This window comes from Xenopus laevis, chromosome 8S, assembly GCF_017654675.1.
Source record: "Xenopus laevis strain J_2021 chromosome 8S, Xenopus_laevis_v10.1, whole genome shotgun sequence".
Classification (NCBI taxonomy): domain Eukaryota; kingdom Metazoa; phylum Chordata; class Amphibia; order Anura; family Pipidae; genus Xenopus; species Xenopus laevis.
The window spans coordinates 4824986-4969164 of NC_054386.1; the positions used below are offsets into that span (position 1 = coordinate 4824986).

The following is a 144179-nucleotide window of genomic DNA, read 5'->3' on the forward strand; positions in this document are numbered from 1 at the left end:
TGTTACAGTTAGTGTTGTAGTATTTCTGGTCAGGTGATCTCTTCCTGTTACAGTTAGAGCTGCAGTATTTCTGGTCAGGTGATCTCTTCCTGTTACAGTTAGAGCTGCAGTATTTCTGGTCAGGTGATCTCTTCCTGTTACAGCTAGAGCTGCAGTATTTCTGGTCAGGTGATCTCTTCCTGTTACAGTTAGAGCTGCAGTATTTCTGGTCAGGTGATCTCTTCCTGTTACAGTTAGAGCTGCAGTATTTCTGGTCAGGTGATCTCTTCCTGTTATAGTTAGAGCTGCAGTATTTCTGGTCAGGTGATCTCTTCCTGTTACAGTTAGAGCTGCAGTATTTCCGGTCAGGTGATCTCTTCCTGTTACAGTTAGAGCTGCAGTATTTCTGGTCAGATGATCTCTGAGGCAGCACACAGACCATCACGAAATGGTGGCTCAAGGCAAGAGATGTAAAAGGGCAATATTTACTTAAATATATATTCCAGTTTGGTAAGATTCTTTAATATGCCACTTAATATGATATGAACTATCTGTTGCTTAAGTGTTCATTTTGGGGGTATAGTTTTCCTTTAAGTAGTGATATTATTTGATGCTGCAGTGTGGAGCCTTTTATAACAATGACATTAACCTGAAAAAAGTAAAATGTTAAATGTGTTGAGCCTAAGTACTTACTGGTGCACTTGCTTAAAATGCATCTTTATAATTGTATTACTTATTTAGATTTCATTATATACAGTAAAGATATTAATTTATTGTAACATCTGTTTGTTATAAAGTGAAGTGCTGCATAATTTGCTGGTTCTGTGTAAATAAATGATAACTGAGAGGATAATAATAAGTAATAGATTAGAAAATGTATTTCTAAAGGACCAACATATTCTGCAGAGATGTACAATAAATGGATTTATACACTGAACATACAAAATTACTAATACTTCATAAAAATCTGATTTTCCATCATCATTATCCTTATTCTCATTTATATAGTGTCAGCAAGTTTCACAGTGTTTTACATACATTTCTAACAAACAGGGGTCTTACAAATGCATTTTACAGAATAGGACCAACAGGGCCTGCTCTCAAGAGCTTATAGTCTAAAGGATCTGCCTCCAAACAACAATAAACAAACTCTCATGGTTCTTACCTCTGAGGCTAATAAATATACTATAAAAACACTATCATTTTAGATTTCTGTGTTTTTGAACTAGTCAGGTGTGCAAATATCTTTCATGCACAAAATTGTGCGCAGACTTTTAAATAAGTCCTATATGATCTGTTTTGACACTTTTGTCATTTGTTTGAAAATAAATATTTCATTGGTTGGACCAAACTTTCTAACATTTATTACATTAGCCAGTATGAGTTTTGATTTGCAGTGTTCTCGGCACTAGTAATCGTGCCTCTAGCATGTGCCAACCGATTAGTGGCAAGTCTGCTGTCTATGGCTTATAGTAGTGAGAATTATGAGAACATCCAAACAGAATACAGGTGTCCACATTTTCTTGCAATATTTATCCCGTAACTGAAAAGATGTCTAAACAAGCTCTCCACCATAATAATAGACCATCCTCCGAATAAAAGAGGCCAACTTTGTTGGGCACTTGTTTGTCACTGGATTAGGATGTTCTGATAATAATTGTTCATTCAGATAAACAAAGCCTTATGTGCGTCAAGGGTTAGGTAGGGGGCGCTGTGGAGGCAGAGGAGGAAGGTGAGTCCTTTAGGCAGGGACTGGCTGTGCCCACGGAACAAGTAAAGGGAAATGCAGGAACAAGGTGAAGAGGGCGACAAATCAGACTGGAACAGTTGAAGAGGGTGATGAGTCAGGACAGGAGCAGACTGGGTAGGAGCAGGATAGAGCAGGCGTAGATCGGGAGCAGACTTAAAGGATAGGACAGGATGGTGCGGGCGTAGATCGGGATGGGACTAGATAGATCAGGCTTGGCAGACGAGATTCAGACAGGAGAAGGAAGGATAGGGCAAGGTAAGGTCAAGGTCAGGATTGGAGTGAGGAACAGAGCAAGATTCAGAATAGCAAGGAAGTCAAGGTGGGCCAAGGTCAAGGCAAAGTTAAAGCAAGGCAAGATAAAGGTCAAAGCAGGAACCTGAGTAAGAACAGGCAAGGTTTAAAGCAGGACTGAAGCAGAACCCAGGAAGGGCAAGGCAGGTCAAGGTCGGGTAAGGACAATGCAGAATAAGGTTAAAGCAAGACAGGATCAGAACAAGGCAAGGTAACAAGGCAAGCTTCAAGGTAAGGAGGCTAGAGCAGGAACCTTTAGCTAGGGGCGATGCCACAGTGCTAGTGTAGGTAGACAATGCTCAGGCAAGGAGTGTGAGGAGGGCTGGCCTTAAATAGGGCAGAGTCAGCCCTGATTGGCTGACTCCAAACCACCAATCAGGCTGCTGCTGGGCTAGGGCTGCAAAGGCCAAGTGATATATAGTAAGCTACCGTGCAGGCTGCTCATCTGGCCCAATGGTTAAGGCACAGAGCCAGAAACCCAAAGGTCCATTGCTTGAATCCCAGCAGAGTCTGACTATGTGTGCTATTTCGCTAATATGTGATTCTATATGTCTAATATCTGTCAGATTGTTTATAACCTGTTTCTGCTTTTTCCTATCTACTAAGCTAGGCACGTATTTATTTCCAACACTTGAGACGTCTCTTTTTCTCTTCTAGGCGCACATCTACAAGCTCATGAAGAGTGACAGTTATGCACGTTTCCTGCGCTCCAATGCCTACCAGGACTTGTTGCTAATGAAAAAGAAGGTAGGGACTGGGTGGACATGTTTGCTCCCACTGCACATTACTGATTATGGGCTGCTGCTTGTTACTAGTGTGGAAAAGAAAATTGTCTTTCCTGTCTGTACTCATCTTTGCACGAGATCTAAACGTCATAACCCCCCACAGCTGTTTTCCAAGTATACCTACTAGATCTCTATACCATGTTACCTATCCAGTCCATGAACTAGAACGTGTACCCTGATTTTGGTTTTTTTACCTTGTTGTATCTATAGAAATATAAGGGTTTGCCAGCAGGGCCTAAGAGCAGGATGAGGTCCTCCAAGAAATTCAGATGGGCTGCTTCAGCTCTTCAGTGGCTTTCTGTATGACATCATCATTTTATTTTAATCTGGCCTTAGGAAGAGTAAATTTGGGGTTTAGGTGTTGACTGTAATACTAAGGACTGTATAACTTGCACTTAAATTGAGAGAGAAGGGAAATATGTGGCATCTACTCCTACATTTACAGTAGTATTCCAATGAAGAGACAACTGGTTGCATTTTATTTCATCCTTGTATAGGTTAGTGGAAAAGTTTGTCTGACTTGGTTATAACAAAAACAGTGGGGCTTCAATACATGGCCAGACACTGTCATTGTCATTAAATGTAGGCTGATGACATAAGGATTCTTTTGGGGACAAAAACAGTGGGTGGCCAATATATCCTCAAACAAGAATTTGTGAGTGATGGTAAATTGGTCGCCACTAAATGTCCCTTATTTCTTTATGGGAAGCAGTGGCAGATACATAGGGGCATTTTGACACCATGATGTAATGACGTGAAGTCGGAATTTAAAGTATTTGCCCTAGTGTTGGCTGTTTCCATTGATCAGCAGTTGCAGACATCTGGACTAGGGCACCTATCACAGCCAAAATCAAACACATATTAACAATCTGACCAGTACAACCTAAACACGTTTAATCAAACTACATATATCGTTTTTTGGAAAAAAAACTGCAGTTTTTAAGAAATCCCTCAGTTCTTTCACTGAGGGAGGCCATACTGAGACTATAACAATGACCATAACATGCAAATTTCAGGAGCATGCTCAGATTGTAGCACTGCCTTGAGTATTTTACCCAGAATGACTTGTTTTAGTAAACTGTATGTCTATGGGAGACAACCATCCAGTAATTCGGAGCTTTCTGGAAAACAGGTTTCTAGATAACGGATCCCATACCTGTATAGCATACTAAAAGTAAACTTAAAGGGGAACTTAAAGGCGACTGTTGGAAGTTGATTGAGATGTGGTATGATGATTGTTTTTGTGTGTATGGAAATGTTGAATGTATATTACGGTGTCCGTGGTAATTTGGTAAAACCTCCACTAGAGGGCAGCAGATCCACAGTGTTTGGGTGTAATATTCCAATTTTGACCACTAGAGGGAAATAGAGAGACAGGTGGAAAATGGTATAAAAGAGTCAGAGCAGCGGAGCTCAAGGGGGTCTTCAGCACTTCAGGAAACTTCAGAAATTAAGCGATGTATCGGTGCCTGGGGAGTTATAGCAATATTCCGGCACCGAACGCTAGCGTTACTTCGCTAGCGTTTGGCATTTTCGTTACTGCGCAAATTCACTAACGAACGCTGGCGTAGTTTCGCTAGTGTTACTTCGCACCCTTACGCCTGGCGAAGTTTCGCTAGCGACGTAACTACGCAAATTCACTAACGCGCGCAGTGTACTGAACGCTACCTTTTACGCTAGACTTCCTTCGCCACCTCAGACCAGGCGAAGCGCAATAGAGTAGATAGGGATTGCTTCAAAAAAAGTCAAAATTTTTTCTAAGTCCCAAAAAACGCTGGCGTGTTTTCTACATTATGGGTGATAGGCTGAAAAAGATCGCAAATTTTTTTGGGGCTCCCCTCCTTCCCCCCTACATTTCCTAACTCATGGCAACTTAACTATACAGTGGGCACATGTGTAGGGCAAAATAAACATTTTCTTTGATGTTTTGAAGCTTTTCTAGCCATTTGTAGTGCTGATACGTATTCCTCGCTGGAAATTTGAATTTGGCGCCGTATGCAAATTAGCCTTCGCTAGCGTAACTTCGCTTTACTTAGCGAATCAACGCTAGCGCAACTTCGCAACCTTACGCTACCCCTGAGCGCAACTTTGGATTTTAGTGAATTTGCGAAGCGCTGGCGAAACTACGCCTGGCGAAGTGCGGCGAAGTTACGCCTGGCGCAACTACGAATCTTAGTGAATTTGCCCCTTAATCTTTCCCTCTTTTTCTATATTCTAAAAAAATCTCCTTTTCCTTCTCTTTTCCTTCTGTTATCAATGCTTTTCCATTTCCATTCATCCTAATTATCCTAAATTTGAACCTTTCCATTCCTCAGGGGAAGTCTTTGACATCCAAGCGCCTCACGGGCCTCATGCAATCGTCCTGACAACCCAAGATGGAAGAGCGATCGCTATCACTAGGTACGTGACCTCCTTCGGAGGAGGATCAGTTTTGGGCAAGAACATGGGTCACTGTGAAAGCAAAAATAACCATACGGAAGATGGAATCCGTCCAGTTCCCAACAGATGTTCTTTTTGTCCCTTGTTTACATCAACACTTTGTGCTTGAGCAGCTTCGTGATGACCCCGAGTTGCCGAGTACATTTTCCGTGTGTTTTGTTTTAGTTTGATATTTGGAAATCACCTACTGGGGCTGTGGGAGGAGGATGTTTTTAAACCAAATCAGCAATAACCAGAGACAAAGTCCAAATCGATAGAAAACTTTCGTCTCCGTTGTACTTGGCCTCCAGCTGCAACTGAAATCTCCTCCACCGGCAGAAGCATCTGACTTCTAAAGTCCGACCACCTGAAACTGATGTTTGTTAAAACATTTCTGGACCTGTTTCTCCTGCGACCTCTGCTGCAGATATTTGACTTTATTTTGTGTGTGTCTCCGTCAAAGATACAACGGAAAAACGTTGACTCTGCATAGTCTGTCCTTCCAAACGCATGATGCTGCTCCAAAGATAGCGTTACCAGTCAAGGTCGTTGGATAAACTTATATAGCAAGTCATTGATGTCCCTTTTTTTTAACCTTTTGTTGCCACTGCATGCATTTCAAGTACAAACCCGTCGTCCGCACAGTAAACGTCACATTTTCTTCCAGTATAAATCATCCGACGCGCACAGGCATTGCCGCTTGTGAGATATTAGACATATCCATGGCAACTTGTTATCTCACAGTAAAATCCGCTGAAGTATATTCAATAGGAAAAAAAAATATCGTTATCACGTAGGTTTCTTCTGTTAGGAGTGTAAGACATTGGCCAATGTTTCTGGATATAACAGAATACGCTTAGTATTGTCTACAATCAACATGTCACCACTGGGAAGCGTAAAAAAAAAAAGAGAAATATCGTGATCCACCGTGGGCACAATTACGTTGTCATTTTAAGAAAATGCTGATGGTTTTGTGGGTTTCCTTCAAAACAGAAAGTAACTTCTAGTAGTAAATTTATTTGAAACAAGTTGGATTTGATGAACATCTTTTATTCATTCGTGTGTTAATCTCATTAGCAGGTGAATTTATTCTTCTCGACGGGAGACACAAGACAGAAGGCGTGTGGCCTTTAAAAATCACATATTCCTCCTCATCAGTGGCCATTGGCTTATAGCTGGTAGTAAAAAACTTTATTGTAAAATGTATAAATGACACCCCAATTAATTGCAGCAAACGTTGCCTTCCAGTGCACTGCTGCTCTGCAGAATGATTCCTTGGGGAAAGGTCATGGCTATTAAATCGCAGGCCTGGGTGGGTCCTCGAATCGATTTTAATGGCCTTCATCCAGCCCATGGGTTCCACAAACGTCTTTGTATATCATCATGATTTTTATTTGCCATTTAATAGCCATGTGCTGTGTCACCTTAAACATCAGAACATTGTCCGGCTACATACGAAAAACATTGACCTGCAGGGTTGCCACCTTTTCTGGAAGAAAATACCGACCTTCCTATAGATTTATCTTTATTCCCTATTAATAACATTGGGATCACTGACCTTCCTATATATTTATCTTTATTCCCTATTAATAACACTGGGATCACTGACCTTCCTATATATTTATCTTTATTCCCTATTAATAACATTGGGATCACTGACCTTCCTATATATTTATCTTTATTCCCTATTAATAACATTGGGATCACTGACCTTCCTATATATTTATCTTTATTCCATATTAATAACATTGGGATCACTGACCTTCCTATATATTTATCTTTATTCCCTATTAATAACATTGGGATCACTGACCTTCCTATAGATTTATCTTTATTCCCTATTAATAACACTGGGATCACTGACCTTCCTATATATTTATCTTTATTCCCTATTAATAACATTGGGATCACTGACCTTCCTATATATTTATCTTTATTCCCTATTAATAACATTGGGATCACTGACCTTCCTATATATTTATCTTTATTCCATATTAATAACATTGGGATCACTGACCTTCCTATATATTTATCTTTATTCCCTATTAATAACATTGGGATCACTGACCTTCCTATATATTTATCTTTATTCCCTATTAATAACATTGGGATCACTGACCTTCCTATATATTTATCTTTATTCCCTATTAATATCATTGGGATCACTGACCTTATATATATTTATCTTTATTCCCTATTAATAACATTGGGATCACTGACCTTCCTATATATTTATCTTTATTCCCTATTAATAACATTGGGATCACTGACCTTCCTATATATTTATCTTTATTCCATATTAATAACATTGGGATCACTGACCTTCCTATATATTTATCTTTATTCCCTATTAATAACATTGGGATCACTGACCTTCCTATAGATTTATCTTTATTCCCTATTAATAACACTGGGATCACTGACCTTCCTATATATTTATCTTTATTCCCTATTAATAACATTGGGATCACTGACCTTCCTATATATTTATCTTTATTCCATATTAATAACATTGGGATCACTGACCTTCCTATATATTTATCTTTATTCCCTATTAATAACATTGGGATCACTGACCTTCCTATATATTTATCTTTATTCCCTATTAATAACATTGGGATCACTGACCTTCCTATATATTTATCTTTATTCCCTATTAATATCATTGGGATCACTGACCTTATATATATTTATCTTTATTCCCTATTAATAACATTGGGATCACTGACCTTCCTATATATTTATCTTTATTCCCTATTAATAACATTGGATCACTGACCTTCCTATATATTTATCTTTATTCCATATTAATAACATTGGGATCACTGACCTTCCTATATATTTATCTTTATTCCCTATTAATAACATTGGGATCACTGACCTTCCTATATATTTATCTTTATTCCCTATTAATAACATTGGGATCACTGACCTTCCTATATATTTATCTTTATTCCCTATTAATATCATTGGGATCACTGACCTTATATATATTTATCTTTATTCCCTATTAATAACATTGGGATCACTGACCTTCCTATATATTTATCTTTATTCCCTATTAATAACATTGGGATCACTGACCTTCCTATATATTTATCTTTATTCCCTATTAATAACATTGGGATCACTGACCTTCCTATATATTTATCTTTATTCCCTATTAATAACATTGGGATCACTGACCTTCCTATATATTTATCTTTTTTCCCTATTGGGATCAACCATCATTTGTACCGGCCAGGCTGGTAAAATAGCGGCCAGGTGGCAACCCTAACTCCACAATGTCTGTCTTAAGGCAGCTCTTTCCCCATATATCGATATTGGATAATCTGAAAATTAAATCAAATATTTTCAAAATAAATAAATCTATTGGAAGCTGTGATAGGTGGAGAGGGGCTTTTAAGCGCTGCTGTGTTCTACATGAGCCCCTCTGCAGTCAACATGCCCATGGGCCATAGACCTTCTAGTTGACACACTTGCCTTAAACATAAATTGGCGCCTATGAACATATCAGGACACAGAACTCAAATAGAATTATACGATTATGTCTAAAAAATTTAACAAAACCCTTTTACCTTTTTACCACTCACTTCCCAACACATATCAAAGACCTACATTTGTATTATCTCATTGAGTGACTGCATTGCTCCAATACACATCGTGTAATTAATAGACAATCAACTTGTGATTAATACCTCAATACAACGATGTTCTATACACAGCCTTCTCTGCTCCTCCCAATTTGTCCTATTCCACAGAATAAGCCTCTATTTCTACCCAGGACGTTACACAAATAATATCACCCAGAAAGCGTTTCACATAAATATTAAACACAGGGAAAAGGAAAAAAAAAGGGTGGTTGGTGTAAAATGACAATATGAGAAGCAGGAGAAATATTAGAGCTGACAATAACTAATGCTGAATGTATCGTTAATGAAAAGAACAGATGAGTATTTTGTATTAATTCTCTTAAAGACGTATCTTTGCTTCTGTTACTTTAGATCACAATGTGCTCAATGCTGTACCAGGTTCACTTGCCCTCACAGTGACTAATGGATAAGGGTCATTACTAGGAATGCACAGAATCCAGGATTTGGTTCAGGTTTGGCCTTTTTCAGCAGAATTTGGATCGAATCTTAATTTATGTAAATTAGGGGCGGGGAGGGAAATCACTTATTTATACTCTCTAATACACTATAATTTATACTCTATAATAAACTATTATTTATACTCTATAATACACTATTATTTATACTCTCTAATACACTATTATTTATACTCTCTAATACACTATAATTTATACTCTCTAATACACTATTATTTATACTCTATAATACACTATTATTTATACTCTATAATAAACTATTATTTATACTCTATAATACACTTTTATTTATACTCTCTAATACACTATTATTTATACTCTCTAATACACTATAATTTATACTCTCTAATACACTATTATTTATACTCTATAATACACTATTATTTATACTCTATAATAAACTATTATTTATACTCTATAATACACTTTTATTTATACTCTCTAATACACTATTATTTATACTCTCTAATACACTATAATTTATACTCTCTAATACACTATTATTTATACTCTATAATACACTATTATTTATACTCTCTAATACACTGTACTGCTTGTGGTGCAGTAAGTTCATGTTTATATTTAGTATAAAAAATACAGCATTTCTAGCCTTATTCTATTTTACACTTTACTTCCCCTTTAAGAACTAAGGAACATAAAATCATGTTACTTGAAATTTTTTTCTAGGTGTCCGTTTTGATACCGAAAACCTGAAGAAGTTTGTTTGTAATGCAGTGGCAGTTAGTAATGCAGTGGCAGTTAGTGATGCAGTGACAGTTAGTGATGCAGTGGCAGTTAGTAATGCAGTGACAGTTAGTGATGCAGTGACAGTTAGTGATGCAGTGACAGTTAGTGATGCAGTGGCAGTTAGTAATGCAGTGACAGTTAGTAGTGCAGTGACAGTTAGTGATGCAACATGGCAGTTCTCATCAAGCAGTGATGGATGTGTTTGTGCAATGGAAAGTCCCACTGTGCAAGGTCATCAATACAGTCTGTTCAAGCTGCAGTTCAATGTACACAACGAAGAAAAAAATGGGGTTTTGCCCTAAAATGGAAACAATATGTAGAGAACAGTGAAAGATTTTTGCAAATGCTTGTACATATGTATGTAACCCCTATCCTCATTCTCAGTACTCACACAATCTCTAACAAATCTCTAACAAATACTTAAGCTGTATTTCTGCACATAATATCATGGAAGCAAAGATCTGATTGGGTGCTGAGAATTCCTGGCCCTTGTGACTGACCAGTTCCATATTCATCACTTCCCCCATTAATAAGACAAAGTCAAGTGGTGTAATTGAGGGTCCGACTGGCCCCCTGTGCAGAGTGAGATGAGACAACCAGAGTGGTAGGACTTTGGTTCTGGTTTTCTGGTGGCCCTTGGTTACTCTATTCTGCAACTGGTGTCATTGTAAGTCAACAAGGGCCAAGAACATCTGGTGCATTCCCTCTTAAAGGAGAAGTAAAGGTGCTCTTTACTTGGGGTAACAAATGTTAGGCTCCCCCAAGTGATTGTATTGACTTACCTGAAACCCCGGGCCAGTGCTCCTATCAGCAGAAAACTGCACCGGCCCTGGGGTTATTCCAGCGAGCACAATGGAGCAATCGGCTTCATTCTTTCTTCTCGTGGGTGCGCGTACGCATCAGACCATCAGTTTTCCCCGGCAAATTTGAAGAAAGAAGAAGGAAGAGGATCGATCCGTGTTGCTCTGCACTTGTTCCAGTCTGACTTGTCCCCCTTTTACTGTCTGTGTCCCGTGGGTTCAGCCAGTTCTTGCCTAAAGGACTCGCCTTCCTCCTGTTGCCTCCACAGCGCCCCCTACCTAACCCTTAACACCTCTACACTAGCTTCTACTTGATCCTAACCAAGATATAATTAATCCTTATTGGAAGCAAAACATTTCTGTCGAATTTAATTAATGTTTAAATTATTTTTTGGTAGACTTAAGGTATGAAGATCCAAATTAGAGAAAGATCATTTATTTGGAATAACCCAAATCCCAAACATTCTGGATAATAGGTGACATTTTGCCAATATCTCGCCCTTTGAACATTGGTCTGACTTGCTGGAACGTGTTTCAGTTATTGTAGAAAACATTAACTAACAACATAAATGATATTCAATAATGGGCAGGCTACAAGGTAAGGCTTCAGAGACAATAGAGAGCAATAAAATTATTGTCTAGAAGGTGATATGCTCTTTGTGAAGAACCCAGTGGCTAATACTGTGTCTGCCTTGTTCAGCGATGGTTAAAGGAAAACTAAGTTACCTGTACATTTCAACATCTCCTGGACGGACACTTGACTTGCAACTTACTCTTACTGCATATTCTGAGGAAGATCTATTATTCCCAAAATAGTCCTGGGGTTATTGATGTAGTACATAGCCTTCCTTCCCCAGCACAATTTATAAGTAGGGTCTAACAAAACAAGGGCACAGCTAATCCATTGGTGCTTAGATTAGATATTGTTAAACCATGATTGTGTAGTAAAATAATCAGTCCCACTGGGTTGGGGTTAAAACCTGTAGGATCCTCAAAGCAGCTGCTATTGTTTGACAACAGTTCACCATCTAAATCTTCATATTGGACATCAAAACCAAATGTTTGTGTCTGTCCTGAAGAGCAATCGTGGTGTAAGGAGGCAACGTGTTTGTATAGTTCGTTTCCACTAGGTGGCAGTGCTTCCTAAGTTGAACTGTGAAGTATAAATTTGTTGGTACTAAAAATGTGAATAAAGAAAGCAGGAACAGGAAATACAGTGGCCATTCTTGCAGTGATAGAGGAAAGGACAGCAGTTAGGGAAAAGTGAAGTGAAAGGATTGTGTCACCATTTACCTGTCATGAAAATAAAAGATATTTTCCATTCTTTACTTATTTTACATAGAGATGTTCTTAAAGATGATACCTGCCCCTACCAGAGTTTCGCATCATTTAAAGGGATACTGTCATGGGAATAATTTTTTTCCAAAATGAATCAGTTAATAGTGCTGCACCAGCAGAATTCTGCACTGAAATCCATTTATCAAAGGAGCAAACAGATTTTTTTATATTCAATTTTGAATTCTGACATGGGGCTAGACATGTTGTCAATTTCCCAGCTGCCCCAAGTCATGTGACTTGTACTCTGATAAACTTCAGTCACTCTTTACTGCTGTACTGCAAGTTGGAGTGATATCACCCCTCTCTTTCCCCCCAGCAGCCAAACAAAAGAACAATGGGAAGGTAACCAGATAACAGCTCCCTAACACAAGATAACAGCTGCCTGGTAGATCTAAGAACAACACTCACATTTTTGCGCAGCCAGTTTTTCACATTTGATTTAATCCCATACAACTGAATACTGCTTCACTAAAAATCTTTGTTCAGAAAACACCTCAGTACTCAGATGTTCCTGGGAAATGAAAGACATACCACTGTTATCTTTTTTTGTTGAAAGTGGAGTAAATTATTATGCAGGCTGAGAGGGGTTCCCAAACTTTTTCATATGACTGTATACTGTATATAGGAATGACTAAATTACAAGGAGTGCATTTCTGAACCCAGATTCATCACAAAACATGAATTTTATGTTATAGTCATGTAATTTTTGCAACACGGGCTTAATGTCAGTTACTGATACTTAGAGAACAATGGAATTCTCCTCATTTAAAACCTCCACTTCCTCCAACGGCACCAGTTATTAGTGAAGGGCCAATCTGACCCATTTTGATTCGACAAAAATTTGCTAAACAGTAGGGATGGGCGAATTTGACCCGTTTCATTTCGCCAAAAATTCACCGCCAGCGAAATGTCGCAGACGGGCATTAAAGTCTATGGGCGTCAAAATTTTTTTGTCGCGCAGAGAAATTGTTTTGCCGCGCGTCTTTTTTTTTTGATGCACACCACCATACAAGTCTATGGGCGTAATTTTTTCGGCGAAACTAGGCAAAAAAAATTCGCCCATCCCTACTAAACAGCGAAATTCGCCAAAATGCATTGAAGTCTATGGGCAACAATTTTTTTTTGACTTGAGACAATTTATTTCACCCGTGGGAGTCTATGGACATCATTCTGGACAGTGTTCTGCATCAAGGTATTAAAAGGATTCAAAACCTGTGGCTCGTTCTATATGTACGATACAATTTAACAGCAGCATCATTTTGTTACCAATAATGTCTCTTTAAATATTAAAAAGCATTTTAAAGGAATCTTGTCAGGAAAGAGCTTGTATCAGTGTTATATAAGGGACAGACAGACAGACAGGTGAAACAGAGCAATACAGATGTGTGCAGTGTTGGAAGAAAGAGTAATGTTAGTGGGGGGCTCCTGCACCCACAATATGTGTTTAATGTAACTTGTAACCAACGTCCCTCCATGTACAAACCTACTGTAGCTTATAAAATATCAGACCAGCGAATACTGAAGAATATCTGGGAATAAGCGGCACTGCAACCCCTATCTAAATAATAATCAGTCCTGGCAGTACTGCTGCCTGGAGTTTCCCCAATGGTCAAACTGTACATCAACTTTGTGTATTCTGGTGATTTAAAAACGAGTAAATCAGCAGGATGGTAACTAAATAGAACCAAACGATGAGCTTAGTTAAGTGTGAGCCGTGTGAGAGAAAAAGTTGGTCTTTCTTTTAAAGAGATGGTTTTCTCTCTGCATAGCAAATTTAGATGGAGAACAAGGTCTTCTCCTTTAATTCGTTCTCGCACAAATGGCAGCTCCAGCTTCCTGTTTAAAGAGAATAAGTAAATATTAGGTTTGTCTTCATTAAAAACCAGTTCATTCCAACCAGACATTGTTGGACCATGTACTCTGTCTAAGTCTGCAATCAGTAAGAAGTGCTAAATACTGTTTAGTTGAGCAGATGTTTACAGGGGATGTAAAGGTGAAAAAATAAATTCCAGTTTTTACTTTCTTTAAGGAAAATGAAACCTATCTCCAATATACTTTAATTAAAAAATGTGTACTGTTTTTATAAGAAACCTGACTGTATGCAGTGAAATTCCCCCTTTCGTTTTACTTGCTCTGACTGCTGTGGATAAGAATTGTCAGACAGTCCCTAACTGCTCTGCAGGGAAACAAAGAAAGGGGGAGCCTTTCTTCCCAGCCATGCAGAACTCAAGCGGATTTGTTTGTTTCCCTGTAGAGCAGTCAGCGACTGAATAGCGATTTGTATCAGCAGACCCAACACAGTCTGTATATTCTGATTATTAATCAGTCTTGCTGTATCGGCTTCTGGCAGATATTATTTGAATTGTGCTGTTTTGATCATTTATGATGATCCCTAAGCAGCCCAGACCACACTGAGCATGTGCACAGTCTTGGTCTTGCAAAGATGTATAACAAAGTTACAAGATGGTGACCCCCTGTGGCCAACTTTGAAAGCATAAATCATTTGTTTGATTAGGCTTGTGGTGCAGTAAGTTCATGCTTTTCTCCCTCTACACCTTTGACTGCTCATCTTCTATAAACAACTGCAAAGTCTATAAGTTTGCAGATGACACGACTGTGCTGGGCCTCATCCAAGACAATGATGAAAGAGGATACAGACAAGCTAGTGCACAACATCACTGAATATAGCAAAGAGCATGACCTGATCCTAAACACAGCAAAAACAAAAGAGATGATCATAGATTTCAGAAAACATTCAGATAAACACGAACCCTTACAAATTGAAAACATCAAAATAGAGCAGGTTGAAAGTATCAAATTTCTAGGTCTGCACATTGCAAATTCTTTAAAATGGACTGATAACACCAAGGTCATAATCCGGAAAGCTCATCAACGTCTTCATTTTCTCGGAAAACTGGAAAAGGTGTGGAGTCAACAGGTCTGCACAAATCACCTTCTACAGAGCCACAATTGAAAGCATTCTAACCTTTCTAGCCTTATTCTATGTTACACTTTACTTCCCCTTTAAAGTTCAAGCCCCTTGTCCAACTGACCAATCCCCATGTAGCACACTTGGATTTGGACTGCACTTTATACTGTCCTGTGTAGGACAAAGGATGGTTAGAAGTGAAAGGTGCATCAAAATTTTCAGCAGGATTCGGATTCGGCCGAATCCTTCTGCCTGGCCGAACCGAACCTGAATCCTAATTTGTATATGCTTATGACTTTTTGTCACAAAACAAGGAAATATAAAAAGTTTTCCCCTTCCCACCCCTAATTTGCATATGCAAATTACGATTCGGATTTGGTTGGGGATTTGGCCGAATCTTTCACAAAGGATTCGGGGGTTCAGCCAAATCCAAAATAGTGGATTTGGTGCATCCCTAGTCAATAATGTCTCTCTTATTACAGTTTTGGGCCAGGCTCGTACCTTCTGGAGGTTCAGCCACGGGTGGGATTAGACAGTACATGTGGTATCCACGGTCACAGTCATCACAAAAAAGCAGCTGTTCCTAAAATAAAAACACTTAAATGTAGATTAAATTGATATAAACATTGCTCCTGTACAAACATGAGGTTTGTGTAGAGAAGAGAACCTTGCCTTTCTTAGGGTGGTGACACACGCTAAGATTCCGGGGAGATTAGTCGCCCAACAACAAATTTCCTCTTCTTCGGACGACTAATCTCCCCAAAAAGCCTCCCGCCGGCTAGAATGTAAAACGCCGGTGGGATGGCACTCGAAGCGCTTCTTTTTACGAAGTGACCCTAAGTTGCCTCACGAGGAAACTTTGGGCGACTTCAGAAAACAAAGCACTCCGAGTGCCATCCCGCCGGGTTATTTAATTTTTAGCCAATGGGAAGGCTTTTCGGGGAGATTAGTCGCCTGAAGAATTGATTTGTTGCTGGGCGACTAATCTCTCCGGGAATCTTAGCGTGTCACCACCCTTCTTATACTGAAGGTCCCTACACCTAAAATACAGGCTTTCTTTCCCGTATAAAATGTAAATGCTTTGTGTCATGTAGAGGTGTAAGGGATTATCCTAAATCTGAATTGTTTAATTGTATATGTAACATTGCTAATTACTTCTCTGAGATATGTTATGCATTTAGGCCCACATAGGGACACTTCAGTGTCCTTCAACTGGTTTATACCAGGCCCGGACTGGCAATCTGTGGGTTCTGGCAAATGCCAGAGGGGCTGCTATAAGGTGCCATTGAAAGTCACTATTTAGTGGGCTGGCGGGGGCTGATTGGGCCTCTGTGTACCTGAAATGCCAGGGCCTATTTTAATTCTCGGACTTTATGCACAAAATGACATATCTATAGCCCAATGTGCCACATTATAGATAATCAGGGTTCCTTTAGTAATATAAAAAGGGATGGGCAGCCAGGGAATTCTTGTAGAGACTGTGTCTTTGTTAGAGCTTCCAGCCGGGTGCTGGGAATCCTGTAAGACCTCAAACAGTCCTGCTTGTAACAACCAGTATATATAGATTTGCACCTGGAACATGTGGGTGTAAATACAGGGAACAAGGTGCCGTGTGCTTTTGTTTTGCACATTGCCCCCCCTTCCCTGCTGAGTATTCCTGAGAGTTTCCTACAGAAAAGAACTTTATTGGATTTTTTTTTCCTGTACAACTATGGGCTCCATTATCCAGAAACCTGTTATCCTCCAATATCCTCTCTGTAACAATTCAACAGTAGATTTGTACTTGATTCAACTAAGATATAATTCATCCTTACTGGAGCCAAAACAATCCCATTGGGCTGAATTAAAAGGGAACTATCGCGAAAATGTAATATAAGCTTTCTGATACTGAAATAAGAAACTTCCTAAAAACAATCAATTAAATATTCTGCATTGTTTCTGAAATAATTGAGTTTATCTTCACTATTCCTCTCTCAGCATCTGTTTCTCTTCATTCTCTCTTCGTGCAGCAGTTGGGTGTCAGATATTCACTGACAGTTAGATCCAATATATCTTATAGGGGGGCTCCTTTTGCCTAGAAGATGTATTAGAGCTCACTCAAATAACTGATTCCAATACAAATACAATCTAACAAAATAACTGCCTTTTACACAAATTCTGCATGTAGAGAGACATGATGTCTGGTGATTTTAATAGAATGAGCTCTAATACATCTTCTAGGCAAAAGGAGCCCCCCTATAAGATATATTGGATCTAAAGCTGGCCATACACGGGCCGACAAAAGCTGCTGACATGTATGGGGCCCTCCAATGGGCTTCCTCGATCGATATCTGGCCGAAAGTCGACAGATGTCGATCGGACGGGACTAAAAATCCTGTCGGACCGTGGACCGCCCGTTACCCATCATCATGATCCGATCATCGGGCCCTAGGGCCCACGATCGGATCAGCCTGATATCGTCCACCTCAAGGTTGGCATATCGGGGAGAGATCCGCTCGTTTGGCGACATCACCAAACGAGCAGATCTCTCAGTGTATGGCCACCTTTACTGTCAATGAATATCTGACACCCAACTGCCGCATGAAGAGAGAATGAAGAGAAACAGATGCTGAGAGAGGGATAGTGAAGATAAACTTGATTATTTCAGAAACAATACAGAATATTTAAATGATTGTGTTTAGAAAGTTTCTGATTTCAATATGATGAAGCTAATATTAACTTTTCATTTTCGCAATAGTTCCCCTTTAATGTTTAAATTACTAAAGATGGAGATTCAAATTACGGAGAGACCCCATATCCAGAAAACACCGGGTCCCCGCAAGCTGGAGGGGTGCCAGGCACGTACCTTCTGCCTCCCCTACCCCTAGTCCGGTCCCCTCTCAGGCCGGTGTGTCAGCTTGCGCATGCGCGCTGTCCCTTTCGCGGCGCCTCATGTTTTCGCGCATGCGCGTACAACAGATTCTTTTGCGCATGCGCACTTTTTTCCACGCACACTAGGTTTTCTGTGCAAGCGCTGTTGGGGTGATCCAACCAGCTGGGCTGCCTAGGGCGTCTGCCCAGGCTGGCCCGTCACTGGGCCCAGGGATGTGCGAATGAGCAAAATGTTTTTGCCGCGACTGCCCAACAAAGGGCTGTCGCAACATTAAGAAACCTTCCTATCGAGGATGAGGGTGGGGATCTGGGCCGGCAGGGCCAATAAGAGCCGGGGGCCCACCAGGTTTTTTCCCGGTGTCCCGGTGGCCCAGTCCAACCCTGACCAGAATATCAGAACACCGTGCAGAAGAAATATACTTAGTTTTTATTAACAATTTCACTGCATGCTCCTAAATATGATTCTTTCTCACAACCATAATAAACTCACATCATTCTCCGATGTCCCACAGACAATACAGGATTTGCACTCGATGCATTGCCACTGGTAGGAATTTACAGCCTCGGTCATATTCACAGTGAACTGCAGGCAGGTGGGGTGGCCTAAGGGAAAGTCAGAAAGAAAAGCTGTGGGATCCTTCTGGCTTCGAAGTGAAAAACAAGTGCAACAGGGATAGCGACTATTTGGGAAGAGCAAGCAATAACCCTTTTGCTGCCAGTCACATAGGGATTCCCTCTCACTCACACTGTAAGCAAAAGCAAAATAGCTCCGAGCTCTCAAGATAAAAATGGAATACACAATAACATTTAGAAGCGTAAATACTAGAGTTCAGCATGTTGCTACTGTATATGCGAGCGCTTCGCTTGTTCAGGTTGCTTTAGACAAGCGGCTCTGTTAATGTTTATTTCATTTCATTTACCTGAGCTTTGAAGGGGGCACATAAAGCGGAGTAAAAAAAAAATGAAACCCAAATGACACTTTATGCATTTTCATACCATAACAGAAAAACAAAAAGACAACATTCCCTAAAATGGAAGGAGCGCGTAACGTTTTGGGGCAGCAGAAACATCGTGGCCCCGACTTGTGTTTCACTCCAGACTTGAGCTTAGAGGAAGGACCCAGAGACATTAATGACTTCCCTCTGCAAGAAAAAAAACAGGGAAGTAAAATACAATTACATTTTTTTTTTCATTTTTATGGTACAGGTATGGGATCCGTTATCCGGAAACCCATTACCCAGAAACTTCAGAATTACGGAAAGGCCGTCTCCTATAGACTCCATTATAATCAAAATCTTTAAAAATGATTCCCCTTTTCTGTGTAATAATAAAACAGTCGCTTGTATTTGATCCCAACTAAGATATAATTAATCCTTATTGGAAGCAAAACCAGCCTATTGGGTTTATTTCATGTTTATATGATTTTCTAGTAGACTTTTGGCACGATTATCCAAATTACGGAAAGATCAGTTATCTGGAAAACCCCAGGTCCCGAGCATTCTGGATAACAGATCCCATACCTGTAATGACTGAGGCAAATAATAAGGCTTTATTGCTTCTTCACAGCAGGTGCTTTTTAATGGCCTAGTCCAATCAGTTGTCACAGTTAGGCCAGGTTAAAATTGTAAAGTTAGTGTAACACTATATTCCTTTTAAAGGGAAACTAAAGTCTAAAATAAAATAAGGCTAGAAATGCTGTATTTTATATACTAAACATAAACATGAACTTACTGCACCACAAGCCTAATCAAACAAATGATTTATGCTTTCAAAGTTGGCCACAGGGGGTCACCATCTTGTAACTTTGTTATACATCTTTGCCTGACCCTGACCCTGCACATGCTCAGTGTGGTCTGGCTGCTTAGGGATCATAATAAATTATCAAAACAGCACAAGTCAAATAATATCTGCCAGAAGCCGATACAACAAGACTGATTAATAATCAGAATATACAGACTGCACTGGGTCCTGTGTTGTCATGTAATCTAATGTGGATTTTATAGTTTTTGTTTTGTTTAATACAAACTTTCTCCAACTCTGCAGAACCAGTGGCTGCAGCAAAATAATCCTCCAAATAGAATCCCAGTTTATCTGTTTAAATCTGGCTCCATGATCTTTGTCCCTGCAGCTGGAGTTGGAAACAGTAAAGGGGATGTAAAGGCAAAAATAAAATCCAATACAAATCTCTAAACAATCACTGACTGCTCTACAGGTAAACAAACAAAGCTGCTTGAGTTCTGCATGACTGGGAAGCTCTCTTCGGTAATCTTCGGGTCTTCTTCTGGAGATTCTGCAATTTCCGTAGCTTTTGGCGCATTCACAGTTGTTCATGACCGGCAGATTGCGCCAACTGCGAATGCATCGACACGCCGTTCTCTTCCTGAAGATTACCAAAGAGAAGAAGATGGCGCCTGTGAACTCTGATGCCCTGAATCTGCAACAAGGGGTAAGTAAAGAGTTAGGGGCATTTACCCAGGGTAACACCTAGGCTGGGGGGGGGAGCAGGGAGGGGGGTCTATGTAGGGTAGGGGATTTTAATAAAATGGGTTTGGTTCTCCTTTAGCACAGATCAGTATACATATACAGGTATGGGATCTGATCCATATGGGAACAAATCCCATAGCTGTACATCTTTTTTGTTTATGATACTCAACCCATGGTATCATTGCACCTAATGCTGATTGGACAAAAGGGCAGACAAAACACAGTGAGTCCATTTTCCTGATTAAACACAAGTATCAGTTCAGCATCAATAACAATATCTAACAATAGAATCTTATTTAGTTTCTATGCATGAGCAACTTGTGGTCTGCCAACCTAGTTCAGTTGGAGAGCTGAAAAGCAGACATACGTAAGCCAAGCAAATAAGACATGTTCAGAGACATTTGTTTTTTTCAAATGTTAAAATATTTAATATGCTTGTAAGCATCAAGTACAGCTGAAAGTACAGAGTGACTCTGGCCTAAGAAGGGTCCAATGAATCAAACTATATCCCTATGGCTCATCTCTTTACACTCTACATAGTCATTAAAATAACATTAAATCACAGAGACCAATCATTGTGCATAAGGAAAAGAGCATAAGAGCAGGTGTTCCGCACAAATGTCATTCCTTAAAGGGATACTGTCATGGGAAAAAATGTTTTTTTAAACTCATCAGTTAATAGTGCTGATCCAGCAGAATTCTGCACTGAAATTCATTTATCAAAAGAGCAAACAGATTTTTTTATATCCAATTTTGAAATCTGACATCGGGCTAGACATATTGTCAGTTTCCAGTTGCCCCCAGTCATGTGACTTGTGCTCTGATAAACTTCAGTCACTTTTTACTGCTGTACTGAAAGTTGGAGTGATATCACCCCCTCCAGAACAATGGGAAGGTAACCAGATAGCAGCTTCCCAACACAAGATAACAGCTGCCTGGTAGATCTAAGAACAACACTCAATAGTAAAAGCCAAGTCCTACTGAGACTACAAGTCACATGACTGGGGCAGCTGGGAAACTGACAATATGTCTAGCCCCAAGTCAGATTTCAAAATTGAATATAAAAAAAATTGGTTTTCAGTGCAGGATTCTGCTGTAGCAGCACTATTAACTGATGTGTTTTGAAAAAAACTTGTTTTTCCATGACAGTATCCCTTTAAAACTAATCATCTGCCAAGAAGAAACAGCCACAAAATATAGGGGATAACATCTTTTCAAAATATCCGCTAGTGATCATTATTCAATACAAAGATATACCTAGCCAACAATCTGGAGTAAAAATGTTTTTTTTCAAGCTATCTTGTGATATTCTGCAAGTAGAGAGACATGTAATTTACACTCCTTTTTAGCATTGTTTTCAGGAGTTGCGGCAGGTTAATGGAAATATTTTCAAGATGTTAAACTGTATTAGATTAAGTGTGGTTTAGTTAAATGGAATGCCGGGGATTTGCTTTGGGAACTGGTTTACAGTAGACGTTCCTACATTAGCTTTGTGTTTAAAGGCTACACATACACGAGATTGTTTAATTTCTCAGTTCTGAAATCTTTTCATACCCAAGTCTAATTTTAGAAGTTCCTTATTCTTCATTTTATGGGAAAGAACATTTACAAAAGTAATTACAGAAACACGCTGTGCATCTCGTTATGATGGCATGCATAAGTGGGTACAACTAAACATGTCATGTCCATGGTAGATGTAGCATTGGGTTATGCAATCTACTTCACTCCATCTGTTGCTAAAGGAGAACCAAACCTTTAATTATAGAAACCCCTACCTCCTACCCTACATAGAAGCCTCACCCTGCTCCCCCCAGCCTAGGTGTAACCCAGGGCAAATGCCCCTAACTCTTTACTTACCCCTCGGTGCAGATTCTGTCCAGCGGAGTTCACGGGCGCCATCTTCTTCTCTTCAGTAATCTGTGGAGTTTGGTAGCATGCATAGTTGGAGTAATCTTCCGGTTCATGAAAACTGCACATGCGCCGAAAGTGACCAAAAGAAGATTACTGAAGAGAAGAAGATGGCACCCGTGAACTCTGCTGCACAGAATCTGCACCAAGGGGTAAGTAGTTAGGGCATTTACCGAGGGTAACAGCTAGGCTGGGGGGAGCAGGGTCTATGTAGGGTAGGGGGTTTTATAATTAAGGGGTTGGTTCTCCTTTAAATCATACCTCCCAAAAATGTAAAGAGGGGGATACACAGAAGTTATGTCTGATTCCTCTGGAGTAGTAACCCATAGCAACCAGTGAGCATGTCTTACTCCAGTAGAACAAGCAGAACCAACTGCTGCCTCGTATCTATGGGTTACAAGTTGGGTGAGGGCCTCTCAATGTTTTTCGATTGGTGCAATATTATAAATAACCTGGATAATGCAAGGAAATGCTCAACTGCAGTTCTTACCGAGAGACAGTTTTAGAAAAACAATGGAAATCTGTAACCACAGCTGAGTAGTGATGAGCAAAAAAAAAGAAAAATGCCCATTGACTTTTTTGGACAAAAAAGTTGCAGAGAGAGAAAAAAATAGGCACATGAAAAAACGGCATTTACTTTAATTTGTCATGGTATACAAACTAATTTATTTTGATGTTACTGGTCCTTTAACTAGAGAGGTTACATTAAAACAGAAAGAATTAAAAATGATAATAGTTAGTACATTGAATGCATTATATCAGAGAACTACATTATGGAAAGAGGAGGCAATGTAAAGAACTATGGTAATATATACAGTATTTGAACAGTCAAATGAGAATATTGTAGGCCTCACAAATGGTGAAAAGGAGTAGAATCCTATTGCCATCGCTTTGGGAATAGAAGGTTTTTTTTCTCCTTTCAGTTAAACAAGGAGGAGTCTGGGGGGGGCGCTTATTGCCTCTTTCTATGTCCACCAGGTGGGAAGGGGCTTCAGTGATGGTTTGGTTTTGCTCTCCGTGTCTACATCAACAGAGCGATCTGGAAAAGAATAAAGTTGATGTACTTGTTTTGAACTGTGAATTAAAATGAGAACAATGACCTAAAGCTACTTCATTTTACTAACCACAAAAGTCTGTATAGGGTGTTGGTGGGATGTGATAAGTGTGTCTAGATACAGGGCGAAAACAGAAATTGGTAGAGACTTAAAGTGGACCCGTCACCCAGACATAAAAATCTATATAATAAAAGTCCTTTTTAAATTAAACATGAAAGCCAATTTCTTTTTTTTATTAAAGCATTCATAGCTGTTGTAAACTCATTTAAAAATATCAGCTGCCAATCAAATATTGCCTACCCCGCCTCTATGCCTAGGCATAGAGGTGGGGCAAACAATTACTTTCACTTTCCATTCAGCACTTCCTAGATGTCGCTGCTCTCTCCACATTCCCCCAGCTCTCTTAACGATTTAATTGTGTAACCAGTGCATGGGCATGGACATTGGGTCCCTGTCCCCTGGTGCACAAACAAGATTCTGAGATTATGCAAGGCTTGCCTTAATAACAGTGTCCACAAAATGGATCCTTCCTGGTTACTATAATTATGAGTACCCAGACTGATGGAAACAATATTCAAATAATTTATACAGTGTAATTAAAGTTCATTTTGCTTGACTAACGTGATAAAATAGGATTTGGAATAATTTTGTTTGGGTGACGGGTCCCCTTTAAGGTGGTCATAGACGCACAAAACAAATTTTCATATATGGTGCGTGTATGGTGGGAAAAGAGCTGACCGATATCGGCAGAAGACTTGGATATCGGTCGGCTCGTTGATCAGGCTGGACGGAAAATTTTGATCGGGCACCTTTGAAGGGACCCAAACATCAGCCATTGTTAGTGCTGAATCATCAGATACAGGTAGAATTCTATTGTTTCTATATGTATATCTGACCATTCAGCTTTATACATGTGTATTGGAAACATCTTTTCCAAGAAAGATCGTAATTGTTACATCCAGGGCCGTAACTATGTGTAGGCAGAAGAGGCAGCTGCCTAGGGAGCAATGATTAGGGGGTGCTCGGCAGCTACCTCTTCTGCCAACCCCTAGACTGGACTCACCTGGAATTCATCGTAGGCTATGCGTCCCGAACAATATTGCTCATGCACACAAGCAGCATTACCGCGCATATACGAGCGTCGTTACTGTGCACGCGCGCCAGCGTCATTGCTGCGCATGCGCATGTGACGGGGAAGGGGGGGGCGAGTGGCCAGCCGGGCTGCCTTGAGCGCACTGCTTGCCTGTCCGCCTCTGGTTACATCTATGGCCACCTCTACTGTTGCATGAAAAAGAGGATCCCAAATAATGTATAACACTTAATCATAGGCATCTCGAAACGCGTCAGGCTTATATCCTGAATAAAGATTTTCGACTTTTTATACATCACTTGGGCTCCTATTTTTCCCGTAACAGTCTCTCCCAATTTCTGTTTTTGCTTGACTTTACCAAATTATATGGCCCTTGGACTGGGGGCCCTTTTTGGGATGTAATTACTGTGTCTGATTTTTTGACCTTTTTCACTTTAAGGGACAAAAATCTATTTGGAACTTGTTTGTATTATTACCTAAATAAGTAGAACTACACACCACAGTAATAGAGTAAATTGTCTAGATACAGGGCACCTAGAAATACTCTCTCACAGAGCATGAGCAGATTGGAGCTGTAACTGTAGTGGCTTCAGCAGTAGTGATGGGTGAATTAATTCGGCATGGGCGAAATTGCAGCGAATTTCCACGTTTCGAAGCAGGCGAATACATTGGCGAATTTGCCATGAAATTTCACCAATGTCAACGTCTTTTGGTGCCGGCATAGATGCCGTCGACGATTAACGGACGCCCATTGAGTATAATAGCGCTGGCATCAACTTTGACACCACGCCCATTTTGACGCAGTGAATAGTCGCTGGCGTCAAAATTTTAATTTACTGTACTCGTAAATGACCCACAAATGATAGGGAGATAATACATTTTAAAATGAATAAGCCCTCTACATGTAACTTCATAATACTCTCCAGTCATGCTTGTTAAAAAGAAACGAAAGGTTCAGAATATAGAATAATAAAAGCCATGGCAGTTTAATACTAAAAAACAACATATTTGCAACCAAATGAAGAATGTAACACAGATTAACTAGAATTTGTACACAATGGACACTTTTGCATAATTCTGTCAAATATTAAATTCGGCATCTTGTTTTAATCCCCAATATGCATTGATACACTACTAAAAATAACAATTGTTTTCTATTTTTATGGAAACATGAAGCACTTCCAAAAAACTTTTATGGAATATTTATTTTGTGTCCTCTCTTTTTGTCTATAACCTTTCTCTCTAACTTTTGCATGGCTACTGTTTCTTTATATAGGAGGTGGTAAAACTGGTAGGTATGACTTTTTCAGCAGGATTCTGATTCGGCCGAATCCTTCTGCCCAGCCGAACCAAATCTGGCTCCTAATTTGCATATGTATATGCAAATTAGGGTCAGGGAAGGAAATTGCATGACTTTTTGTCACACCCCTAATTTGCATATGCAAATTAGGATTCGGTTCGGTATTCGGCCACATCATTCGCAAAGGATTCGGGGGTTCGGCGAACCCAAAAAAGTAGATTCGGTGAATCCCTAAAAACTAGTCGTATATAGCACCATTTCAGATAAAAAAAAACAAGCCAAATAGACAACAAGAAGATTTAACTTTCAGTAGAGGAGCAGAAAAAGAGGTAAGAAATGTAGGAAAAATTCAGTGGACAACAGGCAGAGAGGGAGTAAAGCAAGGAGCAATGAACAACATGGCTCAGGTATGAAAAACAATTAAAAACAGTGTTGGGGCAGTAGTAATTTTCCTACTTAGCCATTATTGCTTACAAATATATCAGAATCCATCCAATACCAAGGGGCTGATTTATCAACATTCAGATGTTTCACTTTTTTGGAGTTAAAACTCACAAATTAAAATTAGAGTTCAAAAACTCAAGTTTTAAAGTTATTAATGGGATACTGTCATTGGAAAAACATGTTTTTTCAAAATAAATCAGTTAATAGTGCTGCTCCAGCAGAATTCTGCACTGAAATCCATTTCTCAAAAGAATAAACAGATTTTTTTATATTTAATTTTGAAATCTGACATGGGGCTAGACATTTTGTCAGTTTCCCAGCTGCCCCTGGTCATGTGACTTGTGCCTGCACTTTAGGAGAGAAATGCTTTCTGGCAGGCTGCTGTTTTTCCTTCTCAATGTAACTGAATGTGTCTCAGTGGGACATGGGATTTTACTATTGAGTGTTGTTCTTAAATCTACCAGGCAGCTGTTATCTTGTGTTAGGGAGCTGCTATCTGGTTACCTTCCCATTGTTCTGTTGTTTGGCTGCTGGGGGGGTGAAGGGAGGGGGGTGATATCACTCCAACTTGCAGTACAGCAGTAAAGAGTGATTGAAGTTTATCAGAGCACAAGTCACATGACCTGGGGCAGCTGGGAAATTGACAATATGTCTAGCCCCATGTCAGATTTAAAAATTCAATATAAAAAATCGGTTTGCTCTTTTGAGAAATGGATTTCAGGGCAGAATACTGCTGGAGCAGGACTATTAACTGTTTCATTTTGAAAAAAATATTTTTTCCCATGACAGTATCCCTTTAAGGACGAAAAAAGTGTGAAAAATTGGCATAAATCTGCCGAGTTCATGTAGAAGTCAGTAGGAGTTGTCGTAGCCAAGATTTGTGATTTTTTTTTTCAGTTCACATTTTTTAAAATTATTTTGAGAGTTGGTAGACCCATTGCAAATGATGATTAGGATATGAATCTGATGCATTCAAGTTTTTTTCCAGTTAAAAAAAAATTTCACATTTTCAAGTTTTTCAAATTTTTTCAGGCTTGTTAAACTTTTCAAGTTCATTCGAGTTAAAAAAAATAAGATAACTTTCGAATACGCACATGACTGTCTTGATTATATTGATATGATCTGAATGCATTAATTGGTAGAAATCTGCAAGGACGACGTTGAGTTAAAGAATAAATAAACCTTAAAAATGGGTGAATGTAAAATTGAGGAGGCTGACATTCTAAGAACTTTTGCAATTATTTATTTAAGTTTCAAAAACTTTGTATCTTTTTCTGGCTGATTACTGCAGATCAACGAGAAAGTCGGGACATTTCAGTAACAATGCGGGTTGAGCTGGAGGACAGTTTGGAGGTATGTTATTGTGATTACAAACTGCGCTATTCAGTAGCTACTGAAAGGTAACGTCACAACTTGATAACTAATGGTGGCCACATTTTAATCTGTTGGGGCTAAAAGAACCATATAGTGGCAGTGGCACAAACTTGCAAGCTCAGGACTTGTTGGAGAAGTTTATGCTCTGGGTCCTGCGTTTCTTTCCTACGCTCTCCTTATATCTGCTGCTCAGCTAGTCATTGGTCATTATAGAAAGTCTAGTATCTTATTTAATTGAGTAATTTTGAATAGCAATAATATTCAGGATGCAGACAACGCGTGATACAAGTTGGAGCATTTCACTAGGTCTAGTAACCCATAGTAACCAATTATATGTTTTCTTTCAACAGGCGACTATAACTACATACCTTCTCATTTATTGCTATGTGTGACTAGACATTGGCCAAACCTTGTGGCTTTTATTACGTCAATAGGTATCAATCCTATATATATATATATATATATGTATAAATGTCATGGTATAGCAGATAGGAGCACTAAATGTATTTGTTAGTGCCTAGCAAGTAATAGATTAAAACAGCTGTGATGCACTTCAGGGACAACTGAATTTACACAACACACACACTAGAGTCCGCAACCCGGACCCACGACCCGCTGACCATCAAGAATCAGGAAGTGCTGTCATTGTAAACTGGAAGTGACGTCATTGAAAGTAACCATGACCAGAAAAAAGGGTTAAATATCACTACTGAGAAGACCCGTGGCCCGACCCACGACCCTCAAACCCGCAGAACCGCACCCAGAACTTCTCCCCTCAACCCACAAGGTACCGAAGGTTTTTGCGGGTAAACCGCAGGAACCCTCGGGTACCCGACCCGCTGCAGGACTCTAACACACACCACCATAGTGCACATTTAGGGGGGTATTTATTAAAACTCAAATTTTTCAAATTATTTAAAAAAAATAAAACTTTGACCTAACTCCCAACCACAATTTGGCTTCATTTACTAAAATATCAGAATGAAAATTGTATGTGCGGGATAAGTCGTGAATCGTGTCACCCGAAAACCGCAGATTTTAGTTTGAAAACCAGCGTCTAACAGCCCAAAACCCTTGAAAATCATGAAGGCAAAAAACATCTTCCAGTTGTAGAAGGGACTTTGACTTTTACAGGTTTTTCCAGATGTTTCCCCTTAAAGGAGAAGGAAAGGTTAAAAGTAAGTAAGCCTTATAAGAAGGTCCATCTAAATATACCAGTAAACCCTCAAAGTAATGCTGCTCTGAGTCCTCTGTCAAAAGAAACAGCACATTTCTTTCCTTCTATTGTGTACACATGGGCTTCTGTATCAGACTAACTGTTTTCAGCTTAAACCTCCAGGGCTTGGGCTTGAGCATGCTCAGTTTGCTCCTCTCCCCCCTCCCTTCTCTACTGTAATCTGAGCCCAGAGCTATAAGTGAGCAGGGAGAGACTCAGGCAGGAAGTGATGTCACACCAAGCTAATACTGCAGCTGCTATCCTAAACAAACTGAGAGCTTCTAGAGTTTTTTACTCAGGTATGGTAAAACATTCTACAGAATAAATATAACATTCTAGCTTGCACTATTGCAGCTAATCTATTGGCAATAAAATGCCTCCGTAGCTTTCCTTCTTTAAAAACTCAACCAGAAAAATTCAAGGCATAATAAATAGGCCCCTTAGTTTCCTCATTTCAGTCCTTACATTCAAAATCATCATCAGCTTTTCTGCTAGAAAAGTTTCTTTACAAAAATATCATAAAACTGTAAAAAAAAAAAAAAAAAAGCCTACCACACAGAACCACGTGGTTAACATGCATACTGGGCAGAATATGTTTATTCTCAACGTACAAACCCCAGTGCTTTCACTTATTTTATGTTCTTCTCAGTGTCCAGATAAAATGCATAAAATTCCAAATACTGCGCAACTTTAGCCGGCCAATTATACAAACGATTCTTTCTTTAAATATTGAAATAAATAACAGCTTTTTTTGAAACATTTTTTTTTTTAGTCTTTTCAATGCTAAAAGGATCCTGAGTGTCAAACACAGTTTCTAAACTAAAACTAAAATATATAGAAATATCAAACCCCCCAAATCTTCAGCAAAGCCACTGATATTGCACAAGTGTCAGGCTCCGGGCGCAGAGTGTCAGCAGGTCGGATAGATTTCCTATTGTCGTCAACATCGACTATAATTGTTTTCTTGATGGAGTTGCGGATCATGGAAAGGCTTGTGGACTGCAGGAGAGAAAAACAGAGGGATGAGAGCTCATATTCTGTAGAAAATAAACAAGGGAGAAATAAGAACATGCTCTTACACTTGGTGAATTTCATACAATACTAAGGACAGAAGTATTTTACATGGAACTGGCTCTTAACCCTACCCTGTGTTTGAGGTTTAAACTGGCCATAAGTGATGGGTGAATTTGTCCCGTTTCACGTGAAAAATTAGCAAAACTGGAATTTTGACTCCTGCCTAAATTTTGACACTGGCATTAAAGTCAATGGGCGTCCAAATGATGTTGACGTGCAACGGTTTTGACGCAATTGACCTTTCCCACACGCGTCCAGAATTTGTGACCAGGACGAATTTTCACAGCAGTTTCGCAAATGTATTCGCCGGCAGCAAAACAAGGAAATTTGCCGCAAATTCGCCCCCATCACTACTGGCCATACATTTTTCCTATAATTGTTTTGGGGGACTCGATGTGTTTATCCTGATCATGTTTGCTGAGAGCATTATACTTGAAATCGCAGGTGTATTTAACACACCATGTATAATGTATTGTCGGTTATTATGGATGAAATGGGCGCTGTATTTACCATGTGTTCTGACTGAGCACATTATCCATGGAAAATATGGAATTTATTAGGGATGCACCGAATCCAGGATTCGGTTCGGGATTCAGCCTTTTTCAGCAGGATTTGGATTCGGCCAAATCCTTCTGCCTGGCCGAACTGAATCCGAATCCCAATTTGCATATGCAAATTAGGGACGGGGAGGGAAATCGTGTGACTTTTTGTCACAAAATAAGGAAGTAAAAAATGTTTTCATTTTCTCACCCCTAATTTAAATATGCAAATTAGGATTCGGCCGAAAATTTAGAGAAGGATTCGAGGGTTCGGCCTAATCCAAAATAGTGGATTCGGTGCATCCCTAGAATTTATACAGCTGAGTGTTTTAGGATGATACATAAAAGAAGTGCTGTACATACTGTATCTCTAGTGCTGAGGTGTTATACACAAATGAGTGTTACATGTAGCCTTTTCTTTGCTTTGGGGAATGAAAAAAGAAATTGACCCTGCATCTACAGTATTCTGCCGTGTGTTTTTGCACAAGGAATTGGCCCTGTGATACTATGAAGGAATCTGTGTAGAAAATGTCTTTAAATGGGAACTCCACACAAACGTAAATTAAGCTTTTTGAAAAGTAAACATAATTTCTAGCAACTTTGCAATATACATCAATTAAAAAATATGCAGACTTTTCATGTTTTTGAATGGTTTCTCACAGTTCCCTAAGCATAGCCCCCTGCTCTTCTGCTGATCTGTCTGACTACTTTGCTGAGCTGTCTGACTACTGTTACTTTGTATCAACAGCCATCTGTCCTCAGCCTGCATCCTCCCAGCCCCACAATTCCCTGTATACGTGATTTCAATAAGGAAAGGAACATCCCAGTGCAATGCAATGTGGGTTATGTAGTTCCTGCATGCTGTCTGTAAGCTGTGGAGAAGTTGTTACAATTTGTAACATCAGTGTTTAGTCCCTCCTTCCCTGCCAGGATTTCAAATGATGCAGAAAGAAAAGAACTGGTACACAACTGGATTTCAGCATAGAAAATGGTGTTTATTCATACTTTTTGAAAAAATGTTTTATTTGGAAGTCAGAGTTCCCCTTTAAATACCTTTCCCAGCCACAAAAACCAGCCTGTGCATTCATGTAAAGCTAATGTTCATACATATTTAAATGCCTGTTGTGATGTGTGGATGGGCTTTTAAACTGCCATTGCAGGCAAAAGGTTAGGAGGTTATGCTTACACTAGCCACCACTTTTTATTGACTGTCACCTTCAGCTGGCAGTTGGTTGTTGCCACCATTCTGTAGGAGCTCAAATTTGAAAGGGGACAGAACTTCTATGTATTGATTATAATAGCTTCCTTTTCATAAGGTAAAGCCCTACAAAAAGCTTTGCTTAATCATTTCCCATCATTTTTCCCATCTATTGAGAGGAAATGCGATTATCTCAAAGGTATATAAACTGCATAATGTATACAATCGTTCTGCCCTTTTAATAATTTTTGTACCCGAGGTGTATTTTTTCCCCTGATGAAGACCACCCATGTGGTTGAAACGCGTAGGGCTATTTGCTAATATGTACCTTTTTGATATAATAAATGTTGATCTTTTATATAGACTAAGGGGCTGATTCACTAAGCTCGAGTGAAGGATTCGAATGAAAAATACTTCGAATTTCGAAGTATTTTTTGGGTACTTCGACCATCGAATTGGTTAAATTCGTTCGAATTCGAACGAAATCGAACGAATCGAACGAAAAATCGTTCGACTATTCGACCATTCGATAGTCGAAGTACTTCCCCTTTAAAAAAAACTTCGACCCCCTACTTCGGCAGCTAAAAGCTACCGAAGTCAATGTTAGCCTATGGGGAAGGTCCCCATAGGCTTGCCTGTGATTTTTTGATCGAAGGATTTTCCTTCGATCGTTGGATTAAAATCCTTCGAATCGTTCGATTCGAAGGATTTAATCGTTCGATCGAACGGAAAATCCTTCGATCGATCGATCGCAGGATTAGCGCTAAATCCTTCGACTTCGATATTCGAAGTCGAAGGATTTCAATCCGAGGGTCGAATTTCGAAGTATTTTTAACTTCGAAATTCGACCCTTAGTGAATCGGCCCCTGAGTGTTTATCAGGAGGCTTCATTTGGGCAGTCTCCATGGGATTGGCACCTCAGCATTTTTTCAATTGGGTGTGCGCTTTCAAAATTATAGTCCTATAAATATTTTCCCCAGTCCGGCAAAGATTGTTCTGGAATTTTATTTTATTTCATGTATCTTGCATACTTATTTCAGTGGATTAAGCCCTGAACTAGTGATGTGAGGGTCGGGCTTTACCTGAAAGTCGGCCAGATCTCGATCGGGCAAGTTAAAAAATCCCATCGGATCACGGCCGAATCTGTGCGTCTATGCGGTCCCACAATCTGTCCACCCGTATCGGATCCATTATGATCCGATCGTTGGACCCTAGGGCCCATGATCGGATCAACCCAATATCACCCAGTTCAATGTGGGCATATCGGGGAGAGATCCGCTTGTTTGGCGACATTTCCAAACGAGCGGATCTCTACGTCTATGGCCACCTTAAAGGATAAGTAAACCTTTAAAATAAGTGAATGTAAAATTGACGAGGGGGCTATTCTAAGGACTTTTGCAATGTACATTCATTATTTATTCTGTTTTTATTGCAAGATATTAAGGGTTACATGTACTGTTGATATGAATGAATTTTGTTACAACAGCGCCACCTGCTGGTCAGTTTCCCACCAGTCTGACCGCCAAGTAGTCAAGGAAGTTGTCAGGAGAAAGAAAGAGGCTGCTCTGATGGAAAATAATAAAAAACCTTTCTCAAATCTTTCCTAAGCAGAAGAACATCAGAGCAGCCTCTTTCTTTCTCCTGACAACTTCCTTGACTACTTGGCGGTCAGACTGGTGGGAAAATGACCAGCAGGTGGCGCTGTTGTACCAAATTCATTCATATTAACAGTACATGTATCCCTTAATATCTTGGAATTTAAAAATAATAAATAATGAATGTACATTGCAAATGTGCTTAGAATAGCCCCCTCATCAGTTTTACATTCACTTATTTTAAACGTTTACTTATCCTTTAAGAAAAGCATATCCCATTGCAATGCCAAGTAGGAAAGGAAAAAAGGATCAGGAAATACGAGTAAACGCAATAACAGACTGAGTATGTTGTTTAGTCCATATTTTTTCAGTGTTTTTAATTTAGATAATTAAGAAATTTAGACTTAGATCTCCTGTAGGATCTGAAATTCATTCAGAAAAGTTGAAAATGATTAATGAGAAATACAGTATAGTTGCCATTCAAAAACGAGTGGCTTATACAAGTAGTTACCAGATATTATGACAATAAAACACGTTGGTCCATACCTGTTACAGTTCTGCTGCGGCTGACGTTTCCTTGCAGTTCAGCAGGACTGAAGATAGTTTGGTTTCATGTCCATTGCCCTGTGGACCATTAATGGTTTCTGCTTTGGTATCTTCTAGTTGATGGTTTTAAACAATCAAAAAAAGTTTTATAGACAATGGAGAAGTCTTTTGAGCCACACAAAAACAAATACCATAGACAACTGTAGAAGGGTATTGAAACTGAGGTATTTAATCCTTTTTGTTATTTTTTTTATCCTTCGAGCTTCAAATAAAAAGTCTTGTGAAAGAATTCTAAAGGAACATGCTCCTGTTTTGAATCAGACTCATGAACTACAAAGCTTATTCCACACTGTACATACACAGTCTTTATGCTGAAGCTATCAATCACAAAAGTCTTATCATTGAGGTAATCTGAATTGCAGCCAAAACATAAGTAGACTTCCAGTGTTTTCTTGCCTAACATGAACCGCACCATTGATGGTATTCAGCTATAAAGTTAAAGTTGCCTTAAACCCAAGCCCTAGGTAGGCTGTTCAATGCTGGAAACAAAAATTCTGCCTGTTAAAAAAAAAATAATAAGTTAAAAAAAAAAAATGACATCCACAGTTCTTTCTTTAACAGTCTAATAAAAAAAATCTAAAGTTCTGTCCAGTTCGGAAAAAGTTGTGCTTTGGAAATGCAGGGAAAAAAATTAAATGTTGACAAAAAAGTGAACAATTCTAATTGAAAGAAGAACAGAGTCATCCAGAAAATTGTCTTTTAGCAGTTTCCCCGATCCTCTGCATTTGGGGAGCGATTCACTCTAAGGGAGGAAGGCTCCTCGCAATCATCCTCGTCAAAGCCATGAAATGTTGATGTGTCGCTTTCTGACGTGGAACCGAACAAGTCCTCTGCGTTGTGTAGCTCCTCCTTTCTGCTTTCTCTTCCCAAATGAGCTGACATGTATGATGAATATATCAGCACAAGGGATAAGCAACGGACATTCAGTTATCAATGCAACACAACTAGCACAACCACACCACCAGGACAGAACCAAACCAAACACACAAAAATATGAGCTCGCAGGCATTCACATTCTACAGTAAAAATGTGTTTTTGTATTGTACATAAATGGTGGCAGCAAAGGGGTTATTACTTTTGCTTTTTATTTCAATACATCTTAGGAACATGGCAAACTTAATACATTTTGGAACAACCCAAGCAGTTCATGTCCTTGTTATCAAGTTGTTTACTAAATGCAGACATTACAGCACAGTGCTGTGTACCAATGTGATATTGTTTTCTGTTTGCATAGAATATATACCGTATATACTCGAGTATAAGCCATCCCGAGTATAAGCCGCGGTACCTAATTTTACCTCCAAAGACTGGGAAAGCTTATTGACTCGAGTATAAGCCTAGGGTGAGAAATTCAGCAGCTTCTGGTAAGTTTCAATTAAAAAATTGAGGGTTTCTGCTCCCATTGGAGGTGCCGGCGTCTCGTTTTTGGATGCCGGCGACCATTCTTGGGCGCCGGCGACTATTCTTAGGCGCCGGCGACTATTCTTAGAAGCCGGCGACTATTCTTAGATGCCGGCGACTATTCTTAGATGCCGGCGACTATTCTTAGAAGCCGGCGACCTTTTTTGCGCTTGACCTGAGTATAAGCCGAGGTAGAGTTTTTCAGCATATTTTGGGGGCTGAAAAACTCGGCTTATACTCGAGTATATAAGGTACTAACAAAAAGCTTCAACTTTCACGAATAATGAGCCTAAAGGACCCACATACAGGAATAAGCAAACTGGAAAGCAAATATTGTTATAGTCATAATTAATTAATTCAAGCTAACTAAATGATCCTCACTATTAGAAAGGAGAAAACGATGGCGGAGCTCTCCCCACTCCTTCCGCTCTCCCACGTCTTCCGCAGCTATCGCGGGATCCCGGCAACACTCAGCCGAGCCTTCACATACACACAACCAATTTACCGCTGGCAGCGCTGGAAAACGTATCCACGGGAGACGGTAGGAATAATATCAATGTCTGGCTTTATTTAAACATACATAGTGGTTTCAAAGTAGTGGGAGTGTCAAAAACTGACGCGTATCGTGCCCCACACTGGGCACTTCTTCAGAGTTCAGTAACTAAATGATCCTGTTCACAAATGACAGACACTTATCACTTGCTTTTTGCCTATTATGTACAGATATCCATCAAGGTATTTTCGTAAAGAACTATAGAGTCAGGCACCTGTTTGTTATTCTGATTACGATTGGTGGTCAGCACATTTCAGGAGGATGTTGTCATGATCTTTTAAATTTGCATTCGCTCCCATATTGTTTGTAAATAAAAGATGCACAGTTATTGGCCATTGATTAGAATAACAGACCCATATTTGATACAAATAATAAATGCATATTATACTTATGAGATCTCTCCTGGAAATGAGGTGTATTATAAAGAAGACACAAAATGTGCCAAAAGCTGTGCATCTCAGGTTCAGATGGCCTCCCATAACTTTTATTTAACTCCTTCCCACTGCTATTTTCATTCTTATTGATCAAATAACCCCAATTACCAACATATTTCCCTTTTTCACTAAAAATGAATATGGTATCTAGGGCTCACTACAGTTTGGGGCTAATCTTAAAGGAGAACCAAACCCTTAATTATAAAAGCCCCTACCTCTCTAGCCTACATAGAGCCCCCTACCTGCTCCCCCCCAGCTTAGGTGTTACCCCCCCAGTAAATGGCCCTACCTCTTTACTTACCCCTCGGTGCAGATTCTGTGCAGCGGAGTTCACGGGCACCATCTTGTTCTCTTTGGTAATCTTCGGGAAGAGAGCAGCGTATCGGTGTATGTGCAGTTGGAGCAATCATCCGGTCCGCGACAATTGCACATGCAACGAAAGTGACAGGCATTTCTAAAGGTCTGGAAGAAGACCCAAAAATTACCGAAGAGAAGAATATTGCGCCACTGAACTCCGCTGCACAGAATCTGCGATGAGGGGTAAGTAAAGAGTTAGGGGCATTTACCGGGGGTAACACCTAGGCTGGGGGGGAGCAGGGAGGGGGGTCTATGTAGAGTAGGGGGTAGGGGATTTTTATAATTAAGGGTTTGGTTATCCTTATATTTTTACCATATATTTTGTCAGTATCACTTCTTACAAACCAGTAGCCCTAACTATTAGTGATGATCGGGTCAGAAGAGTTTCAACATGAACCTACTACTTCCTAACCAGCTCAAAGTCCTCTTCTTCTTCTTTATAACCTGCACCCAACCCATCTCTCCTTAGATGACTCCTATATAGTTGGTATCTGCCACCAGGAGAGGGGCTCTGCTTGAAGTGTTACCTGGCACCTACCTGAACCTGCGCCTTTCACTCACCCTTTTGGCCCACCCAACCTATGCCTCTCATGCTATATCACATATTAGATTACCCATTGACTGCTTTTTAATTGACTTGGGAGACAAACGAAGAGTCATTTGCAAGCATCTAACTGAATGGCTTACACAGTGAATAAGTAAAAACAGCACAAACAAGACTAAATAATAGGAGCTTACAGTTGATGACAAAGCAGTAAGTATGGCAATTTAACAATAAAATGAAATCAGTGATAAATGCTGGCTGTGCAGCTATTAATAGGATATTTACATGAATAATACCAAGATATTTATCATTTGTGTAGGTTTTGACAAGAGGGAATGCAACTTTAAAAGTTTACCTGTATATGAGTGAGGTCACAATTACAACTATGAATTATGCATGATTGATCATGCTCAGAGATATTTAGGCACATTGATTTTCTGCACTGGAAGGCATATCTTGGTAAAATGAAATGCAGTAGTCCATGAAACACAAAAAACATGATTCAGGTTTTCTGTGGTCTGCGCTGTAAGCACTGCCAAAAGCACCGTACTTACCTTCTTTTAGCAATATCCATGCGTTCAATAAAGCGGCAAGTCAAAATGAGGTTCTTATTCAGGATGACAGGATTTGTAAATATGTATTGTACGTGCTGTTTCTGAAAATAGCTCTTATTTTTATCTTAAAAAGTCTTTTCCGGAAAGTGGCGGGTAGCATATGACATAGTAATAGCATATATTTGAGACTTGAAAAGGGGAGTTTGTGTCAGTGAGAAAGGGACACTTGAGAAAGGGACACTTGAGAAAGGGCATACAAGGCCCAAAACATGTTGTGTGAACTGTAGTCCACAATTAAAATTGAATCACAGCAGTATTGCTTGGAGTGCTCTCCTTAATTACTGGATTTGAGATATAACTTAAGGGGTAGCAGTTCCCTGGACAAGTTTTGATGCATTTTTTGATCCACTTTTACGGCAGAGCGTAAGAACATCTCCCTGGAAGTGTCAGTGATAAGGGTTAACAATGGAAAATTGGTTGATAACTGAAAGTTGGGCTTGATCACATTCTTAACAAAAACCAAAAAAGTGATGTTTTAAGTATAATTAAAAGTTCAAACCATTTATTAGGACATACAGGTGAAAGCCTGACGCGTTGCGTGCCTATTGGAATGGTTTGAACTTTTAATTTTACATTTTGGTCATTATTCTTGGAGAAAAACTCAACTTTTTTGGTTTTTGTTGTCGTGTCTATGCACCCATGGACTGGGATGAACTGTGAGTATATTTTTCCCCTTTCACCTTTATTGCCCTTAATATTGGACATTTACTTATAGTGGTGCCGTTATGGCCAATCTGCATCAATTTTGCTATTTTGCTTCATCATATTTTGCTACAGCACAAAACCCACATCTGCCCATTATACATTCTCCCCCATATCATGCAGATGTTATTTGTAGTATATAAAGCCAAAGCACAAAATCAAGTGAAAGTGACGGTTCTTTTAAAGACTGATTTAGAGCAGAAAGAGGAATGACCTACCAGAGCGCCCACAGTCTGCACACGACACAAGCTCCTCTGCTTGTTCACTTTTTCTGTTAATGCTCGAGTCTCCGAGACAGAAATCACAGTAGTTATTGGAAAGTATAGCACCATCTGTTCCTTTGCAACCTGAAGAAGAATGAGAAAATGTTATACTTTGCAATATCTTCTGCCCTATAGCCAAAACGATTTCAAGCCAAAACATTTACATTTTAAAAAAAGGTTCATATAATTGTGGCAAAAAGGTTATCTACCTACAGGCACTGCAAGTTTTTCTCTCTTTTCACTTCTGGAATGTTTTGTGGTTGCCATTTTTTGAAAATAGATATAAATACCATTTTCATCATCAGATGCTGCTTGTAGATTCATCTGTCAGAACATGGGCTACATTCAAGATCCCATATAGAAAAATGAACCCCCCCATACTGGAAACTGCAATGATGCATTAAAGGAGAACTAAAGCTTAACTAAAGAAGTAGCTAGAAATGTTGTACATGATGTTTTGTGCTTCTGTACCAGCCCAAGGCAACCACAGCCCTTTAGCAGTAAAGATCTGTGTCTCCAAAGATGCCCCAGTAGCTCCCCATCTTCTTTTCTGCTGATTCACTGCTCATGCTCTGTGCTGCTGTCACTTACTGAGCTTAGGGACCCACTCACAATATATAGTACACATAGAATAGAAATGTCACAATATAAGGCTGATTAGTAATTAATGCAGATAATTACTACATGACAGCATAGAAACCAGTGCAATTAGCATCAGAATTGAATAATCAGCAAACCTGTAGCATCAGCTTATATTACAGCCAGGGAAGCTCATTTTCTGCAGGATAATTAGTGACGAGCCCTAAGCTTAGCTTCTCAACAGCCAATCAGAGCCCACTGAGCATGTGAGTGTCACAGACACTTTCCAAGATGGTGACCCCCTGTGACAAGTTTGAAGTCCTGGATCATTGCTGCTATTGACAAGCTGAAACTTTAGCCTTGTGCAATAAGTTCACTATATAAAATATGGCATTTATAGGCACATTCATTTTTATGGTTTAGTTCTCCTTCAGTATCCGCAGAAAGGTACAATAGTGGCAGTTGCACTTATAGGGCATCTCTCTACTGTAGGGGAATACTAGAGATTGCATCTAAATCAGTCTAAATCATTGAGTCCCCAAAATGGTGAACAGCGCCTTACTAATCCTACAATAGAAAACTTCAATGAAATGAGATGTATGATAAGTTACAAACCAATTTTTGGGTCACCAAGATCATTCCCACAATTAATTCTGCTCTAGAGCACATACACTTTGGAATCTAATTCTCTTACGGTCCAGTTTCATTGTTCGTGGGTTTCTGTACTGGGACCTACTGCCTTATGCAGGGGCTTTAGACTTAACTCTGGTAGTCACCAGGGATATTAATCTAGTAGCTCAGCCACTATTTCAGGGAAACACTCACTGGAAAGTAGGTTCAATCCTGCACTCTCCACAGGGAACTAATATAGGGACATACTGTATATTATTTAGCCATAGCTAACCACTACGTGCCTATGGGATGTTAAATAATAGAGTGCAAATGTGTTACAGGAGATGCCAACTGCAAAGAATTTCTTCAGATCATTTTCTTCAGCGTCATTTTGTGCATGTGTGTCAAGGTTGCCATTTTGTGTATGCGTGTCAAGAGCTCCATTTCGCGCGCGTGCTCTGGGAGCACTATTTTGCACATGCACACGACCAGCAGCCGCCACGACTGACCAGGTTGCCTAGGGTGCCTAGTCGGCCTGGCCCGGCTCTGAGCTGGAGCTGCAGTATTTCTGGTCAGGTAATCTCTGAGGGAGCACACAGATCATCACAAAATGGGGGCCCAAGGTGAAAGATGTGCAATATTTAAGGATATTCCAGTTTGGTAAGATTATTTAATATGCCCCTATATGATATAAACTATCTATTGGCTAAGTATTCATTCTGTGGGTATAGTTTTCCTTTAACAAAGTTCCTGCTTTTCAGAGATCATGGATATGTTGCCAAACTATAATTCCCAACATATCCACTGTTTTACAGGTATTATGGGAGTTACAAGTGGGTCACCAGGCTGTTCCTTGACCTAGATAAAAATTTAGATAACTGATCTGCAGCTGTGCTGCTATTCATCCACCGGTATCTGCTGGCTTGAAGATACATGCGCTAGCTGCATTTTATAAGCAGCTTTAATAAGTAAAGCTTTCACACATATGACATGGACAACAGAATAATTCAAGTACCTACACCATACAGCCTCTTAACAATTCCAAGCACCTACTGTTTCTGCAGTCTTTTCCAGAAATAGGCAGTAATTAGTATTTTAGCATCATGTTACAAATTCCTACACATTAAAGAAAGTAATTTAACTGTGTTATACATGCACCTAAGCAACTATTGAGTTGGTCTTCAGCTGGCATTTTTAAAGTTGTATATGACCAAGGGCACGTCAATGCAATCTAGACTGACGGACAGCAACGTAGAGTACTGGTAGTTTATCAGGGTTTTTAATTGGGCATCTGTTGCTATCAATACACTATTAAACCATATTTTTTCAAATGTGGGATTTTTAGGCGTGACCATCTTGTCTCACTGTGCATAATAGTAGAATTTTAATTTGTTGCATTATGTTAATCAACATGTCCATGCTAATTCCTTTGATGAGGGCAAATAGCAGCCAGCAAACGCTTTCAAAATGATTGGATAACTCAGAAAAATTTTGTCTCATGCTCTGCTGAGCAATGGAAAGAAGCATTCAAATGGTAGCCTTCAGTATTGTAACCTTTGCTTATTTGTATATGAAGTAAGTCTTGAATATAATTGCTTTTCGCAATATGAGATACATTTCCTGTATTGCTGACATTTAACATGTCAAGACCTTGGGGGAAAATTCACTAACTTGCGGAAATTTGCCTGCGCCGGCTTCGCTCACATCGCAACACTTCACCAGGCGTAGATTCGCCAGGACAACACTAATTCACTAAAATACGAAGTTGTGTCATGGACGCCTAACTCTGACGATGTTGCACTAGTGTTACTGCGCCAAGCAAAGCAAAGTTGCGCTAGCGTTGGCTAATTTGCATTCGGCGGGAAGTTAAAGTTGAATGGACGTATATGTTGCACCAAATACATTACATTACACAAGTCCAGGGAACCTTAATAAAATAAAATAAAGTTGTTATATTGCCCTACACATGAGCCCACTCTATAGTTGATGTGCCATATGTAAGGAAATGTATGGGGGAGCCCAGGTAACCAAAAAAAAATTTACGGACTTTTGCAGCCTATCACCCTGAAACAGTTAAAGACGCCAGAGTTTTTTGGGACTAAGAACATTTTTCAGCTAAGGATTGAAGAAGCCCTATACATTCCACTGCACTTCGCCTGGTCTGAGTTGGCGAAGGCAAGTCTGGCGGAACAGGTAACGTTCAGTAAAAGGCGCATCTTAGTGAATTTGAGAAATAACATTCTTTCACCAGAGTGAAACTGCAAAGTACCGCTGGAGTCTATCTCCTTCACTAGCAAAGTTACGCCTGCACTCGTTAGTAAATCGACGAAGTCTGGAAATGACGTCATGCTGGCGCATTTTCGCTAACGTTAGTCACTTTGTCCTTTAGTGAATTTCCCCCCTCAGAAGCAAAGACCATTTTCTCTGGGCATAAAGACATCGGCCAAATTATCTGTGGCAGCAGTAAGAGGCTTTGTGCAATTCTTTATTCTCTATAAACCCACAGTTAACGGGCACATACCAATAGGCGAATGCAACATGCCTTTATTTTTAGAACAAGTAATAACACCTCTTAAAAAATGTAAAATTTAGCTTGAAACACCTCTGACAACATGTAGTGCCAAATGCTGCACTCAAGATGAGAAGTCCTGTTGGTGTTTCTCAATGGATGTGCCATTAGTTAGAGTTCAGAGAAGGTTTTTGGAATGCAGATTTTTGTAGCGTAACAAAAATAAGCCCTAAGTGATGTCTCATTGTAATATATATTTCCAGCAAGGCATCCTATGGACTGAGTCGTGTCCAATTTGTGCCTTGGAGGAATCATGCTGATTTTTGACTTTGAATGATAGGCCCTCAACTTCTACTAGTCTGGCGTGCTGTCATGGCAACCAGCACCCGCAGTTTCTGCCACCTGTTATTATTTTGTCTGTCCTATAAACCGTTCCAGGCATCCATTCTAAATTTGCTGCTAAAATACATCCAGCCCAAGAATAAACAATGCACTGAACACAAGGTAGCTGCAATAATTGCAAACCATTTGGAAATTAAACTTATGCAAAAATATACTGGTGACAATAACAAGGCCTGAAGCTTGGGTAGAGGTTCAATCAAATCTTTCCACTCAAAATGTACACAAAAAAAATAAACAAAATCAAATCAATGAATAATTACAAATAGGTTCTGATCATTCAATAATTTTATTACGGCCAAAACAATGGCAACTAACACATGATTACCTGAAAGCAATCTTCTGCAATCAATTGCTTTCTTCCAGATCCTCTTTTGTAAAGAGTATGTATTTTTTTTTTAACTGACAGATTTTTGCAAAAAAAATAAGTACACCTCCTAAAACCTGGCAAGATTCTTTGAATTAGAGCTCACTCAAATAACTGATTCCAGTACAAATAAATCTAACAAAATAACTGCCTTTGCACAAATCCTGCATGTAGAGAGACATGATGTCTGGTGAGTTTAATAGAGTGAGCTCTAATACATCTTCTAGGCAAAAGGAGGCCCGCTATAAGATATATTGGATCTAACTGTCAATGAATATCTGACACCCAACTGCTGAATGAAGACAGAATAAAGAGAAACAGATGCTGAGAGAGGGATAGTGAAGATAAACTTGATTATTTAAGAAACAGTACAGAATATTTAATTGATTATACTTAGAAAACTTCTTATTTCTGTATGATGAAACTTATATTCCATTTTCGCTCTACTTCCCCTTTAAGAAAATTCCCATCTAGCCTATATCAGTAGGTGAGATGGGAGATCGGTATTCATATATTTGGTTATTAAAATCATTGTTGGTATATTTTAAATACACTGACAAAACAAGTTTATTTTCATTAAATCAATCCCAGCACTTATCTAGTATCTTTTTTGCTGAAAAGACATAAAAGTTCCACGTTACTAAAGAAAAAGTCACTTATGTAGATGAGTGTGGCATTTATACATCTTGCAGTTTATTAAACCTATGAAGGCAAAAATCATAACAGACACAAAAATCACTGACATTGGCAGCGAGAAAAAGGTGCACCGAAAATAATATAAAATAAAATACAGGGTCCATGCTCAGAAATCACTGTCCATTATTTCATTTTTCGATAAGCAACTGCCCCTAGCTGAAGACCCCAGGAAATTGAAACGAAGACTCCATAGGGAGATAAATATTACAGGTAATTAGTAAAGTTACATAATTATCTTACTAAGTCACCCACAGTTACATTAATTCATTTAGTCATAACCTAATTCAAACTGTAAATTCAAATTAGCATTATGGTCCTTTGGAACAGTTTAATCAGAGAGAATGTGCATTAAAGCACTGAACAGAGTCATCTAGATATCTGCCATAGTCAAGAGATCTGTGTGCCTGCATTTCCTGCCTATATAATATGTTTATATTATAAAACACATTTCTGATATCTACAGTATATACAGTTGTGTTCAGAATAATAGCAGTTTGACATCAGTAACCTGATCAATCGCTGTTTTTTGTCAAAAAGATATTTCTACATGGCAAATAATTTACTAGTAGGTGTAGTAGAGTAATAGAAACCCAACAGTCATGACCTGCTGCTGATTCTGTGTCATTGGATCATTCATTGAGGCTTGTTCCAAATAATAGCAGTGTTCAACATAATAATAGCTTGTTCCAAATAATAGCAGTGTGGGGTTCAATTAGTGACGTCATTGATTCTGTGAAATAACAGGTGTCAATTACGTCCCTTATTTAAGGAAGGAAGGAGCAAATGTTGTGCATACTGGTTATATTATTATTAACATATATTTATATAGCGCCAACATATTATAGTGCATTTCTCTCAGAAAATTTGAGTAAAATGGCTCGTTCCAGACATTGTTCAGAAGAAGAGTGGTTTATTAAAAAGTTGATTGGAGAGAGGAAAACATATAAAGAAGTGCAGAAAATGAGAGGCTGCTCAGCTAAAATGATCTCAAATGCTGTAAAATAGCAACCAAAACCTGAAAGACGTGGAAGAAAAAGGAAAATAGAAGAATAGCCAAAATGACAAAGACTAAGCCAAAGAAGGAGTAAAGTTACCTGTGATACTGTTACAATTGGAAGACATCTATGTCCCATTGTTTAAATAAAGACATGCTGAAGAGCTTACAATTTGCCAAAGAACACATTGACTGGCCAAAAGAGAAATGGCGCAACATTTTGTGGATTAATGAAAGCAAGATTGTTCTTTTTGGGTCTAGGAGCCACAGACAGTTTGTCAGACGACCCCCAAACACTGAATTCAAGTCACAGTACAGAGTGAAGAGAGTGAAGCCGGGGGCACAAGTATCATGATATGGGGATGTTTCTCATACTGTGGTGTTGGGCCTATTTATCACATACCAGGGATCATGGATCAGTTTCAATCAAAATACTTGAAGAGGTCATGTGCCGTATGCCAAAGAGGAAATGCCCTTGAAATGAGGGGTTCAACAAGACAACGACCCCCAAACACACCAGTAAATGAGCAACATCTTGGTTCCAGACCAACAAGATGGGATGACATCAAAAATGCTGTTTCAGGGCAAAAGCAAGAAATGCAGAAGAATTGTGGAATGTAACAAGTGCCAGAAGTTGGTGGACTCCATACAACTCAGATGTGCAGTATTTCTCAGAAACACTGATTATACAATTAAATATTAGTTCAGTGAGTCAAAGGAAAGCAAAATCTTGAAACATTGAGTTTATAAAGTGAAACATTCAGTTTATAAAGTGAATGAGTTTGTAAAGAAGAATGCAGACATTGCTATTTTTCTAATATTCCCTTTCTTCACAAATTTGATTGGATGTTTTGATTTGGAATAGAACTTACAGTGTTCCCAATGCATTTGCGTGTATGGAAATAAAAGCTATTGTAAGGGTTTTGAGTTTTATTCACTTTTTTAAACACACTGCTATTATTCTGAACACAACTGTATATATTGCCCCAAAAAGACCAATCACCACATACCATCCCACATCTGTATATACCAAATAAGAAAGTATTCCATTTTGTTATGTGCTGGGAGCACAGTCTATCAAAAAACAAGTACAGTATATTAAACTAACATTGTGCTTCTCCATCTCGTTTTAAATGGAGTCATAAGAAGTTTGACCTGAAGGCAATAATGATGTTAATAGTACCTTTGAGTTCCCTTTTCTATAATTTCTACCATTCAGGAGTGAAACTAGTGGTAAGTGTATTAGAACCTGAATTCAGTATGGAAAGTACGAAAGCAAGTTCACCAGTTTGCTGAAAGAGGTCTTCCCCAAATTATCCTAATGATGTTTCAGGCAAATACAGTCTTTTGTGGTGGTGTAAAAACCTTATCTTTATCAAGTATAATGAGGTGTAAAAACCTTATCTTTATCAAGTATAATGAGGTTGATACACCACCCCTAAACATTGTCCTTGCCTGGAGCTCCACAAAAATAAATGGAGTAACTCCTCTTTCTATTAAAGATCTAGTGAACAAAGTAAGTTTATTTGATCAATATGTTCTTCATGTTTGGATTTCTGTGTATACGGCACTTGTTCAAGTACATTATTACATATTATAACATATTATTGATATTGCCTTGCTGGTGGCCCAGCTTTAATTATTATTTATTACAGTAGTCTCTGTGTTAATTTCCATAGGAAAGGCAGTACTCCACTTGAGCCATATGGTCATGGTGCCAATGGTAATTGTTTCCTACAAAGTCTAAGAGGTCCAGAATCGGTAATTTTAGATTTACTTTGTAGTTCATGTAAAAAAAATATGTGACCCAGAATGGAGCACAGCACTAGCAGTTATTCATATCTCCTAACAGACACTCAAGCAAGCAAGAACTGACTTTTAGTCATAAAACTGAATCGATAACATATCTAGAAAAGAAAGAACAAGAGAGTTTTGGGTCTCCAAAAAACTTACGTTTTCTAATGGAAGAGGGAGAACTCGGGGACCGTGTATCTTGGTCTCTGCAGTCTGTCCCTTCTTCATCAGCTAGATGAGTGTGGGCATAATGGTAACTGAGACCAGGCCTGTTCTTGTAACGTTTTCCACAAACTGGAAGGAAACATTAAACAATGTTTATACAAAGTTCTGCTCTAGAGCTTCTTTGAATGTGGTGGCTACAATAGATGGTACAAATGTAATTCCTTTATATATCACTGGATCCTGAAATGTAATGAGATTACACTTAATATGCTTAAATACATTTAAATGATCTCACAAGTTAGTAGATAATCAAAAGGTAGAAATATTTTCCAGTTGTAGTGAAGTAACCTATCTAACAAGCCTTGGTGACAAATTGACCGAAATTTGAAATGATTCTTGACAAAATTAAACTTTTCTTCTGTTCTATTTGTGGCTTGTGTTTTTATCTGGCTAACATTACATTGCAATATTTTTTTAGAAGGAATAGTCAACACTAAGAGGCCCAGTGTCGGACAGGGATGACCGGGGCCCACCAGAAAATCTTAGGCTGAGGGCCCACTTTCCAAACTATTATACCTCTTCTCCTCACTCAACCTCTTTATTCTCCTAGTCTTGTTTCTCTACATACTATTCTTCCATTATTTAGCCTCTTTGTTCCCATAAAGAAATAGGGAATGACTATGAAATAGGCCAAATGGTTAGAAGCAAGAGGCCCACTGACACCTGGGCCCAACGGGAGTTTTCCTGGTATCCTGGTGGGCCAGTCCGACACTGAAGAGGCCATTTTATCAAAGTTCAAATTTTGAATTTATGTGAATTCTTTTTTACTCTAAAAAATTCGAATATACTCACTATTCGACTGGGAGGTTATTTAAGAAAAAATTTGAATGTCCAATATTCAATTGAATAGTCCCGACCCAATAAATTTGAATCGTTTTCCTCCGAAAATAAACCTTGAATGTCAGGAAGGCTATTAACATATGCAAACAATTCAACTCGGCTTAGATGGTGAATATTCAAATTAGAATTATTTTCATGGTCGAGGTGTGATTAATCTCATATTCAAATTTACATTTCGAAATGGGAGATTGAAATTCGAATGTGTGAATTTTGACACCAAAAAACGATTTGAAAATTCTAATTTACTATTCGACCCTTAATAAATCTGCCCCCAACTTTGTACATTTGTTATATAGAAAGCGCCAGTTTAGAAAGGAGAAAAGGTTAGATTCTCTTCCATGTTGATACTTGTTTCAGTAAAGTTTGCTCTACCATGAGTGCAAATGAATACATCAATATTTATATCAAGATCAAACAATTTGTGCATATAGGTTTGTAACAGACACTCCTAAATGCCAGTTTGACACAAGAAGAGCACAACTGAATAATAAATTGAGAGCCCCTTTGAAAGACAGGAGACAGAACAATACATTACCTCAGCAAGTTAAACCACAAGTAGTACATGCACCTTGCCAATATTTATGAAATCTCTTCCAGGCTCGCACTTAGCAATCAACCCTAAACAGGGTGACTGCCAATATCAAAGAAATGGCTATACCCTGCCACGCACGTGTACAATGTGAGGAGGGGCTGAAGGAGGACGAGAGCAGCAATAACATTGAAGTACCTTTGTCGGCTGTTTTTGAGTTATGCTTTTGTTTGTAACTATCTGCAACAGAGAGAGAAAGAAAATGAAAAGTGAACCTTCCTAGAGAACAGGGGGTGCCGTGGTATAGTGGGGAATAAAGGACTGCAAATGAAGAACGAATAGCTCAACTGCAGTCATTCTCGCTCAGAAATAGACCAGCCACTGGCTCTACACTTGCACAGAGGATGCAAATATTAGCCAGGGATGCTAAGACTTGCCATTATGTGCAGCAATGCAAGAGATGTAGAAGCCATGGGCTGGAATATGCCAACAAAAAATTTGCTTCTCTACTCAGGTAGTGAACAGGGAGGAAAACCTATATTTCATCAGTGTTAAGATCCAATGGGTCGACAGAAAAGATTTTAATTTGTCTTCTGAAACATCAACAGATTGATCAGGAAATGGTATATTTTCTGTATGAAGGCTCAATAAGATGCATTGGAGTGCAACTCTTCATATTTGTGGTTCCAGCAAAAAGCTAAATAACAATATCATGTGCCAGCTTATGATTGAGGAGTAGAATGTCAATGTCCCTTGAAAAAGACAAAAAGCAACAACTCTCAACGTTCCCTGGTGTAAAAAGCAAATATACATGTATGTATGTATTGAAAGAACAAATTTGTAGAGGAGCTGCAGTGTAAAAAAACACAAGATCAACTTGTAGATTCTGCTATAAATTAGACTGAAATTAAAGAAATGAGAGAAAGAAGAGAATGTATTTACAGAAAAATAGGGGAGTGAATGCTAAAATAACAGAATAAAAGAAATTGCAAATTACAGCCAAATGGAAAAGCCGAGGTACATAAAACCTGCCAAAAGTAAACAGGACAAGTAAAAGCCAAAAATTAAGCCAAGCCTCATCAAAACCAACTGCACAATGATGTTTTCTCTTTTTAATCTCATAAAAAAAAAGTGTTGGAAACAAGATGAAAAGTTAGCATGCAGCTGGAAAGAAGCAGAATAGCTCGCTTAACATAAAAACACAAAACACGTGGTTAAACCACACTGAGCATTTGGCACAAAACGGAATCAACGGGAAGAATCTACTTACTGTCACACACGTAGGGTTTATTATGTTCATCAAGTGAGATATCGTTCCTCCTCCTGCCGCCACGAGCCTGTAATTGCAAATGTCACTTATCACATAGGGTATCTTGGGAATAATAATAAATATTATTTCTTGGCCATTTTTTTTATAGTATTAAATATTGATATTAAAAGGCCACTAGACCCTTAAATCTTGCAAAGAGAATTGTGGTTAGTTCAAAGGCATGCCTATACTACCACATATCCATGGTATCTCTTAATTCGAGAGCTAATATGAATCCAAAACATTAAATACAAACAAGATTTGTGAGAAGTGGAAAGAAGCTTGTGGTCAGCCTACCTGGGAAATAATGGCTGCTTAGGCAAGGCTAGTAACATATACATTAGGCAAACCCAATAGCAAAATAATGATACACAAACAAGTTTTACAGGGGAAAAAATGTAAAAGCGGGAAAAACGCATCTTTATCTGTGACCATAGGCACTACTCACTGCCATCTTGTGATTCCCATACTTATGGACATACTATTGTGTGTCCATTCAACTACCATGACATTGTTATCATGCAGAATCAACTTCAGCTGCCAACTCTCACAGTCTACATTTAATATGCCAAAGGATGTCAAGACATGTCATTCCTTGAGTAAAGAAGAATGATCCAGGCCTGGTTTTGCTATATGCTTCTGTGCCCCATACAAGTTATTAAAATACTAGGCCCAGACCATTCCATGTTTATGAATTTTATAAGGGCACCACATTAGGGCACCACATTACACAGCTAATTCTACTCCTATGTGATAGTTGTAGTGATGTCATAATTGTGCTGCATTGAGTTGTCCTATCCTGAAATCCTTACATCAAACTTTACATTAGGAGGAGGTGGTGGTTCCAGGGCCCCCTGCATTGTTGCTGCCAGTGGCCTCAAAGCAGGAGCTTATTTTAATTCCTGGCTTGGAGGCAAGATTTAGTTTCATAAAACCAGATGTACTGCCAAACAGAGCCTCCTGTTGGCTGATAATCCACATGGGGCTTACAAATAGCCAATTACAGCCCTTATTTGGCAGCCCAGGAACTTTTTCATGCTTGTGTTGCTTCCCAACTCTTTTAAAAATGGTTGGGGACCTCTGTTCTAGGGGTTTTTGATTACTACAGGGGTCGTTTATGTCCAAAAGTGCAGTGTGCAAAATGCAATTTTCAGTACAATCACCATGTTTTTACCCACAGTGTTGCATTTTTTTCTCCATTGTGACTGATGCAATTGTGTCCCAAGCAGAAATATTTGTCTCAAATCGGACACAATTGTCTGTAGGTCTTCCTGCAGTGTTCAACGTGCAATTCTTTAGCTGCATATACTGGGTGCAAAGGAATATTGATGCTGAACACAAAGGGATCCCTGGAGCTACAATTTGGTCAGGAGGTGGTGGTTCCAGGGTCCCCCTGTGTCAAAAAAAAAACAGCAGTGGTGAATTTGAAATGGATGGCAGGATGGACTAAGTGCAAAGACCACCTTTTTTACACAAGTAAAAAGTAGTCCAGAATTGAAATACTTATTTACAGGCTGGGTCTAGGGCGGCAGAATTTTAGGGGGTGGCATGCTTCTCAACTAAATCCACGTTGCACTGGATATGGGCAGAAGATACTATAGATTTTTACATTTCCCATGCTCCAATCCCCAGTGCTTCGGACTCAACAATGAAAATTTGCGCATGTGCACAAATGAAGGGGAGGGTTCAGGGGCGACGAATGTAAGTGGACCTAGGGGTGCACGCTCTGTAAATCCGGCCCTGCTTATTTAGTGCTGAAATTTTTAGGAGATATGAGGCTTTCTGAATGAGCTGTGACATAATTCTTTATATTATAATAAATGTAATTTTTAAATTTTTCTTGGTGTATTTAGAGATATACATATGTTTAGGTTAGTTAAGTTTCAAAAAAATGCAGTCAAGTTTAAAATGCTTAGGTTTTTCTAGGACATAGTCCAAAGTGTTGAAAGATTATTTTGTAGTTGGTGCTTTTATGGAAACTCTCATCTCAGTGAAAGGCATAAACATTCACAGTCCAGGATGGAAAAAGTATGTGAACCATTTTATTTAGTAACTGATAGAACTTCTATGAGCAGCAATAACCTCCACCAAACACTGACAATTTTTGTCAGAGCTTAACCTCTTGTCTCATTGGTCCACAGAACACAGTTCCCAATAGTGTTGTGGAACATCCAGTAAATCCTTTGCAAACAATGGATTTCTATCATGTTGGCATTTCATGAAGAATTGTCTATTTTCTGTGTTCTTAATTTTGTATATTGTTTTATTGCAAAGAGACTTGTGTGCAGGTCCTTGACCAGTATCATAACCACAGAGGAAGCATCTATAGTTGTTAGACACTCAGTTCCCCAGCCACTCTCTTTACTTCCACAACCATTTGGTCAGGTGGAGGGAGGTCCGGGAAGGGACTGATGTTCGTTCTGGGCCCCTCCACTGATTTGTTTTTCTTGTGGGGTGGAGTGGGCAGCACATTCTTGTAATGCCACTGTCCTATACTGTCACATTTGCTTTGCATGCTGGGATTGTGCTATTATCTTTTACAAGACACATACTTATAGGGACAGTATCAGTAGTACTGAATTTCATGCATTTATAGAGAAATGGGTTGATGAACATCTATTTTAGCGTTTCCATGTGCTTTATGCATCTCTTATTAGGCCCTTTGATATTTATTTTAGCTGTGGTATGCTGGATATGGTTAGCTCAATCTATGTATGCTGGTATGCTGGACATTGATAGCTCAATCTGGAGAAGAGCACACAGTCAGTAACTAAACGTTGGATACCTTATTTATATGGCTGGATGCAATTGAGTACCTGTCAGCTCTGCTCTCTGCACCTTGAGTCTGGTGTGAGGTGCAAAATGCAGCAAGACCCCTCATGCAAATGTATACTTTGTGTGCTTGTGAGAAAGAATTGAATTATATCCCGATTCCCCTGTGAACCCCCCTGACTTGGATGGATTCTGTTCTCAAGCAAGCCTTTGTCACTACTACCCTGGCATTGAGGGTAGAGCCACCTGTTGGACTGTAAGAGCAGTTCTTTGTTTTTCTATGCTGCGAAGAACTCTCTCTAAGCTCTCCCACTGGTAACTCCCCTTTACTTCCAAACTCTGTCATTCCTTTGTTCTGGGTTCTAAAAAATTTCCAAAAAAAATCTTAATAGTAACAGCCATTACCTCTCCCACTGGCTGCTATCCCTGCCTGTTTTGAAGAGCAGATGGCACTCAGAAGTCTACACTATATGATGCCAGCTCATCACTAGACTGTGGGTAGGCGACCAGCAGCTCAACAGGCCTGACAGTTTACTGCAGTTCATCTGTATTCAAAAGTTTATGATTTGTTTTAGGATGCTTCTGCCATACAACACCAAGCTGCCTGCTACTCAGGGGATCACCCCTGGCTGTGGAATACGCGCACATGAGGTTCACACAATATCAATATGAAAAATCTATTACTGTTGTTTCTGCTATAACCAGTGATCAGTAACCCAGTAATTAAGTTCTCTTTAAAACTTGGGGATTCATTGGATAATTGTTAAACATTTTTTTTGATTGCAGAATGAGAAAATGGGCACTTTGGGTCTCGAAACGTTTGATCGTATGTGTATAATGTCGTGAGCACCATGCAATAAAGCTGGGATCACCCAATTTGTTACACAAATTCAGGTATTGGTTTTCAGTTTGTCACATGAACATTACTGTTACCATGCTAGCTTTACAAATACCCTGGCACAAAGTGTAAGAAATGCTACCATAAAGAAGCAAATTGCTCACCCTTCCCCTGCTCCTGTGCTTTCGCTTTGGAACTTCTTCTTCTATATCATCCTCTCCATTGGCGTCATCTGCATTTTCATCATTTTCTAACACTCTCTGAAATGACACAGATAACAAATTATATTTAAAAGAGGAATATGGGGACTGTAATAACTGCAGCGTTCACTCCTGGTCTAGTAATCCATAACAACCAATCAGAAGGAAGCCTTTACTGGTCTACTACTGATAGAATAATAAAGCAAAACATTTGATTTCTTGCTAAGAGTAACTAAACTTGGAGCAAATGTTGTTTCTATAAGTACATTAGAATAGAATAAAATAATGATGTGTTATAATGAACTGCTCGGGATGAAGACGCTGCATTGTTAATGATACTCAATTGGTGGCTGTCAAGTTAATTGTCAATATTCCTTAATTTCCAGAGGACGTTACACTTTATAACTCTTTTTTCCTTGGAAATTATTGCCCTATCCCGACTGCACAGGTCTATTTCATTTTCTTCAAGTGACACCAATGTATTACTGTAAGTCATGTTTATTAAGTGAAATACTGTAATGGGGTTATGTAATAAATGATGGAAACTCTGATACTGGTTTGGTGTTTAAAAAAGTCTTATTGATTGCTGTGGATTAGTGCGCCATGTCAAACTTTGTGACTTGTATTTCATAGGAGATGCTACGGTCATGCCTGTTAAAGGAGAACTAAACCCCCGATGGTGATAAGTTCCCTCTGGCCCCCTCCCTGCCTTCCCCTGCACAGTCTTACCCCTGTATTCTGTCCCCTCTAGAAATAGTGGGCGCACATGCAGCGGAGCTCACGGGCGCCATCTTCTTCTCTTCGGTAATCTTAGTGAAGTAAGCAGCGTATTGGTGCATGCGCAGTTTGAGCAATCTTCCAGTTTGCAACAACTGCACAAGTGCCAAAAGAGACGAAAATTGCCGAAGGAGAGGTAAAAATGAATAAAGATTAACGAAAGAGAAGAAGATGGCGTCCGTGAGCTGCGCTGCATTCACTCGGCATGTGCTGTCACTTTTTCTAGAGGAGGTAAAATTCAGGGGTAAGACTATGCAGGGGGGAGGCAGGGAGGGGGGCCACCATGGGGGTTTAGTTCTCCTTCAAGCACTGCATACTGACAACAATGGTTTAACAGACAATTGGCATGTTTCTTCATGTGTTATATGTGTAAGAGTACCTGAATCTCCTGTGGACTTTCTTCATCTCGGACATCTTTCTTCTCAACCGCTTCACCTCGTAGCAAGGCTTCCAGTGTAGTTCCTTCCGACAGAACATTATCCTTCCTCAGAGGAAAGTCAACATCTACAATTAAATACAAATAGAAATAATGTTTGCTTTCTGCGTTGACACTGAGATGGTAACAAATACAATCTCAAACTCATTTGCCCCATGATCTTGATTGCAGCATAACAAATGTGAAGAGATTAATAATGACTTTGCTCAGAGAAAATGCATATCAGTTACCTAAATCTACACTTCTCTGATTAAAGGGCATATTTTTAGATCCAAGAATCTGAGAAAATGTGGAGCATTAGGCAAAATTCTGTCCCCAAAGTGGCCCTCACATTTAGGGTCAGGGCATATTCGGGGAGATTAGTCGCCAGGCGACAAATTTCCTCTTCTCCGGGCCACTAATCTCCCCGAACTGCCTCTCCTGCCTCTCCAGACAGCTGACAAAACATGGTTATTGGGCTGCACGCTGCGTTACCTGCTCGAGTGACACCTGCTCCGATACAAGCAACATGTACCCTAATAGAAGACATTGATACTTTATCCACAAGATAATAAAAAGTTTATCAGAGATGATGCACCGTCACTTTTCCTGGAGATCTATAACAACACAACTTCATTGGATTTAACAGCTTAAATTTAATAACACAGAAGGTTAGCACAGTGCTCTAGTTATCCAAGGATTTGTTTTCTTATATATTTCATTTCCCTTCCTAGCCTTTGTTTATCCACAGCAATGCTATAGTATCATCCAGACTTCTCATACCATAATGTGAGATTGGCAAAACATTCTCAATGCCTCAGGGAAATGAAGGGTCATCTAATGGCAGACTGTGAAGGCAGCAGTAGGGGAGAGTCAAAGGCTGGTGAAATAACTGCTGCACATTAATAGCTTGTCAAAAGCTATTCTACAAAAAATATTTGTTGGGATTCCCATTCGCTAAACAAAGAAATGTTTAGCCTGTTTCAGGACAACAGATAAACATGCTGCCATTTATGCAGCCTTAATAATATGCAGCTGATCTGCATTTCATTTCACTATAAGTTGTGTTGAATCTTGAGTAGCATTACATTCCAACAGGTGATACAAATCACGTAGAAAAGAAATAATTATTGGTTTACTAGATGACTATTTGCTATTTTTGTATAGGGTGTTATATGAAGAGTTGCACTACAGCTCAAACAGGCACATTTTACATAGTGACATCCATGTACAGAAAACCTGGACAACTCACAATGGAACATCCGAAGGAGGTAATTTAGACGTTCTTTCCCTTACCTCTTGGGATTATAGATGGGACAACCTTACTTACTTACTATGTTACCTCTGGGGATTATAGATGGGACATATTTAAACCATTTTAGGACAAATATATATATATATATATATATATGCTGCACCTTTATCACTTAAAAGTGTACTAGTTAGGACCAGTAAAAAAACTTTGTACATGTTATTAAGGCATTAGTCACTAATTCTGTGTGTTTAAACTTTTTTGGAGTCTTGGTCTGTTTAGCCCTTTTCTTTATGTTTTACTTCCACAGAACCCTCATAAGTGGTGGTGTGCGCAGGAAAGGTGGTGTTGGACTTCTGGGAATTTAGTAATAGGCAGAGTAGTAGCAGCTAGGTACACCCGGGTACAGAGTCGGACTAGGGGGCCCGGGGGCCCACAGGGACTCCTGTCCAGGGCCGCTGTCTAGGGCCCCCCTCCGGTCCCCCGACTGCGACACCGCATATGTGCAAAAGGAGCCGCGTGCATGAGCGAATGGCAATGCACTGCAAATAGTTTTTTTGTAGGGCCAGGAGATCGGGAGAGGGGGTCTGGCCCGGCTAAGCACCAGCTTTGCGGCCATTGTAAGCAACATCCATGGGTTGGTGAGCTACATATTGCTCACAAGCCACTGGCTGGGGATCACTGGCTTATACTGTTTTTTTTTATGATGGTGGTGGAACAGCAAAGTGAATTATAAGGCTTAACACATCAGTCAAGTGATATCTGGCACAAAATATGTTGGCTTTTTTAAGTGAGCTTGGTCTATCCACATGACATGCCAATTAGACATAATGAAAATGGTAGAAGTTTTCACTTATATGAGATGAACAAACATGTCTGACCTATTTGTTATATTGATGTTACATGCTAGAATTATATTATACTATAGGGTAGCTAGTGACTAACTGCTGGATGTGATGTCAATCTGAGCTCCCATAAGAGAAAGCCCTTTTAAGGATATAGAACAAAACAACATTGAATGCGCTGGTGCCCTCCAAATCATATAAATGTGGGTGACAAATTTTTTCAAAAATTATTCAGCTAATTTGTATGAAGCGGAATTCATAGCCAGTCAAGGAAATCTGATGCAGTCTATGTTATGTATTGGCCTTCAGAGAAATCCATATCCCGACATGATGTACTGTATATCTATATATCGATAGTGAACACTCTTGATTCATCACAGTTAAATACCCCTTTGAAATTATAGTTATAAATAAAAGGGATTACCAGATTTCCTTCTTGTTTTGGGCATTAGCTATCCAAATGACCTTCTCTAACCATGAGATTTAGGGCTATTCCACACGGGGAGATAGCCTTGCGTTTGCGGTCGCGGCGACAAAGCGCCGCGCCAGTCGCCGCGACCGGCGCAGGCGACAGTTTTGTATGGGCGCCTATGTAAAAACGCCTGTGCTAACCACACGAGGCGATGCGCTTTTCAACAGTCGCCTGAAAATGCCTCGCCAGGCAAGGGAATGCAAATATCCCTATACCATAGGATCCTCTCTAGCTTTAAATGTCTGCCAAAGGCTACAAGCATACAACCCCCGATCTGCACTGGGAGTGGCAGTAAATGCAACTGCATGGTATTAATGTGATAATAATTTGTTTCAGCATGTTATATTCCTTTTGCAGCATGACATGAGCCCACAGTAGCCAGCCTTGCCATTAGCAACAAAGCAAAGATCAGCATTAGGCGCAGGTAATGAATATCTAAGTACCATAGATTGCAGCACTAGAAAGGCCAGACATGAAGAATAATGGCAGTAGATGAAAATACAGATGGATCCGTAGAGCCTACAGGCTGAGAATGAGGGAATTAAAGTTAAGGTGGAAACAAGGTCATCTACAAAGTCAGCAAAATGTCCACAACAGGAGAACGCGGCATTCCAAGGCGGCATTCCAAGCGCACAACTGCCATCTGGTTAAGGTTCAGCCTCATGTGACTTGGAGAACCTTTTTCTCTCTTGATAGAGGCATTGAAGCATTGAGCTGAATACAGAACAAGAAAACTACGGCGGCTGCACTAGCATAGCTAGAAATAAACTGAGCAGTTAGAAAATGTAGGAACAAAATAATTCCATGGGTAAATGACGATCATTTATGAATACGGTGCCAACATAAACGATTGTGCTGCAGAGGAGGGCAATGAGACACTGGCTGGTTCAGTTCAGTTTCAGTATAAATTTATACAAAATGTCTTATTCACAAAGTAGGTCATCCACAGAGACGACCCCTATCCTTGTGTATGGAGAAGGCTGCTAAATTTTGGAAATAGTTGTTCAAATTAAACCTCTAGGGTATGGTATGCACCTGTGTCATAATGCAGAGAAGTCTTGTAGCTGACACTTGGAGGATAATAAGCTGGAGGTCCACATGGTCTTGTAGATGAACACAGGGACACTTTATTCACAGCCACCACTATAGCTTCTCCAATATTACTGTTACAAATATCAACCAATAGAACAAGGGTTCCCAGGCCCCTGGGTCTGCCTTACGTCTACCTTCCTGTTCCTCCTTCAGGCCAAGGACACTATACTGTTCAGACTCCAGGCACAGGTTTCAGCCTTGTGTCAGGGTCCTAAGGGTTCTTTTCACTGGGCCCCTGCCTGGCGACATATTGCCAGGCACTGGTCCCTCCTTCACTCCTCGTTGGAGCCTTTGCAGCTCAGCTAGCTTGCCTAATGTATCTCTTACTACCTACAGTGAGAGCCACAGGTCTGACCTACCACTAATTTGCCTTACTATTGACTGAAGTTCCAGAATCCCTTGTGTCATTCATTGTTCTTTTCTTATCAGTCAAAGCACACTGTTTTCCCCCTTTTATAGTCTTTCTAGGGAAATCCCATCTAAGTGCCACAGAGAACCAGCTCTAGAACCTCAACAGGATCCCTTACCTACCAGTGCCATCTAGTGACTGGAGCCAAAATAACACTTTTACACAAAATAAATTATTTCTTCCCTGCACTGATATAAGCTGATGTCATGATTGTCATTTTCAGAGGACATTTACAAAGTACCTACCATCCATAATATCTAAGGTCATAAATATCTGTTACCTACATATGGTCAGTGCCCCCCACCCTTTATCATGCTGTAATGCAGGTGTGTAGGCTCCTCCTCTGAACAGTGGTCCCGCCAGCCCTCCATTGCCTCATTGGTCAGACATGTGTAAGGGCTTTTGTTTGTTTGTGAGTCAAACTGAGAGTAAATTCTTCCATTCCATACTATTTGCAGGCACAGTCCGTGACAAATATAGTTGACGGAAGTCTACAAATAAATCCTTTGTTTGTCCCCAAAAACGGCTACCGTAAATGCAGTACAACTATTACTGAGGGAAGAACAGCTGCAAAAGCTTGTGCCAATCTATAATCCTTTTCTTTTCTCTACTGTATCCAGTGCTTGATATTCAGTTATCAAAAGTGCTTTGGTAAAGCCTGCATAATAATAATGTATCAGAAAGGCAATAAAACTAAATTACTAACTGACTTTAATTCCCTTTCTTCTCTCAATACCAGAGCCAGGGAAAAAGGTGCCATGCCAGCTGTGAGATTGATCTCTGCTTGTGAGCGCTGAGCCCAATGATCAATAGCCAGTCCCTCTCCTCATCTGCCTTGGGATGTGTCTAGTCTCCAAGCTGTGCTGGATGACAGTACAGTACAGTGGCAGCTGCCAGTGGGACAGAAGCAGTGCTGTGTGGTGCCGTACACTTATATTGCTCTCACCAAAATGTGCAGGTGAATGGCTGCCAACAACCCTGTGAAAAATACATACACTGTATGATATAAGACTAAGCATCCATATGCATTTCTGAGATAAAATAACAACAAAACTGTAGAACGTAACCTCTATGATATAGAGAATCTTTTTCTTTTTTTTTTTTTTGCGCTATAAAAACTGCGTTGTGTATCTTTTTTATGCATAACCAGTCATCTGATCAACGTTTTTCTTTAATGAAGCTAAATTAATTTACACTAATTGAGCAAAAAAAATAAAACCTTATTACAATAAAATAATACTGCATGTGCAAACGACACTGGGTTTACACAGACTCTTTAGGGTACATTTACTAAACACAAGCTCTTTGCTTGTTAAAGGAAAACTATACCCCTCAAACAATGTAGGTTCCTATAAAAATATATTGCATGAAACAGCTCATTTGTAAAACCTTGCATCATGTAAATAAACCATTTTCATAATAATATACTTTTATGTAGTATGTGCCATTGGGTAATCATAAATAGAAAAATGCCATTTTGAAAAATAAGGGACGCCCCCCTGGGATCGTATGATTCACGGTACATACAAACAAACCATACATACATGTTAGGTCACATGAGACAATTAACAGACTGATGATCTCTTCCTGTTACAGTTAGAGCTGCAGTATTTCTGGTCAGGTGATCTCTTCCTGTTACAGTTAGAGCTGCAGTATTTCTGGTCAGGTGATCTCTTCCTGTTACAGTTAGAGCTGCAGTATTTCTGGTCAGGTGATCTCTTCCTGTTACAGTTAGAGCTGCAGTATTTCTGGTCAGGTGATCTCTTCCTGTTACAGTTAGAGCTGCAGTATTTCTGGTCAGGTGATCTCTTCCTGTTACAGTTAGAGCTGCAGTATTTCTTGTCAGGTGATCTCTTCCTGTTACAGTTAGAGCTGCAGTATTTCTGGTCAGGTGATCTCTTCCTGTTACAGTTAGAGCTGCAGTATTTCTGGTCAGGTGATCTCTGAGGCAGCACACAGACCATCACTAAATGGTGGTTCAAGGCAAGAGATGTAAAAGGGCAATATTTACTTAAAATGTATATTCCAGTTTGATAAGATTCTTTAATATGCCACTTCCTTTGATATAAACTATCTGTTGCTCAAGTATTCATTTTGGAGGTATAGTTTTCCTTTAATAAGTGTGCTATACATTTTGTGATTCTGCCTGGAGCTGGTGTGGAGCAGCACTATGGTGCTCTATCTCAGGACTGTATTGTTAATAAAATTAAATTAAATTAACTCAGTTACAAATCCTGCATTTGTTCCTATTGGGTCACCTTTATGCACTCAATTTTCACAAATTTCCTGGCATATTTAAATAGTGAAAAGGCACAGAATAACATTCTTTGATCACTCATAGGCAGTTGGTTCTATTATTGGAAAGTCAGGGCCACTTATCAAGTATGTTTAGTCTGCTGTATCTTGCATTAAGTTGTTTTGCATTAAAAAGCCATTCCAACCTCAATTGAACAATGGATTTACACAGCACCACTATATAAAGAACAGGGAGTGGTGGATGAAAGATGGGGGTGCTTACAGAAAGATGAAGGCCTTGGGCTCCACAGGGTCCTAGCGACTGTGCTGCAGCGGAGCACTGGGGATTAGAGGAGTGCACATCTCCAGTACTCCCTAGAATGCTGCTGGCTGGCATGTCACCCTAGGCCTAAGCTTTTGGGCTTCACCACAAATCCGACACTGCTATCTAGTCATTGTTCATGGGGTCCAGTGATCCCAACTTACTGTGAAATGCTTATCTTACCCAAAGGTCTTGTTTTTATTGAGGCCTTTTTTCCTTAGGCTCGTACTAGAATCCACCCCGTACTATAATCCAAATCCTCCGCCCCAAAAAAAAAAGCACATAGGTAAGGTTAGTCTTTTCTGTATTTGATTGATTATCAAGCTTTTGCCTCTGTTTTGATTGATTTCCCTAACCCAGATCTGTCTACAAACACAGAATACTTTTGCTATCCTTGTTTAAGTTATGATTTTCCTGCAATACGTTCATGTTTTATAAGTGGTATGCCCTAGTATTTTCCTGAAAAAGAGAATTCATTATAATACCTATAGCTTGTGCTGGAGGTAGGCTAGCAAGCAGGCACTGGGGGAATAATAGTCATTCCAATAGACATTCTGGGTCTATTGATGTGCCCATGGTGAGTCACAAATCTGTCATCTGACCATCTAGATGGAGATAACTGCACTTTCCTAGAATCTAGAATCTAATTCTAGAACCTAGAATTTATAGTAAGTCATACAAGAAGTTAATCTCATAGAGAGGGGTGGATTCTCATACGAGCCTAAGGAAAGAAAGGCCTCAGTAAAAACAAGACCTGTGGGTAAGATAAACATTTCACATTAAGTTGGAATCAATGGCCCCCACGAACAATGACTAGATAGAGGTAAGATCCAGGGGAATTAGTGAATCAGTCAGAGGCTCCAAGGAAGAGGTCAGAAGAGTAAGTACTACTAAGGTTGAGGATAATTCCATAGAACACATTTGGAGGGCTTTGTACATTGGGAGAAGGATTCCAAAAATGAGTACTACCAAAGCCGTAACTAGGAGTAGGCATAGTAGGCATGTGCCTAGGTGCAAAGCTGGGGGGGGGCACCAGCTGGGTCGGACTGAATCACTGGGGTCCACCGGGTTCCAAACCATCGGGTGCAAGCTCCCGGGCCCTGAGCGCATGCGCAAACTCTGTGAACGTCGGGGCCCTGTGCGCATGCGTAAACGCACGCGGTGTGAGTTGCCACATATTTTTTGGGGGGGCCAGCCAATCAAGGGAACAGATCTGGGCTGGCGGGGCCCACCGGGTTTTTTCCTGGTGTCCCACTGGCCCAGTCCAACCCTGGGCACTAGGCATACCTTCTCTGGCTCCCATCCTTAGTCTGGTCCCCTCTCTCCACTCTCATGCCGGCTGTTCCCATCTTAGAAAGACTGTGCGTGCATCTATTCTCGCATCTGCGCTTTTCTACGCTTATTCACGCATCAAAGAATGAAAGGTGGCGCGACCAGCCAGGTTACCTAGGGCATCTGGCTGGCCTAGCCCGTCGCTGAGTACTACCACTGACTGTTACTAATGCCCTGTATGGCATTGTCATCTTCAAGAATCTTTGTACCATCAGAAAGACGAAATAACTGTGTAAAATCCAAAACAATTTCCCGGTTATAAATGAGTTACTTGGTGTCAAACTTATTGCCAGAAGTATGCAGAGCCGTATGTAAAAAAAACAAATTTTCTATACTGTAGAAGGGCCCACCTGAAGAAGTTCTAAGTTTGAGTTCTTTAGTACCTATAGCAAGAAGTGGTCCAAAATAATGTTACATTTTTAATTAACAATAGTAGCATACGTATCACTCTCACAAGGGCAAAATGTCATGTGTCCCACAGAGATATACAGTATTGCTCATTAGCTGAACTTTGGTATTATGCAGTGGCAAACTTTGTACCATTTATTAAAGAACAAACTAATGCAGAAGGCATGATGGCCATTTGTATTGTCCTAATGGACAAATTTTGTCTATTGGCATGTCTGCTATTTAAATGATAATAACTTGACCCTCTATACCTTGTGCCAGAGATATGACTGCATCTCTGATATCAGTACCTATAGTATATCTCACTGTATTGAGAATAAAATGAGAATTTGTTTTCCAAGCACTTAAATGGTAGTGGCTATTTTACTCTAACAGGCCTGTACATAATAAAAATGAAAAATATGTTTAAATGTGAGTAATTAAGTAGAACCCAAATAAAAATCCTGCTAAACACAGCTTCAGCCGAGCATTATCAGCATGCACGTTGCATTAGAGGAGATGTCACAGAGTGAAGAGCAAATTTTAGGGAATTAGACTTTCTGCTCCCTATGACACTAAGCCGAGGGTTGCCATGGAAACAGGCCCGGGCACATAACTGCCCCTAAGGAATCAGCCTCTCTTCCCATCACAGCTGCCAGTGTCAGTACAAAAGGTTGGATGACTTGTTTATATCTTCCATAGACACACACACTGTCACTGTGATATGTAAATAGCCATTTAATATAAATTCCTCTCTTATTACACTTCCAGCTAGCATAAATCCCTTTATATAGTGCTTGTAACACTTTTTATTTAGTACAGTGTTTTACCACCGTGAAATACAATGTGTGTGCAATCATCTGTATGTCCTAGGTACACAGCATAGTTTAGCACATAACAATGTTGTGGGTACATCAATAGACTCGGTTACATCAATACATAAAGCACGGAAGAAGAAATTCAGTGTAAAACACCAAATTTTGTGTGCTGTGGCTATTCTGATATTGACAATTTTCTGATGGGATGACATTTATATTTGAGGGTGAAGATGCTGAAGACCACAATACTTTCAGAATTAGAGCTTTAAATAATAGAAAGAGGGTGAGCTGGCACAGTAATGCGTGAATGATTGTGAACCCTTTAAACTTTTCTATATTTTTATATGAATGTGACCTAAAACATCATCTGATTCTCAAACAAGTCCTAAAAGTAGATGAAGAAAACCTAGTTAAACAAAGGAAATAAAAATATTATATTTGAACATGTATTTAATGAAAAAAAATTATGCAATAGCAAATCTGCGTGTGGCAAAAGTAAGTGAATCCTTTGAATTATATAATTTGAAGGCAAAATCAGAGACTGGCGTGTTCAGTCAATGGGATGACAACCAGGATTTAATAAGACCCTGTTTTATTTAAAGGACGGGAATCCAGCAAAGCCTGATCACACATACACATTTGTGGATGAGTACCGTGGATCGTTTAAGGGAGGCGTCTAAGGACCTCAGAAAAAGAGTTGTTGATGCCTATAAAGCTGGAAAAGGTTATAAGACTCTCTCTAAAGAGTTTGGACTCCACCAATCAGTCAGATAGACTGTGTACAAATGGAGAAAATTCAAGACCATTGTTATACCCACCCAGAAGTGGTTGACTATCAAAGATAACTCCAACTGCAAGGTGTCTAATAGTCTGAGAGGTTACAAAGTAACCCAGAGTAACTTCTAAGCAACTGAAGATCTGTCTCACATTAGCAAATGTTGATGTTCACCATCTGGAGAACTCTGTGTGTGTTTGGCAGGGTAGTAAGGAGAAAGCCACTACTCTCCCCAAAAATATTGCCGACTGTCTACACTTTGCTAAAGATAATGTGGACAAACAAGAAGGATACTGGAAGAATGTTTTGTGGGTGGATGAAACCAAACTAGAATTTTTTGGCTTAAATGAGGAGCATTACATTTGGAGAAAGAAAAAAAACAGTATTCCAGCATAAGAACCTTATCCCATCTGTGAAACATGGTGCTGGGAGTATTCTGTTTGTGCCTGGTTTGCTGTATCTGGGCCTGGGTGGCTTGCCATCATTGGTGGGACAGTGAATTCTGAAGACAATGACCCTACACACACAACCCATTCTACCAAAGAATAGTTAAAGAAAAATAAAGTGAATGTTCTGGAATGGCCAAATCAAAGTCCTGACCTTAATCCAATTGAAATGTTGTGGAAAGAACTAAAGCGAACCCACTAACATCCAAGAACTGAAGCTGTTCTGTATGGAGCTGTTCTGTATGGGCTACAATTCCTCCAAGTCAATGTGCAGAACTGATCAACAGTTACCGCAAATGTTTAGTTGCAGTTATTGCTGAACAAGGGGGTCACACCAAATACTGAGAGAAAAATTCACTTACTTTTGCCACACACACATATTTTATATGATATTTTTTTCAATAAATACATTATATAATAATATAATAATTGTTGTTTAATTTGTTTAACTAAGTTTTCTTCATCTACTTTTGCAGTCCAATGAAATAGCCATTAAAATCTAGCAAACCTGTCTAAGGCACGGAGCAGCACAGACAGAGGCATGTTTCCTAAACTAATGCAGTGGGGAAATAAAGTACATGAAGAAATTATATGGGTGAATTGACAATTACAGAGCTAACCTTCCATCTCACAGCCAGATTAACCCTGTCTATTGTCGAGTCAGTAGGAGGTTAAACTGACTGCACAGATGGAACCCCACTCTACCCATTAAGCCCATTAAGCACAGGCAGCGACATTGAAACATCTATAAATCAAGCCCAGATACTGCATCACAAGGCTGACAGTCAAAAGATATATCTTCTATTTGGGTGCTCTCTCCAAAAAAAATAAAACCACTGGATTGGGTATATGTGCCTTCTCAAGTAGTTGTTGCAAATGCCGATAGGACTATGTGCTTCTACAAAAACAGTGCTGAGACTATTGACTTTTGTATGAAAATTTCTACTGTACGTTCAATGTAGGGGTGGAGCGAGACAGAAAAAAGATGGGCAGTGACCTAAATCAGCTGCTCAATGCATCTGGGCAAAACAAGCTGGGGAGGATACTCTGTATATGAAAATACTGGTAGTTTTTAAGCACTAATTGAATGCCAAATGTTCCATAGAAATAATGGTTTTCTGCATGTTCCAAGCAGCCTTCATGGTAAAACCATCTGCTTTTGGAGCTCTACTGTAGATACAGTGTGTTAGTCTTACAAAAGCAAAACAAGCACTGTATATACCATATACTGTGCATAATGATATGTATATAAACTTATTTTTTTTATTTTTTTAAGATTAAAAACTACTAGATATTGGTATATTTTACTAAGCAGAAATTGCTTGGCTAAACATTACTGATGCTTCAGGATTTAGCAATTTATTTTCAGTGCTGGAATGATTCAAATAATTGTCCAGATCCGATCCCCTGCTTGCAATTTACATTGTGGAGCAAGGATTCAGACAGGTGACAGTGGCAGGACACTGCTGACCACGCCAAAATGGAGTTTGACTACTCAAAGCAGTTGAAGGCATTCTGATGACCTGACACATGTATCAGCTTTGTTAAAGGCATCAAGTTGTTAAAAACTTCCAGTAGGGAAAGTTTTGTTAAATTATAAAATAGACCAAAGTGCTGGAAATCGTTTTGGATTCTCCAATTCAATCAATAATATATATCTGGCCCTCGATATCCATGTGTGTAAAGGTGGTCATATATGCTACAATTACAATCTTTCCCACCATCATTGGCTATATGAAAGATCTTTCATCCAGTCTACTAACGTGAAGAGCTGAATCATCAGATATGCAGGTAAAAACCAAAAATAATTATTTAGCTCTATCTGATGATTCAGCATCAACATTATGATGTACATGAACCTTCAAAAGGTGTCAAATCAAAATTTTCAGTCCTGCCTGATAGTGGAGACAACTGACATCCAAGGCTTTTTACCAATATTGGTCACCTGGTCTCCCACCACACATGCAACAATTACTGTACAAAATATCTTTTGCATGATAATATTGGTGCATCTATGGCCACCTTTAGTGGTTGTGAGGTTACCCAGTGCAGCTTGTTCAGGATCATGGGGATAACTGCTGTGCTGCCCAGTACATTCCTCCTTCAGTGTCACGTCAGCTGCTGTCGTGAGAGCCAAGGGCTGATTTCAATATCCAAAAACACATAACAAGAACAGATATACTCAGCTCTAGGTACAATAAAGGAGTATAGGCTTTGTACAAAAAAAATAAAATTATAATAAGGGGTATCAGGTTTTCATAATGGCATAATCCACTTGTAATGTACTTGTTTACGGCTTTTGCAAACCTGTTTTTATGTCCAAAAGTCTCAACCTGTGATCTTCTGGTGTGTGTAAACGCCGCTTTTTCCTCCAACATCGTGCAGGGTAAGTATATAACTGCCCAGGAGCCATCCCTGCAAAACACAGTGTTCCAGAACCATTTAAAGTTAGATACATAAATATTCTAAATCACACAAGTAAAGATTAATATCAGTATTAAGTGTTGAAAAGTGACACTGAAAGGGATGCTAACACCAAAAATTTAAAGGGTTTTATGTCAATTTAATGTCCCCTGCGAATGTAACAATTGTGTGTTGACTTCATAATCTCTAATATAATTCATATAAATAAGCTCCTGAGTACCAACCACTTGAACCCCAATTGGCACAGCAGATAAGCCGTTTAGAATACAACGGGTTTTTGTACTGAAAAATTAAAAGTTTTTTTTCACTGGTTAAAACTGTGTGTTTGATTGAGAGGCTCAGATACAGTTTTTTAAGCGTCTGTACAGTCACAGGAGAAGCCATTCAATCTGAAATAGGGCTATAGTGTTGCCAAAAAGTTTATTTGCAGTTGCTGGTTGGACAGATAGAAATTTGTGAATATAACAAGAAAATGTGTATATAACAAAAAAGTATATTATTACACTTTATGGTGTAGCTTGGGGTCCCCTAAATCTTTTAACCATGAGCCACATTCATGAAAAATATTCTTGGGTGGCCAAAATAAGTGCTTTGATTTGGTAACCCCTATATGGCAGCCTATAGACGGCTCTATTTGGCTGTGCACCTGGTTTTTATGCAACCAAAACTTGCCAGGAATTCAAATAAAAGCACCTGCTTTGAGGCCACTGGGAGTAACATAAAAGGGGTTGGTGAGCAACATGTTGTGAGTTGGGGATCACTGGTGTTGCTGGTCTTTTAAGGGGAGGACAACAGGGGTTAGATAAGACTCTATACACACCTATAGGATAAAATCCTCTTATATAAAATAAGACTGATGCAGCCAAGTAATTATTTTAATAATTTCTGGAGTCTACACCTACCTTGTAATACTATTTTTTTGGGGGGAAACGGTAAAGCAAAATAATTCACCTGGCCCCCTGTGTCTCTTTTCCATCCATATGTAACAATTATTCTGAGCCACACCCGTCTGGGAGTCGAGAAAAGGAAGGCGAACGCTGCGCTCGGCACATAAGCGGGAGTTGTAGCTTCGGCAGTGTTCAATTGCATTTTTGTAGAACTGATCTCCAAGCCTGCAACAAGATAAAGAATGGGTTTCATAAGCATTGGAAGTTGACTAAAGAATACACAGACCAACAATTCATACATGAACTATAGAGCTGTGTATAAGAAAGAACCAGAGGCCAAGCCCATGAACACTGGCAAACTATTTAGGATATCAATAGTAACTGCTCAAGAAATGGAAAGGCGGCACTCCGATAAGATAAAAAAGGTGGTTTATTCCAACAGGTCACTGACCAACATCACCTGACGCGTTTCGGGAGTAACTCCCTAATTCATAGGTTTATGATTAAGGGATTTGCTCCCGAAACGCGTCAGGTGATGTTGGTCAGTGACCTGTTGGAATAAAACACCTTTTTTATCTTATCGGAGTGCCGCCTTTCCATTTCTTGAGCAGTTACTATTTCAGTGGGGAAGCTGATGGCAGAGCACCTGGACTACAATAACTAAAAAATGGAGCTACACTAACAAGAACACACAGGGGGTGAGTTTGGAGCGGCCTAAACCCTTTTTTTTAGGAAATAAATATGCTTATATCTAAAGAAAGCACAAGAGAGTTTAATAAGCCAAGTAACTGCTTGCTCTTGGAAACTAATTAGCTTATTACAACTCTATTATCATAATACAGTATAGTAATACAAGGAGAAAGGAAATAGAAGACTGTGGAGCCTAACGCACACGTCTGTGCAACCCCCTCTCTTAGCAACCTCACACACCTATGCCCCCTGCCACCAGTTTCATACTGCCACCACTTCAATACACTCATATGCCTTAGGTCCTATGAGTGAAAAAATATATGGACTCTTTAACTACAATTCATTTTTTACCCTATGATTCCCCTTATAATAAGGGCCAGGTTCTGGTTGCAACCCTTTTAGCTATGCCTCTGGTTTCTATACATATAATCCAGTCCATTTTCAGTGTCTAGTTTAAGCCCTACGTAATGTTGTGCCGTCCATATACAGCTGAGCTCTACCCTGCAGTCTGGCATCTCATATAATGGGACTGATAGAAAAATCTGATGCATAAACTACATGTAAAATTGTCCATCAGACACAACTGTTGGATGTGAACGCTGCATGCTGCGTCTTCATCCGACAAGATAAAAACGTATGGCGTCGGAGGACTTTTTTTCTCATTGAAATGTATTGACTGTTGGATATTAACGCATGAAAAAAAAAAGACTCCATCCAATTTTATCTGATCGGACTTTCCATTCTAGCCTAGGGGGATCAGCTTTTGTAGCATCCAACAAAATCTCATGCTGTTGCAGGTATTGCGTGGCGTTGCATGGAAGGTCAGATAAAATCGGACCCACAAAATCTGACGAAAAGCAGTGGTGGAGTTTTACCTTTACTCGACAGATGGACAAGTGGATTTGGGAAGGAGATCAGCAGAATTATATGGAAGAAAAAGCAACAGGTTGGGACAAGGCAGTGCATTACTAATAGTGTCAGTGATTATTTAGATTCGGTAAAGCTAGGGCTGCCAGGAGATATATATTTACAGTATATGCCTGTCTTTTATATTTTGCATCAGATAAATTCACAGAGGAAATATAAAAAGCCTGTGTGGCCCTTTAACCAGAGTTTTAAAAGTATTACTTAAAAAAGTTATTTTACATATCGTCATAAAATCTAAAGAAATAGAACATAAAAGAGAAATACATATATGAAATACATGCTGGTTATACAGGTTATATAAATGCCAGGAGCACTCTAGTTTTATCCATCTGTTCAGCATAATATACAGCACCTTTATCATACAGAAAGTCTATACTTATTATATGGCTACCCATTTTTTCTATACTATTTTCTCCAGTGTAGAGGACCCACTTTTGTTACCCACTACATCTCCCACATCCCAACACCTAATTGTTTGCCATATATGCCTCCTTTAATGAAAGGACCACGCAATGTTTGCAGACAGACCTTTTTTTTTTTATAGTAATAATATCTGAATATGCACCAAGAGAGGGCATTGTGATGCTTTTAGACGTTACATAGAAATTTTTAAATTTGCAAGGAAGTCAGTTTCCGTTTACATGCAGATTGCTAGTTCACTGTAGGCAAGCCCTGTTTAAAGCTAATCTGTAAAAGGGGAATGCATGCTTTGTGTGCAGAACAATGCTGGGAAGAATCAGCGACTATATTAAATCAAGACAAATGGCCGGTATAGAAAGCGTTAACAAGAAAATAATGGCAAGTTACCCAGTGAGTGATCAAGAATATAGAACACCATTAGATTCTGGCTGTCATGGATTCCACTGGTTCTCACTGCAGGCTTTATTGAAAAGATAATTTGGCTCATAAATTTTCTACAGCAAATGATCCACAGAAAGACCCTGCTGTCCAAGAGATAATTACTTCCTCTGGGAGATTCCAGGCACCAGGCAGAGCAAGGATTATAAAAGAAATCCAAACAGGTTTCGGGAAATATAAACTAAGGTATATGAGAGAGCCACAGATATTAAAAGTAGGGTATCAAGAAGAAGCATAATCTAAGATCTCCAGCAATGGGGACATTGTGCTACTAGCTAATTTTCCTGGGAAGAATTTAGCAGAAGAATATTAATTTTTATGACATTGTTCAAATAATTATTCAGATAAATCGGCAGGTGGCTAGGCAAGCCAGGATTTGTTCTTAAAACTTGTGAATGCTTGAGAATGTTGTACTTATACAGCAAATGCATCTCTACTTGGCATCTATTGATGCCTTGGAAATGTAAATTCAATACTGTTTTGTAATGTCTCAAGCTTAGGGTCCATGGCAGATTCCCTTAAAGGAGAAGGAAAGCTACAGAGGCGTTTTATTGCCAATAGATTAGCTGCAATAGTGCAAGCTAGAATGCTATATTTATTCTGTAGAATGTTTTACCATACCTGAGTAAAAAGCTCTAGGAACTCTCTGTTTGTTTAGAATAGGAGCTGCAGTATTAACATGGTGTGACATCACTTCCTGCCTGAGTCTCTCCCTGCTCTGGGCTCAGATTACAGTAGAGAAGGGAGGGGGGGGGAGAGGAGCAAACTGAGCATGCTCATGCCCAGGGCAATGTGGTTTAAGCTGAAGGCAGGAAGTCTGATACAGAAGCCCATGAGTACACAATAGAAGGAAAGAAATGCAGTGGTTTTTTTGACAGGGGACTCAGAGCAGCATTACTTTGGGGGCTTACTGGTATATTTAGATGGACCTTCCTGATAAGGCTTACTTAGTTTTAACCTTTCCTTCTCCTTTAAATTTAGCTCTGCCCTAAACAAAGATTAAACCACTAGAGTAAAGCCAAGGAGCCCAGCAGTACCACTTACCACCAATATTGGACAGAAAATGAGTCATGCTACTATAGGTGAAATACCTATATATAATTTAGTACTAAGCCTTTTCCCCATTACATCTCTCTCACTGTCTCCATAGGTACCATGTTTCTTTTTTCGACTGACTGGAGACACTGTATTATCTTATTAGAAAGAGAATCAAAAATATTTACCAGCTTAGTTCAGCTTGTGCACCACCTGTTCATCCCACAGGTATTATATCAACAAGATGTTGCAAATGTTCAGAGGCCGTATTCATTATCCTAGCTAAGTACTTATCAAGTTAAGAGGCTCACTTACAAATGCCACTATGCTGTCTCATCAAATATGATTTACATATAACCTAAATGGAACGTGAAAATACTTAATTCAAAGTATAAGCAAAAATATATTTTAAAAAGCAAGATCAAACCTTCTAAACGCACAGATTATTCACGAATCAGAAACCTTTGCGGTGTTTATAAATGGAAAACCGTGAAAGTGACCTTGACATTGAAAGTAATCTGCTTGTGTGCTGGAAGTAGCCTTTATCAACATCTATTAAGGGCATCTATTGATAGGATCATAGCAGGTGCTCAGGCCAAGACATCTCTATCCAAAGGAAAATTCACTTGGTTTGGATAACAGCAACCGTGAATATAAAGGTTCATCGATGATATATTAATCCACTGGCACAGCGCCAAGGAATCAGTTTTTAGTGAAAAATGCTCAGACTAACATGGTCACTAATATCAGTTTTATTTAGATAACTTAATAATTTTTTATGAATTTATCAATATATAAATGTGTAAATTTGCCATTGGAAACATTGTCTAAAAGTTTCATTTGTGTTTTTCTGGCATTGAGCCGAACACTAGAAATGGCATTGGTGGGGAGCATGGAGCTGATTTTTTTCCCCACTAGCATGCTCCTATATTCACAACTTCTGGACCCAAGTAGTGACTTCCTGGCTGGCAACCAAGATATCCCCCCACCTGCCATTTCTAAGTCTCAACTCAATGCTAAGTTGAGGTTTTAGATAAAAAATATATATATAGCCTATGCATTAGATGAGCATATTCCCTCCCATCACTAGAGCCTGGCTTCAGATCGAGATCAAGAAAATATTTGAGATCAGAGTTCAACTACTAAATTTGACAAAGTTTTGATGCAATATAACTCCGGAGTCAAACCAACCACAGGAGACTTGACTCTCCACTAATTCTGGAGACCACTATCGATTATGGCGCTGGTAAGTACTGCATTATTTGCCCAAATATGGCACTTACTAGAGACATGTGCATGACCTGCATTCTACTGATGTGACCTTTTTCTTGCTTCCTGAATGTACTACTCTTAAGTGATTGCTGATTTGATATGTTTAAAGTTGCATTGTTTCTGTTGCTAAAACAATTAAACTATTACCTTTAAAACCCTGCAATTTGGAGCCTGTATTAGAGTGTACCTTTGTCATCAGAATTTGGGTGGATGCTATTTTTTTGGTTTATGCTGAACTTTGTATCAGTAAATAAGCCCTATAATCACTGAATCGTAACTTATAAAATGATAGAGGCCTGTTCGGCATTGCCATTTTGTGTAAACACACCACCATCATATTTGATAATAATGAATCTAGGTAATGACAGCAAAAGGGAAAGTAATTGAGAATCCATTATGAATCATTTTTCTTTACTCAAAGTAAATGCAAGTCTAACAGACCTCTAATAGCAGTGCCATTTCACTTGTGCTGTTTGCTGCTGATCCTCCCATGATCATCTAAACATTGTGAGTTGATGTCTAGCAACAGCCCGGATTAGGGGGAATAGCCATGGGGAACCTTGAAGAATTTCAAGTTGTGAACAATACCCTTCAGTTGGGGTAAAGAGCAGACATATTTATAGTAGAATGGAATGCAAAGGAATGATGCAAGGCTCAAAACAGCAGGGCTGATATGATCAGCACTGGAGAAGCTGTGGTAACACCTAAGGTAATTGACAGCTCAGATTGAATATGGTCAGATGGAAGTCAGGCAGACAGCAAAAGGCATCTCTGTGGGGCATAAAGTCCCCAAACAGACAAAGTCAATCACATCAGTGTTCAGGAAAGTAATAGTGTAAGTGAAAGAGAAGGGCTGACCCTCCTAAAAAGCAGGTGTGTGACTAGACAGGCAAAATTAAAGATCGAGGATATCAAAGTTGAGATCTCAACAGATACAGAAGGTACCACTAGTAACATCAAAGACCAGGACTTAGAAGATATGTGGTATCCAAAGGTGTAAAGGTGGCCATAGACACCAAATGAGCAGATCTCTGCCCGATATGCCCACACTGAAGTGGGCGATAACGGGCTGAGCCGATCGTGGGCCCTAGGGCCCAACAATCGGACCATAATGGAGGAGAATGGGCGGTCAGATCGCGGGACCACATACACGCAGAGAAGCGGCCGCAATCCAAGTGGATTTTTTAACCCGCCTCGACTTTGGGCCAGGTATTGATTGAGAAAGCCTGTCGGATGGCCCCATACACGGGTCAAAAACTGGCGACATGGTCTGTCAGCAGCTTTTATTGGCCCTTGTATGAGGGCCTTTAGGATACTCTTTCCCTGGCCCCCAAGATTTAAGGAACACAAAATATACGAACAGTACTGTTTTTAACAAAATAACTTGTGTGCAAAAAGGCCAACAGAAAAATCTATACGTAGGTATATAGGTGGATAGAAGGGGAGGGATTAAGTGCAGAAAGGACGGGGTTTCTCAAGCACTTGCTCCACCATTGTTATTATTTGAATCCTTTCTTGTCCAAACTAATAGTGAAACTCGGTTTACTTAAAGGGTACAATAAACAGTGTGTGACATGCTTGCAACAATATTGTTTAGCTTTCCGTGCTACATGCTACACACGTCACAGGAATATTTATATTGCTTAGCCACATGCCACCTCTGTACAGTAGGTATAAGCAGCCACAGAGCAGCTGGATTCTGACAAGCAGATGCAAGAAAACAAATAATCTAATTAATATGAAGAATAATCAGATCCTTTGTGGATTTTAATCTTAAAGTTTTTTTAACCTTGTGAATTACCCTCGCCAAAGACAAGTTCTCAAACACTTTGGACATGTTATTTTGGTATATTATACAATGTGTTGGCTGTGGATTGAAGGTCTAGAGCAGTGATCCCTAACCAGTGCCTCGTGAGCTACAAGTTGCTCACCAACTTCTTGGCTGTTGCTACCATTGGCCTCAAAACATGTTCTTATAATTAAATTCCAGGCTTGGTGGCAAATTTAAATTGCATAAAAGCCAGATGTACTGCCAAGTAGAGTCTCCTGTAGGCTTCCAGTCCACATAGGGGCTATCAAATAGCCAAACACAGCCCTTATGTTGCACCCCCAGGGACTTTTTTCATGCTTGTGTTGGGGACCCCTGGTCTAGTGTAAATGTTGTAATAGGAAAATGAAAAGGATACAAGATAATATGTGCCCCCTTAGTCTATAAGACATTTGGGGCCTGAGGTATGTAAACATGGAATTCTAGAAGATAGAGATTGCAGGGGGTGATACAATTTAGTGCAACTGTGAATCAGCAGAAGAGAAAAGAAATTTGCTGTAAGTGAAAGCCAACAGTGAGATTAAAGCACAGTATTTACTCACTAGGCACAAGTGTTTATTGGACGGCTTGAATTGGGAACGGAGGTACAAAACACTGCTAAGTTATTTATAAAGCCGCACTTTTACAGCCTCAATATATAGAATATATTGAATGTATCCAGCAAGCAATAGGATTTGATGATAACAATAGGCATCAATTATTTTTTTTTGTCTTTCTAATTTTTTTAAGGCTTTTATCTATTAAATAGTACATTGGGCTTTCAGGCAAAAGCACCTGAGAAATCATCCATTAATAAAAGGGAGACCAACTACAGGGCTACTGGCCACATAAAGCCCATGAAAAAAAAATTTTTTTTAAATAAAAACTGCTCTTCAGTATTTTAGTGGTTTAATCACTTTTACAAATAAGACGATTGTTAGTAAATGCCGACAGTAAACAAGTCTCCTCTTCTTCGGGGAGACTAATCTCCCCGAACTGCCTCCTCTGCCTTCCCACTGGCTGGAATGTAAATCGCCGGCAGGATGGCACTCAGAGCGCTTTGTTTTCTGAAGTCACCTCACGAGGAAACTTTGGAAAACAAAGCGCTCTGATTGCCATCCTGCCGGCAATTTACATTCCAGCCGACGGGAAGGCAGTTCAGGGAGATTAGTCACCCCGAAGCAGAGGAGATTTGTCACCGGGCGACTAATCTCCCCAAATCTGAGCGTGTGTCTCTGCCCTTAACCTACCCCTTTTGTAACAGAAATACAGCTTTATAGGTGAAGATCAAAACTTCCTTAGCTCACAGTCTGTATACATGTATGGGGGGGCTGCTAACATACTAAATTTAGTTCCTTCTCTTCCACCTAAGCTAAACATGCAGCTTAAAGGGATACTGTCATGGGAAAAAAAATTTTTTCCAAAACACATCAGTTAATAGTGCTGCTCCAGCAGAATTCTGCACTGAAATCCATTTCTCAAAAGAGCAAACAGATTTTTTTATATTCAATTTTGAAATCTGACATGGGGCTAGACATTTTGTCAATTTCCCAGCTGCCCCTGGTCATTTGACTTGTGCCTGCACTTTAGGAGAGAAATGCTTTCTGGCAGGCTCCTGTTTTTCCTTCTCAATGTAACTGAATGTGTCTCAGTGGGACATGGGTTTTTACTATTGAGTGTTGTTCTTAGATCTACCAGGCAGCTGTTATCTTGTGTTAGGGAGCTGTTATCTGGTTACCTTCCCATGGTTCTTTTGTTTGGCTGCTGGGGGGAAAAGGGAGGGGGTGATATCACTCCAACTTGCAGTACAGCAGTAAAGAGTGATTGAAGTTTATCAGAGCACAAGTCACATGACTTGGGGCAGCTGGGAAATTGACAATATGTCTAGCCCCATGTCAGATTTCAAAATTGAATATAAAAAGATCGGTTTGCTCTTTTAAGAAATGGATTTCAGTGCAGAATTCTGCTGGAGCAGCACTATTAACTGATTCATTTTGAAAAAATGTTTTTTTCCCATGACAGTATCCCTTTAAACAAATATGTAGGAAAGGTGCCTACAATATAGCTGCATAAATGTGAATGCTTGTGAATGCTTTAACAGGCACTATCAGGGGTCAGTATCAGTTCAACTCACAGTCAGCAATTCAATTATCATTCATTTTCTTTACTTGTTCTATTTCCACAGGGTTTGCAGAGTCACCTGGGGAAGAGACATCATTGTATTGTGGTATCTATGCTGTCCATGGGAATTATGTATTGTTATGTCACATTCAACTTACTTTACTTCACATATAGGAGATTATCTAATATAAGTAATTTTAAAACAACTGGACTTTCTGAGTAATAATTGAAAACATTTCACTACTCATCCGAGCAGCTTCTTCAGTTCAACTGCTCAGATGAGTTGTGAAACGTCTTCAATGATTACTCAGCAAGTCCAGTTGTTTTAAAATTACTTATATTAGATATACCATGACCTGGATGAATGAACATCTTCATAGTCATATGGGAGATTATTAATACCATAACCAATTGATACACTTTTAATTCTTGTCCTGTTATGGGTAGGGCAGATTCCTCAGTATACACAGTGTTAGAATCTTTTTAATTATCACTTTTACAGTCAAGACTGGGTCAGAAAAGAAGGTAGGAAAGAACCCTACAAGAAATTCTGAGGCTCAGAAAGCAGGAATAAAATTTGTCTAACCTGCAGCTTCCCCTGCCTCTTGTTTAGTCAACAAGAGAAATCTCACGTGGCCCCAATCCTAGTAGGCCCTCCAGGTTAACACATTGGGCTGGTAGTTATAGTGTAGGAGAGTGAGTGGTGGTTGGTGGCAGCAAGGCCCTGAAGGTTAGGTCCTCCAGTGGGCTCTAGGGTCTACAGTCTGACACTGGTTCTGTTTAAATTGATGCCTAAACATAACTAAGCATATTATACTAGAAACTATAGATAGGGAAAGCCACAAAACTCAGGGTTTAGGGAGTCTAGGATCCCTGCTAATAACCTCTGTGTTACTGGGTTATCATTCTCCCTGTACTTCAGGCGTCCAATTTAGATTTTAAGCTTTCCAGGGCAGGAATTCATTGTGATGGCATAATTAGCACACACTGATAAATACTATGGGGTAAATTTATCAAAGAGTGAGGTTCCGCCACTAGAGTGAAATTACGCACCTCTCCATTCATTTCTATGGAATTTTGAAAGGCGTATTTATCAATGGGTGAAGTGAAAGTTCACCCTTTGATAAATACGCCTATAAAAATCCCATAGAAATGAATGGAGAGTGGCGGAATTTCACTCTAGTGGCGGAACTACACTATTAACTTCACTCTTTGATAAATATTCCCCTATAAGCAAAGGTATTGGGGCAATTACCGTATATACTCGAGTATATGCCGACCCGAGTATAAGCCGAGGTACCTAATATTACCTACGAAAACTGGGAAAACTTATTGACTTTAGTATAAGCCCTGTCTCCCAGCAGCGCACATTCTGCCAAAGCGACCCCCCCAGTGATCAACCGGACTTCTTTGCAAAGTTGATGGTGACAGAGAATTGCCAAACGGATTACTGTGTGCATTGTCCCACTGTCCCACTACCATGTGCAGAGGGTGCTGTGTGATATTGCCATCACTGTTAACCCTTCATATAACCAACAGAGGACGCTGTGTGATATTGCAGTCACTGTTATTCTTTCATATAACCAACAGATGGCACTGTGTGATTTTGCAGTCACTGTTATTCTTTCATATAACCAACAGAGGAGGCACTGTTATTCTTTCATATAACCAACAGAGGGCGCTGTGTGATATTGCAGTCACTGTTATTCTTTCATATAACCAACAGATGGCGCTGTGTGATATTGCAGTCACTGTTATTCTTTCATATAACCAACAGAGGGCGCACTGTTATTCTTTCATATAACCAACAGAGGGCATTGTGGGATATTGCAGTCTCTCCCCAAGTGAACTGTCGGTATAGGAATGATTAAAAGTGACTGCAATCTCAGCTACTCGGGTCGGGTACCGCTGACCCGAGTATAAGCCGAGGTAGACTTTTTCAGCACATTTTGGATGCTGAAAAACTCGGCTTATACTCGAGTATATACGGTACCAAAAAACCTGTTGTGCTGAAAATGTCAACAATACAGCAATGTCTGAGTGTCTAACTGCAACTCATTTTTGATTTGACTTTTTTCTGTAATAATACCTATTAACTGATTTAAATAAGCAATTATGAATTAATGCTAATGGAAAAAATGTAAATGTAAACAGTAGCCTTATGGCTCATTGCTTCACATTACAGAAAACCCCCTTAACCAGAAGACAAGCAGATCCCATACCTGTAGTGTTTTACATACAAGAATAAGATCATCAGAATCACCACAATTACAAAGCACCAGGTACAAAATACTGGCTTTATTTTCAGATAAGCTCCACTATATCTATATAATACCACTAACTGTGCAACACAAGTGCCACCATTTTCGACACCTTGACTAACATTTTGGGGAGCTGCAGCTGCCACTAATCATAAATGCTTCCCATGTGTCACAAATTTGCAGCATGACTGAAAGACTGATACTGGTCATCCTTGGTATCCCGTTTCATTTCACATACCAACCTGCTTAAGGTATTACTTACTGCACATGGAGAGGAATGAGCCATAAATGTATCCGGTTCGGGCAGCTGTACATCACATACAGCTATAAATCATTTGGAGAAAACTGGGAAGGAAAACGGGTCATGAAACTCCAAGGTAACTTCTAATATCTTCATCTTTTAAAATAACATTATTAATTATAAAACACACCCTTCAATGAGTCATGTGACAAAAATGACATCACTAAGCACAGTTTCTAATGATACAATTTACTATATATTCATGGGGAAGTCCTGATTTGGACAGCTCAACTCGCAGTCCCAGATTGTTACCCCGAAAAATGTATTTCAATAACCTGCTCTACACTCGGCAAATGTTTTTGTCCCTATTTAAATTTTCCAAATGTTGGGAGGTATGTTCAGGGCCAGATTTATGCACTACGCTAGTAAGTACCAGGTACCCAGTCTCTCCCCATCAGGTAAGAGCAAAAAATCATGCGATTTGATTTTCGCTCAATTTTATGAAGAATTCCCCCGATCCAATTAAATTGTGTTTTTCAATAACAAATAAGGTCAAATTGTGGATTCTTGTTTGGTCGGACTTTTATATTTAAAATAAATCAAAAAAATTTGGATTTTGATAAATAAGCCCCTTTAACTTTGCTTTGTATAATATCAGTATATGTATGGTGGACAGCCAATCCCAACCAATATTTATGTACCATAGATATACAGTCAGTTCGGGAATCAGGCAGTTTTTAAAATTTCTTCTGCTGATGCAACGTGTTTGGCAGTTCATGGTGCACTGGCAGATAAGAAAGTAAAGAGGAGCCATAGCTTGTTTGCTGTATCTGTATCTTCAACTCAGGGGCAAGTCGGGCTGAAATCGTATATAGTCGTCTATGGTTGGCCACCGTACCTTATTTGAAAAATCAGTTTATAATCCTCCTGCATATTATTTAAAAATCTCAAAAGAGTCACAGCCCTATCGCTTAGTTTTATATAAGGACAAAATGAAGGCCAACGATAGGAAATTATCATGCTAAGACCTTAAAAGACCTTAAAAAAAGGCTTAGTGCAGGTGCATGTATCAGTATTGCAATGCAACTATAAGCTTTTCAATCACTGCCTTTTCTCTGAGTTCTCTCCAGGTCTCAATTATAAAAAATAACAGAAGTCATAAGGAATATTCTGCCACTTAGGACTCTAAGCATGAACAGCAAAGAGTTTAATCACAGGCACACTTGTAAAATGGAAGTTAAACACTTGCTAGTGTTGTACAGATGTTGCACATTCCCCTATCCCCCTGCCAAGTCTTCCTGTGCCAATAAGGAGCAGCACATAGATCCCTGTTTATATGGAGCCATGTGTTGTCAAAACAAACCCCATGGGCACCGCGCATTGGAATGGCATCTATGAATGCCTGTTGCCCAGTAATTTCGCAGTCGTGGCACTTAATCCTGATGCTAATGTGTGAAATATTTCTAAAATACTATCCGTTAGATTACTTTGCGATAGCTGGTCACCTGCTTAGTATTGCTCTATAAACCATATAGAAAGAAGAGCAATGGCAGCTTGTTAATTTATATCTGTGTAATTGTGTATCCTCTTAATTTACTATAGTAAGGGAGATAAAAATAGATTTTACTAGGAAGAAGCAGCTGAGACATTTTAAAAGAAATCAAATATTTTGGTGGTGAGTAATAGGACTCAGAAGGGAACATCAGGTAAGGGAATCACTAACACGCAAACGGCAGCACAAGTGACACTCTCACCCAAAATGTGTTTGTTTTTTCACTTAGCTTTCATGTTTTCTGTTCCTGGAATGGAGACTAGACACAGGGGCTTGAAATGACATTGCCACTATCATAAAATAAAACATACCACTGGCCCCTCTGACCTATTCACTGGTACAACTAGATATGTATCATATAGCAGACCCTTGCCCAAGCAAAATAGGGATACCTCTAATGGAATGATCCACAACTAGTGGCTCATGAGTAACATGTTGCTCTCCAACCCCTTGGATGTTGCTCCCAGTGGCCTTAAAGCAGGTGCTTATTTTTGAATTCCTGGCTTGGAGGCAAGTTTTGGTTGTATAAAAACCAGGTGTACTGCCAAACAGAGCCTCAATGTAAGTTGACAATCCACATACTCCATTTTCCTCTCACAACAACATACAGGCAGCTTAATCAGTTCCAAAAACTGACTATTGTGGGTGAATGTGATATGAACCTTAGACTGAGAGTTCCACTGGGGCATGGATTGATCATAGACATGATGTATGATCTCTGTAAAGTTCTGTGGAACATACTAGTGAAATATATATTAAAGGGGAACCCCACAAAAACCTAATTTAAGCTTTTTTAAAAGTAAACATAATTTTAAGCAACTTTTCAATATACATCAATTAAAAAATATGCAGACTTTTCATGATTTTTAATGGTTTCTGACAGTTCCCTAAGCCCAGCCCCCTGCTCTCCTGCTGATCAGTCTGACTACTTTGCTGAGCTGTCTGACTACTGTTACTTTGTATCAACAGCCATCTGTCCTCAGCCTGCATCCTCCAAACCCCACAATTCCCTGCACACGTCATTTCAATAAGGAAAAGAACATCCCAGTGCAATGCATTGTGGGTTATGTAGTTCCTGCATGCTGTCTGTAAGCTGTGGAGAAGTTGTTACAATTTGTAACATCGGTGTTTAGTCCCTCCTTCCCTGCCAGGATTTCAAATGATGCAGAAAGAGAAGAACTGGTAAACAGCTGGATTTCAGCATAGAAAATGCCATTTATTCATACTTTTTGAAGAAACCGGTAACTGTGATGGGTATATTAGGGGTTTTGGAGTTCCCCTTTAAGGATAATAATAACAATAAGTGTGCAATATGGTCTAGATGTTGAATATGCAACATAACCATCGGCATAATGGTACTTTTATGCCATATATCCCTGGTCCCCAACTAGTGGCTTGCAAGTGACATGTTGCTCTCCAACCCCTTGGATGTTGCTCCCAGTGGCCTCAGAGCAGGTGCTTAATTTTCAATTCCAGGCTTGGAGGCAAGTTTTGGTTGTATAAAAAACAGGTTTATGACCACAAAGCTTCCTGTAGGCTGCCAAACCACACAGGGCTACCAAATAGTTGATCACAGCCCTTATTTCACCCCCAGGGACATTTTCATGCTTGTGTTGCTCCCCAACTCTTTTTACATTTGAAAGTGCCTCGTGGGTAAAAAAAGTTGGGTACCCCTGCCCTGGAATATCATAAATCCAAAGCTACACACTGTGGCAAAGTAAATGCTTTCATATTTGTCTTACATTTTAGAGGAAGCATCCAACTAACCTGTACCCAGATTAAATAAAAAAGGTTTATAATAAAAAAAATGGATTGGCAGAAGGGTACAGAGAAGCTGTTAGAACATAGGAAGTCTCATTGCTATATCATTACGTTTGCAGATTTGTTACTAATGTGGTCTGAAAGCAACATTTCCGGGCTGAGGTGTTTGCATGATAAAGGTAAGGTGTGAAAAAAATGAAATGATGTTGCGTACCCTTTGAAGGATGTAAGTAGCTTTTGGTCATTAAATGAGCTCCATTATTTGATAAAATTTAAATTATCCCTCCTTGACCAATGATTACACAACGCCTATCGAGGACCATTGTAGAACAATTGAGACTAACTTGTCTTTTGCAATTACTTACTCTATGAGGCAGATTTATCAAAATGTGAGTTTAGATTTTAATAAATAAAAACCCACCTATGTTCTATTTATTCCTATGGGATTTTTAGAAGCATATTTATCAATGGGCTAAAGTTCCAAAAATCCCATAGGAATGAATAGAACGTGAGTTTCTATTTATTAAAACCTAAACTCACATTTTGATATAAATGTTAACCCAGATATTCTACAACAGGTGCTGCGGCTGGCCATTTAGTATTATTCTTTAAAAATGTGAACTGAATAAAATGAAGGAAAGGCAAACCTAAACCTATAAAGCACCTCTTATGGATTATTTATTCTTTGCAGATAATGAAAACGCAAGATGGTTTCCTAGCTGGGCCTTTGTACCAACGTCACACTCAAAGGTGAAGCCTACTGTCAGGAGTTACCTGGGATCGAACTCTGAACTATATACTCACAAGCTCCTGCATTATTTCATTGAGCCACTGGAGACCTTTGGATTCTGATTCTACTGGTATGATTAAAGACTTTCTACCTTATACGTTTGCTCACCTCCTCCTCCTCCTTCTTTCTCTACCAGGTGTTGGTAATTTGTTAATTAAGGACCTTTATAAGCCTGTTACTAATGATACCCCGGTGCTTGATCATTGAAGCTCCCAAGCTAGATCCTGCATACTCCTCGTTCCTGTGACTCCTTGTTCCTGTGACTCCTTGTTCCTGTGACTCCTTGATCCTGTGACTCCTTGATCCTGTGACTCCTTGATCCTGTGACTCCTTGATCCTGTGACTCCTGTGCCTGATTCCTGCTTTGTTCCTGAGATTCCTGCTTTTGTTCCTGAGATTCCTGCTTTGTTCCTGAGATTCCTGCTTGTTCCCTGTGCCTGTGTTCTCTGCTACAGTTTCCCATTACCTGCACTCTGTTGGATCTCCTGGTAATTGACCTCGGCTTGTTTACTGGACTACCCTCTGCCTTCTGCCTGCCTCCGACCTCGGCCTGCCATTCGGACTTGTTATTGCCATCCTGTTTCTCGGACTTGCCTTTATTGTTGCCTGCTCTTGACCACCAACTTGGTGCAAGAACTTAAATTATTTATCTTTTGTTCATCTGTTATATTGCCATACTTTTCATTATTAAACTATTCTTCTGCATAACATGTTTCCGGACTATCAAAACCTCAAATACCCGCTGTACTCGTGTTATACAGCACCAAGGCTCCTAACTACCAGCCACTCACCTGTGGCCAAGCCCGACACCTACAAAAATTGTATGAGATGGTTCTTTCTTAATAAAGCCTTTCAATAGCCATATAAGAATTAGTTTGATCTTTGATCAGATTCATTCCTTGTTTTTGTCTGCCTTACTATATAGTGCATCAGTGACGGAGCACAAATCTACACAAAAGCCAGGCATACAGTGTGGTAACCCTGCAGGAAGTGGCAGTTTATGTTGTTTTATTTGCCTGAAAAGAATAATCATGTTTTAAAGGTGAGAACAGTAAAATGTAGTGCAACTGATCTATTAACCATTTTTACTAGAGAGACAAGATACTTATAGCAGAGATGTAGAAATGGGAGTCCTACAGATTTTCCCTAAACCAGAGCTCTCTAACAGGAAAAATAGAAGAAAAATAGAAGAAAATATATTATCAGCAAAGCAAAATAAAGTCAATTTCATATATAATTAAAAAGTGAAAATGCCTTAATTTTGGAACACATAGGTTTGCGACATACTGCTCGAGCTCCTAGCAATTCAACGTGGTGTGTGGTCACAGGGGTGTAACTACAGAGGAAGCAGAACCTGCGGCTGCATGGGGGCCCCAGGAGGTATAGGGGACCCATGAGACCCTAATTAATAAGCAATTTCAACATATATTGGTAAAAAAATGACAACCTCTAGTTATGTCCGGGTATTAAAATTAATTTGCTGTGGGGTCCAGTAACATCTAGTTAAAGGGATACTGTCATGGGAAAAAATGTTTTTTTCCAAAATGCATCAGTTAATAGTGCTGCTTCAGCAGAATTCTGCACTGAAATCCATTTCTCAAAAGAGCAAACAGATTTTTTTATATTCAATTTTGAAATCTGACATGGGGCTAGACATATTGTCAATTTCCCAGCTGCCCCTAGTCATGTGACTTGTGCTCTGATAAACTTCAATCACTCTTTACTGCTATACAGCAAGTTGGAGTGATATCACCCCCCTCCCTTTTCTCCCCCAGCAGCCAAACAAAAGAACAATGGGAAGGTAACCAGATAGCAGCTCCCTAACACAAGATAACAGCTGCCTGGTAGATCTAAGAACAACACTCAATAGTAAAATCCAGGTCCCACTGAGACACATTCAGTTACATTGAGAAGGAAAAACAGCAGCCTGCCATAAAGCATTTCTCTCCTAAAGTGCAGGCACAAATCACATGACTAGGGGCAGCTGGGAAATTGACAAAATGTCTAGCCCCGTGTCAGATTTCAAAATTGAATATAAAAAAATCTGTTTGCTCTTTTTGAGAAATGGATTTCAGTGCAGAATTCTGCTGGAGCAGCACTTTTAACTGATGCGTTTTGAAAAAAACATGTTTTCCAATGACAGGATCCCTTTAAGGCCACTGGTTACACTTATAGACTGCCATTATCTGAGGGACCTGTGTGACAGCAGTAGATTGATTGAACTAATTATCTATCATTTGACCAACTGAGGAATTAACAATGTAGTAGGCTGCTCATTGGCCCTTATTATCCAGGACCAGTCTACAAAATGTTTCTGATTTTTTTTCTGCTGCCCTTTTGCCTCCTATTGTAAGTGTTCTTCTGAATGATACAACCATGTAAAATATCTATAACTTTCCATTCTTCTCATTTAATTTATTTCAAGTCATATCTTAACATTACACTTGTACTCTGTAATTTACAATGAATTTGGCTTTAGCCACTACACCAACAGTGATTTTGTTACCCTGACACTAAAGCAACAGCTATCACCTATTATAAGGACATACCTTGTCTTGGAGACAACAGAAAGCAACACTACAGATATTTGTTGCCATCATAATTGCCCTATTAAAAATTAATCTGTACCCTGGACACGTATTACGTCTTCACATTTTCCATGCATATAATAGGTTGCGCTACAATGCTGCTGTTTTGTAAACTTTGAAAAAAACCTCAGCAGAGAAATTTTAAAGCAGAGGTATGTTTTTGGGGCCAGTGCTTTCCTCTCTGTAATTGCCAATATTACAGGTTAAACAAAACTTCTGTTATGCTACATCTCAATCAATCAATGTAGACTCGTTGTTGCATTCACGCAACTGCACAATTTGTGACACATGCAATGCAACACATTTTGAACTCATAGAAATTTTTGTTTGTAGATTTGTCTCCGCAAACCCTACAAATACATTTTCAGACCTTACCCTACACATCATACGCAGAAACAAAGGTGTTACAAGGTTGAGATACAAAATAGGCCCTGGTATTTCAAGTACACAGAGGCCAAAACAGACCCCACCAGGCCCAATAAATGGTGGTTGTCTGTGAAAACTTACTGCACCCCTCTGACATTTGCCAGAATCCACAGATTGTCCATCTGGGCCTATAAATATGGAACTGCTGAAAAGAAACCCTGTTAGTTTTGTGACTCTTCTCATAGCAAAGTTGGGTCCCATGCTCAAGCATGGAATGAACATGATAATGATATGATGTGAAGATGTGAGCACCTATAATGCACCTTATTGCATTTTTAAGCAATGATCATGTGCCCTACTTCCCTATTAATGGAAGAATACCTCATGATACCCCTGGTTCAGTAGCTGTGCCTTTTCCCTGGGGTGACTTGGTGTCACGACCCAGGAATCACCTTGTGCTACAAAACTCCAGAAGGTAATAGTTTAAATTCTGAGTATGTTAAATGTAACAAGGTATCAAGCTACCAAACTGGCAGGCATGGAGTAGGCTTTGTTTCCTTCCATTCCCAAATTCCAGTGCTGCTACTGTATGTGGAATAGAAACATGTCAAGACTTTCACTGCCGAAGAGCCAATGCTCACAAGTAGCTTCTGCAGAGGCGTTAACATCCTTTATATAAATGTTTAGATTCATTTTGACAGAAGCATGAAAACTTTAGCTACAGATCATTTTCTGTGTATCCAATCTCTGTCTCCTATCAGAAAGTCACATCTCAGCAGCCGGCAATAAAATAAATGTTTCTGGATAAAGAATAGACCTAGATGGCATTTTATGTTATATTTCTGCTATAAGTGAAGAAGATAAATGCTCCAGAGGAAGTGTAAGATCTGAATGAACAAACTTCAGAGCTCCAGGCACTGTCCAACTTTCTCTATACTGAGGGTCGTTGATCAACAGCGGCCAAATTTGCCCATGGGTAGTAACGCATGCCAACCTAATTGTTGCATTCATTGTTCTACCTGCAGCTGGCTTAAAAAAAGCAAGACACTGATTGGTTGCTATAGGTTCCCCACAGGCAAATTTGTCCAGTGTTGATAAATGCAGTAAGTTGATTATCTATCAGCTATCACTGGTGCAACTAAAGTGTTGCGGTATCTTGTAGCATCTATAACAAAGCTTTGTCCTTCAAACACTGAGGTGCCCAATCACCATACACTAGAGTCCTGCACTGGGTCGGGTACCCACAGAATATCTGCAAAGTGGTCGGGTAATGGGCAAAAAGTCCCCATTTTCATTTGCCTTCAGATTCGGGTTAGATCACGTCTGATTTCTCATGTCCAAGTTCGGAAGGTAAGTTGATCTTTGAGCAAATCAGCTTCAAATGAATAATCTAATTTGTGGTTCCCACTGTGTCCAAGAATCTGCATGCAACAGTGATCCCTGAGGTTATGTCCATGACAAATATCCATACAGACGGGCTAGAGGAAACTGTGTTTGAGGAAATCTAAAAGGTTATACTACAAAAGGTAGCTGGGTACTACAAGTGGGTGAGTCTCAAGTCTTTTATATCCTATTGGAAACAAGGAAAGCCATTCTAGCCATCCACAAGGAGCCACTACTATCCACAAGAAGCCACACGGGTACTGAGATAGATCCAACTGGTTGCTAAGAGGTTGAGCACAGTATATTATCATGTAATTTGCAGTACTGTTCATATCTCTAGAACTCTCAAACTGAAGGCTCATGCTTCAACATACACACTCACTTTATTGTACCACTATGGGAGCTTTTATTTTAATCCTTGGGACCTGGATAAGGTTTTTTTTCTGTAATGTGGATCACCATACCTTAAGTCATCTAAAATAATAAATAATTAAACCTAATAAGAAGGAAAGTGTATATCCAGTATGGCACATGACAGGCTGCCTAGCAAAGTTAACAAGGGGATCCTTTCCTTCCTAGGATATATGACAGATTGATATGACTGGCCTATCACGTCCAAATGATTTAAATGGCCAGTTTGGTTAATTTGATTAAAAATCGATATTCATAGAGATTCAATATTTCAAAGCACCTTGACTTAGATGCTGAATCCCATACTCGAGTGTAGGCAATGGCTTATTTATTTGATAAATATTCCCTCAGTGTTTGCATCTTAGTCATTTAAAATTAGTTACATGGACATACACGATGTGCTTTTTATAACTGAAATATGTCAGAAGAAAAGATCACCCTTTGAATAATGAAATCAGAATTTAAGCACTAGGTGGCAGATGATGATTGTATGATATTATTCCATATGAATGCAGAAAACCCGGCAGTGTTTATAATGGGAAGCCCAGGGAAAGAGTACAATGGCTAGACTACACAAAGATTGCAAATGTATTTTTATATCACTTTACTGATAACCCTGATGCTAAATTTAAAAATGTGCCACGCTTTTGAAGTCTGACCTTGAATACTTTTGCAGAATGTTTAAGGTGGCAATTCCAGCGATACAATACATGGTGGATTAGCGGATAAGATAAGAGGCAGAAAGATGCATTTAACTAAGTGTCCGTTACAGCAATCAATTATGGAAGAGGTACGATCAGTCTAATGCATGCAGACACACTTGAAATCTAACCTGTTGCCATAAGACAATACAAGGGTCGATATTGCTGGCTGATTTTCGGGCAGAAGTTGGTCAGGCAGTTCTGTTAGGGTAAGGGCACATGCAAAGATTTGGGAGATCGCCCAGCTATAAATCGCCTCTTCTTCGGGACAACTAATCTCCCCGAACTGCCTCCCGCCGGCTAAAATCTAAATCGCTAAAGTCGCCTCGTGAGTTTACTCGTGAGGCAACTTCGGTCGACTTTGGAAAACAAAGCGTTCCGAGTGCCATCCCTACATTTTACATTCTAGCCGGCGGGAAGGCACTGCAGGGAGATTAGTCGCCCAAAGAAGAGCCGATTTGTAGCTGGGCGACTAATCTCCCCGAATTTGAGCGTGCGTCTCTGCTCTTAGAGTGCATGGGCAGATAATGAATTAATTTTAGTAGACTTAACATATGGTAATCCAAATTACAGCAAGACCCCTTATCCAGAAATCCCCATTCTGGATAACAAGTCCCATACCTGTATTCTGAATCTCTCTGCATAGACATAATCATATATGTTATATCCAAACGCTCATAAACTCAGCTGGTTGGATCATCTTTGGTAACCATGGTGTATAAGAGTTCCAGTCAACTCTAGTAGAACTGTCCAGCTACATGAAGCCCTCCAAGTGATTTTAGGACCCCCCGGTTGTCCAAGAGGGCCACAGGTTTCCTTATACAGTATATTATAACACAGTTGTATAATAATCCAGGCGTCCGAAAATGTGACCATTCAGAAAAAAAGCAAATCAGATTAAACTGCCTATACAGAGTCTCCGAGTGTGTTTGAACACAAACTATATTATGAAATATTAAACTGGTGGTGTGGAAGTGGCAATTTAATGACACACAGGAAATGCAAACACTGCAATACTACTTTTTCCGTTTTTCTTTCAGAATTTAAAAAATTACAGGCAAAAAGATGCAAAGAGTGAATTATTTCATTATTCCAACTGGACTAATCCAATATAATATAATGCAAATATAATATATAATTGGTTTTTATTGGTAACAATTAACAATAAACATTTGTAACCAATCAGAATTAAGCAATGGTAATCCTAGTGCTTGTCAGCTTGGCAACCCAGTATCACCTTCAAGGTGTACCCCAGTATTCATGAAACAATGATGCCTACTTGGTCATAGCCCCGTTTTTCTTAAAGGGCACCTGTTGGCAAAATATATAATCCCCAACCAAAGAAGTAGGCTAATAGAGTTGGGGGTAACAGTAATTAGACCTGCCATGTTGGGGTGCACACATGCACATAATGAGCGAATACTGAAAATTTCTTATTATGTGCATGCGCGTGACGTCAGAAGTGCACTATGTGTGTGGGCTCTATTAGCCTGCACCTTTGGTTGGGGATAATTTATTGGGGCAACAGGTGCCCTTTAACTTTGAGTTCCCAGATTCTGTTGTACAGACTTTTATTTGAAAGGTAAAAGATTTCTCAGCAACATCTGGAGACCCGTTGTTAAGAACCTGGGCGATTAAAACAAAGTAAATCAGTGGTCTTTTGTTGACTATACTCAAGCATAAATAAGCATAAAATCATAATAAACAAATAAATCCCATTTCATTGCCAGTATTTTACTACTAACCAGCTGTGAGATGATCTTGACTTTTCAACACATTTCTCTATTTCTGTGTAATTAATTGAAAATAATATATTGTTCAGGGCTGGGCGTCCAAGTCACCATGTGTGGGGCAGATAACACAAGGGGAGTAAGACCAGGCAAAGAACAGATAAGGAGAGAGTTTGCGAAAATCATCATGTAGGGATAATTAATGGCCCCGAGAAAAGCAAGGAGATGAAATACAGGCAGAGAGCATGTGCTTTATCCATCGGTAAGCTAAAGATAGATAAGCTTATCAGTAACCACCAAGGCCAAATCCTTATTAGCAAAAAGTTTCCTTAGTTATTTTAGGTTAAGGGCATTACAATTTCATCCAAAATGATGAAAACAGGGAATAGATATTCTCGCTGCAGCACAAACAATGGGCTGTAATTCCTAATGAATATCTGTAATGCATAATGGTTGCTAATTGCAAAACTGCTAATAGGAAGAGCTGGATGAAAACTGCAGATGATGGACATAGACATGCCAAACTCCTCCTGCAGATAAATGCAGATGGGCTTGTGGTAAAAGGGCAGTAAAAGGGCAAAGTAAGCAGAGGATGACACATGGGTGATAAAAGGTACATATTAGGAACCACAGCTTAATAAGGGGCTTTAGCTTTCCAGTACAAGCCAAACAATTTTCTAAAAATACAAGATATAATTGCTTATACAGTTAGCAAACCTTGTCTTCAGTCCTGTGCTGTTGATGAGGAAGGACACTTAGGACACCACAGTCAGTAACGTATGCTCTGTGGAATGGAGGTATATCATTTGGCCAGAGAAAAGTTCAGAGGTTCCTGGTTCTTTATAAAAGGAAATGAAAAGCGCACAAGCTCTATTTCAGGACCCTATCACAGCAAGAGGTCCTTGGATGGTTATAGTCTTCAGTACAGAAGATCAAGCCCAAGTCCCAAGGTAAACATTCCTTAGAGAAGGGTAGCAAGGATCTTGTGATTGAGGTTAGAAAATGACAGACTAGAATCCTGGATGTCATAGTACACCCCAGGGATGCAGGTCTGGACTGAGAATCAAAATAGGCCCTGGCATTTCAGGTACAGAGAGGTCCAATGAGCCCACATAGAGGCCTGAACAGCCCCCCCCCCCAGCCCACTAGATACTGACTTTCTATGGCACCTTATAGCAGCCCACAGATTGCCAGCCCGGGCCTGTAGGGATGTAAGATAGTCAGGGTTAGTATGCAAGATCAGTTATTTGTCCACCAAAGAGCAGTAATGGGGTAAGTATTCCCCAGGTGACAACCGCCTTCAGAGTATGTAGGTAAGAGTATGTAGGTAAGAGTATGTCGGCATGAGTATTTAGGTAAGAGTATGTAGGTAAGAGTATGTCGGCAAGAGTATGTAGGTAAGAGTATGTCGGCAAGATTATGTAGGTAAGAGTATGTCGGTAAGAGTAAGTAGGTAAGAGTATGTCGGCAAGAGTATTTAGGTAAGAGTATGTAGGTAAGAGTATGTCGGCAAGAGAATTTAGGTAAGAGTATGTAGGTAAGAGTATGTCGGCTAGAGTATTTAGGTAAGAGTATGTAGGTAAGAGTATGTCGGCAAGAGTATTTAGGTAAAAGTGTGTAGGTAAGAGTATGTCGGCTAGAGTATTTAGGTAAGAGTATGTAGGTAAGAGTATGTCGGCAAGATTATGTAGGTAAGAGTATGTAGGTAAGAGTATGTCAGCAAGAGTATGTAGGTAAGAGTATGTCGGTAAGAGTATGTAGGTAAGAGTATGTCGGCAAGAGTATTTAGGTTAGAGTATGTAGGTAAGAGTATGTCGGCAAGAGAATTTAGGTAAGAGTATGTAGGTAAGAGTATGTCGGCTAGAGTATTTAGGTAAGAGTATGTAGGTAAGAGTATGTCGGCAAGAGTATTTAGGTAAAAGTATGTAGGTAAGAGTATGTCGGCAAGAGTATTTAGGTAAATTATGTAAGTAAGAGTATGTACTGTAAGTAGAGTATGTAGGTAGAGTATGTAGGAACTATGTACTAACGTTTCTATTAGGACCTGCTTTCCTTTCTACATTGGATCTCAGGAAACATATATTTTGGATATTGAGTTTGTTCTAGCACAGATATGATTTGTCTCCAGACTTTGATAAATACCTACAGGGGAAAACTAACCCGGCGGATATTAAGTCTGAGCTTTGCAAGAGCTGTTTGTTTGGCAAGAGGCAACATGATGCTGTTTTTCTTTATGGAGACAAATGTTTTTCCTTGCAGGAAGGCTGCCGGAAGTTACGGCTCCCCTCCATTGCCACTGCCTGGCTGATCTCTTGGCTCTGGCATGCTCTGCTTCAGAAGATGATGGGGCCGCTGCAGCTCTCTGGGGCTTCCAGCAGTTGTGACAGAGCAATTAATTTCTTTCTCCTGAGGTTAGCCAATAGGTTAGACATCGCCTCTCTGCATCACTCAGTATTCTGACTCCACTTTGTGCCAAGCAGCAAATTAATGGAAGCTTCACTTTTCCAAATTAACGCATTCACTTGCAAAGGGAATTAGAGCTGCGCCTGGCTGCACATAGGGGAGAAGCCTCTCGCAAAGAGAAATGGCAGCCGCATAAATTGTCATATGATCTGCTGCTCAATTAAATGGCAAATGTAGAGCTTTTGTAAGTGTGGGAGTTATTCTAGAACCATTACAGGAAAGCACAACCCAGGGGAAACAGTATGGCAGCTTCCTCTGCCCATAGGAATAAGTGCAAACAGTGCTCTACATGCACAATAAGCATTGCCCTAATCCTGTTTAAATCTATAAGTTGATGGTTGAATAGATTTATAAAACGTATAAAGGCTTGTTTTATATACACAAGAAATATCTTTTGATTTGTCAAGTACTAGATGCAAAAATTGGGACAGACATGTGCCCATTAAAATGCCACACGGCATTCTTGCATATACCAACTGTCATCTGTACAAGCGCCACTGCAACAACACTGCAGCACATGGAAAGGAAACACTTAGCCCTATCAGCTGTAAATTATGTGTTGTTTGCACAGACATTATAAATGGTATTTAAAGGGATATTGTCAGGGCAAAAAACTTTTTTTTCAAAAAGGATCAGTTAATAGTGCTGCACCAGCAGAATTCTACATTGAAAACCGTTTCTCAAAAGAGCAAACAGATTTTTTTATATTTAATTTTGAAATCTGACATGGGCTAGACATATTGTCAGTTTCCCAGCTGCCCCCAGTCATGTAACTTGTGCTCTGATAAACTCCGGTCACTCTTTACTGCTGTACTGCAAGTTGGAGTGATATCACCCCCTCCTTTTCCAGCAGCCTAACAACAGAGCAATGGGAAGGTAACCAAATAACACCTCCCTAACACAAGATAACAGCTGTCTGGTAGATCTAAGAACAACACTCAATAGTAAAATCCAGGTCCCACTGAGACACATTCAGTTACACTGAGTAGGAGAAACAACAGCCTGTCAGAAAGCAGTTCCATCCTAAAGTGCTGGCTCTTTCTGAAAGCACATGACCAGGCAAAATGACCTGAGACGGCGGCTACAAACCAATATTACAACAACTGTGTATCCTGTGTATCCTGTGCTTGAATGGCTGGTCCCATGGCTACACAGAAGCTTGTTTATATAAACTATAGTAGTACTTATTTGTTATCTACTGTGTATCCTGTGCTTGAATGGCTGCCCCCATGGCTACACAACAGCTTGTTTATATAAACTATAGTAGTACTTATCTGTTATCTACTGTGTATCCTGTGTTTGAATGGCTGCCCCCATGGCTACACAGCAGCTTGTTTATATAAACTATAGTAGTACTTATCTGTTATCTACTGTGTATCCTGTGCTTGAATGGCTGTCCCCATGGCTACACAGCAGCTTGTTTATATAAACTATAGTAGTACTTATCTGTTATCTACTGTGTATCCTGTGCTTGAATGGCTGCCCCCATGGTTACACAACAGCTTGTTTATATAAACTATAGTAGTACTTATCTGTTATCTACTGTTTATCCTGTGCTTGAATGGCTGCCCCATGGCTACACAGAAGCTTGTTTATATAAACTATAGTTGTGTTTCTGAAGCAAACATATATCTTTTACCAGTGCAGGGCGACAGTACATTATACTTTAAAACACGTTAAATGTTTGCTGTTACATGATTACATTATTTTGAAGAGTGTAAGTAAACTTAGCCTGCAGAGTTTAACATAAAAGCTGAAAGCCAAGCGGCATCTGGAGAAGGAAAGAAGGTGTATCAGGTCAGTAAGCTGAAGGCACAGTTGGGCGACAGCTCAGGGAAGCAGGAATCAAGGACCGGAATACTGAGGGAAGATGCAATTGAAACGCTTCTATTGCTTCCGTGGGATGAATCAGTCAGGCTGTGATGTGTGAAGAATCTCTGCAAGGAGCTCCAGCAGCTCAGACGATTTAAACTGATGGAATTTTAGCTCCTGAGAGACCTTCGGCTGAGAGAAGAACAGACGCAACTTCTCACATACTGTACCAGAAGCAAAGGCAAGGAAATTTGCATTTGAATTAATAATCACTGTATATTAAAGCTACAAGTACAAGCTTCTATTGAAGAATAATGTATTTTTCTCTACATTGACATGTATATATATATATAGTCAGTTGAGCATCGTGAGATCCAGGCACCACACTGCTCCTTTCCTAACATCTTCCTCGCCCAAATGTTTTATTTTTTTCCCCTCCTATTTATTCATTCTCCATTTAATTGCACTGGCTAGTTTTCTATTACAAAGAATAATTCATGTAAACTCTGTGTGTTTTTAGTTCCTGTGCTTATATTAAAAAGATCATGTAGACAAAATAAATCTCATTAGTTTATTCCTGAAAACTCTGTTTAATGAAATGCAGTGCAGTTTGGTGTAAAAGGATTTACTTTTTTTCTTCTAATTATATTACTCTCTCTACTACATTTCTCGCACAAAATAAAACAACGATCCTATCTTGCTTTATGGAAGGAGTGGATTAGAGCATGTCCCATAGAGCAAATGTCAGAATCAGTTATCGTTTATATAAAAGACTTATTGCACTGCTCTCTGGTTAGAGCTCAGTTGCAGAGATAAGAAAATAGAGCCGAGCCGAAGCAAACATAACCATAGAAATATGTATTAAATTTGAACCTCTAATGTGGCAGAAAATAATCCATATTTTGCAATGGCACCCAAATTATCTTTAAACCAATAGTTTAAGGGGCTGATTCACCTCGAGTGAAGGATTCGAAGTAAAAAAACTTCGAATTTCGAAGGTTTTTTTGGGCTACTTCGACCATCGAATGGGCTACTTCGACCTTCGACTTCGAATCGAAGGATTCGAACTGAAAATCGTTCAACTATTTGACCATTCGATAGTCGAAGTACTGTCTCTTTAAAAAAAACTTCGACCCCCTAGTTCGCCATCTAAAAGCTACTGAAGTCAATGTTAGCCTATGGGGAAGGTCCCCATAGGCTTTGCTAACTTTTTTTGATCGAAGGATATTCCTTCGATCGTTGGATTTAAATCCTTCGAAACGTTCGATTCGAAGGATTTAATCGTTCGATCGAAGGAATTATCCTATCTGCGCTAAATCCTTCGACTTCGATATTCGAAGTCGAAGGATTTTAGTTCCTAGTCGAATATCGAGGGTTAATTAACCCTCGATATTCGACCCTTGATGAATCGGGCCCTAAATGTTACAACGTTTTCTGATAAAGGACCTATGAGTGTGATTCTTGTGTATAAAGCATTGTAATTGTGAGGACTACTTTGTTTAAAAGGATGGCAACCATCAAACTCCCATGACTGTTTGTCTCTCTCTTGCCATAATCAATTAAAAGATCCATTCAGGGGCTCAATAACATTCCATAAAAACTTACTGAGCTTAAGACAACTGACCTTCCTGAATTGTGAATGGTTCTGCCCTTGAATGGAATGGATGCAGCCATATGGGAACATATTTCCAGTATGGCAGTGATATATACATAATAAATGCAAGGGTAACGTCACTAGTAAAACTCCTCATTTAAAGACTGCACAGGAGAGAAAGCATAGGGTTTAATGCTGCTTTCTGACTGCTAAAATATTAGGGCAGTGGCCGACAGGGAGATTTGTCGCCCGAGATAAAAATAAACGACTGCAGGCGACAAATCTCCCGAAAATGCATCTCCATTGAAAATAATCGAAATTGCTGGAGGTAAAACTAAGACATCCGTTCGTTCTTCCAAAGTCACACGAAGTTGCCTCAGGAGGAAACTTCGCGATATGTTGGTGTTACCACCACCATTATTTCCAGTGGAGACCCATTTTTGGGAGATTTGCTGCCCGCAGTTGTGCATAAATAATCACAGGTGACAAACTTTCCTGTGGGTCATTGCCCTTATAGCTAACCAGTAATTAGTACTTAAAGGAGAACTAAAGCCTAACTACAGAAGTAGGTAGAAATGTACATGATGCTTTGTGCTTCTGTACCAGCCCAGGGCAACCGCAGCCCTTTAGCAGTAAAGATCTGCGTCTGCAAAGATGCCCCAGTAGCTCCCCATCTTCTTCTCTGCTGATTCACTGCAGCTGCTAGGGACCCACTCACAAAATACAGTACACATAGAATAGAAATGTCACAATATAAGGCTGATTAGTAATTAATACACATAATTACAATTAGCAATGCAATTAGAATGAGAATTTAATAATCAGCCCTGTAGCATCAGATTATATTACAGACCAACCTCATTTTCTGCTGGATAATTAGTGCCGACCCCTAAATTTAGATTCTCAACAGCTGCTCAGAGACCACTGAGTCTGAAGTCCTGGATCATTGCTGCTATAGAGAAGCTGAAACTTTAGGCTGGTGCAATAAGTTTATTATATAAAATATGGCATTTTTAGACAGATTAATTTTTAGGGTTTAGTTCTCCTTTAAATCATTCCAAAGCTGTTTAAAGCAGTGGGGTTCTGTTTGGAGACCTCCACATTTGGTTAGATTTAGGAATGCACCAAATCCACTATTTGGGATTCGGCCGAATCCCAGAATCAATCTTGAAAGATTCAGCCAAATACCACAAATCCTAATTTGCATATGCAAATGAGGGCCAGGAAAGGAAAAAGTATGGGAAAAAATGTTGGTTCCTTGTTTTTTGATGAAGTCATGTGATTTCCCTTCCCGCCCATAATTTACATATTCAAATTAGGATCTGGATTCGGTTCGGCCAGGCACAAGGATTCAGCTAAATCCGAATCCTTCTAAAAAAAGGCTGAATCCTGGATTCGGTGCATCCCTGGTTAGATGACATGTTCCATGACAATGCCCCAAGAGTCTCTCTTTAGTGATGCCAAAGCCTTGTTTATTGTAAGGACAGGTCCATACCTCCCAACATTTTGGAAGTAAAAAGAGGGACAAAACTTTTTTCCGCACGTAGCGTGGCTAAATTTTTTGACCATGCCCGTTTTTGTGGTCACACTCCCTAATTACCATGTTCATTTTACAAAATTTGGCAGGTTAGGAAAGTTTGAAAATATTTATCCTTATCTAAACTGTTACAATTACTTATTTTCTTGTCTCAAAATTGTTACAAAGTATCTTATTTGCACCTGTTAGATGTTCTGTGGTCTCTGCCAAAAGCCAATTAAGTTAGAAACTTTGTTTCTTTTTCTGGCTGTTCAGTGCAGAGAAAAGAGGGACTTTCCAGTACAAATGAGGGACTGCAGGTTGACCTGTCAAAAGAGGGACTGTCCCTCTGAAAAAGGGACAGTTGGGAGGTATGCAGGGCTTATTGAACAAGTGCCATGTTGGTATCGGTTGTAGCAGATACTCTTATTCATAAGAAGCTGGGAACAAAACCACACGTTGTGGTTACAAATTCTTGTACAAAAGAAAATAACAGAAAGTCACAGGTGGCAGCTCCCTCTTAACATGTTATTTTCTCCATTTCAGCTGGGGATGTTACAAAATGCCTTTGGAGGCCTGAAAAGATGATTTATTTATAAAAGCATGATCTGAGTGGATCACACCAATATAATAATGTGCAGAATGTCCATAATTAATATCATGGCAGACTAATGATCACACAGCTTATTATGGTCTGACACAGAGAAAGCAGTGAACCAAAGCCCCTTTCATTGTTTCAGAGAAATTCTTCCCTCATCACAGTTGGTTTCTTATCAAGGAGAAGGCTCGACAGTGGCTCTCATCTCTCAGTAACATTCTACAAGAGAATGAAAGAAAGTTTCCAAGACTATTAACCTTGACCAATCCAAAAGGGGTCATTTAGAAATCAGCTCCCATATAGATTTAAGAAATGACTCTGATGAGCTAAATTTTGCTTTTAAAACGCCCCATAAATAAATAAAAAAGCAGATATTCTACATTGAAAATAATGTTACAGACAGCTGTAAGCAGTTCATCTCTAAAATACAGATCTTCGCTAGGTTTATGCATTTTGTGTTAATAGGTTTGGTATATTTATTTAGCCTGGGCTTGCTGTTAGATAATAACCTCTGCATATACAGTCATATGAAAAAGTTTGGGAACCCCTCTCTGCCTGCATAATAATTTACTCCACTTTCAACAAAAAAGATAACAGTGGTATGTCTTTCGTTTCCATGAACATCTGAGTACTGGGGTGTCTTCTGAACAAAGATTTTTAGTGATGCAGAATTCAGTTGTATTAAACTGTCAGTTTCAACTGTAAGGAATGTAATGAGGAAATGGAAGGCCACAGGCACAGTTGCTGTAAAACCCAGGTCTGACAGGCCAAGAAAAATACAGGAGCGACATATGCGGAGGATTGTGAGAATGGTTACAGACAACCCAAAGATCATCTCCAAAGACCTGCAAGAAGATCTTGCTGCAGATGGTGTATCTGTACATCGTTCTACAATTCAGCACAATTTGCACAAAGAACATGTGTATGGCAGGGGGATGAGAAAGGAGCCCTTTCTGCACTCACACAAACAGAGTCGCTTGTTGTATGGAAAAGCTCATTTAGACAAGACACAGTCATTTTGGAACAAAGTGCTTTGGACTGATGAGACAAAAATTTAGTTATTTGGTCATAACAAATAGCGATTTGCATGGTGGAAGAAGAACGCCCCAAAACCAAGAAAAACACCTGCTACCTACTGTCAAATTTGGTAGGTCCCATCATGCTGTGGGGCTGTGGGGCTAGTTCAGGGACTGGGGCCCTTGAATTCGAGGGTCGCATGAATTCAACCCAATATCAACAAATTCTTCAGGATAATGTTCAAGCATCAGTCACAAAGTTGAAGTTACGCTGCAGGGGTTGGATATTCCAACAAGTCAATGACCCGAATCACAATTCGAAATCTAAAGGCATTTATGCAGAGGGAGAAGTACAATATTCTAGAATGGCAGTTACAGTTCCACGACTTCAATATCATCGAAAACCTATGGGAATTTAACTGAACTGGAGAGATTTTGTATGGACGAATGGTCAAAAATACCCTCCATCCAGAATCCAGACACTCATCAAAGGCTATAGGAGACGTCTAAAGGCTTGATGTAATATCTCTGTTGGGGTGCCCACATTTATGTCTAATTTTGTTATGATGCATCTTTTCTGTTAATGCAATAAACTTTATATCACTGCTGAAATACTACTGTTTCCGTAAGGCATGTTATGTATTAAAAGGAAGTTGCTACTTTGAAAGCTCAGCCAATGATAAACAAAGAACTCCAAAGAATTAAGAGGGGTTCCCAAACTTTTTCATACGACTGTAAATACAGTAAATTGTGCATTGGTCTCTTATTTTATACAGGTATTACTTTTTTAGACTGAATGTCTGCCTCATGGCTACACAGCAGTGTATTTATATAAATTATAGTCATGTTTTGAAGCCAACATAACAATTTTAGCAGTGCAGGGAACTACAGTATATTATATTTTAAAATTACTATACAAAACATTCATTTTGTGGTTATTGTTCCTTTAAATCAGTTCCTACACCTGTGCCCCCCATCATTTCCCCCATGTTTTCTCTTGTGCCTCAAACTTTTTCTTATCCCCTTATGCCTTCTCTATGCTCTCCCTTTCATTGAGAATGTATCCTTACTGCCCTTTTACCCCTCCCTGCATACTAAAAGCTGATTGAAATGCACTTCTTTAACATTACAGAAGCTTCAGATCTGCCAAGGCTAAATTCTACTGAATCACAATGGAAACTGAAACAGTGCATACATATGACAACATGCAAACATATACAAGTACCAGCCCATGGCTGATGAAAATGAAGGTTTTAATAAATGAAGTGAAATGCCATTGGTGGATTTCCAAAGGCAACTGCACAAATTTTGAAGAAGTTTGAAACTGAAAGTCACGGTATAAATAATTTACAGCAAAAAAGCTACAGCCAAACCTGAGCACAAGGGAATGCTCCAGGGAGATCAGACCTTGCAGAAGCTTTTCAACAATGTCTGCACCTTCCTTTGCAGAGCCACAAAGTCTGAAATACAACCGATAACAGGTATGGGATCCGTTATCGGTTATCAGAAAGCTCAAAATTAAAGAAATGCCATTTAATATGGCATTTCCAAATAATAAAAATTTTAAAAATGATTGCCTTTTTCTCTGTAATAATAAAACAGTAGCTTGTACTTTATCCCAACTAAGATATAATAAATCCTTATTGGAAGCTAAACCAGCCTATTGGGTTTATCTACGGTTTACATGATTTGTAAGTAGACTTAAAGTGTGAAGATCCAAATTACAGAAAGATCGATTATCCAGAAAAACCCAGGTCCTGAGCATTCTGGATAACAGGTCCAATACCTGTACTCAGGGCCGCCATCAGGGGGGCACAGGGGTGCTACACTTCCTGGATTTGCCAAGCCCCCCTTAAGACAACTCCGCCAAATGGATCCAAAAGCTGAAGACCTGAAGCTGCTGAAAAGGACCTAAAAGCTTTCAAAAGCCTCCTAAAAGACCTGAAAGTTTCTGAAAGCTGCCAAAAGGACACGAAAGTCTCCGAAACGGACCCAAAAGCTTCCGAAAATGAACTGAAAGCCTCAGAAAGGACCTGAAAGTTTCTGAAAGCTGCCAAAAGGACCAGAAAGTTTCAGAAAAGGATCCAAAAGTTTCAGAAAAGGACCTGAAAACTTCCGAAAGCCGCTGAAAGGACCTGAAAGTTTCCAAAAGGACCTAAAGTTGACAAATCAAGCAGAAGAAGAAGGAGAAGGAGCCGAACAGAGTGGATCAAGAGGAGAATGAAGAAGACATTTAAATGTAAGTTCCACTGAACACCAATGGTCTTTTTTTTCTCTTTAAACCCCTGGTCACCAATGTTTTTTTTTAAACTTTTATGGGGGACCCTGGACACCAATGTTTTTTATTTAACTTTTATGGGGGACCCTGGCCACCAATGTTTTTTTTAAACTTTTATGGGGGACCCTGGCCACCAATATTTTTTCTAAACTTATGAGTATGGTATACATGGGTGCTGGAGGCTAACAATGAGGCATAGCGGGTGTAAAATGTCATTTAAGCACTGTCAAGGTATGAAATATATTTGCATGTGTAGCTAAGAAAGTTTAAACATGTTCCCCCATAAAAGAGCAAAGTGTATTTTAGCCAGAGTGTCTGTTTTTAATCCCTACCTAACGCCATTAGCAAAACTCCCAACCTTGAGATGGCCAGAACAAAACACTGTGGGGCTGTCAATAAGCAACGTGTACCCTTGAAGGCTTTCTCTTAGATAAAGTCAATGCCGACTTCAGAGGGGAGGGCAGGAGAACATTAGTATACCCTTTTGGGTCTACGTGGGACTGCTCCAAATTTTTCAAACTTGAGTTGAGATCATTAGCTCTAACAGCGCTAATATTTTATAAAGATGTGACATTTAAGGATCTTTTCTTAAATGTCTTAAGCCCTTGCTGAATATAGACAAGTTAATGTCCATTAAATATATTTGCAATGTATTGCCTTAATGAGCTTTCATTTATTTATCACTAAGAAGTCCTTGGGATTCTACAGGATCATTTTTCAGCGACTAAGGCACATAATGAAGCCTGTAGAGGTCATTGTCTCACTTCTTTGTTTATCGAGGGCAGGTCAAAATACCCATATCGGCCCTAATATATGAGCGGTTTTCAGCTAAAAATAGTCAATGATGTTACTTAGTAACAATATTAAATAGCAACTATTCATTTTAGCTAAATTCTGAAAGAATTGTCATTGTTCCTTTACAGGAGTCATACATTTATTAAACCAGATGTATAACTCACAAAGCTAGATGTATGCAAAAGTTTAAAAAAAAACCTCAGATGATTAAGAAATATAATAAAATAAATTATATCAAAGTTTCCTGTCACCAGGACATAAACTAAAGGACCCATACACGGGCCAATAAAAGCTGCAGACGGATCGAGTCGGCAGCTTATTGGCCCGTGTGTGAGGCCAACCGATGGGCTTCCCTGATCGATATCTAGCCGAATCTGTGTGTCTATGCGGTCCTGCAATCCAACCGCCCATATCAGATCCATTATGATCCGATTGTTGGGCCCTATGGATCAGCCCGATATCTGGGAGAGATCTGCTTGTTTGGCGATATCGCCAAATGAGCGGATCTCTACGTCTATGGCCACATTAAGTTCATGCATTCACCATGTATGTACAGTATATATTTGTTTTATACCTTAATAAAGCACAGTGTGTGCTCCAGCAAGAGCTTCGTTATCTATTTATACAATAAATCAGTGGCAAGTACAAGTTTGCTTTGATGCCTGTACTCCCCAAGGAGTAAAATAGTAACCGGTGGTCTGTGCAGAACAGGGCATGCTACAGGCCTGACCTGACATTCCCATTGCATTGGCTAGCATTGGCACACAATGCACAATATTTGTGCATCTAAAAAGTTCAGACGTTTGTTTGTTCTGCTTCAGCCAGTGATTTTTTTTTCATCTTAATTCGCAATGCTGTAAATTAATTTTTAAAAGCAGCGCGCAAATTTACAACACCATATAATATACAAACAAAGAAACTTCCCAAAACTGGAGGAAAGCTTTAGATAAGAAGGTTTTTCCTACAAATCTGAAAATGAATTTACTAAAACAGGAGTATGAAAAGTTTTTTTTTGACTGTTGTAACTACACCACTTTATCATTGTGCTGGTGTAAATATATTAGTAAGTGAAAAAAACATTAGCAAACATACACCACAAAACAATAACATGAGTGGAATATTAGCATGGAGGATATGAACACTAATGTGACTGCTGCACCTGATCCTGGCAAAAAATGGTGTAGAAAAGCAGCTTCCTGGCCCGACTGCAAGAAAAATGAAGTGCGCACCTGCGCGCAAGTGCACACGCTCAGTGGCACAGCGCCAGTAGGGGTGGTGCTCACGTGGTCGGGGCGGGGCAGTGTGCACACACTCGGCGGTAGTGCACCAGGGGAGTTCAGAGGCGGGCCCCCAAGTCCGAACCCAAGTATACATTCATATTTTAAAAAGTCGTTTTTTAGTGTCAGAATCACTTTAAGTTGTTTCCACATTGTTCATCATAAACAAAGGCTGTTTTTCAATTGCTTTTCATCTTTTATTTTTAAACTGTTTTCCCAAAATTGAAGTTTAAAGTTGAATGTTCCCGTCTCTAGTGTTTCATTCTGGCAGCTCAGTTATCCAGGAGCTAAAATCCTGCGCGGGTCCATTTTTTGGAACCCGTACCCGCAACCTGCGATCCTTCTTACCCATTTGGACTCGCTACCCGACCCGCAAGTACCTTATCTGCAACCCCCGACCCGATGACCATCAAGAATCTGGAAGTCCTGTCATTCTAAACCGGAAGTGACATCATCGGAAGTAGACATGATCAGAAAAAAAAATCGCTATTGAGAAGATCCGCGGCCCGACCGCGACCCGCAGAACCGCCGACCCGCGTCTGTACCCACACCCAGAACTACCGTAACCCGCAGGGTACCGCAGGTTTTTGCGGGTAACCGACCCGTTGCAGGACTCTACCAGGAGCATCTGAACTATTACAATTTGCTACATTTAGTTGATACAATTAGTTGATCCATTTCTCAGCAGCATCTGTTGAATATCAGCAACTATTGTATCAATTCTAACAGCTGCCTTTAATGAAAATCAGGGATTCTGCTCAGCAGAGACAAAGATTACAAATGTCAACTAAATGTATCAATTGAAACAGTCAAAGAGTCGCGACCCCCCCCACCAGAGCTGCTTTAGAAGGTGAAAAATAAAACTTTACACTTCAATATTAGAAAAACAGTCACAAATAGAAAAGAGAAAGTAACTGTAAAAAGTCTTTATTTCCAGTGACCTCTCTGAAACCAACTGAACTGAAAAAAGTGTTTGAAGGTGAGCCTCCAGCAATTTCAGGTTCTGTTGCATCCATGCATGCAATTGCATGCAACTCATCAGTGCAGGGTGGGGCATGTGCATTACTATATAAAGGCACTCTCTCGGTCTCATTATGGAATTTATTTAGTACATGGATTTCTCCCCCTCTGTGCTACTGGATCAACATATTTATTTCTAAATGAAGTAGCAGAACACGTATGTTCTTGGCCAAAGAGTCAAATAGTCATTTTATTACTATGCTCATACCCCATGGCCCTCAGCGATGCATGTGAGGGGGTCACGTTAACTAATGATGGCATGTGCTCTAATGGAGCGCACTACTTCATGTAGTGAGTGTTAACCTTTATTACCACATTGATTGGCTTTATTATTTAGGTACAAGCCATGCAGAGCTGCACAATGGGATAACATGAGAACCCCAACACCCCTGAAGCACAGATTTCTACCACACTTGGAGTCAATAATAAATTGGTTAAGGCATGCTTGTTCAGTCCAATGTGAGCAGTACTCCTCCTTTATTCTAATATGTGCCGATATCAGGTGTCCAACCAAAGGAGCTGTCCCACAGTTTTTATAGCACTTGGGGTGCAGAAAAATGCAAGAACTCCAATTTATATTACAAACTCACTGAAGCGATGGGGCAGGGGCCAGGAGTGAGTGTGCTACACACATTATTTTACCCTTAAATCTTAATCGGCAGGCCCGGGTTTGTGGAAAGGCCACCTAGGCCCGGACCTAGGGGGCGGCCTGCTGCCCAATCACACCCACATTGGTCCAGATGATGAAAATTTGCACGCAAAAGGGAGGAGACAGGGGCGACAAACCTGTTGCTTAGCTGTCAACAGGTTTGTACTACAGAAATCATTTCATTTGTCATTTAAAGAACTCACAAAAAGCCCAAAAGTATGTGTTGTTCATTATTCCCAACAACAGTTCACTGTTGGTTTAGACAAACCAGCAATACAGAGAAACAAACAGACACTCGTTCAACTATCCCAGCAGCCATTCCTGCCTTCTTTACTTCAGCTACACCCTTTTTCTCAGCTGAGTTTAATGTCATTATTATTTAACACCTCTTTGGGAAATATCCTTGGGCTTCAAAAAAAATAAATAATAAAACCAATTCTAATGAAGCGGCAGACCAATGTGATTTTGGTTCGTCACAATGGACAGCGGGTCCCCAGAGTTCCCCCATGTACCAAGCAGTCTGGTGCAGAGCTTTCTGCTTTTTATTAAAAAGGCACACAGCTCCCTAACAAGAACAGAGCTCAGAAGTTCGAAACGGTGACAAATTCAGTGCTCTCTGTTTTCTGACAGCCTGAGCCATTCAGCCAAATCAAATGCCAATCACATTCCCGTTCCCTGAAAAGCCAACGATGCACCTTCTCCCCCTTCACATCCTAGAAGGGACAATGGAAATGCGATCAGCTCACTCCCGTTAGAAATCTCAAGAAAACCAGACAGACAGACCCCAGTGCAAGACAGAGGGAACAGTATTGGTTTACTTATAGCAGCAGTTTGGATAAAATATAACACAAATGGCATTGTAAATTCTGCATGACATTAACCATTCGTAACTTTTTTTTTTTTTTTATCAACTGTTTTTATTTATTTTCAGAAAAGAAAGAAAAAACAAAACAAAATCAAATAAAGCAAGTAAATAATCTGGTAGGAATTTGGAGGAGTGAAGAAAATGATATAAAACAAATATAGACCTTGAGCAAGATATTCACACATTTGTACCATGACCATCAAACAGCAGATGTAACGGTATGAAAACCCATTCCTAAAATGCCTCCCTTATCGCTTATACATTACTTGTAGACAGCAACCTATTAATTTGGTGACTCCTGGGGGGTGATTGGTGACTCTGTGACTGTGAGCAATGGAGATTCTGTATATATTGATTCGTCTCTCGTACTGCATTGTTGCTGAGTAACAGCTCAGTATCAAACCACGTGGTATTTCGAAACGTGTAAATCGTTAAATGTTTAATATGAGTGGGGAGTGAGGATATGTATGTCATCCAGGCAGGGCCGCCATTAGAAATCACGGGGCCCCGTACAACAAAATTTTTGGGGCCCCCTGGGCCCCGCCCACACTGACGACCAAGCTCCGCCCCATATCCCGCCCACATCGCAGTTAAAAGACCACACAGACATCAGCGCTAAAAAAGTAACCCCCCCCCCCACACAAGTTGTAAAAAGCTATTGATGGTCAGGGCCCCCTTATAAAAAAATTGGGGCCCCAAAAAAAAAAAAATTACAATTTTTTTTTTTTAAAAAACATTGGTGGCAGGGGCCCCCTGTTAAAAAAAACTTGGGGCCCCAACAAAAAAAAATGTAAAAAAATTAATTTTTTTTTGAAAAAAAAAACAAAAACATTGGCGGCAGGGGCCCCCTTATAAGTTAAAAACAAATTGGGGCCCCAAAAAAAAATTTGAAAAAAAATTAATTTTTTTTTGAAAAAAAAAAAAAACATTGGCGGCAGGGGCCCCCTTATAAGTTAAAAACAAATTGGGGCCCCAAAAAAAAATAAATTTTTTTTTGAAAAAAAAAAAAAACATTGGCGGCAGGGGCCCCCTTATAAGTTAAAAACAAATTGGGGCCCCAAAAAAAAATTTGAAAAAAATTAATTTTTTTTTGAAAAAAAAAAAAACATTGGCGGCAGGGGCCCCCTTATAAGTTAAAAACAAATTGGGGCCCCAAAAAAAAAATTTGGAGAAAAAAAAATTTTTTTGAAAAAAAAAAAAACTGGTGGCAGGGGCCCCCTTACAAGTTAAAAAAATTTGGGGCCACCAAAAAGAAAATTAATTTTTTTTTTAAAAAAAAAACCCAAAAAAAAACAATGGTGGCAAGGGGCCCCTTACGAGTTAAAAAAAAAATTGGGGCCCCAAAAACAAAAGTTTTAAAAAAAAGATTGGTGGCAGGGGCCTATAGAATATTAAAATAATACATTGGTGGCCAGGGGATTAAAAAAAAAAAAAAACACAAACTGGTGTTCAGTAGAATTGAACTCATGGCTTCAGTACTTCAACTTCGCCTCCTTTCGTGACTTCGGGTCTTTTCACCGCTTCAGGACTTCGGCTTCGGCTGTTTTCGTGACTTCGGGTCTTTGCGCTGCTTCAGGACTTCGGCTTCGGCTGTTTTCGTGACTTCGGGTCTTTTCGGCGCTTCGTGACTTCGGGACTTCGGCTTTTTCCGTGACTTCGGGTCTTTTCGTCGCATCGGCTTCGGCTTTTCGGCACTTCCGCATTCGGCACTGAAGAGGCAAGACGTACGGCTCGGGCGCTCGTAAGGGGGGCCCGAATCTTCAAAAAAATGCAGCGCTGCCGGGCCCCCCTTCATGCCCGGGCCCGGTACGCTTGTCCCCCCTGTCCCCCCCTGATGGCGGCCCTGCATCCAGGTGTCGTAACTTTTTTAATCAAGTCCATATCTGATATTCACTGCTATTTCCTTTCTGCTTTTAAAGGTATAGAAGGAACATTGGGCATGAGCGGAGCTTTGCACATACATGAGGTCTTATGGCACAATATGTTGCGACTAATGCAACTTCTTGTAGGAAAGATTATGGTGACAGTAAATTGTATTTGTGGCATCCAGCACAGGGGAGTGATTTTGGAAAATATTTGCAACCATGTGCCATAAGGGCAGTGATTCTTATCTATTGTTATAAGAATTGATCCAAAGAAGATTCCCCTCATTTTGACACTACAACTGTTCTCTGTGATCAAAACACTTTTGTAAGTTTATAGACATACACTGGGTTGGGTACCAAGGAATATTGGCAAAGCAGGTGGGTTTTTTAAAAAGCCTTGAATCCAATTTGTGTGTGGTCCATGGGCACCGAGCTTTGATCCTCAGAAAAGGTACAGGCAACAAAAAACAGCAATCTTCTGTACCTGGAGGATTCACCACGAAGAGTGATATTTCATTGTGATGTCACAGAGTATTAGTAAGGAAGCGTTTTGGGTGCAGGGATAACACTATTAGTTATGTGGGATGTGGACAGCCAGATGTTGGTTTGGGTCAGTCAGTGGGTGTAGTTAGTAGGGATGCACCGAATCCACTATTTTGGATTCGGCCAAACCCCCGAATCCTTTGCAAAAGATTCGGCCGAATACCGAACCAAATCCTAATTTGCATATGCATAACATATAGAAACCCACCGTGCCTCCCCCACCACTCCCACACGAATCCGCCAGTTGCCATTCCCTTCACTAGTTGGCACAGGGATGCGAGGTACGAAGGGATCCCATAGTACACCCCTAGCTTGGAACAAAAATCATGCAAAATGGTGTCTATAAAAATGGCAGAGAAACTGTTTGCACCTTGCCACTGTAGCACAAAAATTCCTTTAGGCCCAATATTTAAAGGGGAACTCCGGCTTCCAAACCAAAATCTGATTAAAAGGCCACATAACACAGAAACCCCTAATACACCCATCACAGTTACCTGTTTCTTCAAAAAGTCTGAATAAATGGCATTTTCTATGCTGAAATCCAGCTGTTTAGCAGTTCTTCTCTTTCTGCATCATTTGAAATCCTGTCAGGGAAGGAGGGACTAAACACTGATGTTACAAATTATATCAACTTCTCCACAGCTTACAGACAGCATGCAGGAACTACATAACCCACAATGCATTGCACTGGGATGTTCCTTTCCTTATTGAAATCACATGTGCAGGGAATTGTGGGGTTTGGAGGATGCAGGCTGAGGACAGATGGCTGTTGATACAAAGTAACAGTAGTCAGTCAGCTCAGCAAAGTAGTCAGACAGATCAGCAGAAGAACAGGGGGCTAGAAGAACAGGGGGCTAGGATTAAAAATCCTGAAAAGTCTGCATATTTTTTAATTGATGTATATTGCAAAGTTGCTTGAAATTATGTGTACATTTCAAAAAACTCAAGTTATGTTTTTGTGGAGTTCCCCTTTAAGAGTCAAAATTCAATGCACAGTACTCCGCCATACAGACAAGAAGGAATATTGTACTTTGCATCTGCCACTGACCAGGTATCAAGTCCATGTCCACAAAGCACCTGTCCACTATATTGTTTTTTTGCCAACAAAAGTTCACGTAAAATGAATGGTGTAAAAGTGCAATGCCCCTTTCGCGTGACACATAGAATGACAAGGGAGGTGATTTGCACAAGAATGGTGAAAACACTAAATCTATAAAACTTTGCAGCAGGTACAATGATGCTGGAATTTTGGGTAAAAGTTGCATGGTGTATTGTACAGATTTTTTTAAAATTTGCCCAACCTGAGCCTTATAAAATAGATTCCACAAGATAAAGTACAGTTCATATAGGTGCAAATTTACTAAAGGGCAAAGAGACTAACGCCGGCGAAAATTCAATCATTTCGGTACATCGATTTACTAACGGGCGCAGGCGTGACTTCGCTAGCGAAAGAGATAGATGCTGTCACTCATTCAAACTCAATCGCCAGGCGAAGTTGCGTTTTGGCGAAGGGACTTAACTGTGCAAATTCACTAAGATGCGGATTTTACTGAACGTTAGCTCTTGCGCCAGACTTGCCTTCACCACCTCAGACCAGGCGAATTGCAATAGAGTAGATAGGAGTTCCTCAGAACTTTAACTTCTCGCCGTATGCAAATTAGCCAACGCTAGCGCAACTTCTCTCTGCTTGCCGAATTAACACTAGCGCAAATTCTGAGCAGAGGAAATCTTACTACAGGTTTAGTTCACCCATTGTCCCCTCATTTGGTCACGCAAACGGATATCTGCGTGGCTGTTCTGCAGGTCCAGTAGAAGCTATTAGGGTCTACACAGAAGAGAAATGAGCAAAACAATTTAATTGCATCACAGAAAGGTTTTGATGGCCAATGAGACTTGTTAAAATAAAGAATTCCTATGGGGCTACGTAGGCTTGTGTGGTTGAGTCTGAACCTATTGGTTGCCAGGATTATAGCTCTGGGGAATTCATGTGGGAGTTAGCATGAAAGATGGGAGTTAGCAAGAAGAGGGACACAATAAAAAATAAAGAGAACGTATAACCTTCAAAGACTGAATGTTTGTCGGAGAGCATAGATTTTATTGTTGAACAGGCATAATGAGTTGGTTGGTTTGTAAGTCAAATGTATACGAGCAACAGTAGTTACACTGCTAATGTCTCCCAGTGATGGTAAGAGGTGACCTTCAATATGCTCTGGTACTACAGTTCCCAGCAACCCCAACAGACATTGGCTGATTTTCATCATTAACATCTCTGCAGTATTATCGCATGGTCAGTTCCATTGGCTGTAACTTACATAATGTCACAAGGGTCTGCCAGTAATAATCAGAGGCCCCAGCAGTAAGGAACCCACTTAACTGTATTATCATATGCCCCAAATATTCAAATACTGTAAGTACTCGTTCTGTAGCTCAGTAGTTACACCATGGTGTTTCCAAACACATACTGCTTTAGCCAGCAGATATGACAATTACATTACATCACTTCCTATAAATCTCATATCCCTGTTCCTAAATTACAAATATCCCTTCTGATTAGTTACTCCCCTTGAATGAGCTCAGCAGCACCGAGTTGATTGTGTTGTAAATTGCAGATCCCCCTGATCTGTCCTGTTAAATCTGCCCCATCTCATTGGTTATCAATACGCACCTTTAGATCACTAATAGGCTAATGGCAGCATTCAGCATCTAAATCCCTAAACTGGCGCTTTCATTCCCGGGACTAGAACGGTAACATATCTCCCCATATACTCCAATGGCATCATCTCCCCCATGGCAAACTCTGGCCATTCTCGTATAACTTGCGCCTACTATTCCCATCAGCTGAAGCAAAGAACAAAGCTCTGCCAACCCCAAATCAGCAGCAGGATGGCAGGTGTAGGGGTCTGCGACCCACCAACAAACTGGACCTCAGGGGGCCCCAATCTAGAAGTGGGGGGTGCATTGATCAAGGATAGCCAACCTTAAGCGCCGTCGGCTATTGTTGTACTACAAATCCCAGAATCTTGTTGAACTTTAATTTCCCTTGAATCGGCCGATTGTGGGAAATTAAAGTTCAACAAGAGTGGGACGGAGCCTCGATTGATCTCAGAACCAAGAATACAGCCATTTGTTTACATTATAATGTGTCATTTGTAATTAGACCTGCCCATCACACATATAACCCTCCCCTGTCTCTCCATCCTGGCACTCCAAAAAGTATCCTTACTCTGCTGTCCCTGCACCCCAAATACATCCTTACTTTGGTATCCCTGCACCCCAAACTCCTCCTTACTCTGCTATCCCTGCACCCTCAGTACATGATTACTCCGCTATCACAGCACGCATGAACACATCACTACGTTTCTATAGAAGCAGCTAAAGGAGTCATTGCTCCGCTAGTCCAGACTAAAGTAATATTTGTTATTGAAAAGCCCCGAAAGCTTCATCACAAATAAGTAAACCAAAAGGCAGGACCATTGATTTCTCTGCTGTAACAACCAGTGAATAGAAGTCACTTACTGAACAAGCAGATCTCCAGCATCACAACTTGTTATACCAACAGATTACATCACAAACTGTACAATCTAGTCTGTCCCAATGGGAAGGATCCTGTACAGTCACTTGTATCAGTTGTATCACTTGTATCACTGTCACAGCAAATCCCCCCTGTGTCACCAGCTCGTCACTGGGATAAAACAAGTGAAGTTCCCGCTGACTTATAATAATGTTAATACTAATAAAACTAATATTGATAACAATAATACTAATAATACTAGTAATACTAATATTAATAATAATAATTATGATACTACTAATAATACTCATACGAATACAACTAATATTAATAATAATAATACTAATAATACTACTAATAATAACACTAATAATAATACTAATATTAATAACAATATTAATAATACTAATATTACTAATACTAATAATACTACTAATATAATAATACTAAAATTAATAATAATGATGCTACTAATACTACTAATAATACTCACACTCATACTAATATTAATCTTAATAATAATAATATGAATACTAATAATAATAATAATATTACTAATAATAATACTAATATTAATACTAATAATTATGATACTACTAATACTACTAATATTAATAATGATGCTACTAATAATACTCATACTACTAATATTAATAGTAATACTACTAATAATAATAATAACAACAGGAGTAATAGAGATAATACAAGTCCCACACGCAGACTCAGTTACAGCCGACACCCCGACACTATGTCATTACTGTGTAACGGGCAGAAGCTGAAACTCACCCTTTGTCTGTCAGACTGTCTCCCACAATCTCTATCAGCCCCACACGTGACACCCCAAAACTTGCAGCCGTAACGCCCCAGACGTGACTCCCCCGGGTGTTACTCGCGTTGTTCCCCTTTAATCTCCTCATTCCCTGACGCACAAGTGACACAAGTCCCGGCGCCCCGTGTCAGTAACAAGTGCAGCGAGAGGATAAAGAGAATAAAGAGAATAACGTGAGAGTCACATGTCTCCACACAAGCTCCGCACCAGTCGGAAAGGCGCCTTTTTTTCATATGGAAACACGCGGATTGTGCCCATTTCTACTCACGGTTTGAGAGGGTTGTGAATGACAGTCGCCATCTTGCTACAATGGAACTGAATATTGTCTGACTGAGACTTCTGAAGGCTCGAGGCGGGGGACAGGGGGGAGAGGGACGAGCCAATGAGAACGAGGGTAACCGGCGCGCCAGCCAATGGCAGAGCTGAAGGCGTGGCTCGGAAGGGGAGTTCTGCGAGGTATTATGAAGCTGTCAAAGAAGCAGCGGTCACTCCCTCGGGTGGCCGGACAGAGAGCAGTGTGTGGAGGAGCACGAGACAATCGTTTAGTTGCTGCAGCTGCAGAAGTGGAACGCGGAGTAACGCAAAGTCTCTTCTCGGATCTGGAACCTGTGGCTGTACAGCCGCTCATGAACTGCAACTCCCAGTAACACTGACAAGAGCAAAGATCCTGGTAATGGCAGTTCATTGGCCTCCCTTCATCCTCACTAAGTTGTTCCAGGAGGGAAGGAGTTAAGTCAGTGCAGGTTTTGTCTGGACACTTTTCAGGAGCGATTCAATTGGCTGAGAGACTTGTGCTGTCTGACTGGTCCTGACACTTCATCAAACCCACAGCCTGTCTGTGCCCTGACACTTCATAGGAAGCCCAGAGCCTGGCTCCACCCCTTTATCTTCTCTCATAGAGACTCTGCTGATACATCAGCTCCCTCCTCTGCCCCCTGATATGTCTCAGTGTCAGCTGATATCTGGCAGTCAGTGCACCGGCTTCATGATGCTCAGGGACAGGGCCGCCATTAGAAATCACAGGGCCCCATACAACAACATTCTTGGGGCCCCCTGGGCCCCGCCTACCCAGGCCCCACCCCAGATCCCGCCCACTCCACAGTTAAAAGACCACACAGACATCAGCACTAAAAAAGGTAACCCCCCCCCACACATACAAGTTATAAAAAGCTATTGATGGTCAGGACCCCCTTATAAGTAAAAAAAACTGTGGTGCCAGGGCCCTCCATAAAAGTTTTTTTTTAAAAAAAATGGTGGTCAGGGCCCCCCTACAAGTTAAAAAAATAATTGGTGCACAGGGCCCCCCTATAAATTAAAAAAAAAAAAAAAAACATTGGCGCCAGGTCCCCCATAAAAGTTTTTTTTTTACAAAAACATTAGTGCCAGGGCCCACCTTACAAGTTAAAAAATTTGGGGCCCCAAAGAATATATTTTTTTTTAAAAAAAAACCTTGGCACCAGGGCCAAAAAATTGGGGGCGCAAGAATATTTTTTTGAAAAACCTTGGCGCCAGGGCCCCCTTACAAGTTAAAAAAATTGGGGCCGCAAGAATATTTTTTTAAAAAAAACCTTGCTGCCAGGGCCCCCTTACAAGTTAAAAAAAAAATTGGGGCCGCAGAAAATATTTTTTAAAAAAACATTTTTGCACAAAGGTCCCCCTTACAAAAAAAAATTTGGGGCCCCATAAAATATATTTTTTAAAAAATTGGCAGGGGCCTATAGAGCATTAAAATAAAACATTGGCAGCCAGGGGATTAAAAAAACCCACATTGGTGTCAGTAGAATTGAACTCGTGGCTTCAGGACTTCAGTTATAGCTGTTTTCGTGACTTCGGGCCTTTCCGCGGCTTCAGGACTTCGGCTGTTCGGGACTTCGATCGAGCGGCACCGCTTCGGAGCTGTCAAGGGGGGCCCGGCTCTTCGAAAAGTGCAGCCCTGCTGGGCCCCCCATTCAGGCCCGGGACACTTGTCCCCCCCCCGTCCCCCCCTGAGGTCACTTATTACTGTTGCTTCAAAATAAAGTGAATTCATTCGCCCATCACTATTCAGCAGCTCTCCAATTTGCAATTTCAGCCATCTGGTTGCTAGGATCCAAATCCCCCTAGCAACCATGCATTGATTTGAATAAGAGACTGGAATATGAATAGGAGAAGGACTGAATAGAAAGATGAGTTTATAAGAAGTAGCAATAACAATATATTTGTAGCCTTGCAGAGAATTTGTGTTTTAGATGGGGTCAGTGACCCCTATTTGAAAGCTGGAAAGACTTGAAGAAAAATAGCAAATAATTAAAAAAAAACGATAGAAAATAAATAATAAAGACCAACTGAATTGGCCATTCTATAACATACTAAAAGTTTACGAGCTATCCCTTAAAGGAATATTTTTATTTATACTAGATGGAATATTTCAAGCCAAGAAGGGCAATAGGCTGAAATGACATATTTTTCATAACTGGAAAAGGAAAATAAAAGTATACCTAGTGTGGGTATTACTGAGCTGAATAGCTCCTTGTATTCCCATGGGACTCCATTCAATCCCCAGTGTCGGAACAACACAAACACTGCACTTGTGCCCTGATTCCCATGAAATCTCAGCATTTTTATCCTCAACAATTGCTCAGGTTGTCTGTGAGAGGGAGGTTTTTATTTCTGGGAACGCCGGGAGGTATCAGCGCTTGGTCTCAACCCACTGAAAGTGAACGCTGAATCCAGGCTGCTCCAGAGTTTACTCTGTGTGTATCTTACAACTATAGCTGTACCTTGTTGTATGTTTTGCTGAATCTAGAGGCTGTGTTTTCTATTATTGTCATTGTACTTCCAAATAACATTGGCATCAAGCCGTCCAGTAAAATATCAGCCAGACACTAATGCACTTTCATTACCCTCCTAACCTCTCCCAGCCTTCTATCCCCCAAAATAGAACTCCGTTAATATTCTATATTTTAGTACTTGCGTCTTTGGACAATTTAGTAGTCTAAAAGAACATTTTCCCTGGAATACAGGCACTAGAAGTTATAAAATTACACATTTGTTCTATGATTACAGTGGTGATTGGTTCGGGCCCCTTGATTTTCACATATAGGGGTCTTATAGGACCTCTTATTCTTATCCAAAGGGATCTTTACGATCTTTCAGAACTTTTTAATCATTACCGTATATACTCAAGTATAAGCCGACCCGAGTATAAGCCGAGGTACCTAACTTTACCTAAGAAAACTGGGAAAACGTATTGACTCGAGTATAAGCCTAGACACAACTACAGCCCTGTCTCCCAGCAGCGCACATTCTGCCAAAGCGACCCCCCCAGCAATCAACCGGACTTCTTTGCAAAGTTGATGGTGACAGAGAATTGCCAAACGGATTACTGTGTGCATTGTCCCACTGTCCCACTACCATGTGCAGAGGGTGCTGTGTGATATTGCCATCACTGTTATTCTTTCATATAACCAACAGATGGCGCTGTGTGATATTGCAGTCACTGTTATTCTTTCCTATAACCAACAGAGGGTGCTGTGTGATATTGCAGTCACTGTTATTCTTTCCTATAACCAACAGATGGCGCTGTGTGATATTGCAGTCACTGTTATTCTTTCATATAACCAACAGATGGCGCTGTGTGATATTGCAGTCACTGTTATTCTTTCATATAACCAACAGATGGCGCTGTGTGATATTGCAGTCACTGTTATTCTTTCCTATAACCAACAGAGGGTGCTGTGTGATATTGCAGTCACTGTTATTCTTCCATATAACCAACAGAGGGCGCTGTGTGATATTGCAGTCACTGTTATTCTTTCATATAACAAACAGAGGGCACTGTGTGATATTGCAGTCTCTCCCCAAGCGTCCTCTGTTGGTATAGGAATGATTAAAAGTGACTGCACATCTCTGCTAGCGCCCGCTGACTCGAGTATAAGCCGAGGTAGACTTTTTCAGCACATTTTGGATGCTGAAAATCTCGGCTTATACTCGAGTATATACGGTACCAATGGAACCCATATGGGTCTGTTACATATTTCTCCTAGAAAAATGGACAAATCTACGCAAAAGCCAGGCATACAGTGTGGTAACCCTGCAGGAAGTGGCAGTTTATGTTGTTTTATTTGCCTGAAAAGAATAATCATGTTTTAAAGGTGAGAACAGTAAAATGTAGTGCAACTGATCTATTAACCATTTTTACTAGAGAGACAAGATACTTATAGCAGAGATGTAGAAATGAGAGTCCTACAGATTTTCCCTAAACCAGAGCTCTCTAACAGGAAAAATAGAAGAAAAATAGAAGAAAATATATTATCAGCAAAGCAAAATAAAGTCAATTTCATATATAATTAAAAAGTGAAAATGCCTTAATTTTGGAATTCAACGTGGTGTGTGGTCACAGGGGTGTAACTACAGAGGAAGCAGAACCTGCGGCTGCATGGGGGGCCCAGGAGGTATAGGGGACCCATGAGACCCTAATTAATAAGCAATTTCAACATATATTGGTAAAAAAAATGACAACCTCTAGTTATGTCCGGGTATTAAAATTAATTTGCTGTGGGGTCCAGTAACATCTAGTTAAAGGGATACTGTCATGGGAAAAAATGTTTTTTTTCCAAAATGCATCAGTTAATAGTGCTGCTTCAGCAGAATTCTGCACTGAAATCCATTTCTCAAAAGAGCAAACAGATTTTTTTATATTCAATTTTGAAATCTGACATGGGGCTAGACATTTTGTCAATTTCCCAGCTGCCCCTGGTCATGTGACTTGTGCCTGTCGGCTGCCGATAATATCTCTGTGTGTATTGTCGATCGTACGATTTTCAAAAGGAGACTGTCACTAGATTTGTCTATCGTAGGATTGCTGTCAGGGGCTACTGAACATCGGCTACTACTTTATTTGGTCTAAAAAAAAAAAGACTTTGATCTGAATGGTTAGTGGCAGGTCGGGAGATGGGAAAGTCCGATCGTACATTGATTCGTACAATCGGATCTTTGCATCTGTGTCCAGCTTAATTGATTGCCAGATTGGGGAAGACACCAACGATTCAACTTTAGCAATATTCTTTATGCAGAGAAACCATTCCCCGTTTAGTAAGATTTCCCTTGAAGCTTTCCTCTCCTATTGGGGAGAGATTAAAGGCAAAACACACCTTTCTACACATTTCCTTGGGCACTCTACCACACTACATTAACCAGAAACTGGAAACCGAAAAACAACTTATATAATAAATTAATCCTGGAATATAGTTGTAGAATAAGTGTTAAATACAAGGCAAAACAAACTGAAGTATTGTTCTCCAAAACAGAATTGCTTGTGCCAGGGGTGTAACTACAGAGGAATCAGACCCTGTGGCTGCAGGGGGCCCCATAAGGCCATCATTTAAGAGTCATTAAGCAGACCCTGTGGCTGCAGGGGGCCCAGGAGGTATAGGGGGCCCCATAAGGCCATCATTTAAGAGTCATTTTAATATATATTGGTAAAACAGCTCTGGATATTTTGGGGGCCCTAAAATAATTTCACTGTGGGGTCCAGAAACATCTAGTTATACCACTGGCTTCTGCCATATCTCCCTCCATAGAAGCTCTTAAAACCGATTTGATTAAATTCAGTGTTTATATTTAAAGTTATTAGGAGACGGAATATTTTTGGTGACTCCGACTCCCGGTACCCAAATTTACGCCCAACTGCAACCGACCGACTTCATGACTCGGAAGCTCTGGTCCTGTCTGATAGGACAGGACAGTTGTCTATGATTTGTATATGATATTTAGCATTGAGTCGTATACAAGGTTTGCTGATGATGGAGAGTTTCATATCAAATTGTATATTGGGTTTATTCTGCCTGCTAGAACTTATTATCAGTGAATAATTTACTAATTTGGGTGCTTATGCCGTTCATGATAATAAATGATCCCTCTTAGTTTAAAAAGTATGTTATGCATTGCAATGGTTAGGTTACATGGTGTTTCTATGGCTACTAGCCATGGATCTTCTTCGGAATGTGCCTTCCCTCTAGTGGTCAAAATATTTACTGCCCAAACCAGTCTTGAACAGATTTTCTCTTTGTGCAGCAATTAAAAAAATTAGACTTTTTGGGAATATGAAAGGGTTTTTTCCAGTTCAGTTGGTTTCAGATTATTCGCAAGAAATAAAAAGTTTTTTCAATCACTTTCTATTTTCTATTTATGGCCGTTTTATAATATTTAAGTGTAAAGTTTTTCCACCTTCTAAAGTAGCTCTGGGGGGGGGGGGTCGCCGACTCTTTTAAATTGAAACATTTAGCTGATCCATTTGTTATCTTTGTCTCGGGATCCTTCAGTTTCATTAAGGGCAGGGGCACACGGGCAGATTCGGGGAGATTTAGTCGCCTGGTGACGAATCGACTCTTCTTCGGGGCGACGATCTCCCCGAACTGACTTCCCCCTGCTAGAATGAAAAATCGCCTGCGGCAATGCACTCGCGATGCTTCGTTTTCCAAAGTCACCGAAGTTTCCTCGTGAGGCAACTTCGGACATCGAAGCGCCGCGAGTGCCATTGCGCTGGCGTTTTCTCATTATAGCAGACGGAAGGCATGAAAAAAAAAAGGCAGAATGTTTGAAAAAAAAACAAAACAAAAAAAAAAAAACATTTGTGGTCAGGGCCTCCCATTAAAAAATATTGGTGGTTAGGACCCCACATGGGGGAAAAAAATTGGTGGCTAGGGCCCCCCTTAAATGTCCATGTAAAAAAAACTTGCCCCTCCCAGAAGTTTTAAAAAAAAAATTTGGTGCCCAGGGCCCCACCACACAACAGGGACCACAAAGGGCTACCTTTAGGGGGGCCCTGCCATGTTGCACTTACTTCATTAGTGGGGCCCACCTGCTGTCAGTAAGCTGCCAACTACAGAAGGGAATTGGGGAGCACAGGTGGCTGCATCTTCTTCCAATGACAGCATTTTCTTCCCTTATTGGTCACAGAATTTCAAGTCCCGGTAAAGCTGCATAGTGATTAGATGAGCTGGAGAAGTTCAAACCTCAGCTGTCCAATCCCTGAGCAGCTCTGTACTTAAACTCAGTGACCAATAAGGGGAAGTAATGAACAGAAGATACCTCCTCTTGTGCTCCCGCCCTGCCTTCCCGAAGTCAGCAGCTCTCAGAAAGCAGGGGGGAGCCCGGCTAATCAAGAAAGTGCGGCGTGGCTGGGCCCCCCTTACCCTCGGGGCCCCCTATAACTCTCCCCCCCCCTGCTGGCAGATGTGGGGGTTACACAAAGATCAGAGTAGATTGCAGTGGAAGCACAACAAGTGCCAATAACATTTCCTGCACTAAAAAACTTTTATCCCCGGATCTACACACAGACACTCACTATTACATATTTTTTTCTGCCAACAGGAAACCCTATTTCCTTCTACTCGCTTATCTAGTACCGTACAAGTCGTAGTAGCGTTCGTCTGCTTACAGTCATACAGCCATGGTAACAACCAAAGCAATATTGTGCCCCTGTTCTGCCACTCCTGTTAGCCTTTTTCTTAGGACTTGCCAACACCCTTAAAGGGGAACTCCGGCTTCTAAACCAAAATTTGATAAAGAGGCCCACGTAACACAGAAACCCCTAATAATCCCATCACAGTATGGATAAATGGCATTTTCTATGCTGAAATCCAGCTGTGTAACAGTTCTTCTCTTTCTGTATCATTTGAAATCCTGGCAGGGAAGGAGGGACTCAACACTGATGTTACAAATTGTAACAACTTCTCCACAGCCTCCAGACAGCATGCAGGAACTACATAACCCACAATGCATTGCACTGGGATGTTCCTTTCCTTATTGAAAACACATGTGCAGGGAATTGTGGGGTTTGGAGGATGCAGGCTGAGGACAGATGGCTGTTGATACAAAGTAACAGTAGTCCGACAGCTCAGAAAAGTAGTCAGACAGATCAGCAGGAGAGCAGGGGGCTGGGCTTAGGGAACTGTTCCAAACCATTAAAAATCCTGAAAAGTCTGCATATTTTTTAACTGATGTATATTGCAAAGTTGCTTGAAATGAGGTTTACTTTTCAAAAAGCTTAAGTTATGTTTGTGTGAAGTTCCCCTTTAATTATTAAGTAGGTTCCACTCATTTCTAACCCTGAGAACTTACTGAACTTTGAAGGACTGCAAAGAAAGTGTTAAAGGTCAGCAGGTTTTTTATTGCAGTTTATGCAGACACGGACAGGATGGTCCCAGCCCCGGGAGGGTACAGGCCGTCTCTCATTTGAACACTCGTCACAGAAACCCTGGCCACATGCCCGGCAGTGGTGTTTTGAGAGCTTGGCGCTGAATTCTTTCCTGCAGCTGTAGCAGTGTTTTATTTCATGGTCTGGAATCCAGTAAGTAGGCCTTGCAGCATCTTTCACCAGACCTAAAAAATAAGGTACAGGATTAAGGAGGAAAAAGCGAAGCAAGATGGCGCCTGTGAGCTCCGCTGACTCTGCATCGAGGGGTAATTAAAGACTTAGGGGCATTTACAAGTATTAACACCTGTGCCGGGGGAACAGGGAGGGGGACTATGGAGGGTAGGGGTTTTCATTAGTTTGGGGGTTTAGGTCTCCTTTAAAGCCATAAACTATATACTAGTAATGCTTGAGTCAGCAAGTTTTCAACCCATCTCTGACCCAAATCCACCCTCTCCTTTCCAACATGGACCACCATGCTGCATGATGATACAGTGAAACCTCAATTTAAGTACCATTTCAATGGGTGCATTTCCATGATTTTAAGTAATGTTTACCCGGATTTTACATCAAAATTATGTTCCCAAAAACTGCTTTTTTCCCCTCTATAAATGTTATAATTTGTGAAATAAAGAGTTTTAAAATACTAACCAGATGTATATTGTGCCCTGGTTCTGCCTGTAAATAGACAATTGCAATGAGTCTGCCCCTTATACAGTCCTGCACCAATCACTTATTGATTTAGGTTGTGTATGTGACTGACAGAGAATTGCACATGCCCCCCATAGCGTAATGCTGGCCATAGACACACAGAGCCTAGCGTACGAATTGAGGATTCGTACGATTTTCGGATCATGTGTGGCGTGTGCCGACATCTTTCGTCCGTCGGAGATTGGTCGTTTGGTCAGGTTTGATTTTGACCCGACTGATCCCGCCGGAGCCCACGGCACATTGTAATTGGATCGTTCGGCCATACGGCCGATCAGATTACCCCGGATATAGCCATGCTCGTTAAAGGCATATCGGGGGAAAGATCAGCTCGTTTGGCGATGTTGCCAAACGAGTGTATCTTTGCCTCTATGGCCACCTTAACACTAAGGGCAGAGACACAGATTTGGGGAGATTAGTGGCCCGGTGAAAAATTGCCTTTTCTTCGGGGCGACTAATCTCCCTGAACTGCCTCCTGCCGGCTAGAATGTAAATAGACGGCTGGATGGCAATCGGTGAGCTTAGTTTTCCGAAGTTGCCTCATGAGGAAACTTCGGGCAACTTCGGAAAACGAAGCGCTCCGAGTGCCACCCAGCCGGCTTTTTTCCTGATCCCGCCGGCGATTTACATTCTAGCCGGCAGTTCAGAAAGATTAGTCACCATGAAGAAGAGGCAATTAATACCCGGGCGACTAAATCTCCCCGAATCTGAGCGTGTCTTTGCCCTGCAATGTTTAACCCTTGTTATTAACACAGTAAATATTGTATCTCAAAGTAAAACTCCTGTGCTTATATCCTTTCAGTACTTGAAGAAAAAGTTACTTTAACACATTTCCCAGATTTTACATAATTTTTTTCTGGTCCCCTGAAAAACGTAAAATGGGGGTTCTACTGTGTAACCCTGTGACCTTATACAAAGGGATGGGGCAGGTAAATGTTCACGTTGGCACAAACTAAAGAGATATTACCAGAAGTGTTGGGACAGGGGCAGGAATATCATCGCAAGAAGTACTGGAACCAAACCTACAATGAACTGGGAGTGTCAAGCCTGTCCACTCAACACGGTTTTCTCCAAAAGAGATGCTACTGTCCGTCTGTATAATTCATCGGAACCTGGGAGAATATTCTTACAAAATTCAGGATTGCACAGAGGTACAACTTAGAACCAAAGGCAGATTTTGCGAAGCACTTGGAGTGCAAGCTTTGAGCACTAGAAAAAGGCCAGAGGTTTCACCTGAGATCTTACCTAGAGGGAAGTCGATGGTTTTGACCACAGCTCCAAGAGTGTTTTGTACGGCCTCTCCAACCCTCCTCGCAATTAGTGTGCCGCCTTCATCATCTTCTGCGGCATTTGTTACTACAGCTAAATAAGAAGGAACCAATGCATACGTTTTAGTTGATGTTTTAGGACATTCTAAAGCACTAAAAAGCATCAAAATGGCTTTCCAACCCCAAATCGCTATGTAATCCGTGATGACACGGAGGCAGAGGAGACGATATTCCTGAACTACATGTGGAAGGAAGCTCATGAGCGGATTCCTGAATTAACTGTATCAAAGAGGTTCATACAGATCAAATTTCTATATACAGGTATAGGATCCATTATCCGGAAAACCATTATCCAGAAAGCTCCGTATTACAGCATGGCTGTCTCCCATAGACTTCATTTTATCCAAATAATCAAAATTTTTGAAAATGTTTCTCTGTAATAATAAAACAGTAGCTTGTACTTGATCCCAACTAAGAAATAATTGATCCATATTGGAGGCAAAACCAGCCTATTGGGTTTATTTAATATTTATCCGATTTTCTAGTAGATTTAAGGTATGAAGATCCAAATTACAGAAATTACTCAGGTCCCAAGCATTCTGGATAACAGGTCCCATACCTGTAGTATATTTGACATCATATAGATTACCCTAAATGTGGGCCTGTGAGGAACAGCTGGTTCTCCCAAACAAAAATAAAAAAACAAGACAACTGAAATGGGATTTATTTTTTGTTAAAGGGATATATTGTGGCACACTGGTCATACAAATATACAATGGAATTCGTATTTTCTTACCCACTGGAGTTCCTCTCTGATCATAGCAGCTGTCACAGACACGTACTGGTGAGATTCCCCAACCTCGCTCAGGCACTGGCCGACTCTTGGAAGAGCAAATGTCGCAGAAACCCTCCCCACAGGCCCGACAGTGGTGCTTAGTGTCATTGTCTTTAAAGGGACCTTTGCACTTGGTACATTCCTATTAAAAGTGATCGTCAGAAAAAAACATTTACTGGTCACCTTTTTTAAATCTTATTGGTTGCTATGGGTACTGTCTCTTTTGCATTTTAATACATATGGGGGTTAATAGTGTTCCACAAGCACTATTTTGCTCATTAAAGGGGAAGTAAAGTCTGAAATAGAATAAGGCTAGAAATTCTGTATTTTGTATATTAAACATAAACATGAACTTACTGCACCACAAGCCTAATCAAACAAATGATTTATGCTTTCAAAGTTGGCAACAGGGGGTCACCATCTTGTAACTTTGTTATACATCTTTGCAAGACCAAGACTGTGCACATGCTCAGTGGGGTCTGGGCTGCTTAGGGATCGTCATAAATGATCAAAACAGCACAAGTCAAATAATATCTGCCAGAAGCCGATACAGCAAGACTGATTAATAATCAGAATATACAGACTGCACTGGGTCCTGTGTTGTCATGTAATCTAATGTGGATTTTATAGTTTTTGTATTGTTTAATACAAACTTTCTCCAACTCTGCAGAACCAGTGGCTGCAGCAAAATAATCCTCCAAATAAAATCCCAGTTTATCTGTTTAAATCTGGCTCCATGATCTTTGCTTTTTTTGTAGTAAAAATAAATTATTTATTAATAATCACATTAAAAAGTTTTCGGTACATACTGACCCCACATGGCCCACCTTACTCATTTAGTAACCTCCGCAAACTTAGTCATAGGTGTGTCTAAGTGCCGGAGGGTACAAAACGCGTAAGGTGGGCCATGTTATTAATAAATAATTTATTTTTACTACAAAAAAAGCCTTGGGACATATATCTTTTTGATATAATTTGTGCATTGTGATTGCCTTTGGAACTGGGGCATGTCCTTCTGGCTTGGATAGTGATTTACAGAAATCGGCCATGTGGACTTCCAACTATTAAATAATCCATGATCTTTGTCCCTGCAGCTGGAGTTGGAAACAGTAAAGGGGATGTAAAGGAAAAAATAAAATCCAATACCAATCTCTACACAGTCGCTGACTGCTCTACAGGGAAACAAACAAAGCTGCTTGAATTCTGCATGGCTGGGAAGTAAGGCGGGGGCTCCCCCTGCTGTTCATAAGTATGATTGTTTCCCTGCAGACCAGTTAGGGACTGTGACAATTCCTATCCACAGCAGTAAATGAAGGGGGAATTTCACTGCATACAGTCAGGTTTCTTATAAAAACGGTACACATTTTTTAATCACAGTATATTGGAGATAGGTTTCTTTTTCACTGAAGATCGTAAAAAGGGGATTTTATTTTTTTTTTGCCTTTACATGCCCTTTAAAGTGTCTTCTTTCTGGTTTTTGTCCGGTCTATGTTTGTGGCTTGTACCAAAATAATTTGCCAATTTACAGTCAGGCTACTGCCATTAAATCGATCACTAACATCAACAGTCTGTCTGCACTAAGTAGAACTCCTTCTCACACCTCCCAAGAAAATAGCCACAGTGGAAACTGTAACACGCACATACCAGTATTTGTGAATTTGGCTTCCAGTAGCCTGGGGCAATCTGATCAGTCAGCCAGGATGTCACTGCTTTGGTGGGTCCAATACTCATCTCAGAAACGGACTGTGCCATGAAGTTCATTCCATCCAGGAGGCGTTGAGCTGCATTGTTGTTGTCTTTTAGGAATCCATCGGCCTTAAATGTTAATTATGTTCATTAATTTAGGACTCAAAAACAAAATGCTGCTGAATAATGGAAAAAAAGCACAGTGGCAAATAAATGTATGGTAAACGACTTAAAGTGGACCTGTCATCCAGACACAAAAATCTGTATAATAAAAGTCCTTTTCAAATTAAACATGAAATGCAATTTCTATTTTTTATTAAAGCATTCATAGCTGCTGTAAGCTCATTTAAACATCTCAGCTGTCAATCAAATATTGTCTGCCCCTCCTCTATGCCAGTGGCATAGAGGCGGGGCAGACAATTACTTTCACTTTCCATTCAGCACTTCCTACATGTCACTGCTCTCCACACCTTCCCCCGTTCTCTTTATCGTTTAATTGTGTAGCCAGGACATGGGGATGGACATCAGGTCCCCCATTCTGGTGCACAAACAAGATTCTGAGATGATACAAGGCTTGTCTTAATAAAACTGTCCACAAAATGGTTCCTGCCTGCTTGAATGGACACGGCCATCCGGCTTGTAGTCAGAAACCCCTAAGTCAATACGATACTGAAAATTTATACAAAAATGGACATTTGTGATGGAATTTTTTGACTTTATTATTTTTTTATTTTTTAAAAAAAAAAAGGTTTTTCTGAAAGACAATTCATTTTATTTCATTATGGCACCCTATAAATGTTACTTGTCTTACTCCAGGCCAGACGTGTTGTATCTCTGTACGCACAACAGTATCCACTGGATCTTGGTTCCCAAACCAGTACTGACGGCTGCGATAGATCACGCCACAAGAAGGGCACTCAATCACGTATCTTTAAAGCAAGTCAAAAAGTCAAAAGTTTATTAGGACTTTAGGGACAACAGGAAAGTGTGAAACCATCCCCAGTACATGGCACTTACCCAGACCAGGCATACTTAGCAAGGCCCAACCAGGGAGAGTCAGTGGACGCAGATGTTTTGGGTACCACATTCACCTCTTTGCCACTTTCATAGCAAGGCTGCAAGAGAAGTGATGACATCATGCAACGTTCTGTGATGGTTTAAATCAGCTGTACAATAGTAACTTCCTTCTGCGTGTTCTGTTATTAATGAAGCATGAGGCCGTGGACAGGGAGGATGTTCATTATGACAATTCTCTGTTCTACAAGTATCTTTTAAAATTTTATTTTAAACAGTCATATGCGGACACAGAAAGTGTATGGTATAAAATAAACTGCAATCGGTTTTGTTGAAATGATTCACCTTGAGCTCCCAGCAAACTCATATACGCAGAAAACAAACGGAAGCGCCCTCCATTGGATGGAAATGAAAAACAAAAGAGTGGTGTGCAGGGTCAAATGGCAATATACTGTAGGTAGCACACAAAAAGTTTGACCCATATGTTTGCAACCCCCACTTTATGAACAGTATTAAAACTTAAAGGAAAACTATACCCCCAAAATGAATACTTGAGCAACAGATAGTTTATATCAAATTAAGTGGCATATTAAAGAATCTTATCAAACTGGAATATATATTTAAGTAAATATTGACCTTTTACATCTCTTGCCTTGAGCCACCATTTAGTGATGGTCTGTGTGCTGCCTCAGAGATCACCTGACCAGAAATACTGCAGCTCTAACTGTAACAGGAAGAGATCACCTGACCAGAAATACTGCAGCTCTAACTGTAACAGGAAGAGATCACCTGACCAGAAATACTGCAGCTCAAACTGTAACAGGAAGAGATCACCTGACCAGAAATACTGCAGCTCAAACTGTAACAGGAAGAGATCACCTGACCAGAAATACTGCAGCTCAAACTGTAACAGGAAGAGATCACTTGACCAGAAATACTGCAGCTCAAACTGTAACAGGAAGAGATCACTTGACCAGAAATACTGCAGCTCAAACTGTAACAGGAATAGATCACTTGACCAGAAATACTGCAGCTCAAACTGTAACAGGAAGAGATCACTTGACCAGAAATACTGCAGCTCTAACTGTAACAGGAAGAAGTGTGGGAGCAAAAGACAGAACTCTGTATATTAATTGGCTCATGTGACCTAACATGTATAGTTTGTTTGGTTTGTGTGTGCACCGTGAATCCCAGGGGGCGGCCCATATTTTTTAAAATGGCAATTTTCTATTTAGGATTACCCAATGGCACATACTACTAGAAAAGTATATTATGCAAATGGTTTATTTACATGAAGCAGGGTTTTACATATGAGCTGTTTTATGCAATGTATTTTTATAGAGACCTACATTGTTTGAGGGGTATAGTTTTCCTTTAACCTTTAATGGTAGAGAATAATAAAATAATCTGTCTAGAAATCGGCAAAGTTAAAATACCATTAGTCGAGTAAACTGAATCTTCTCAAAGGCCACCAGCTTATAGACGGGTTCTAGAGGAATAAACCAATAATAGGGGACTGATCTCCAGTTGATAATTTAATATTCTCTATTCTGTAGTGTTTGGTTATTATTGCGGAATTAGGGATTATCATATATTGCAGGAATATACCCCATTAGTTGAGTAGCTAGTGCTGAGGAGCTGGAGTCAGAACCGGAACATAAACAGGGCTATTACAACCCTGTCTTCTGTGCTTGAGGTGCAGTGTATGAAGTTAATGCTGCGATATGCCTATGATTAAGTGTTTGTAACACGAAACGCATAAGGCAGAGGACACAAAATATCTTTTCTACTATTTGATGGAAGATTGCCTTTATTTGAGTGCCTGCTCCTGATTCTTTCAATGCTGCGATATGCTTGAGTAACCAAAATGCGGCACTATGTTGCGCTCTCACTGCTCGCCACTGGTGTACGAGTGATACTTGGGTGTCCCAGAGCCGGACCGCTATTCCACCCACACCGCTCCCCAAGCTAGTGTGGACATCTCAGATGTCATTAGCGGTATAATCAGGGTCCTGCCTGTAACAAGTCTCTGCCGAGTTCTACCCACACGGCGCGAAATCCAACCTTCCAATCCCGTCACCCTAACTAATAAATTAAAAAATAGCGCCGGACATGCGTTTCACGCGCTATACGCAAGCTTTGTCCCAGCAAACTCACAGGGCAGTGGGTTTCAAACTTGCAATAGTTCAAAAGACTGCGGCTGTATCGCTGTGGTGCTCTATCCAGAAACCTTGCTGCTCGACTGGGTTCCAATATCCATACGTTGGAAAAATAGGATGGCACACACATTTGCAAACGTGCTTCAATTAAAGTGCTTTTTTATTGGTGTTTGAGATCACAATAAAAGCACTTTAATTTAAGCACGTTTGCAAATGTGTGTGCCATCCTATTTTTCTAACTTGTGTGTTTTTATTTCCCCTGTGGGACTTCCCAATAAAACTGCTTCTTGTTATCAAACTATTGTAGACAAAAAAGAGAGGATGCAGTGTGTGTTACCCATGCTGATATATCTCCTGCTGGATGAGACTTATCTTTAAAATAAGTCAGGGTTGATAGGAAGGTGTAGGGAGAAGTTCTGGACAGTGGATGTTGCTCACCTTGCAAGTAAACACTCTGTTGTCATACTGGTGTGAGTACCGGCACCGGCTCTGGGTGTGATGATGAAGTCCTTCCTTCAAGTGATTCATGCTGCTTTTACAACCTGCTCTAAAGACCAAAGAACAAAACAACAGTAACCAAATGATGCCACTGTAGCAATGCATGAATTAGGGTATTTAGAATACATCATTTACACAATATACATATGATCAGTGATCAAAACTGTATATAGAATGCTTGAAACTCCACCTTTCAAGGGCATGTTCAAGGATAATGGTTAGAAGTAGGGATGCACCGAATCCAGGATTCGATTCGGGATTCGGCCAGGATTCGGCCTTTTTCAGCAGGATTCGGCCGAATCCTTCTGCCCGGCCGAACCGAATCCGAAACCTAATTTGCATATGCAAATTAGGGGCAGGGAGGGAAATTGCGTGACTTTTTGTCAGAAAACAAGGAAGTAAAAAATGTTTTCCCCTTCCCACCCCTAATTTGCATATGCATATGCAAATTAGGGTTCGGATTCGGTTCGGTATTCGGGGTTCGGCCGAATCCAAAAAAGTGGATTCGGTGCATCCCTAGTTAGAAGAGGTGGCTCTCATTGACAAATAAAGGATCAATGATGTGAAAAGGGAAACATTTCCAACAACTATATCTTCGAACAGAGAGGCCTAAGTGTAGGAAGGGAGCACATACCCGCAGCTGAGGCAGATAGAGGAGCAGGTGAAGTATTCATCTGGGAAAAAACAGCTGTGTGTCATCTGGTCATCAGGGATCTCGCCACTAAAGCGGTCGCTCAGGGCCTGCAAGACACCATACTTTATAGGGATATGGTCATGGGAAAAAAGTTTTTTTCTTTTTTTCCAAAATACATCAGTTAATAGTGCTGCTCCAGCAGAATTATGCACTGAAATCCGTTTCTAAAAAGACAAAACAGACTTTTTTATATTTAATTTTGAAATCTGACATGGGGCTAGACATATTGTCAGTTTCCCAGCTGCCCCCAGTCATGTGACTTGTGCTCTGATAAACTTCAATCACTGTTTACTGCAAGTTGGAGTGATATCACCCCCTGCCTGGTAGATCTAAGAACAGCACTCAATAGTAAAATCCAGGTCCCACTGAGACACATTCAGTTACATTGAGTAGGAGAAACAACAGCCTGCCAGAAAGCAGTTCCATCCTAGAGTGCTGGCTCTTTCTGAAAGCACATGACCAGGCAAAATGACCTGAGATGCACCTACACACCAATACTAAAAAAAATACACTTGCTGGTTCAGGAATGACATTTTATATTGTAGAGTGAATTATTTGCAGTGTAAACAGTGTCATTTAGAAATAAAAACTACACCATAAAAATCATGACAGAATCCCTTTAAGCACCTTAACTAGATTTGGATATGAATTGCAGTATATAAAGTGCACCTCTATCACTGACCTAAAACTTATCATCCCCAGCAAACTCTTGAAAACATTGTGTGCTGATGTTAAACAACTCACTTGCTTTGAAGCCCACACTGGTAGCAGGAATAAGTGGTTGCATCAGTTTTGATTGGTTGTGTGAGTTTTGATTAGTTGCAGTAGGTTAAAATTGGTTTCAGCAGTCTCCAATATGCGGGTTCAATAAAAAAAAATCATTGCATTCTTCTTTGCTTTCCTCATATAAACTATCATTTACCAGGACCCTCTAACTTTATAAAGAAGGTTTTGTTTTTTTTCCTTCTTAGGCCTTCAGCTAATTCCAACAATGTGGGTTATTTTCAGATAATTCAAACATGGAGCTGCTTTTGAGATATCGCTAAAAAAGGCTTTTGTAGTTACCAAGGAAACATTCTTGTGCTGTGGCAACCATTCTCTGCCCTGTCCCTTTTGCTTCAATTCCCCCCTAGTCCTTGAAGAAGGGTCTTTTATCCACAGTAGCCACAGGACAGGGAGAGGAAACCAAAGATCCAATCTTGTAGAACTAACTGGAAGTGTTGGATGGAAAACAACATATAGCAGAAATAGCTGGAACGACTGCATACTGTGTAGTATCAGCCAGTGGCGTAACTAGATGTTACTGGGCCCCACAGCAAATTAATTTTAGGGCCCCCAACATATTGAGAGGTTGCCCTGTTTTACCAATATATATTGTAATGGTTTATTAATTAGGGCCTCATGGGGCCCCTTATACCTCCTGGGCCCCCCTGCAGGCGCAGGGTCTGCTTCCTCTGTAGTTACGCCCCTGGTATCAGCCAAACACGCCAAGAAATGATTAATGGACACGGTATTTACAATATAATGCAGGGCAACACTTTTTTTTAAAAGCACCAGCTAACCTGCAATAGGGATGCACCGAATAGACTATTTTGAATTCAGCCAAATTAGGGGTGGGAAGTGGAAAACTTTTTTTACTTCCTTGTTTTGTGATAAAAAGTCACACGATTTCCCTCCCCACTCCTAATTTGCATATGCAAATTAGGATTCAGTTCCGCCGGGCAGAAGGATTCAGCTGAATCCAAATCCTGCCAAAAAAGGCCTAATCCTGGCCGAATCCGGAACCGAACCCTGGATTCGGTGCATCCCTAATCTGCAATAACATTTATATACAAAACTTCAGGTGAACCAGACAAATAAATTACGTGTAGTTTAGTGATGTGCGGGTCGAGAATTTCTCGACCGGCACCTGACCCTAACCCGCCCACTCCCTACCGGCACCCGACCCTGGCCCACTGCTCCCCTTTATTTATAGACCCGCGTCCGACCTGCCCCGCAGTGACGTCACAAAAGGGGCGGGGCAGGCGGAAGTCTATAAATTCCAGGGCGCCGGAAGCCGGCAGTACTAGGTCGCGGCCGGGGAGAGCAGGAGAAGCCCGTCGGGGGGCCCCATACACGGGCCAATAAGCCGCTGACACGGTCTGTCGGCAGCTTTTATTGGCCGTGTATGGCCACCTTAACTCCCCCCCAGCTGGATTTATGCAGGTACTCTCTGGCGGCGGGGGAAGTTTTTTATTTTTAAAAACAATGTGATTATATAGGCACCCGAGTGCCAATCTATCCAAGGATTCTTGGGTGCCTATCTATTAATATGGCCCTTTACACATACCCAAAATGTTGTGCTTTTTGGCTAAAGTCCTAATAAACTAAACTTCAGTAAAAAGTTTGAACCAATTAATTGATGTTTTAGTTTCACATTGTGTTTTCGGCTTCTTTACCAGCAATAGACAACCATAATCATTTAGCAGGTAAAATCCGTGCCTCCAAAAATTGCCTTCAGTATCTCCCCATCTTCATTTCTGCTTTTCACTGCACATGATCTGTGCTGCTGTCACTTACCAGAGCCTATATTGCATATAGGGAATATAAACATCATCATACAAGACTGATGAGTGATGAGAATAATTCAGATCATTACATAACAGCTCAGAAGCCAGTGCAGTCAGCATTTCGGATTTAATATCATTGTCTTTTATGGCAGACAAACCTAATTTTCTGCTTAATGATTTCAGAATCCCTTAAAACTAGCTTCATAACAGCTGCCTAGAGAATACAGACATGTTCATGTCACAGACACTTAAAAAAGTGGCCTTACAAAAAAAGTCGTGTAGCTCCTGTGGACCAGACCTGGACAATACGGTTAGAGGCTGCTGAACCTTTCTGCTCTAAAATTAAAGTCTCTGCTCTAAAGTATTTTTAGGCTTAAGAGTGCAATGATTTAGTGTTGAGGGATGACCATATTGCTTTGAATGAACAGTTTTCTGCATATATTATTATCATGTATACATATCCCATATCTTGGGATCAAAAAACAGGAAACGTGTCACTAAAAACTACTAAGTTTTGTTGTTTTTTTTTTTTAAAAGGCAGTCCCATGTGGAAATGTTTCATATAAATTGTAGCCATGTTTTGCCAAAAATGGATCCATAATGGATCCATAACAAGAATGAATAGGACTTCTAAATTCTAGTTCTACTGCATGTTTACATGTAACCATACCTTCCTTCCAACCATACCTTCCTTCCTTCCATACCTTCCTTCCAACCATACCTTCCTTCCTTCCAACCATACCTTCCTTCCTTCCAACCATACCTTCCAACCATACCTTCCTTCCTTCCAACCATACCTTCCTTCCTTCCAACCATACCTTCCTTCCTTCCAACCATACCTTCCTTCCTTCCTTCCAACCATACCTTCCTTCCTTCCAACCATACCTTCCTTCCTTCCAACCATACCTTCCTTCCTTCCTTCCTTCCTTCCAACCATACCTACCTTCCTTCCAACCATACCTTCCTTCCTTCCAACCATACCTTCCTTCCTTCCAACCATACCTTCCTTCCTTCCAACCATACCTTCCTTCCAACCATACCTTCCTTCCAACCATACCTTCCTTCCTTCCAACCATACCTTCCTTCCTTCCAACCATACCTTCCTTCCAACCATACCTTCCTTCCTTCCAACCATACCTTCCTTCCTTCCAACCATACCTTCCTTACCTTCAGAGCTTTATAGACGACACCTGGATGACGGGGCGAGCGGGTGGTGTTGTTCTCCAGTTGTTGTTCAATGACATGGCGCAACCCTGAGAAGTCTGTTGGTGGGTTGTAGGTGCGAGTGCCTTTGTATTGTATAGAGCTGAATGCCTCAGGGAATCTTCCCAGCCTACGGAAACGGTCCTGGATCACCTTCTCAGGAATTTCAGTGGTTTTTTCTGTAGAATACAAAATTAAAAAATGACAAAAATATAAAAATGCCTAAGCTTCTTCTAGATTTTACACCGGTTACTAATTATTTTGTCCTCAAAGACCATAATATTCAGATCCTCAAAGAATACGAGGTGGTTCATCTTTAAGTTAACTTTTAGTACCGTATAGAATGGCTAATTCTAAGCAACTTTTAATTTTTCTACAGTTTTTTAATTATTTGCCTTCTTCTGAATTTTTCCAGCTTTCAAATGGGGTCACTGATCCCATCTGCGCTCCTCTTCAGAAGGTTTTTTTTTCCCGATGTATACTAATCAATTTTTTAAAAAAAATTTTTTTTTGATGTTACTGGTCCTTTCATGTAACTCAGGGATTCTGCTCAGCAGGGACATAGATAAGAAATGTATCAACTAAATGTATCAATATACTGTTGAGTTGTCAGCTCTATCCGCTGAAATACCCTTGTATAATCCACAAGGTAGCAATTCCAAAAAACTAAATGAGTAGCACAACATATAGGCCTTGTTAAAGGGGCAAATTGATGGCACATTAAAGTTTACAGGCATAAGGGCTGCTTTAAAGGAGTAAGCAGGGGTGCTTCGCCAATGAGGCAAGTTCAGGCTTTCGCCTCAGGTGGCAGCGCCCCACTATGTACCAGGGGCAGCAAAAATGCTGCTCCTGGTACTTTAAGAGCGAATTTCCGGGGGAGGGGGGGCAGCAGCAACTGCTGCTGCCTCAGGTGGCGGAGGGGCCAGGATCACCCCTGGGAGTAAGTAAGGGTTAAAACGAAGTAAGCTTTATCAGAAAGGTCTATATAAATACACCAGTAAACCCTCAAAGTAATGCTGCTCTGAGTCCTCTGTCAAAAGAAACAGCACATTTCTTTCCTTCTATTGTGTACTCATGGGCTTCTGTATCAGACTTCCTGTTTTCAGCTTAAACCTCCAGGGCTTGGGCTTGAGCATGCTCAGTTTGTTCCTCTCTCCCTCCCTCCTCCCCTCCCTGCTGTAATCTGAGCCCAGAGCTATGAGTGAACAGGGAGAAACTCAGGCAGGAAGTGATGTCACACCAAGCTAATATGGCATCTGCTATCCTTTACAAACAGAGACAGTGTCTAGAGTGGTTTACTCCGGTACGGTGAAGCATTCTACAGAATAAATCTAGCGTTCTGGCTTGCACTATTGTGGCTAATCTATTGGCAATAAACTGCCTCTGTAGCTTTCCTTCTCCTTTAAGAAGTGGCCCTACCAGACAACTTAGAAAGCGCTTTGCTTGCATTAACAGCTGCCCCTGAATAGCAAGAGATAGTGAGCCTTTGCAGCCATAATTATTTATATGTACAAACCACATACAGGTTTCCTGCAATTCTCCTCTAAAATGGATACATTGGAGTAGGCTATGTTAGATTTATACACAGCAGACAGTAGAAACTGGATTTCAGCCACTAAAATATTGACTTTTTAGTAGGACAAACTGTTCTGATGTTGAGAATAATTCATCCAGTTTTAGCACAGAAAGACAGAGTACACTATTTAATGGCCACGTAACTCAAATGAGGCTTGGCCATAAATGTAACTGTTACTAAATGCGTATTGGAAACAAAATCTACAGCTCAGTCTGTGTGTCTGTGGCAAACTTTCCACATTGAAAGCTAAGTTTAAACTAGGCTTTGGGAAAAAAACCTCAGAAACCAAAAAAAATTTCTGTTACCTCTGAAAATACCAAGGAAAAAAACAAGTTTAAATTTAGTAACACGTTGTATTTGCTAAAAGGGATTCTGATTTTTATGATGCAGTTTTTATTTCTAAATTACACTGAAAATAATTCACTCTACAATATAAAATGTCATTCCTAACCCAACAAGTGTATTTAGTTGTAATATTGGTGTGTAGGTGCATCTCAGGTCATTTTGCCTGGTCATGTGATTTCAGAAAGAGCCAGCACTTTAGGATGGAACTGCTTTCTGGCAGGCTGTTGTTTCTCCTACTCAATGTAACTGAATGTGTCTCAGTGGGACCTGGATTTTACTATTGAGTGTTGTTCTTAGATCTACCAGGCAGCTGTTATCTTGTGTTAGGGAGCTGCTATCTGGTTACCATCCCACTGTTTTGTTAGGTTTCTGGGGGGGAATGGGAGGGGGTAATATCACTCCAACTGGCAGTGCAGCAGTAAAGAGTGACTGAAGTTTATCAGAGCACAAGTCACATGACCGGGGACAGCTGGTAAACTGACAATTTGTCTAGCCCCATGTCAGATTTCGAAATTAAATATAAAAAAAAAAAATCAGTTTTCTCTTTTGAGAAACGTTTCCAGTGCAGAATTCTGCTGAAGCAGCACTATTAGCGTTGCGTTTTGAAAAAACATTTTTTCCCCCCATGACAGTATCCCTTCAAATACCCCTTTTTCCAGATTCCTAAAATGTAATAGTGCCTTGCTGTGGACAGATACTGGGAATACACCAGTTGATTTAGAGCCAATTACCTTAATTTAAGGTGGCCATACACGGGCCGATAAAAGCTGCTGTCAGACCGAGTTGGCAGCTTATTGGCCCGTGTATGGGGCCCTCCAACGGGCTTCCCTGATTGATTACTAGCAGAAAGTCGGGCAGATGTCGATGGGACGGGACTAAAAATCCCGTTGGATCGCGGCCGCATCTGTTCGTTGATGTGGTCCCGTGATCTGAAATCATATCTCAAATCATAAAATGCTCAGAATTGGCTTTAGCCGTGACATTTAGATGCTCTTAGTCGCCCGAAGAAGAATCGTTTTGTCACTGGGCGACTAATCTCCCAAAATAGCAGCGCGTGCCCCGGCCCTAACAGGATCCAGACTGTACAAAAGGTTTAGCACAAACAAAGTGGTCAGTGGCTGATATGGTAATTAAAGGTTTAAAATAGTTAATATGAACAATACCCCAATGCCTGAAGGAATAGAACCTTGCATGCCGTGCATCTGTAATGGAACCAATGGACTACAGAAAGTGGATATTTTAACTATTTTCAGTATTTAAAGGGGTTGTTCACCTTCCAAACACTTTTTTCAGATGAGTTGTTTTCAAATTCTTCACCATAAATAAAGGCTTTTCAATTGCTTTCCATCTTTTATTTTTTACCGTTCTTCCAAAATTCAAGTTTCTGGTGTTTCAGTCTGGCAGCTCAGGGATCCAGGAGCATCTGAACTGTTACAATTTGCTACATTTGTTTAATTCAATTAGTTGATCCATTTCTCAGCAGTATTTCTGGATTATTAGCAACTATTTTATCAATTGTAACAGCTGCCTTTAGGGTAAGGTCACACTGGGTGTTTCGGGTATATTTAGTCGCCTGTCGACTAATCGCCTCGTCTTTGTGGCGACCAATCTCCCCTGAATGCCTTCATTCACTCTTGCGCTGGCTAAAATGAAAAATCGCCGTCGCTAAGCACACGCAGCGATTCATTTTCCGAAGTCGCCCGAAGTTTCCTCGTGAGGCAACTTCGGAAAACGAATCGCCACGTGTGCTTAGCGCCAGGATTTTTTCATTTTAGCCAGCGCAAGGGTGAGGGGAGATTGGTAGCCGCAAAGACGAGGCGATTAGTCGGCAGGTGACTAAATCTCACCGAAACGCCCAGTTAATGAAACTCTGGGATTCTGCTCGGCAGGGACAAAGATAACAAATGTATCAACTAAATGAATCACTTTACAACAGTTCTAGAGTCAGTGCCCCCCCCTTGCAGGAAGTAGTGTTCTGGCTATTATGTTACACATCCAGTCACTCCAGCCTTTATATGTTAGATTTTTGGCTAACTAACGATATTAGAAAAATTGTTTTAATTTGCACAGCCTGTCTATTTACCCAGTTTTTATTTTTATATTGAACAATTCCTTTAAGAAGGGAAATAACACCTTTTTAGCATGTGGGGAAACAAGGTTAGTGATATTAAGTTTTAGTACAGGTTAATCCAGGCATTTCTTGAATGCCATTTTGGAGTCAGGAAGGAATTACTGAATTTCTGAAGGTGACTGGTTTGATTTGCTTATTCACCTTCCACTGGATCAAGGTTTTGTTTGCTACAGATAATTTACTGGGGGTTACACTGCACCAGAGCCTTTGCCAGTAGCAAGCAGATATTGTATTTCTGTTAATAATAAAGTTATCCAATTAATTTAGCAACTAGTCTACCAGTCTTTAATTTAATTGTCTTTTCTTCCTAATTTGGTGTTTTTAAAAGATCCTTGGACTCACCTGACCCCAACAGCTTAGTGTGCACTGTCTCATGGAAGATGATGACCCCAGGACCCAGCGTTGATAGTGGAACATCTAACCCACACCTTGCAGTGGTGGCCTTCAGCTCCTTGGTAAAGTGTTTCAGGTAAGCTTCAGACGCGTCACCAAGAAACTTGAAGAGGTCATTGTGCAATCGATCTGCATGAGTTCTGTAGATAACTATATCCGAAATAGCCAATACTTTGAGCAGCAAACGTGTCCTCTGACTAAGATTAACTGTGGCACCAAGCAAACCTTCTGTGTCGATTACAACCACTTTATGGACTGGGTCCAGAGCTGCCCATACACCTATTGTGCAGGATTCCTGGGCAGGAGAAGTCTTAAATACTTCCCTTCCATAAAAGAAGGTGTGATTCAAAGTGTGAGATTTGCCGTCTCCTGTGTTGCCAAAGATTGAAATGACCTTCAACAGGTCATCTGGCTTGCAGTGCAATTTCTCCAAGAATTCCTCTTCATCCTTTACCTTTAATACGGGAAATGTGAAAGATTAAAAGGCGTATCTTTCGCATTATGCCGACTTACAAACAACAAAATAAATCATGGAATAATGATAAATTATATAGTGAATAAAGTACCCCCTCTTGTAAAATATAAGGATATTATAAGTTACCGAGGAGTTTCATGACCATATAAAAACACGAGGCCGAAGGACGAGTGTTTTTATACAGGTCATGGAACTCCGAGGTAACTTCTAATATCCTTATATTTTACAACTGGGGGTACTTTATTTATTATAATACACAAATTTAAGTGAGTCATGTGACAGAAATTGGCATGCTGCAAACCATTGAATAAATCAGCAAGGGTTTACCTGCTAGCAGTACCTGTGTGCCAGTGAATTTTCTTCTGATCCGTCATGTGACAGAAATGACATCAGAACTCACCGTTTATAACTGATGACATCAGAACTCACCGTTTATAAGGATATAATTTACAGGATATTCATGGCTTTTGTATTTTATAATAATATTATATTACAGGTATGGGATCATTACCCGGAAATCTGATATCCAGAGAGCTCCGAAGTACGGAATGGCTGTCTCCCATAGACTCCATTTTATTGAAATTACCCAAATTTTTAAAAAGGATTTCCTTTTTCTCTGTAATAATAAAACGTGATTCAAACTAAGACATAATTAATCCTTATTGGAAGCAAAACCAGTCTTTTGGGTTTATTTAATATTTACATGATTTTCTAGTAGACTTAAGGCATGAAGACTAGAGCCAAATTAGAGAAAGATCCATTATCTGTAAATGCCAGGTCCCAAGCATTCTGGATAACAGGTGCCACACCTGTACACAGCAATATTAATAATGTGGTTATTAAAGCACAATATAATAAAAGGTATCCATGATCCTGGTATTCCCCAGAGCAGACTCTTAAAACAAGGAAAACTTAATCCAAGAAACACATTTTACTATTCTAGCAGAATAAAGTGAGAGATTAAATAACACAATGTAATAAAAATATATACAGTGTTTGCCGATCACTCATCAACTAATCCCTTAAATGTGAAATAATATTTAATATACAAATTAAATACAACTTCTATACACCATAAGGTTCCCAAATCATTTGCTACCCAAAATAACGAATTACTCTGATGTTAAAGAACTTTTGGAGCAGGTTCCCCGATGGATAACCTATGTGCAGGTATGGAACCTGTTATCCGGAATGCTCTGGACCTGTGGCTTTCTGGATAAGGGGTCTTTCTGTCTCTATACCTATAGGTTTTACATTTTTGATTTGATTAAAAACGGAGTCTATGGAGATAACCTTCACGTAATTCGGAGATTTCTACATAACGGATCCCAATCCTGTATATATTTCATAATTATAGGTTGCCAACATAAGAAAATGTATATTTAGTCTGTTTATGAAAGTTTTCAGTCACGCAGTTCATGATACACAGTTTTTAGTAGTGGTAAATGAAACGTTTTAAAGAACGGTTTCCTATTAACTGAATGGTAATGAAGTTCCCCAGCATTTTAGACCGACCTATCTGAATATGTTCAATAGATCCATTGTCATTGGATGCAGGTGGTTGTATTACCCTCAAGGGTGTATAATGTTGGGTACATCCCTACCTTTTATTTGAGCAGAAGAAGTTAGATGAACCTTTTTCACGCCACCAGCTGGAGACATAGAAAGAGAGAAAATGCACATTCCCTGGTCCCATCATATAAGTAATCTATGCAGATGCATATTTACAAAGACAGGGTTTTTTTAGTTACAAAATTATGATCATAAGAAATATTATGATCATAATTTTGTAACTAAAAAAACCCTGTCTTTGTAAATATGCATCTGCATAGATTACTTACAGTATATGATGGGACCAGGGAATGTGCATTGATCAATTTCTCTTCTTTATGTCTGTAGTTAATTTGGCCAGATCAGTAGCACTTCCATTGTATTTTAGTAAATTTTTATTTAGCCATGGAGTGCTCCCACAACCTTTCCTTTTTGCACTCAATATATATCCTTTTTGCACACACACACACACTACACACACCCCAGCACTCCAATATATAGCTCCCAGGGAAAACTTATATTTGCACAACTTAAAGGTAACATTTAGCAGCCTAATGGTCATGCCAAATTAAGAGATAAACAGGTATGGCCTTTCTCCCCCAAAGATATTCTCTATCTTAAAGGGATACTGTCATGAGAAGCATGACTTGGGGCAGCTGGGAAATTGACAAAATGTCTAGCCCCACGTCAGATTTCAAAATTGAATATAAAAAAATCTGTTTGCTCTTTTGAGAAATGGATTTCAGTGCAGAATTCTGCTGGAGCAGCACTATTAACTGATTCATTTTGAAAAAAAAATTTTTTTCCCATGACAGTATCCCTTTAAGCTGGCCATAGATGTTGAGATTTTTAAAAGATCCGATCCTCATCGTGAGACCACGATTTTCTCGGAACGATCGTACGAATTGCCCATCAACTAAAAAGACCAATTTGGCAGGAAAACAAAGGGGAGCTGCCTGCTTGGCCCTGCAAACATAGATACATTGCACTGGGACCGACAAAGAATTTTTGACCTGGCCGATCAATTTCCTGACAGATGTCGGCTGAAAAATCTTAAGATGTACGATCGTTCGAATCCCACTAACCGCATGATAATTTCGAAGGATTGTTCGGACTTCTCAAAAATTGGTCGTTCGGCAAGAAGAATCGTCGCGTCTATGGGGAGCTTTAGATAGGACTGATGCATGGACACTGCCAACTTATGCAAACTTTTAACTAAAAGTGTCTCTTTTTACTAAATGTTACCTTTAAGTTGTGCAAAAATAAGTTGTTTTCCCTGGGGCTATATATTGGAGTGCTGGGGTTAAGTGTGTAGTATGTATTACAAGCCACACCTACGTGCACCCAATAAAAAGGGATGAGCTGCATTCTAGTGTGTTTCTATCTATATATGTGTATATGGCATATTTAGTAAGTGCTACGAATTATACATATCACAGCAACATATTCAGTATAAGCAAAGCAGAAAACACAGTTCACTCCAACCATCTTCCAAACATTCACTCAATAAACATACCTGAATTTCTTCAGTCTCATCAACCAGAAGGAAACAGTCAACTTTCTCAGTCATCTTCTTCCTTAGAGATTCCTTATCCATTTCTGGGCCATGCTGTGGTTCAGGGCCCTTTAACATTGGGTATGCTGTAAACTGATGCTTTCTTTTGTTTCCCCCTGAGTGGGTACGTTTCTGGCAATCAGCACAGAGGTCAACCTTACAGTTAAGGCACCTAACAGATGCCCGCTGCCTGGAGCCGGACGTGCTGCTCATCATGGAGCTTGCATTTCCTCCTTTGCAACTGGAACAAGAAGGGACAAATCCAGGAGGAATCCTGGTCCTCTCATGGTTCTGAAGTCTTTCTTGTTTGTGGAGCTCTCCTTCACACTGCTGGCACTGCAGAGTATTGCACTCATCGCATTCAAACACAGCTTCAGCATTGCCAGCACAAGCAAACTTCTCCTGGCACATCAATGCAGTGATCATACACTTATCCGAGGTTGGGCCCTGTGTACTCATTTTACTTATAGTAAAAGCAAAGTCCCTTTTTGATCACAATTAGGAGGCAGTGGACCAACTGAAGACTTGAGAATTGTTTTGCAACCAAAGTCTTGGAAAACTGACTATAGAAAACAGCAATAGAGCATTGTGCAAAAAGGCCAGCTTTATGCACACTATCAATTACACGCAATTCCCAAAACTAAGCGCACAAAATCGGCTTAAGATAATGGGTGTTTGGAGAGAGCAGCATCTATTAGTCGAACTTGCTAATTTTTTGTAGAATCAGTAGAAAAATAAATATTTCATACAGATTAAAACATCAAGTAATCGTGATTAAAATATTAAGAAAAAAAAAATTCAAACATAAAAGTCTCCAAAGAAAGATCAACTGGTTTACTGAACGTTTGCCTCCTGAGATGTATATATAACTCCTCTCCAACTTGCACGGAGTCCTGAAGGTTATTCAGGACTTTCGTGAGAAACAACAATTAAACTAAGACGGTCTTCTAAAAATGTGCTTATCACACTTAACACTTGCTTTATTAGATGTGGAAGAACTTGGGTAGGAAAGAAAAGATTGATGTCATTGTAAACCATATGGGTGGGAAGGTGTTTTATATTAAAGGAGAAGGAAAGACTAAAAGTAAGTAAGCTTTATCAGAAAGATTTATATAAATACACCAGTAAACCCTCAAATTAATGCTGCTCTGAGTCCTCTGTCAAAAGAAACAGCACATTTCTTTCCTTCTAATGTGTACTCATGAGCTTCCTGTTTTCATCTTAAATCTCCAGGGCTAGGGCTTGAGCATGCTCAGTTTGTTCCTCTCTCCCTTCCTGCTGTAATCTGAGCCCAGAGCTATGAGTGAGCAGGGATAAACTCAGGCAGGAAGTGATGTCACACCAAGCTAATATGGCTGCCACTATCCTAAACAAACATTGAGCACTTCTAGAGCTGGTTGCTTTATTCTACAGAATAAATATAGTGTTATAGCTTGCACTTTTGTGGCTAATCTATTGGCAATAAACTGCTTTGTAAGCTTCCAGTCTCCTTTAAAATATATATATAAATATATCTAGGCCATGCAGAGTGAAGGCTGAGCACATAGATCTAGGAAATAGCAGGCAGCTGATTGGACAGGGATGTGGACTATGTTTTTTCCCTCTTTTAGAATGGTTGTTTGCGGATTTAAACAAAGACAATTATGTATATACTGCAAAGCGGGACTTTTCCATTAGACACGGGACTGGTCTGCTCTACAAATAGACAGGAGATCTGAAGGATAAAAAATTCTGCTAATGAGGGGGGAGAGTGAGCTCTTGCTGCAAACGTTGACTCAATAAATATACTTTTTGAGAAGTAAAGAAACAAATTGAATGGCGGCACCGCAGACAATATTATCACACAAGAAACGAGACCAATGGAGTCTCTGGGAATAGGATCTGCTGAGGATGTTCTCATAAACAGAATCTATTGCAGAG

The 144179-nt window shown here is 40.0% G+C and overlaps 3 protein-coding genes across 15 annotated transcripts in view; 1 reads left to right on the forward strand and 2 right to left on the reverse strand.

Annotated features, from left to right (window-relative positions):
- rgs6.S (regulator of G-protein signaling 6 S homeolog) overlaps positions 1 to 6251 on the forward strand; it is a 173064-nt gene extending 166813 nt beyond the window's left edge. The window contains exons 17-18 of one of the 2 annotated variants that reach the window (XM_041574327.1): positions 2678 to 2767; positions 5121 to 6251. In XM_041574327.1, coding sequence (XP_041430261.1) covers positions 2678 to 2767; positions 5121 to 5171 — 141 coding nt within the window. In that variant the 3' untranslated portion in view covers positions 5172 to 6251. 2 annotated transcript variants of the gene reach the window in all.
- Positions 6252 to 13095: 6844 nt separating this feature from the next.
- On the reverse strand, positions 13096 to 114512 carry dpf3.S (D4, zinc and double PHD fingers, family 3 S homeolog). 12 transcript variants are annotated; one of them, XM_041574337.1, is made up of 12 exons: positions 113712 to 114512; positions 68383 to 68543; positions 67315 to 67422; positions 54587 to 54711; positions 53395 to 53490; positions 49582 to 49648; positions 48510 to 48551; positions 46877 to 47011; positions 38723 to 38851; positions 18507 to 18619; positions 15647 to 15728; positions 13096 to 14052 (listed from the first exon to the last, which is right to left on the reverse strand). In XM_041574337.1, exons 1-12 carry the CDS (start codon positions 113741 to 113743, stop codon positions 13991 to 13993), a joined length of 1152 nt encoding a protein of 383 aa, XP_041430271.1. In that variant the 5' UTR covers positions 113744 to 114512; the 3' UTR covers positions 13096 to 13990.
- Positions 114513 to 121574: 7062 nt separating this feature from the next.
- Positions 121575 to 142794, reverse strand: zfyve1.S (zinc finger FYVE-type containing 1 S homeolog). The gene is given in 11 exon segments (NM_001092802.1): positions 121575 to 121807; positions 123573 to 123689; positions 124392 to 124572; positions 126075 to 126245; positions 126928 to 127045; positions 127134 to 127231; positions 129728 to 129836; positions 130422 to 130528; positions 134198 to 134412; positions 138628 to 139132; positions 142221 to 142794. Coding segments are annotated over 11 exon segments (2352 nt in total). The 5' UTR covers positions 142719 to 142794.
- Between the last annotated feature and the right edge of the window lie 1385 nt (positions 142795 to 144179).

Bases quoted from the DNA above. Each gene is read 5' to 3' on its own strand.
- dpf3.S (XM_041574334.1), bottom strand. From the start codon at position 113,531: ATGAGGAGATTAAAGGGGAACAACGCGAGTAACACCCGGGGGAGTCAC. The intron at 48,552-49,581 runs GTAAGTAGATTC...TCTCTGTTGCAG, and splicing joins TAAACCCTACGTGTGTGACA to ATAGTTACAAACAAAAGCAT. The intron at 15,729-18,506 runs GTGAGTTTATTA...TTTTTATTTTAG, and splicing joins GTGGGACATCGGAGAATGAT to GAACAGCTGCTTTTTTGTGA.